Below are 144179 nucleotides of genomic sequence, written 5' to 3'. Positions count from 1 at the left end.
AACAAGTGTGTAACAAATATAAGATGCTAAAAACATTTGTCAGGCCTCAAGAGAGCATGGGTAGAATGAACAGTCACAGGTGGCAGCTGGATTTGGGTCCCAAACACTGCTCAGTGCAGATCTGTGATTTGTTCTAGATGTGGCTGCAAATCCACCCCAAGTCTCATAGCCTTCTGATCTGAATGGGAAGTTTGGCCTCAGGATGAAAAGAAAAGGCTTTAAGTTTTGGACAAACTGCTTCTGATCTTACAATTTTGTTATTTGCAGTTACTCACCCATCCTCTAGAGCTGACAGAAGCTTGGCTCACAGATCTCTTCTGTGGGATTCACTTCTAGCTGCCAGCCCTGAACTCACACACACATTAAATCTTACCTAATGAATAATTACCAGGGGACTGGGACATTTCATTCTCCTGATAACAGCACACACCTCAGGGAATGAAATAACTTTTTGAGGCTGGACACAAATACACATAACACAAAGATGTCATGGTTTACCCTACAGGATAGTTATTGCAAAACCCAGACATAACATGAGGAAACAGTAAGAGAAAAAGTGCCCTATGGGGCTAGACTCTATATTAACCCAAGAATAGTTTTTCCTTGGAAGATCTTATGATCTAGGACAACAGTGCATGGGTGAGATGAAATGCTGTTGTTTTTACATCACAGATTGGAAATGGATGAGCAGATGTGAGAAATTATTTGCACAAAGATTGCACAAGACCTTGCTGGCAGAGCCACAGACCCTTTCTCCTTTGCATTCATTTCTTGATGCTTTACCTACATCTTCCCTCTTAATAGTAGTAGGCGAACCAAGGAAAGTTCAGAGTTCAGAGCTTCGCTTGCATGGATGTATCAGAAGCACTAAAGGTCACCTAGACTTTACAACAGAAGTTGGAAATCCTCAATGGATGCACTGTCTCTAGCCTGGGGCTACAGCCCCCAGCCCCAAGAAAACAGGTGCTCTCCTGGGATACTTACTCCAGAGAGCTGTTACACTGCCTCATTTCTGCAGCAAAAGCAGATATGCTCACCTGCCCATGACAAAGACAACCTTTATATTAAATGTGACTCTGTCTCACTTTTCTCCTCATTTTTATTTCATGCTGGTGAAAAATACTTGGCCGATTGCACTGGACTCTACTTACTCACATGCCAGAGTGATGAAATCTTTCCTTCTTCTCACTCAGACCATGCTCATGCACCAGGATGTACTGGGACCAGCTTAAGAGCTGGAGGGCCAGTTTGGTTTCCATTGTTCACTCCCACACCAGCCTCTCAGACAAAAATGCAAAGAAAAAGCTGCCAAGTGGCAGAGGTCAGAGAGCAGGAACACACTTGTCTAACCGGATTTGCAGTGACACTGTTTCTAACCCACAAGCCAGTAAGCACTCTGCTGCTGGTGCAGGGCTGGTTTCCCTCCTGCCACACAGACCTACATTTGCACTGGTAACAGATTTGCATTCAGTTAACATGCTGTAGTCTTTGCTTCTAATTTCTTGCATGGCTGGTTCCTTTGCCCACCGTGTTAGAAGGGAATTTGAGTTCAAAATGTGAAAGAGCATCATGCGAGAGGCAGAATGGAAAAATAGGAAAAATAGCACAGGATTCTATAAATAACAACCACATGGGAAGGAGCATTCAGAAAATGCTCTGAATTAATATGTTATGGACCACTTTAATTTAGGATGCAATTTCAATAGGCACACAGAATACAGAAGTGAATATATTTCCTGATCTCCAGAAGGGATAACCTACAAACAGACTTTTAAGATCCATGAAAGCATTCAGTAAAGGCATCAAATTATATCTATCACTTAAACTCACCACAAAAGATACAGCTTTTCACCTTTTTTACCCCTTTGAAAAACAATAGGAAACAAACCACTCTATCTTACTGTACCTGCTGTAAATACCTCTATGGCAGGGTAATTGCTAAGTGCATTGTGTTGAACAATTTGTTACTTTGTTAGCAGAATATTTGTCATGCCCTTTGGAGATGGCAGAAGAGAATTCTCCCGTGACCTTTGGAAAGTGAAATCTGTGGCATTACTCAGAAGCCAAAGTCAAGAAGGTTAAAGGCAGACTTAAGGGTTTCCCATGACTCCTGAAAAAGACAATGTGCACTTCCACTGGAGCCAAGCTAGCTTATTCCAGCCCTTTTAGACCATTAAAGATTTGTGCCTAACTAGCACTCAGGGTGGGTGATTCACTGATGAAAGCACTGCGGGGGTCCCTATCCTATGCACAGCCCTGCTCTCGTCAGCACAGCAGTACAGGACATAACACCATGGGCTGCCTGTACTGGAGAGAAGATCATGAGCTCAACTGTGTGCTACAAACAAAGGGAGAGCCATTATCAGACACTGCCTTGCCAGGCTGCCTGAAAGCCGCCTCTGCAAATTGCATAATTCCCCTGGATGTTTCCAGCAGTGCCATGACAGTCCCACAGGGCTGGCACTTGGACAGGGAGGAAGTTGGATCTCCTCCCTCCCACCCTCCCTCCCAGCATGGGAAAGCTCAGGAGAGCTATTGTGTATGCAAAAAGAAAAAACCCCTTCACTTATCTCCTGGGAAAGAGCTGTGCTGCTCTGGAGTGACATCTGACGCACAGAGCTGTGGTCATGGATCAGAGGGAGTCCGCCATGGCAGCAAAAGGCAGTGCAGAGATTTGGGGAGCACCTAGAGAGTGAGACAGGAAAGATGCCACACATGCTTTCCTTGTGCCTACGTCACATCCTTGTCCCTCAGCCTGCACCTCATTGAGTGGTGCGCCACATTGAGACAACGCATCCCAGTTTTGATCAGTCCCTGTGCATTTTGATAGGAAACTATCTAAAGGAGAGGGAAACACTGAAAATAGGAAGCCTCAAGACCTCATCTCACACTCAGCATGGAGAAGGTGTAGTTTAACAACAGAGCCAGGCTGATGTGATACCTCTTTCTTTGCTGTTTGTGGGTTGGATGAGTATCTGTGCCTGCATCGTGGAGGCGTGGGAAGGAAAGTGCAGCTGGGGCGAGGGAAAGGGGCTGCTCGACTGCCTCAGTGGTACTGTCAAAATGCAGCGTGAGGCTGAGATCTCCAAGGAGCACAACATTCCCACTGGAATGGCAAATGGAGACATTCCCAGCCACTGTTGAGCGGGCAAGATTTCACCATGAGCAAATGTGACTGATAAGCAGTGTGTGTGACCTATCCAGCTTCATTTCACTTCCCTGAGAGTCCATATGCTTGGAATGCCTCCTCCTCCACCTCCCTCTCCACTGCCTCCTCCTCCTCCACTGTTACTAGTGGCACTAGGGATTTACAAGGCAGCAGGGAGCATTTCCTAATATTGGTTGGGTGTAACTTTCCAGCATGACTGATTGGGCTATTAACTGTGGCAAAGGGAAGAGCACATGTGGGCAGGCAAGAGAGGGCACTTCAAACCCTGGAGATGAATACTAAGCGATATTAAATAGTTCTGTGTATGCAAAATAAATGTTTGAAGCTTGTAAGGCTATTGTTACAGATGTGCTGGGTTTATTAGAAAAAGGGAAAGCTATTTAGAAAAGTGAAGCTTATGTGGAAAGAATGAGGTCTATGTAAACAACAGAGAAAGGAGCTGGGACTTAATGGAGTTGCAGGAGAGTTTTAGAGACTGGGAGCAAAGGAGAGGTTTGTAAGAACACACAGTTTGGTTGAAGCTCTCAAATTTGTGTTAAGAAAAAGAATAGGGCAAAAGGCAAAGGAGATAGAGGGAAAACCAGAGAAGACCAATCCCTACAAATGAAATCCCAAGTTAGTAAGGTGCATGCACATGCATACAAACACACAAAAACAGGTAGCTGGATCACAACCATATTTAAAACCATTTCTATACAAATGGGAGCAGTCTGAAAAGAAATATGAACTAGAATGCTTGGCTTTAAATAAGGATATTGTCAACATGTGTATCAGAAACTGTCTAGAAAACACTAATTAGTAAAATACTATCACACCAGGTTTAAACAGTATAAATGTCAAAACAGGGAGAGAAAGATAAGTAAATGACTTGGGTTCTTAGAAGATCTACATAGATTGAATGTATCAAATTAAATGTTTACATTTAAAAGGAGAAACCACATAAAAGTGAGGAAATTTGTAAAAATTAGCACCTAAGAACAATAAAGCAATTGTAGATGATATGACTGTTAAAAACACTCTACATCAGGCTCAGCATCAGATAAAAAACATTCAAATGGAAAGAAAAAATAAGCCAATGTGATTTAAACTTGTAACACTCCTGAGGTGTAAAAATACATTCTTCAAAGTATAGGCAGTTAAGGAAGACATAAAAGAGCACAAAGTCTGACAAAGTGGATGTGAAACTACAATAAAGTACAAGAAAATGTTGGATTATTGTTTCAGGAAGACCAGTTTAAGGGAGCAGTCTCATAACACCTTCAACAGGACCAGGCTGAGGCCACTGTGTGTTCTCCCTTCCCTCTGGGCAGGGTCTCCTGCCCTGTTCCTTGCATCAGTGCTGGTCATTGCCTGATCCCACACTGAGCTGTCTCAGGCAGTGAAGGCAGAGCCAAGAGGTTGCTGAGGGTATGGGATGCACTGCAGACAGCCTGGGATGCTTGGTAGCACAGGCAGGCTCTGGAGCCAGTGACTCCCTACATCCCTGTTATGCTCTGCCAACCTTCCCACGGAGAAGTTTGATGAGAGATTTCCAAGACTGGAGGATGTGGAGGGAAAAGGCACCAGCTCAAGCTCAGCCCAGCACAAAATGACAAAGACATTATGAAGGAGCTGTGAGAGGGGTTGAAGCCTTGCACATTAATGTAAATTTGTTCCCAGGCCTCCTCCTTGTCTGAAAATGGGCATGTGTTGGAGGAGCTGTGCCATAAACAAATCTAGGTTCACTGCTGCACTCAGGAGCCAACAAATCTCACCCTGCTGAGCACAGAGCCAGTGCAGCCCGTCAGGTTTCCTGTGTCTGGGTAGCACTCAGCAGGCAAGGAGGGGCAACGTGTTGAGGAGGCGAAAATGACATTTCTGAGCTGTATGGTTCAGAGACAAAGCAGGAGGACATTAGTCAGCCTGCAGCTACATCAAGGTCCTTTCAATTAGATATGTGACCAAGATGAAAATGAGGCTCTGGAGCTGATCATCTTCAAAGTGAGAGCACCTGGGGTGGCCGCTCTGTTTGGATGCCAAGCGCTGCACAGGTACTGGAAATGCAAAACATTCCAGCTGGTGATTTGTTACACCAACATGTATCATCTAAGCTAGATCAGGCTGTGAATCAACATGGCACAGACTTCCTGTGACCGGCAGAATCACACTGCAGTCATTTCTAATGGCATACTAAAGTATTCTTTTCGTTTCTGAGCATTTCTGCTTATCCAACGATCAAGCAATTTCAAAACTTTCCTTTTGCTCATAAACTTCTGCCACAAGCCATTACACTTCAGCTGGTCTTGGCAGGTCTTAGTTCCATAAGCAGTTTTTTAATGATAATTTCCAGTTTTCTTTAATGGTAACTCTCCAAGACTTTATTTGCAACCACATTGTGCTATCCAGAGGAGAAAGAGAGACTTTGTAATTTATCCAGACCCAAGATCAGGATTCTCTGAACCCAAACACAGCCAGAAATACAAATAGATGACTGTCACAATACCTGACATGCTAACACTGATTAAAAAAAAACTAAATGAAGATAACAAGCTTTTGACAATTACCACTTTTCCTTAAATTAAGGAAATGTGGTTGGAAAAACTGTCTCCTATCTGTTTCAGCCAAGCTTCTGAGCCATGCAGGTAAAGAATGTAAGCAAGGTTGGTGTTCAGATTCCTCTGAGGGAAGCTGAAAATCTTGGCAAATACTTTGTATGCACTGGATGCTTTATTCCTAACATCCCTCCCTGAAACACCACATAGTCCAGTCATGCCATATGGACTAACAAACAAGCTTAAGGTTTAGATTGTTGTTGCTTTTTCAATCAGACCTTAGGTCAACATTCATTAGGCCTTAGACACTTTGAAGTTCATGCATGTAATTAAATCCTCTTAAATAAAGGCTGAAATCCATCTTGTGTATATACCATCTTGAGTGCTGACCTGAAATAAGCTGCTGTTGCATTTGCACTTTTCAGCAAGTGGAGATCAAACACATCCCACTTCTCATGCTGGGATTAGTAAGTGACTCCTGGCTAACTGAACCTCTCAATTTCCATGTCACCAATACGTCCAACACTCTCATTGCCAAATATTTTACCCACTTTCCTGAGTGCCATTACTGCAGTACTGATTCCCTGAGCAGTCTCCTAGTCTTGAATGCATACAGACCCATCACACCTCTGTGACTGACAGCTGCTCTTTTGCCCAGAGTTCAGACAGACATTTCCAGGCCAGAGACAAGAATACATGTCCTGCACTGTGGCAGACACCTTCCAGCTCCTTGGAGTCCTCAGCAGCCAGTACAATCACTGCACCACCTCTTCTTTACTATTTGCCCTCAAGCAAAAGGCATGGGCCAAATCTCACTGGCACCTACGAGCATCTTACCATGGACTTCACAGACTTTCTACTGACTTTGGCAAACTTGGCTCAAACTGAATTGCTCCTGTCAGCCTTCCTGTGTTCCCGGGCTTCACAGGGTAACTGCTAAGGACAGAAATAAAGCCTTTGTTTACTCTGGTAACTGGAGAGCTGTTTTAACCTCTGGCTAAAAACAGGTGCATTTTCCCAACAAGTCTGTGAGTCATTCATCCCAGGAAAGACTGGTGAACTTGGAAAGCCCAGCACTCACCAAGTAACAGGAAAGGATGACTTTTTAATTGAATGGTGGCAAATTTAATCATCTGCTTTTCCTGGGTGGCTTTTTTCTTTTTAAGTCATGTTAAGTCATTGCTTTAACACAGCTCAGGCCTGTTTCTCACAAATTCCTTTTCTGTGTGGTATTTTAGCATCATATCCAGTTTGGGATGGAAAACACCACTGATGTTAGACTCCTATGGGAAGTAGCAGGTGTAATGTGTGACTGTATCAACAGTGCAGGCAATTAATACCTCTGTAACAGACTTTGTGCTTGGTCCAGCATAACCAGACCTTTCAGCACAGGCATTTGTACTTCTTTTTTTCTTTCCTTTTCTTTCCTTTATTTTTTTTAATGCCCGAACCAAGTGCTCCTTTTCATTTTCACAGAAAACAGAGTTGTTTCTCACATTCCATCTGGCAAGGAACAGCCAAGGTATTCTGAAAATGTGACCTTCAAAGGTGACTGACTTCTTTTTGATGAATTAAAAGAAAACAACCTGCAATATCTGTTCTCTCCAATGTTAATACAAGAAATTCAGGTCTCATCACCCTGTTTTTCCAAAGCTAAAAACTTATGATGACATCCTGAGAAACAGCTCTGGGGATATTTCTCCACTGCACAATTAACTCATGTTCTGACTCAAATTAAAATCCGTGTCACACATGGAAGAGAAACCTCTGACCAGGCCAAGGTGTGCACTCAGTCCAGACCAGCTGTTCTGGTGTCCAGACTTACCTGTTTTGCACTGTGGCTGCAGACAGGAAAAGTAAACAAAAATCACTTGAATTCTGATGGTTTTCTAACACACCTCCTCTAGCTCCCCTGTGTCAGCCAAGCGTCTTGAAAAGGATCCTAGAGCCTTTGTGCACCAGCAAAGTCTGGCTCCATGGTCAGCTACACACACATTAGCTCAGCATCAGTATGGGCAGGTCTCTGCTTGAGATTGTGCCAGGTTAACTGTGCAGTGAAAATGAAGCTTGGTGAGCAAAAGGATTTTTGTGTTAAATCTGACGGTTTTGCTCCTATCTCACTAAGTTAAGCATCTTTGAAATAAGAAGTCACCTAGTCCCTGCATGGCAAGGATGTTCAAAAGAAGCCTCTCTTCGTGTCTGTGTCCTCCGAGGAAGATCAGTGGTGAAGAGAAGGTTTGATATTCTTGGCAGTGCCAATGAAGCAGATAAGTATATTTTTGGTGTAATGGAGGAAAACATATAAATCCCTTTCAACACAGCTATTCAGAGGAACATGAGCAAAGCATCTCCTTTTTCACAAAAATCAAAGGCTTTCTTCTTTGTTTCATATCAGAAACCACAAATATTTCCAGTTCCTGCCCATCCCCACCCCATTCCTCTCTCTCCCCCTGCCCTGCCCCACTTCAGGTCGCTTTGAATGACACCAGGACTACTTACAAAAACAACAGAAAGTCAATTACCCACATGTATAACTGCAGGGTTAATTTTTAACCTTTTCCAGTCACATAGTCAGCTGGCTTGGGAAGACATGTTCCTCCAGACAGTGATAAAGTGCCAGCTATGCATTCCTGTCATGCATGACTTAGAGCATCCCACACAAAGGCAGAGTCCTGAAGAGCTGCCCCTCATGTTCACCTCCCCATGCGGAAGCCCACATCAGGATAAGAGGCCAAAGAACTCCAGAAGCTGTAAGTTCCTGGAGGGCTGCAGAGATGGATGTAAGAGAGGGGATGAATGTGACACAAGAATCTGAGAAAAGGGATGTTAATTTGGGTGTCTATGAGTCTTAGAGGTCTACAGGAAGGGTGTCAGTGTCACAGACAGTGCTTATTCACCATGACCAGAGGCAACGTCAACAGGTTTGTGCCGAGCAGAGCACTGGCCAGGATCTGTTCATGAGTTCTCTGGGGGCCATGGCAGCACACATGATACACTTGCTCCTCAACCTGCCTGAACAACAGCCCCAGTGCAGCTAACCAAACTGAGTGAGAAGAGCAAAATTCAGTAGAGGGGGTGAAACAGAAGCAGCAATCGAACCATGCTCAGCTCAGATATAAAAGTGACCATGCAGCCTTAAAAAGAATTATTCCAATCTCAGCTGTCCTTAATACTGCTAGTGAGGAAGCTGGTTACATTTTGTGTGTCTTTTATAAAAAAAGAAACACTGCTACTACTGAAAATATCTCTGCCTTTGTGACAATTTAATCAAGGCTTCTCAATTCTACTCCACACTCCTGAGTCCTATGAGATTAGACCACCCTCAAGGCAGCCAGTGTAACATGCCACGTGAACACAAACAAAATTACTTCTAGTTTACTGCTTTGGGGCCAGTATTCAGAAGCCAGTTCAGCCTGCTCTGAGTCCATCCACCCCAAGTTCCACAAACTACACGTGAGAGTCCACATCTGCTTCTACCACCTTCCCTGTTAGGCCAGCATCACCTCTCCTAATGGCAGAGAACAGGGACCAGCCAAAAGCAGGAGGAAAGAGGATCTTTCTGCCCTGATAATTACTGATTGAAAGTGCCAGAGAGTGGGAAGGTGATGGTTTTGTATGTTTTCACAGCAGAGCAGGGAAGGACATCAATAACACCAAAAAAAGAGAAGTGCCCTGCAGCTCTGATGGTACCAGTACTATAATATACATGCATTTCTGGGCCACCTAATAATAGCAGAATATTGATAAATAGAGGGGTGGGACTAGGGTGGACAGTGAATGGGGAAAGCAATAATGACAAAGGAAAAGCTGATGGGGGAGGAGGCAGGAATTGATTAATACGAGAAAATTGGGAACATGTAGTTAGCTCCACTATCAGCTGTTCACATGCAGCTGAAGGACATAAGTGTGTGTTTGGCCAAGGTGACAGAGCCTGGCAGCAGGAGGTGATCAGAGATCAAAGTTTGATGGGAGGCAATGGCCTTTTTTTTTTCTGCTTTGCTCAGTTTAACCCAAACCAGCCTGAAACAGCAGCTCCTAATACCCATCTGCAGTGCAGACCAACCTTGATGCTCTGCAGCCCAGTCCCAAGCAGAGAAACAGAAAACAGCTTTCTCATCACCACCTTCCACCCTTTGCCCCCTACTCTGCACAGTGGGTTTTACACAAGCACTGATTTAACAGGATTCTCCAGCTTTTGGAGGATCTGGTCCTTTAGAGTTCAGAAGGGTGGGGCCACGATGTGAGCAATTTGCAGTGAGAGAAAGAAAACCCATCAGTGAGGAATCTTCTCCCTTGCCCCAACCCCCAGGAGAAGCTACACAGTCTCTCTGCATGCCCACATAAGTGCTTCTTCCTGGAAAGTAAAGTGCTAGTAAATAAACAAACACATATGTCAAGGCTAGGTTTGTTTTTCTCCAACCTTTTCAAGCACTTGGCAGCTGTGAAGAGGGATGGAAGGATGTAGTTTTGGTAAGGAATTAGTAAAATCCCACAGTTCTTGTTCACGTGTGGGGCTCTGAGGAGCCAGCGCTGAGGCTGGGCTGTGCACAGCCACGGGCAGCTGTGAGCAAGCCCAGGCTTAACCACCACAGGGAGAAAAAGATCCCTCGTGGATTCCCAACACAGCCACCAGCTGATCTGGTCCTGAGGTGACTAATAACAATTTGGACTGATTTGACACCCTGTAGTTTTACTGGAAAGTTATTTTTTTCTTCCCCCCCTTCGCCCCTCAGCATAAAGAGGCTCCCTCCCCTTGCTGGGTTCCAGGGAAATACAGAGGAAGTTCAAACAAAACAACAATTTGTTTAAATGCTGTAAATGACATAGCAAAGTTCATGGGAGAGAAGTGTGGAATTTCATTTGATCTGTGCTAAAATGTCCTAACTAGATCATGTTCCGATCTGGCATCTCAAACAGGCCCCACAATAAAGAGGGCCAAGAGTAGAGAACAAAAACACACATAAAAGGGCAGAAATTTAAGCCAGCCTCTGTCAAAACATAGTATGAGCTAGGCCTCAGTGCATCTTACTCTTGTTCAGCTTTGCTAATTATCCTTCCTGAGTCGGTTGGTTGTTTGGCTTTAAAGTATTGTTTCACTGGTCTCTGATTGAAACCTATTATGCCTGCTCTCCAGGCTTCATGGAAGCATTATCAGCCTTCAAAACCTCCTGCATTCCTCCTTCATGCTCCTGTTCCTGCATCACATCATCCCCTGCCACCCCAGAGGCATCAATTAGAGGATGATCCCAAGGCACTCAAACCATGCCATCAAAAAGCTGCCATGGTCGCTTCCTTACACCGCTTCCTCAGCGCTCATTCCTACGATTCCTATTTTGCTGGAAGGGAGGAGCAGGAAAACAAACCTGACCTGTGCTTCTCTAGGACATAATCACAGCAGCTCTTTCTGTCAAATTAGTAAAAGGAACTGGCAGAAAAGAGCTTGTTATTCCAGTTCTGCTGGCCACCCGATGGCAGAAGCAATTGATCCCAAACGCAAAAAAACCAGAAGTTACAAAATGAGTAAGAGTCAGCTGTCCCTCAAAAAAAGTTTGTAACTAGAAAAGTGCCTTTTTGTTTTCTTGGTAAAAAAGTTTGGGAACAGAAATAAATTCATCAGTTGCTGCTTATTTTGCAGGTTTCTTGAAATAACACTGAAGGGTGAAATTTTTTAAAGCTGGAGAAGTGGGATACAACCAAGTTGGCCCCTTCTTCTTCCCCTTTTCTAAGCATCCTTGCTTGCACTAGCAGCAGAGGTACAGAAAACACAACAGAGGGATTTCAAGAAGCTCAGAAATGTTAACATTTTTATATCTAGTTCTGAATTTTCCAAAGTGAGTCTTTTCACGTGGGTTGAAGAGAAATTTCAATTTTTTTTCCTAAGAAACAAATAAACAAAGAAGCCACCCACAAACCATAACACCACGAGCTGTCCAAGTCATGGTTTCAAAGTGAGCGTTTCATGTGAGCCTAACATCTAGTTCTCTGAAATTGCTCCTGAGAAAAGATCTAAGCCATAAGTAACTCAATTATAAAATTTTTGGACCTGAAGTTCTCAGGATTCATACTGCTTTGGGGCATTTGCATTTTCCCCCTCCCTCACTTCCTACTTTGCTACAGCAAATATTTCGGGGACTTGTTTACAGTCAAGTAAAAATCCACGTTCAGTGCTGACTATAATTTTTGAGTACACAGGATTGAATAAAGAAGGGGAGGAGAATCCATCTTGATTTTTTTTTGTGTGTCTTTTTCCCAAATCCCAAAGACCAGAAGGATAATTTCAAGCAGAATGAATTTTATGTCTGAATAGGAAACACACAGAACAATGTGAAAGGCAAATGAGAGCCACAGCCAAGTCTCCTTCATAGCAGGTCCTTCCTATGTCAGTCCTGAGAATGAAACATGAAAAGCATCCCTCCCCCTGCAGACCCCTCAGAGATGGACAGCTTCAGAACACTGCAATGCCTTTATAGAAGATGCTTCATAGATATAAGCAAACACATCTATAAACCTGTCCCTTCACAGACAATACAGGATGGAATAACAATGGAAGGCAAAGCCCTTTTTCACTCTACTAGTATAAACTTGGCCAATTCTTCTTGTGCAGCAACTTGTGTGCATGTACTTGGTGTGTAAATAAGGCAGTGCAATGTTGTTCTGACTCAGTCTTTACCTCTTGCCAAATGGCTGTAATAGGGATTAAATGAGTATCCCTTGCTCTGCTCTCCAGTATTTTTTCCTATGCCTTTGCTGTGACTTACTTAAACAATTATTCCTATGCTTACACAATCCCAGAGCTAACTGACTCACCTGTACCAATTAAACCATTGTAAAGGGATTATCTCCACTTAATCCTTGTTGTCCTATAGATACAAATTAGAGAAGCATCTGAAACATACAGAAGCCAATTCAACCTTTGTTGAGTTTCCTTGTTTGTTGAGGTGTCTGTGGCTTCTCTTGCTGTAACAAATATCTTGTTAATTCTTCCCTTTCCAAAAGTCAGACATCACATCCATACCTATACAATTCATCCATTCATGTACTGAGCTCCTCCATATTCCCTTCTCCCTCTGTGACTGCTCTTTTGGCAGCTTCCCAGACTCCACCATCTTTTCTTTGTGCAAATACCTCCAAGCATTTCACACACTGACCCCCAACTGGGTTTGCACTTGCCCCTTCAGAATAACCAGAAGGACATCATTGCCCCAGGAGCTGCTGCTCTGCTGGGCACCCACTCCAACCAGGGCACAGAGAGGAAACAAGCAGTCCACAATGACAAGAACACTTTTGGCTGTTAATATTTCTTACAGATTTGCATATTTAGGAAATAAAGACAGGCCTGAACCTCAATGAGCACAGTCTCTCCTCTGTAGCTCTTCCTCTTTAATGTGTTACATGTCATGTATTGGATTGCAAACTCTTTGATCCGTGTAATGTCTCTGTTCCCAGTTTTGTTGTTTGACCAAGCCTCCAACCTTGATTTCAGTCTCAGTGCCATGCTAATAACCAGTAACAAATAAACCATAATAAATTTTAACTGCTTACTGAGATTATCTGAAGCATATGGGCTACACAAGAGCATCCTTGTTGTGCTTGAAACTGGCAAATCTAACCCTCCAAGGCTTCTCTGAGGCTGGAAATAAACAACCTCTCCATGGCATCGCCCTGCACTCCACCCACTAACTCTACTTTCCCAAAATAATGGGCAGCAAGTGAAAATGAAAGGGTTAATTTCTCTCTGTCTCTGGTTAACCTTCCGGGCTATCCAGTTTCCTTTCAGACTCCAGCCTGTGGAGGCATGCAAGGTGAAGGATAGAATTACACACTGGGCATGTTTCCTGTACTTAGTGGGTGGATAGAGTACAACTTCCGCACTAATAATGTCAAGGTAATTAGGACATCCTGCAAAACCTGAAACAGGGAAGAAATAACCATTGTTTATTGTCATTTCTATGGCTGAGCTGGTAGGCTCCCCTCGCAACATTTCTTGCCTTTCGTTCTGAGCCCACCTGTACTTTAGCAGAGACACAACTGGGCCAAACACAAGAACACCAGGATTTGCCAGGACTTAGGCTAAAATCTAGTTATTTTCCTAGCCCCACCACTCCTCCCAGTCTTGTCTAAGGGCTTGAAGCAGGCACTGATACCAGCACCTGTGTCCCTCATGAGAGCCTCTGAGCCACTAGGCTGCAGAAGCACATCTCTGGCTCAGCAGTGAATGAGTTTATGCAGTGACACACTCACAACAAGATGGATTCAGAGGACATCTCACACTCCCTGCTTCTTCCACAAAGCAGACCCTAGACTGGTGGTTAGCACAAGCCTCAGGCAAATGAGGTAGGGCTCTGGAAAGACATCCTCCCTCTTGAGAAGATCTCAGTGTGCAACACTGAAGTCTTTCCTCCTGGCTTCTGCTGGAGATAAATGCTTCTTGCTCAGCTCTCAAAAGGAAAGGCACCAGCACTGATGTTCCAGAGTTATGAAGCCCAGTAGCCCCCTCCCAGGCCACAGGGGCCACAGAGTGGGGTAAGATTTACAGAACTCTGCTCAGTGTTTTCTACTGGCTCCCTCAAAAGGTTCTTTTCTTTGACGTAGGCTTTGGTGGATGTCATTTAGAGAAGTGGAGCTCTTCCTCTGCCCTTTGGGAAACCAGAGTTTGGAGAGAAAGAGTGAAAGTCTTTGGGGCCAGTGAATGTAGCTGGAAAAAATCAGACAAGCTTTGGGTAACAAACTTTTTTAGACTTCTGTTTGGCATGATTTTTAGCAGCAGACAACTGACTCTAGAAGTTTGCTCTGAACTACCTCTCCTTTCACTAAAAACATGCCAAGGATTAAATGATTGCATAGGCACAATACTGTGAACCAGTTGGATTTGCCAAGGGGAATGGATGGGAAATGAGACAACTGAGAGACAATGTACAAACCTTCACCTCTCAAAAAAAAAGAAGAAAAAGAAAGGATCCTTTGCTGGTCTTTTGTGGCTGCAGTGCTCAGAGCCCATGCTACATGCAGATCCCACGTGCATGTACACAAATGCCAGCACAACCCGTCCCATATCACAGGAAGCGTCTATGTGGTCAGACGCAGACAGTCAGATGGTAGCTCAGCCTTGTCGTCAGGCAGCTGGGGGCTGCTGGGTTCCTGAAGCTATTTAGATGCATTAGCAAGGACCATCTCAGGATCACTGCAGCCTTGGCAAGGGTACGTGACTGTGCAGGCGTACCCTTGACCAGAGCGCCAGGTACTAATTGGTGTGCATGCTGCCCAGCTAAACGGGCCTCGTGTCCATAATGGAATACAGATAACAATCTGTTAATTTATTGCTCTTTCCTTTCATAAGGTTTCCTGGCTGCTGGTTGCTGATGTTCATAAACACTTCAAGGTAAGCAACATGGATTTTTCCTACGTCGGAGGATTTCAGGATGCTGTGTGTCTCTCGCTTGCTCTGCCAAGCGTATTTCCGAGAGTCATGGTTTCACACACGTTGCAAGCACAGTCTGCATCAACATCCTAGGAGGAATTGTGATTCTAATTTATGACAGAGTCCTTCTAAAGATGTCTCTATTAAGCCTGTACATGAGGGCAGTCTGCTAGGAGATTTCCCTTCTCTCTCTCATGTGGCACAAGCTGTTGCCATCTGCAAAAGATACTGAAAATGATGCTGAGCCTAAACTGTTAAATGCGCTTGTAGGGAGAGCCACATGTTGTACAAGCCCTGTCTGAAGAGGTTTGTGTTTAATGAAATTCTGCACTTGCTTTTCAGAACTGCCAGGTTTTCAAATTGCACTTGTGATTGTCATCAAATTCAGCCTGTAAAAGAAAGCCATGCATTTCAGATGTGAGAGAGAGGTACAGGCAAAAGGAACTTGGGTCCTGAAATAATGAAATATTGCTCCAAAAGAGTCTGAAAAAGTGAGATTGTGGAAATAAGTATGAGCATAAGTCAACACAATGATTGCCAGCAATCAGAAGAGAATGGTTGTCTGTAACAATGCTTTTCACCCTACAAAATAACATTGATGTCTACTCAGAATTTACTAGCATAATTATACTGCTAAAGACACCAGTATAGCTCTGTTTGGACACACTTATTTAAAAACAAGAGCATTCACATAGGGTGGAAATACTGGTGTAACATAAAGTATAATTATTCTGGTAAACTTCCCTTCCCTAAGGAAAAAAAATACTTGTCTGGTTCACTGTATGCACCAATTTTAGAAGCAATCTCTGACCCGCAGTCGAAAGAATGAGCACACCCACCCAAAAGACAGGTCCTACAGCCCGTGTGCTTCTCTATGTGCCAGGCTGAAACAAAAAAGCTGAGACTCACAGAAAAATCCACCTTTCCACAAGTTTGGAAGGAGGATGTTGGTGGCTGAAGTGACTAAGTAACAGCAATGCTTTTGGCCTAGGTCACTGTTTCCTCTTTGCTGCTACAATGTGGGAATGAAGCTGTGGGATAACTGGGGGTGGGAGAGCTGCAATGGTTGGTCTGGGCAGCGCCGCTCTCTCAGAGACTGAGAATTTCATATACAAAGCAGCCTGGGCCTCTCAGCCTTCTGGAGGAGTGTGGGCTGCCAGAGGTTAACAATTGACCCTAATCCTTCTGCCTGGGAGTGTGGGTCAAACTGAGACAGAGGCAGCAGAAATTCCTGCTGAGGGATCCAGAAGGGTCACCTAGTGATAGGCTTCAGTTCTGTGCAAACTCTAATGGATGTCTCTACTTGCCAGTCTTGCTAGGCCACTGAAAAGGTGGTGATTTCACAGGGCTGCTCAGCAGTGGGATTTTCCAAACAGTTTTCTTCAGAAAAGGAATATCCCAGACACTGGACTTGGGCACTGTAATCCTGAAAGTCATCTCTGAGCAGTCCATGACCTCAGTGCTTTGCTCAACTCTGTCTGTAGTGACATAAGTTTCATGGGTTTCAACCACTTCCTTCGCAATGCTACCTCATAGATATCCCCACAAGGAATGTCATTTCATTTTGCTAAGCTTGTCATGCTATTTCTAGCCATGCCCAAGTAGCTATTCTCCCATCAGACTTACTCAGCCTTTGAAGACACACAGCTCCTAAGAAATGCAGGTGCCAGAGAGCACTCCTTCTAGGAGTCCAGCATTAGGACATGAATACTTAACTGCTACAGGCCTTTGAGCATGTTGCACCAAATCCTCTAGCAGCTATTAATAGCAATGAAAGAAATGCTGTCTTTTGCCCTAGAGAGTCTCCACTACTTGTTTGTAGCTGAGGTCTTTTGAAACAAAGCAGAGCTGTCACTGCCTGGGTACAGACCAGAGTCAATTCTGCTCATTGACTGCCTTCGGTTCCTTCCTCAGTCAACTTTTTAACAGAGAGAACCAGTTGTCCAAGACTCAAAAGTTCTTCAGATGTTGATTTAATCTGTCTTCAGAGCAGTGTCTGCCCAAAGGAACTTGGAGATTTCAGGTATATGGAAGAGCTTCTGGCGGAGGGCGTTTGGAACAGCTCTGCTGTCTGCTCATAGCTGCTGGAACACAGAGAGGGGCAGGACGCACGGAGTGAAAGAGGCCTACAGAATAGTACTGGTCATGGTCACTTTGAACCAAACGTGAATTTACCAGTGGAAACCTTTCAGGAGAGAAATTAATCACCTCACAGCAGGCTACAGACATCACCCAGCTATCAGGGAGTAAACATTCCCTTCACTGTGCCGTGCCATGCAACCAACACATTTGCATCTGAGGACAAGCAATATGTCAGGAAAGAGCATCAAGAAGGGATGACTGGTTACAAGCACAGAAACCCAGACATCTTGCAAAGACCCTTCTTTAGAGGCCCTCTCACATTTGTATGGTTTTATAGGATCCTGAATGGAGCACGTTTCCTTACATGATGCTGTTTGACAGAGACCAGCTGGTGCACTCAGGAACTGCATGGGGCCTCACTGAGTGGCAGAGACCAGTGTAGATAACCTGTGCCAGAGCTCAGCTGCCAGATGGCATTGGGACTTTCATCAGACAATCCAAGAACAGCAAAACATGCACGTATTTGAAAACAATCATTTAACACTCTTGGAACAGAGGTAGAGTCTTGTCTACACAGTTATCACAGCTTTGTATAGCTACAGTTAGTGAGAAAATCTCAAAAGTGCTCTTCTTAAAAAAGAGACTACCACAGAAATATTGCCCATCTAGCTATCAGTTCGAGAACATTGCAGAGCTTGGACTTTGTTTATGAGATATCCTGGATGTAAGGAGTGAGCTAAGTCTCCTCCTCCTAAATCATGCCTCCTGGTTCTTTAAAGAAAACAGCAGTATTGCTGAAGAGGTATTTCAGTGCAATTGAAATTTCTCACGTAGAATAGAAGCAAAGCCATTCCTCACCACGTGACCCTGTAAGCAATATTTGTGTACAGGCATGCTAACAGACTCCTACCCCAGCTCAATGGACACCTGAAGTGATCGTGAACCTCACAGGCAACTTATCCCAAGTTTAAGTGCTTGCAGGAAAGAGCAAACAGCAGAGATTCCTCCTCTAGCTCTGCACAGGGGAGTCACGAAGTCCTGTCTGCACTGAAGAGCAGCTTCGGCTGGTTTTTTTGGACTTGACCCCAAGCCAGCCCCATTGCTGTCGGGACACGGGAGGTCCCAGCGCCATCTAGCCAACTTGCCTTAGAAACACACCGCAGCACCTGAGGCACGAAACCCAGAGCACAAGTTGTCTCTAAAAGCACAAACCTCTCACTACCAAATCCAACACCAAAGGCTACACTGCCAGCTCTGGTCCTGATGTACACCTTGGCTTGGTAAGTTTGATAAAGGCCTCATGAACTAAGTTGGCCGATAAGTCCAGTGCTACCTGGAGACTGAGTTTTCTATGCCTTTGCTACTAAAAGAAAGAAGATAACAAGGGAGCTATTGTGGCTTCAACTAACTTTCATTTCAGGTTTTGTAGTTCCTTTGAATGAGAAGAAAGAAGTGAAACCTCAGGGGGAGCATGCAGTGTAAATCCCCAGACAGATCAGATTCAATGAAAACTGGAGTCTCCATTCAGCTCCTTAATGTGGCTTGACTTACATCAAGGCTGGAGCTCAGTGAGAGGGATGACTTTGCAAACAACTCCAAGCAAGAAACTCAGCCAGCGCTTGGAGGTAGGATGGCTGTGACACACATGGAAGCAGAACCAGACTAGCAGCTTTCAGCAAAGGCTTTGTTTTTGTGATCAGTGTGAGAAAATCTGAGTCTGCTTCCTCCCTGTCAGACACTGCCATCAGCTCTCTTGTGTGGGTCCTTGCCATCACAGGGCTAGATGCAGTGCCAGCCTGGCCTGCTGATCCAATTGAAAACCAAAATCCTGAAAAGTCTTCAAAACAGGTAGAAACTGCACTCCTCTGCACACCAAGTGCCAGCAGGAAGAAGGGAGGTGACAGGGAGATACAACCAGATGTTCAGGGAGGGACAGGAATGCCTCTTTTGGCTGCAGTGCAAACCTAACGCATGTATCCACACTCCTGGCATTCTAGAGAAACCATTCACTTTGTAACAGCTCGCTAAAGTACATGCTGAGTGTCCCCACTGAATACACTCACCTCAGAGGTGAACTTGCATGTGAAACAGAAGATGACACAGAGGAAATCAGAAACAGAACTGCAGGAGTAACATTACAGTACGACCTGTAAGGTGACACAACTGAATGATGACTTTTTTTTACTGAAAGTTCATTCTGCATCCGTCACACAATAATAAAACTAGATAATTGCCTCATCAATTGCAAATCAATCTGGTTTGTGTGTCCTGAGGGTCCCCAGCATTCATATGATACAAACAGCAAAAAAATAAAAATCCAAGGTAAAATGGCAAAAAACTTAACTGAGCCAATAGTTTTGGGGGTTAATTATACAAATCCATATCTATACACACATACACAGGAAAAAAGCAAATAAGTACACTGCACAGTTCCTTGTGGTCTCACATAAGTAAAGCCTCTACATTTTTGTGACAGTAGATTTTTCCTTTGTAGCAAACACTATGGTGGATGTCAGCATGGGCAGTTCCTTAAAGCTGGGCTGATGTGAAGCACCAAACATCCCAGTAAGTGAGTGTCTGAGATTAGGGATTTGTCAATGCCTAATTTGAGAGAATGTGGGAGTGGTATCCCCATTCCACTCACCTGAGCAATGTCAAATAATCTTATAAGTGTTCTGAACATCTGAAAAGAAACATCAATCTTGGTTCACTGGTCACCAGAAACTGCAGAAGACTGTAGCCTAAAGCTGGAGGTTGAAACAAGACACACATTTGCTTCCCCAATGAGTAGCTCATCTCCTTTAGAAGGGAAAGCTGCAAGGGAAACACAACAGCTACTTTCTCCTGCCTTTAAAACCATAAAGCAATACTGTAAACCCTCAATTTGAGGTTCAAGCCTGATGCCCTCTAGCTATAGGGTTGCCTGTCCAGCAGCATAGGCACCAGTTGAATGTGGAATGTCATTTTAGCATATATCTCAGCCCTGATGGGATGGTCTCTCCCAGCAGAGACTGAGCTTAGGCAGGAGCTGTCCAGACATTTCCCCCCAAGCCTCTAGCACAGATGCCAGTCAGTGCAAAGGGCACAGGCGGTTCCTGGCAGTGTGGAAATGCAGCTCCCAACTGCCAAGTCATGGGAGAGTGACTTGAAATGGACAGTTTTGCTTGTCCCTAGGGCCACATTTTCCTTACTGCAGCATGTGGACGAGACTGTTTTTGCCAAAACTCTCTCTAGAGAGGCAAGGTAACAGTTTTAACTCTCACCCGTTTTCCAACTCATCCTGTCTAGAGACTCACTGGACTGGCAGAAAGCAAAGGCATGGTATTACTTACTTGGCTTATAACCCATCACACACTTAAGAGTTTGGCTTTTTGATTTGTAAATATTTTTAATTTTCATTTTAAAGTATTTTAGAGCATTTTGGAATCTGTTCTTTCCCAAACACTGGAAAAGCAGCTTCAGTCCAGGCCTGTCTCCAGGGCAGAATTGGTTGAGGCAGAACTTGGTGAAGAAGTCACTGACAGTATCCAATATTTCCAGGTTTTTAGATGTAAATACTGACAACAAACCTTTCCCCATCCCTGATGTTACACAAACTTTGAGACAGATGCTTCAGTGGTCACAAAGAAGGCAACAACTGAACTGCAGATCTTTCTGTGTCACTCCCATATCACCTGTGCCTGCATTAACCATAGCAAGGCTGGACTCTTCATCTCCAATTTTTCTAAAGGAAAACAAGGACCTATTTCTGAAGGAAGTCCTTTTAAAGAAAAAAAAGAGAAAGCCAGAAAGTATTGAGCTCAGCACAAGCATAAGCAAAATGAAATTCTCTCTAAAAGCATGCTTCAGTCTGAACAGCAGCAGATCATTTCTGTGTTATAAACCAGGATAACAGGAAAACAAGGTTGCTTCTGAGAGTGATTCAAGTTTGGGCCATTGGAGAAGTGATGTATCCTTGATTTTGCCATGAATATAGAGCCAGTCTGGTCTGAAACACAAAGAGAGCCAGGAAATCTCTCCTGGTCACACATTTAATTACCAACCTCCCCAGATCATTGGCTGAAGTAGCAACACAGCAAATGAGAAGAGCGGGTCTACAGAAAGAGACCTGGGAGTCCTGATTGATAATAAACTAACCATGAGCCAGCAATGTGTCCTCATGGCCAAGAAGGCCAATGGCATCCTGGGATGCATCAAGAAGAGTGTGGCCAGCAGGTTGAGGGAGGTTCTTCTCCCTCTCTACTCTGCCCTGGTGAGGCCTCATCTGGAGTCCTGTGTCCAGTTCTGGGCTCCTCAGCTCAAGAGGGACAGAGAACTTCTGGAGAGAGTCCAGCACAGGGCCACCAAGATGATCAGGGGACTGGAACATCTTTCATACGAGGAAAGGCTGCGGGAACTGGGGCTGTTTAGTCTGGAGAAGAGGAGACTGAGGGGAGATCTTATTAACATTTATAAATATCTAAATGGTTGGTGTCAGGAGGTTGGGACATCCCTTTTTTCTACAGTAGCTAGTAACAGGACAAGGGGTAATGGGATGAAACTGGAACACGAAAAGTTTCACTTAAACATAAGAAAAAACTCTTTCACTGTTGAGGTGAGGGAGCCCTGGCACAGGCTGCCCAGAGGAGTTGTGGAGTCTCCTTCCTTGGAGGTCTTCAAGACCCACCTGGACATGTTCCTACGCGACCTGATCTAGGTGAACCTGCTTCTGCAGGGGGGTTGGACTAGATGATCTCTAAAGGTCCCTTCCAACTCCTACCATTCTGTGATTTGGTGTTACAATGTGACTTGGATAGAAGTTTATTTAGGAGGCATTTATTTACAAGTTGACTACATCAGAGCAAGTCTGTTGAGGCGAGTTAGTTGAAAGTTACTCTGAAGAACACTCAGTAGATGCAGAGAAGGGCTGATATTTGGGTAGATTCTCTCTATTTATCAAAAAGATATACAGAAGAGTTGGCCCTCCACCAGCCTTCTCTATATAATAACATCCCAGTGACAGGAAATGCATGCTGTTTGCTGGCATTGAATTTCTAATTCTGGCATCTTGCTTCCCTCAAACCATTTTTGTTGTGTATGTAGCTGCACTAAAGCATTATTATCTTTTGAAAGCCTGGTTTGCAGCTTTTTGTGCTGCAGTGGAACACGAGCAGTGGTTTGGCTTTGTAGTATATTATTGCTTCGTCATCACGAAAAATTGAGTTATTTCTATTGAAGCGGAGAGGTGTTGTGGAAAGAGAGAGGGAGGAAATACAAGGCTGTAGCTTGTTGTGGGTTTGATGGAGATGCTCTGCTGTTCTTGCCAGTGGCTATACAGCTCTTATATAATATTTTTGGACATTGGCCAGCTCAGCCTCACAAACCTGTATTGATCAATGGCTTTTGGAAAGCATGAGGATTCAAATAGATCTGATATCTGTGGGTAATGGAATGGAAAACAAAGATGATGCAGTTAAAGCTGCAGCCCACATGTATAGCTTCTAAACACAAGTCTTGAGAAACAGATTTTATCAGCAGTTCTTCCCTGGGTCTATATAGTAAAAGTGCAACTGAATGCTGTGATGGCTAAATCTAAAAAGTACCCAGGGCACTCTTAGACATGGAGATAATACTCTGCACTAACCAGCCGCCCCATACTGCTACTGGAGCCTGTCCTATACCCAGCAGAGAGGCACAGTTTGCAGAGCAGGAAGAGAATAAGCACTGTGCTGTATAAAAAAAAATTCCTCTTACTAGAGCAGCAGAATAGTTGCAAGAAGCTTTACAACCCTCCTGGTTAAAACCAAATCAGAAGCAACCCACACGCCTAATCAGTGTAGCTACACTAGTACTACATGCTCCTGCAGCCTACAACAGGACACCAGGCTGGGCCAGGTGAGCCCCTTGCAGGAGGGCCTGTGATTTGACATGCCAAACACAGTATTTGGAAATTGTTGGACAGCAGGAACCCTGAGCACATTTGTCTCAACCAAAGACAAATACCCCAGCACGACACAATACCTATGGCATTATTTATGGTGCACATATTTACCATGGGCTAAAAGGGAATTACATCTATGGTGAAAGATTTCTCCTGGTTCAAAATTATTGTTCTTCCAGTAAATGCTGCAAAGCCACAAGAGAAGCCTCGTTGGTGCTCCAGTCTTTTAAACCTGCTACGGTGCAGCAACTGTCACCATGTCTAAAGGTGGTTACTCCCTTTGCTTGTCCTTTCAGGCAAGTTAAGCATGTGGTACTGTCATTTTGGACTCTCTGAGCAGATGACTGATTTGAATAGTCTGAAGTCTGTCTCAAATAACTGCAGCATCAGGATCAAACTATACTATTCCTACAGTTCTAAGATACACCTAAAGCAACCAGCTGCTTTCTTAGTCCCTTTCAACTGCACCTTCAACTCAATCCAGGGCACCTGCCATCATTTCAGTTCCCATATTTGAAGCTGGTGTGCTGATGCATGTGTAGGGTGCAGTGTCACCAGGGACTCCTCAGCCCCCAAAAGTACCAACCGCCATCAGGAAGGAGTAAGGAAGTGGTGAAAATTCATTACTCCAGGTGGCATTAGACCTTGAGATTGCATCATGTGAACAAGAACAGCTTCATAAAACCCTTTGTGCCTGCCTGGGGATTTGTAATTTCAACTTTTTATTTAAGAACTGTGGCTAAATTTAGTTTCAACCTATGACATTCCCCTGTCATATTTGTTCCCATCTATATCCTTGGTTCATCCTAAATTAGCCTATGGCCCAATCTAGACTGTAAGAGTCAAGGACTCAATTACAACTTGTGTTGCAATCAGGTCTGGGAACAAATTATTTCCGTTTTGCGGTGTTGATGGGAACTATGCCCATGAAAACTTGAACCCAGAGAAAGCCAGATGGTCCCATCAGCTCCCTTGATGGGAAAGACGAGTGGTGCTGGCAGAGATGCTTTTACACTGTTGTGCTGGACTATTATGAGAGCAAATTTCTTTCTCCATCCTTTAACCCAAGCTTACATACACATTTTTTTTTATGGGTGGCACATCTGGCTCTCAAACTTATTGTTTCTCTGACTGACAGTTGGCAGAGGTTGGTGGGTGATTTTCATGACAAAAAGGCTTTTGTTTGAAGTTCCTTTCGAGCTAGCAGATGAGAAGCAAAGAGACACAGCAATATTCAATGAACACAGTGCAGCTCTTTCCAGGGGTATTTTCTTCTTGAGTCTTTTCTGTAACAAAAATAGGTTTTCCACTGAAGACTACAAATTTCTGGAGAATTAATACATATACACTATTGGTGTTACTCCTCCAGAATAAACATGGATATTTTCTATTTTAGCCTATCTGCTGGGAAGACTATAACCTCGCCTGAAGAATCTCAAAAATGAACTGAACAGATTGAACTCAAGTCTGAACCTCAGATTCTCCTAACCAGTCTAAGCAAATTCAGCTCAGGTCTTAACTTATAAATGTGAACCAAACAAACTTCCCGATACTGCTCTGAAATAGGGAATGTCTGCCTGCGTTATATAAAAGATTATTTCAGTCTTGCACAGAAATCTGTTTGCCCAAGGTCACAAGAATATTCTGGCAGAGGCAAGAATAAAAATCTTGATTTCTTGTCTCTCTATCTGCCCTTTAGGCAGCTGAAACCAAGCAAGTACCCTAGGGAAGGAGATATGCAAGCACCACGCCAAACTGGGAACAGGAGGGGAAGAGAATTTGATGTTGTGACAGGACAAATATTCTTTTCCTCATGGGAACTGTATCTCTAAGGCCCCTTACAGCAGATGCTGGAGCTCCAAGAAAAGGCTGGTCTTTATTCTTGTACCTCAGAAGCCCTGGGAGCCCACAGACAAGCTGTAAAACCATAGCACCGACATTTCCCATCCCTTCACTGCTGCCCCAGCAGAGTTCACATCTGACACCAATTACTCCACTCACTCCAGATGGTTTTCAAATACATATCAGCAGATATTTAAGGTGTGTTTTTCCTTTTTAGCAAGTGCTTTTCACTGTGGCTTAAAGAAATGCCCATTAATGAATGCATAAGAGAGGAAATCAACAGAGGAGTCTGAGGAGTGATTCACTCCCACACATCGCTTCCCATATTGCTTCAAGACTCACCGTGAAATGCACTAAAGCAAAGCTTGATTTCAGGCTTGAGCTGCCTAGCTGTGTCCCTGTGGGTCTCCCTGCCCATCAACCCCAGCAGCTGGCACCCCACGTTCTCCCATCATCTCCGGCTGGTAGCACCACACTGACTCCCACTGCCACCTTCCCTTCATTGCTGCACCTCGCTGTGATATCAGCTGGTGCTGAAGAGGAAGCTGCCTTCATTGCCACATGGACAGAAGAGGAACTTCCCACCTTTCAAAGCCAGGAAGGCATGCCACTCCACAGCACACCCAGCTCCATGCTTCTGTGGCAACCCAGCCATCAACTACAGTCCAGGACTCCTACTTTGCACTGGAGCCCTTGCCCTGGTCTGACTCCACTGCCACGGCAGAGTCTTTCTGGTTTTTTTACCCCCCTCTGAAAAAACCTCCACAAAATGATCAAGTAGCAGCTGGCTGCTGAGACAAAGAGTGGGCTGGTAAACTTTAAAAATACCATGCTTGCCCAGAAGCACCCCTTGACAGAGGACTGACAACACATTGGTTTTTCAAGTGTGAATTTGGGAGGGGCTGAGGGTATGCAGTGAGAGGAAATAAGTGTGTAAATGTGGAAAAGGCTTGTGAACTGTTAGACATTGTGCTGTCCCACACTCCACAGTGCAAACATGGAACAAAGACTGTCCCTAGGCAAAGTGCTCAGTGAGGATACCCCAGCTCTGGCACCACCAAAGCCACTCATGTCCAGTTGTTGTCAATGCACTGACTTGTTTGGGTTAGAGAAAAAAAAAATCCATCAGTAAAAACCTGTTGGGATCTTTGGACAAGACCCAGACCTCTCATACATGGTATCTGTAAGAAAAAAGCCCTGTTGCATTGCCCTCAGAGGGTAAGTCCTCATAATAAAGCCTGGGCCTGCTTAACTTATCAGGCATTAATACTGACAAGAGTTCAGGGTTCATCAGTCAAGCTAATTTGTTGAACATTACCCTGCTGTTGCTTATCTGAGATAATCTTTCCTGCTGAAGGAGGGCAGTGGCAGGCTAACACTCATGGTCTCCCTTTGCATGAACTAGTTTTATCCTCCAGCCAGTGCTCCTGCTTTATCATAACATTTCTGTTCAAAGGTGACCACAGAAAGGGGAAAATATCTATCAGTGTCCTTTATGTTTTGGATTCATGATGTGCTAAGGAGACAAGGAAGGCTGTTTTCATTATGAATGCTGTATTTGTGCAGTTTCAAAAGCAGCACTAGAAGGATCATATTGTGATAAGGTGAAACAGAGGGTTTGGGAGCAAATTTGTTTTGCAAAGCTTTTGTGAGTCTTGTTTTTGATAACCCTGATTTTAATCTATTTTCCCAATGTACTTAGGAGAAAAAAGTTGTGCAGGAGATATGCCTTCGTCTTCCAGCAGGAGCTGAGAAAACTTTTACTTGTCAGTTCACTTGTCATAGAATCATAGAATGGTAGGGGTTGGAAGGGACCTTTAGAGATCATCTAGTCCAACCCCCCTGCAGAAGCAGGTTCACCTAGATCAGGTTGCATAGGAACATGTCCAGGTGGGTCTTGAAGACCAGTTGTGAAATCCTCTAGCAAAAATTGTCTGAAACCTTTCAAAAAAACCCCCCACAGAACATGCAATATTAAAAGGAACCCAAAAAGAACCCTTTGCTTGACAAAGCCTTTACTGAAGGCAGAGTAAATTGTGAGACCAGACACTTTAGCAGGGAACCATCAATGTGAATGGAGCAGGGGAAGGGCTGAGGGACTGTGTGTTCACTGAAGCATATGCTTACCAATTTGCTGGACATATGTTGTATTCCCCACAGGGCACAGGAGGGCTTTTGGATTAAAGAGTGTAAATCATTGGTTATCACCATAGAATTAAGTTCTATTCTAAACGTACAGAGTCTAAATATATCCTCTTTTCTCCTTTGAGATCTCTTCCTCTAGCCATAGCTCAAAAAAGCACCAATCACACCACATTCCTTTTAAAGAAAGAAAATGAAAATAACTGTTCACACAGACTTTCTTCCCTTTATAATACTACATTTTGTGGGGTGGGGAGGGATAGAAAAGGGCAGGGAAAAAGCAGAAAGATAGGAAAATGTCTTGGGACATTTTATCCCATAATTTCCAGAGGGAGCCTTTGATCACAGATGTGCTTTTACACCACAGCAGCACCTAATTATTTTTCAGGACTGTTGCAATACATGTTTAGGAATCGCTGAATAATAGAACCATATGGCAACATTGTCAGAAGGAGAAAATAGGAACCCAGTAGGCTGCGGGAAAGGAGAATGCATTAAAAAGGGCTGGCTGTAAATAGCAACAATTTGTCAAACAAAGAATGAGGAAAAAGCAGTAATGTGAATTGCTGAAAATTAAAGATTTTCCTCACATTCTCCAGAGAAGATTTCAAGAGCTTTATTCTTTGTTTCCCAGCCTTTTTTCTCCAGTCATTCCCAGAATATTTGTCCTGTGAGACTAGGTATGGTGCTGTCACAAAATTTTTGGAGGATGGAGAAGCTTGGACAGTTGCTTTACATGAGGTCAGGAGACTTGGACATGACATGCACTGGGAGCTCTGGACATGCTGTTAGTTGTGTGAGGTCTGATGCTTCTGTGAAAGCTTCTTCTGGCATTCTGAAAGGTGCTTAAAGAAATACAGGAGGCTTTGCCATGGAAGCTTTTCACTTGGGGTAGTGTCTGTCCAAGCAATGCTGGTGTCTCCAGCTTTACAACCATATGAATACAGATTTGGGGCACTCAGACTCTTCCTTGAAGAAGTTAAGCCAGGACCCACTGAAGGGTTCAGCTCTCAGAGGCACAATAAAAAAAGCTCCTTTCAGGCCCAAGAACTTCCACCTTTGCCCAGAGCAATTCAGAGATAAATAGATGTGTATGTAATAGATAATATACATGGAGGGACTAGTCTGATACATCCACAATGATGTTAACTCTATTTTACATACACTGCAGTTAGGGTTCACCCAGAGCCCAGCACCTTCTGATGCATCACAGATGCAGATGGGATGTGAGAGATCCAAAAACCCCAAACAAGCATTGAAAGTCTTCAAAGTCCTCCTGGATAAAATGCTCACTCTGAAAGAAGACAGCTGCCTGAAGAAAACCCAAAGACTGTGCTAGAACTTTGTCTCAGCTGAGCTCTCTTCCCCTGACTTTTATGTCCTTACTGCAAAGAGAGCAGCTCAGAGCTTAGCTCCAAAAGCAGCCTGGGCTCTAATCTGCCTCATCAGATGGACAAGAAAACACACACTAAAACTACGTGCACAAGCACAATGGCACAAGAGCTCCTTGTCTAAGTGGTTACAGGATTGGGAGCAAAGGTAAGTGTCCAGGATAAACCTACAACACAGCAGCACACACAGGAGAGACCCACACGTGCAAGAGAAGGCTTTTTCCATCACAGAGCTTGGGGTGTGGGCATTGCAGTGCAGGAAATCTCCCCAGCTGAAATCAAGGCACGGGAAGGTGACTGGGGCTGTGCACAGTGATGGAACACAGTGATGCAACTGCAGTGATCACTATGTCACCAGCATGAGAAAGCAACAGCTGTGATTGTGCTAAGTGCTGCTTATTCATTAGCCTTCACTGAAGCTGTGTTCTTGATTGTGCCTCTCAAAAAGCTCCAGGGCAACTTCTTTCTTGCCCTTAGAAAGATGCAATTTCCTCTCTCCTCCTGGAGAGTACATTTAATTATTCTGCAAGGGACCAACAAGTTTAATTGGCCCAATGAGTTAATTTTAGATCATCACTCCTGACTTCAGATTCACTTGAAATACACTTTATGACCAAGAAATATAAATGCTAACTATTTTAGAGTCATATTTCTCCAAAGGGCTCAGAAAGCCTCACTGCACATATATTCTTCTGCATATATAAATAACCAAAGTCACAAAAGATAATTGTTAATTATCTGCCTAATGTGCAGAGAGCATCAGGTAGCCAGATCTCCAGAGGGCATTCTCTGCAATCACAGCTGACTACAGGAACAAAATTGGAAACTGCTTCCCACCCACAGGCCCGTAACGTCACTGAAGGAATGGAAAGGGGAAGGAAATGTGGAGACCTGTGTTCCTCCCCTCAAAACCCCCCAGATCTAAAGAATCTGAAGAAAAGCCAAGAGAACTAATTACCTAGCCTTTGACAAAACCAAAAATGACTACTCAGTCTATTAAAAAATAGCTACAGATGACGTTATGGTCTGTCACCCTTGCTTAAGTAAGTTTCAAAGAAATAAGAACAAACTCTTCATGCTTGTTTTCTTCAGCTAGCTATAAAGGAACTAGTCTGGGTACAGGTGGTACTCTCCACCCCACACACCAGTGAACTCTGTATGGGCTGATTATTCTGCTCAGACTCAGTTTACTGCTAATAATAAAAGCAGCGTAATGTTTTTCATTGACCCGTCATTAATCTTGGCCCATGTAAATCTCTCTAGATTGTCTCAGGTGCTAGCTATGGAAGGCAGTGACTATATGTTAGCCAGCCCTAAACTCAACTCTTTCTCCCCATCAACCCAGACCTATCACTCTTCCAAACACTTCCTAATTTGACTTTATCTTTCTGCTTTTGCCTACCATTTCCAGCTCAACTTCCCTGTCCCATCTGCCTTTCTTTAGCAATTACCATTTCCTAGCTTTCTCTTTTTCAAAACATGAGGTTTGGATTATTTTCTTCACAAATTTAGAAGTCTGCTCAAGTCAAACCTCAATTTTGCTTTCTGTGCACGTTTTTAATTCTCCCAAATCAATTTGTTTTGCCTTTTGTCAACGCTGTTTGTTACAAAACCTCTCCTGCCTTGCCATGATCAGCTTTTAAGTTGTTTTTGTTTGGCTGGTCTTGGTGGTTTTGTGAGTTGTTGTTTTTTTTTTAGCTTGAGGCAGAAGAGGAACATTTTAAATGTCCAGCTTGGCACTAGAAAAGCCCAGCACCCTGCTCAGGGTACGATGCATTTCACAGGAAACACTTTCCCTATAGACATTCCTGGATGACAGAGTGGAAGCTGCATGTGACAGACCAAACTCTGTTTTCTTAGTGATTCATATGGCCTCTGCATCTATAACAGACACCCAACATAACAATCATTACATGCCTAAATCCTTAACAAACCACTGAGAAAGACTTTCCAGATGCATTTATCAGAAAAAGCTTCAAGTGATAGCTTCTGCTACTACTGAAGTTGTATCTGACCTAGAGACACTGCTTCCAGGCTAAAAGCAGAGTTTCAGATTTCATGGCTCGTTTCACCAGGGAGTTATCACTTTTTCTTTTATGAAGGGATCGCAACAAGTGCCAACAAAGAGGGTATTTTCTGTAGATGTTCATGGGAACGAGAAAAAGACCCAGAGCACCCTATCAAAACAAATTAAAATACATTAATAAACACTTGTTACTCCAGAGACAATGGGGCAATAAAAAACCAACGCTGTAGACTGAAAGCAGAGAAATTCATTGAGTACTTTGTCTTATTTAGGTTTCCTGTCTGCTCACAGAGATAGCCTCATTCTCTAACAGCCAGTATACACAAGACTGGTTTAAACTGTGCAGCTATAACACAGCCACTTCAGATAAAATCTGAAGCTTTCTAGCTGGACAGCATTCAGTCAGGGGAAGCCTTCTGAATGGCAACACAAATTCGAAAACATTCATGCTGTGAAATCAGGAAGGTGACAGGTGGATTCAGCTAGTTCAGCCTCTGATTTTGTTATCTGCTGTCCTTGGCCAATAGTGGCTATCAAAATTTTTCTGGTCAATAGCCTCCATGAATCTGAAGCTGAGGGCTTGTACATACTCCCTTGGGATCCAGCCATTTCTGAACTCACTTTCATCCAGCACCATTTGTGTCCCAGGAAGATCATTTGAGGCTCAAGTCTAAAAAAAGGCCACATAAAAATCTGTAGACTGGATGTATTTTCAGTCTCTGCTAGTCAATAGAGGGTATGCAGCAAGAGATTCACATTTCTATCATGTCAGCTTTGCTTAGTATCCTTTCACATTCTGTTTTGTCACAGCACTGAATAACATGACACAGACTAGATAACATGATTATAGCAAGATAACATGATTGAAGAGCTTGAGAGATATTAAACCTTATACATTGCAAGCTACAGAAATGTTCATGAAGTCTTGTACCAAAACCTGGCTATGACTAACCAAAACAAAGCCATTCAGTAGCATTATTAATGACAATAAAGGGTAAAACTACAGTCAAGATTCCAGTGATTCCACAGCACTGCAGCTCCATTACACTGAAGACCATTAAAGAAACCTTAGATATTTATTTAAAATTAATTCACTTTCCCATAGGAACACTCTTATTAAATGTCCATAAAATTAGAAACAATTAATGTAAGTGTGATACTGCTGTTTCCTTGCATTCATACAATGTCTGTTGGGACACAGAAAATAACAGATTTTGCAACAAACAAATATTTTCATTTTTCTGTCTTTATGAAGTGATTTTCTAGCTCAAGTTAACAATGTTTTACTACTTCTTGATTTTTAGTTTAAAACACTCACATGTGCTTTAACTTCTCTCTTTGCCTTTGAGGTTTCTTTTCAACCTGTTTTCCCACTCTGATACTTCAGACTCATACCACAGTGTAAAGATACATCCTTTTTTGCACTAGCCATTCAGAACCTCTTCCTGTGTTCGTACTATTCATCCACCTCTTTCAGTGTTGACTCATCTCTTTGACGTCCACTATTATCTGTCCTGTCATTTCTAATTCATGGCTTACGGCATTATGATGTGTTTTCCCTTCCACGCTGATGGACAGATACGGTTTGGAGGAGAGAAGTGATAGAAAATAAAGGGTTTTCCTACTGATCTCATGTCAGCTGGATTACTCCACAATGACACGTTTTTCATCACAACTACCACTAAAACCAGGAGACCTCTGTTCCCTCAATATATCAGCCTTCCTTTAGCTGCATGTCCTTAACCACCATTTGCTAATTCACAGCATCCCTGCTCTGTTCTATGGGGTTGCTGTTCTATACACAGTTTTGTACTTGTATAACTTCTACAGTTCAAGTTGATCCATTTGTCTATGAAAAGTCTATGAAATGTAAAAAAGGTGCTTCTATGTCAGGTATAAATCTTACTGACATAAGAACCTCTATGTGCATTTAGCTACACTGTTACCAGAAGGCCCATACCATGCAGATTTGCCTACAGGTACATGGGTATGGCCACACTGACACAGATGCTGCACACAGACAGAGCACCAGTTCTGGCCCTGGAGCCCACCTGCAGCAGGGTCATTGAGGGTGGCTTTCACCCCTCACAACTGGAGGCTTCAGAGATAATTGACCTAATCAAAGAAAACAACAAACAGTTATGCTGAGGTGTCTGACTGAACCGACCTGTGCCAGTCATTGTCTTTGGTGGTCTCAGGTGAACCACTGTGCTTGAGTGGCTGTCACCAGAAACCAGACTAACACAATAGGTTCTTCCTTTAGGAAGAGCAATGCACTAACTGAGGTTGTTTCTTTACATGGGATAGTTGAGTAGCTAACAGGTGGTACTTAGACAGGAAACGAGTAGCTAGAGTAGGATGTGATAAAAAGGCATTATTTAGGGACACAGAAAAGAAAGAAATTCAATAATTGACAACAGTAACTTGAGGCCAGATAGGCTCAGGAAATAACACCAGGAAAACATTTTTGTTGTCATCTACTGTTGTCCTGTAATCACCTTACAGCCTCATCTGGCTGCCACTGGCACTGATCTGTGCAGCTCTCAGCACTGTTGCTAGCTCAGCACTCTGCTCTCTGGTTGCTCGCTTTAGTGCAACAGTACTTGACGCTGTGATCATAATGCAGCAAGGAGATACATTGCTCCTACCAATCCTTTGGATTAACAGGTCTTGCACAGCTCTCCTGGGTATCGTATCTGGATATGATATCTTGGATATCATATGATATCTTGGATATCATACCCACAGGTATAATATTGGAAGAATTCCTGATAAAAATTAGGTAAAAGCATGGTGACCTACAGAGCAAGTCTGAAAGCATCACCCCTCCTTCTCTCTGGCCTGAAACACCTGGAAGGTAAATTATCACACACTGACACGTTTGGCTCTTCCTGTGAGCTACAGCAGTGGTAGCCTCCTAGTGCTGGAACAACAGCAGACAGGAGAGCAGGTCTGGGATAGAGGGAATTTCTGACCTCCTGTCTCACACAGGCCACGGTCAGTGAGCTCCACCACACAGACCACTCTCTCCCCAGCTTCAACTGAATCAAGGTTGCAGCCACACATTTGCGTTCTGCCTCAGTTCTGAGGAGCTGCTTGCTGTTTTAGAAATCTGAGGGCAGGGAAACCACCAGCCTTTGGAGACTGGACAGCAATTGTGATTCTTACACCCAGACAATTAGACTAATCCAAGATGGACCGTGTTTGGGAAATGGAAAGCTGCAGGGAATCAGCTTTGCTCAGCAGCAGGTGATGTAATGTCTCTGGAAAGCAAGATGGGCAGAGATGCACTGATGCATCCTCTCTCTGTCACAAGAACTAGGGATGGAGGATATTCATACAAACGTGGGAAAAAGCAGAACAGAGGGAGGAAGGAACAAGCAGACGGGGAGGAGGAGGTGCTGAAAACCGGCAGGGGAACAGTTCTTTCTGGGAGAGAGCAGAAAGGATTTTGCATTGAGGAAAGCTGTCGCTGGTTATTTTTGTACAGATTTTAAAGTTCACCGAACCCAGCTCTGGAAGTTGCATGTTGTGTTTTTGGCTGGCAATATCAACATACCATATGGAGAAGCCTCAGCTTGAGCTTTACAATATTGTTTGGATTTGATACTGACGTATTTTCATTACTGAACCTGCCTTGAATTGTATGTTCTTTTCTTTTGATATATGATGGATGAAACAAGCCCATAAACCAAAAAAGCTGAAACTAAAAACAATGAAAAGAAATTCATAGGGAAATTCCTGCATTTTGAATTAAAGCTGAAATTCATTGACTTTAGCATCCTGTCTTTAACAGCATCTTCCAGACACAGTAGATTCCAGACAAGAGGAAGAGACAAGAAATACTATACTACTGCAGATATCATGGATGCTGTTTCTCCATCTGTTTGTCCCATTATCATTGGACTGCTTCCCTGTTTTAGAGATTTGCTGAACTAGTGGGATAAAAGAGGGGAACAGTCTAAAGATAGTTTTTACATTTATTGGTATAATAAGAAATGAAGGCCAACAGTTCCTGCCTTCTAAGCTCTGAGAAGATCCCTAGCAGAAAATAATCTGGAAGAAAAAACTTGGCATGGATGAAAGCATAGAGGCTGAAGAAGAGAAACATACAGGGAACAGAAGAACCAGAAGTGCCAGAGACATAGGAGCTGAAACCACTTTCTAGTTTTTTCTACTTGTAAAGCTTTTCTCTTGTAATGTGTTATCTTTCTGCTGACATTGTGATGTGTACACATTGAAAAACTCAGGGCACTTGTCATCCCAGACCACTGATCACACCTGCTGAAGGCAAGACTGCCAGGTAGTTAAGTGCCACATAGCTAACCTGCTGGTCTGACCACAGCACTTGGCATTGGAGCCTGAGGACCTGATCTAAGCTGAGGAGAACAACCATGGCCTTTCAGGTCAGACCAGCTAATACAAGAATGGAGCTGCTGAGGAAGAATAGGGAAAGTCAGAAGGTGGATGCAAGTCTTTAGCTATGAGAACCACTGTCAAAAGGGAGGGGCAGCTTAACTCTGCAGACTTGGCATGCTGTAAGGACATCGGTTAATTATATTGACTGTTGTCCACAGGAGTATGAGAATTCCAAGAAGTATCCTCTGAGCTGCACAGAGAAGCTGCAAGTATATAGGAGGAGTTTAAGGGAGACCAGATGCATGAGGCAAAAACTGACATTTGGGTATCTGAACCAGTATTGAGAGGTGTATTTTTGTTGGGTTTTTTTTGTTTTGTCTTTAATTTAAATAAAGTTTTAAGATTGCAAACTTTTTAGAACATGAATACTGTTGTCTACATTCTTGTATCCTTGTCCTGGATAGGGTCTCTCCTTGCTACTGTAATATGAAATCCAACAGTATCCAGCAAGTACCTGGGCTAGATTTGAACCTGAGATGAGCAGTGAAAGACTGCATTTTGTAAACTTCTCTTTATCCAGCCACTGTCCCCAGTTAATACTTTTTGCTACAACCTGCATTTAAAAAAAAAAACTATACCTTCCTCTACTAACTACCATCAGCAGCACAAAATCAGGCAATAGTAAAAAGCCCTCCCACGCATCTCTTCCTCCTCTTCACAAGCCCATGCTGCACCAAACCACATATTTGCATTTTCAGAGATTGCTTGCCTGAAACGTAATTGAAGACATACAGATCATCTGTTTACAGTAACAAATTACAGTAATTTCAGTGAGGCTTTCATGACAATTTCTCTCCTATTTTTCATATGCTCTTAAAACACAAGTAAGATGATGGCGAGATGATCAGAAAGCTTGTAAAGACATTAGACGAAGAAGGAACACTGTAGTATTCTTTGCTAGATATAAGATATATAGATATAAGAAAATTTTTACTGAAAAGAGTCTGTTTTTCCCTTCCTGGAACTCCAGATGAGGAAGCTACAGCTCTGTGATGGTAGCACTGTACTGTGTGACACCACCTCTCTGCAGCTGGTAGGGGTTGAGCTATGCAAGGGGGAATCCTACTGGCCATGATCCTACTCCAGAATCTTCCTCAAGCACCTCTCTAGCAGCAATGCCTGTACTCCCATTGGCATCCTCATCCATTCCTAAGCTGTTCTACAGAGCATATCAATCTTCCAGACAGCAGCAGGATTCATGCAACACAAGTTTAAATTGTTGCTTTGATTGACCTCTTGAAATTTTCTACTACTGATTATGGACCCTGCTCTGCATTTTTTAGAGCCTGGTGACACAGGGTACCCAGAGCTTTGCTGCAGACAGGAACTTGAGAACCTTTCTCACTGGTAACCTGTCCCCACAACTTCCAGAAAACATGGTGTTGGTAAAGATTTAGAAAGTAGTGTGAACAACAAAGGCAGTTATTCCAGTCTGGTTGGATACAGAGGCTCCCTGGGGAGCTCATTACACTGGGCACTGGCAGAGAAACTTAGTGACCAGTGGCCTATGCTCTAATCTCCCTGTAGATATTCACTGTAGGGAAAAGTTCCATTGAGTTCAACATTTTGAGGGTTTTCCTGTACAAGTAGGAAAAAGGAAATGGAAAAAGTGTAGGCTCTTTTTTAATTTGCACTGAAGGTCACAACTGACCTTGGGGAGAAAAAAAGAAACCAACAAAAACCACTGTCCTTGATATCATTTGGACTTTGGCTGATGTGACTAATATTCCACTGGCATGCTCAGTTGCTGCTCAGTTCCTAATATTCTACTGGTGCTTCTGAATTTTCTTTCCACCTCTCTTCTGCTGGAGATGGAGCAGTGGGAAAGAGAAAAAAACCTGCTGCTGAAAACTCAACACTATCACTGTGGCCTCATTTCTACTTGTAAGAACATTTGTGCCACATCAACCCAGCTCTGTCATCTCATAATCTTTAAAGGTATTTGTTACCATAAGCACTGCTGAGGTAGGATGCAGTCATATCATCCCCATTGCAGAGTGAACTGAAACACAGAGGGATTAGGTCATATGCCCAGAGACAAGTGGGACAAGGCAGGTCTGCCAAGCCAAGACATGGTGCTACGCCACCTTTCAACTAGTTCAACTGAACACTGTTCCTTCCTGTTTTCTATCATGCCTGCAGAATATCCACCCATTTATTCTCAGTTTTAAAAGAAATTAAACCAAACATCATTTTCACAGAGGACAAGTTTTAAGTCAGATATCACAGCCAAGTACATAAAAATTTTGAAAGTCTTAAAAGTAACTCTGAAATCCAAATTCTCATTGAATTTCACTAAATGTTTTGTTGCCTCTATTTATCCTCAATTCAGTTCTCCCATAAATCCTCTCTGATTTTCTGGCTAGAGATAACCTGAGTACTAGATATGTTTAGATCTACCAAGTAATTCTTACCTGCAATGGCAACCTTATATTTGGAGGAACACTAGAAATGCTAGGTTGGTTCAATTGATATGGTTATCCTCTCTGAAATCCATCTCTCTGCAAAACTCTCACCTGCTGCCAAAAACAAATCAACCTCAAAGGGGCCAAGGCAATTTTTGTATGGGCACCTTCCTCTCCATGTGGATATGAGAACGTGAGACCCTCTCTGCTGTCTTCAGTGACCAACTATGAACAGGAAGAAAATGGCTGAAATGCTTCAAGATGTTAAAAACAAGCCATAGTCCAAGTCCTATTAACAGGTTACTGCTGCTAGCAAAATCCTTTTCATCATGAAGAACAATATGAGACATTAATTAAATTCTGTAATTAACAGGATATAGCAAGTATTATTCAACTACACCACTGAAGTAGTGCAGTTATTTGTACAAAGATGTTGATCAAGCAGAAACAAATGGCAAACATAGCTGACCTTGAACACGTGCATAACTATCAACTAACTTAAGATATTAAATATACATATAAAATAGGATTTTTGTAGACTTGCAGCTATAATGAGCTCCAAAAAGTTTCACTATGAAGGTCACCTGAGAGGACAGAAAAGCAGCATCTTACAGGAAGTAGACAGTCTTGGAGGAAAGATACTAAATTCTGACACTCGAATCAGAAAAAAATAAGACCTTGGTCTTTCACTTCTCAAGCAAGAACAGTTTATATGCAAATGAGACCTAAACTGAAAGTGTCTATCAAAAGCCTGGAATTGTCCCATTTAGAAAGCAGAATAATTGACTGAGGGGAAATTCAGGTCAGCAAGAGGCTAAAGCAACCTTGCAAAACTGACTTCATAACTTCAACATTGGTAGATTTCGGTTACATTTTTTAACTTCTGTTCCCCATCTCCAACCTTCTGGCCAGAAATGAAAAACTGATCTTTAAGAGAAACAGTCAGGTTAACCCCCCTGCACTTATCCGAGCCCACTCACCATGTGGGAGGAAGGATGGTTCTGTGGTTAAGTCAACTGAGAGTCAGATTCTGTTCCCAGCTTCCTCTGTGACTGTGGGTGCCTAAAAATTGTAAATCATGCCTCTGATAAATGAGAGGTTGTAGAGGAATTTCATTCATCAGCATGTGCAAGTACGTTTGGATATTGGAGCATTAGCACATGACAAGGTATGTGCAAAACATCTGTGTGTTTTGGAGGTTTAACTACTGCTGTGTTACAGTTTAAGCCATAAAATTTATGCTGGACCTCAGACATGCCACATACTCAGGTATGCTGTTGCAAATATAGGATCAATCGGCACCTAGATTGTACTGCTCTACCACAATAAGGCCTAAAGTCTTTATTTGGCCTTCATACAGAATTTTACTGTGGGAAGCAAGAGGCTGGAAACATATATTGCTCCAGCTGTATTATTAACTGTATTGCCTATGGGCATTTTGGTTTCCTATCTTCCACCTCCATATATCGTGTCTACAAGAGTATGTGAGCTGGTGGCATGCTCTGCTGTGACATTGAAACCGACAGGAAATCAAAGATTCTGTTCTCCTACAACAAATAAATTGTGGTAAGTCCTTAAAATGAGCCAACACTGTACAGATAGAGCCAGAAAATGCTCTGCCTCTCTTTCTGTAGCACACCTCTAAAGCAACAGCTCTGCTCCAGTCCACCACAGAGTTCACTAGGAGGATGCTGTGTGATGCATCAGATGTAGGTGTGCGTGGGAAGCAAAGTTCAAAGTTTCACAAAGCATTTTGCAAATGCTTTTGTAAGCATGTGTAGCATCATTTGCCTCAGCTGTTTAAAACCCTTGCATTCAGAGCTCTGCTCACCAGAATACGTCAAGCTACACAAGAAAAAAATTCATTAAAGCTTCATAGATATTTCTGTAAAGCAAGCTGAGTGAATTTTGTTCAAGCAAAATGAACCAAAGTGACTGACATCTCTGTGAGCTGAATTCCCTGGTTTACTTACAAAGCAGTTCAAGGGCAAACACAAAGCCAATTTTCCTCCTACACAATGTATGTCAACCTGGAGAACCTTCTAGGAAAGGCAGGAAATAATGCACTCATTCATTAATTTTCTGTCCTAAGACTACCAGCTAAGGAGATACAGCTGGGAGGGGGAAGAAAAACAAAAACTCTATGTGAGGCAGACTTCTTTCTTTATAAGAACCAAATCAACAAAAAACCAGAAACCAGGAGGCATTCAAAAGCAAACCTTCTAATAGGAAGAAGTTATGCACACCCACCTATCCTGCCCTTACATGCTTCCTTCAAGGAGAGAGATGGAGAACACAAAGAAAACTTACATGGCTGCCAGAGTCACATGAACCTTTGCAGTAACAGGAATGCTTCAACCTCCAGATACATGTGGAGGGAAGTGACATTTATAGCCCTATTGAAAACAGAAATAAAGAAAAGCAATGAAGAGACCAGTTGTTTCCCCTGCCTTCCTTCCTCTCGCGCCTCCCCCTAACTCATATACCCTCCAGGAAGAAACATTTGACTTTCCTTTGACTTTTCAGAACAGCTGGTCTGTCTCTAACAAATGAGATACCCAAAAGAGGAAGTTTAGGAGTCATCAAGCTGCTGAAGAGACTCAGCTGACCTCAGGGCATTGCCTCCCCTCTGTTAGAGAAACCCAACCCTTCCTAAATGCCAAAGTTGAGGCGTTTCCTTCCATGGGTTCAGGGAATTCTCTGTATTGTGGGATGCATCTTGCTAATACTTCTCGTTGTTGCTCAAATCTCACTCTCCATTTCATTTGAGGAATGCTAGAACAACACAAACACTGCCATTTTGACCATTACACCACTGACAACTCTGGTGAGCCTTACACACAAGGAGCTATGATTTTAGGTAGAAATGTTAGAGTTGTTTCTAACAAGCAATATTTTCTTACTTTGTTAGAGATTTGTCACTTGCTTAGTTATTTAAGTGGTGTTATGTTTCCTCCAAGCAAACAGAAGGAAGAATTTCAGATCAGAACAAGCATAAAAAATGCTTTCATGGGAAGTGTTGCAAAAGTCAAGAGAGACTCACCGCTCTGCACAGCCAAGAAACCCTTTCAGAGTTAAGAGAGAGAGAAATACTGATGGCAGTATCTGCATCATTGTTCCACATTAATAGTACTGCAACATCAGAGCTATGAGAAAAAGCCAGGGCAAGCAGAGGGACATTGTGTTCATTAAGGGTTGCAGATGGTAGTTAAAACCTGTCAGTAGAATGTATATGTCTTAAGCAGCTCAGTTCAAATAGCAAACACAAACTACCACAGGAATCAACCAAAATTCATCAAGTAATTTCCAAAGGACTGGCCCCAGCTGAGACCAGGGAACCAAGACCTACTAATGAATGAGCTTTGAATGATGCTTCACACTTAGTATCAAAGGTGATACAGGGTCTGCAGCAATACTTGTCAGAAATATTGTCCAGCAGCCACTTTTCATAAGACTATCTAGAGAAGCTGCTCTTGGAAATGTCTCATTGTGAAACTCCCAACCCTATATTTACCATCACTGTACCCACATCCAGTTGAACAACGTGGACATCATCACATCAAGCCACTGAACTCTATACCCAGCTTCTATTAGAGATGAGCTTGAAGTGACAAACTGAGATGTTCTTGCTGCTATAAACTGGCAGACATTCAGACTGGCAAGATCTGGGTCCTCTCTCCTATTTCAGGCAGATTTGTCAAAAAGCTACCTTGAAAGAGTTAAGCAGTGGCAGTCTTTAGTTGAAGCTGCCATAACATACCATGAAATTATCATCTAGCAGTGACTTTATCTGTGACCTGAAAAGTATCCCCTTCCCCAGGAGGGGGAAGAAATACTGTCCAATCAAAGGCTGTCACTCACAAGCCAAGTGCAATTAGCCAGAGGCATGTTGCTACTGATAATAACTATAATGAATCCCAAGCAGAGACACCTTCCCTGGCAGGCTGCTGTTTGGGCTTGAAAAACAGTTTCAGAATAAATAAAACAAAAACAGAAGCCATCACATTAGCTACTGATTTTTCACCTCCTACTCAAGCACTCCACGGAGATCCACTCTGGGCTCTGTCAAAAGCAAGAAATTACTCTCAATCAGAGATATCTGGCGTGCAGGGAGTGACTTAGTGCATTCCTCGGGGTGGGTGGGTATTTTTACACTAATTCAGATAATGGTGATAGCTTGCTGAGTGGGAGAGGACTACTCATTTCCAAGACTACCTCCCAGCCCCCCTTTCCACTCCATTCCTTGATTTTTTAACATACTCCCACTGCTTTATGACTGGTGCATTACACATAACCAGCTCCTGAGGCGACTGCTCCAGGGTAATAGGAGAGAATTGCTCACATTCCAATGTTGGGTGAGTTGATTTTTCTTTTTTTTCTGTATTGTATAGAACAACATGTGTATTACACTGCACTGCAGCAAACCCACCCCCAGTTTGCCTCAAATCACACAATATAGAAAAGTAACTGAGAATGCCAGCAACAAAGAAATCAGATGACGCTGTGTTGCAAAAAGATCTGGCCATAGCTTGTCCTCAGCTTTTCACAGCTGGTTTCAAAAGGTACCAGACCGGTGTCCAGTTATCTTGGCCAAAACCAGAGCAGGAAAAAATCTGATGTCTGACTTCAGGCTAACACTTCTGATACCTCTGGCCTGCGTCTTCAAGATGATATCCTGGTCTGACACCTCATCTAGGCATATACTAACTTGTCTCTGTTCTGTTAAAGGGGTGCTTGTATTTCTGGTCCCTTTCACTTGTCAGAGGATAAAGTGAATCAAGAGAAAGTCTATGCCTAAAAGCAGAATCAGTTCACATTCCAGGCATGCTGGTGGCACAGACAGCTTATTCCAAAAGGCAGCCAGACATCTAGAGCCCTACTTTTCCCTTCCAGCTACCTAAAACCCATTACCCCCTGCTTGGGTCCATTAGACTGTGTGTAAAGTGATGTTGTATTTCTATAACCTTGGAAGAATTTGATACTGTTTGCAAAAAGCTTCTTTTATTATATGGTACAAAAGAGTAACACTGTACAAAGTAACTTACTGGCTGATAAGTTCTTTCTGTAATCTTGTTAGTACAATCCTGGAAAAGAAACGCAAGGGAAATATTTTAATGTTATTCCCTAACAAGGCACTCCCTTATTAAGCACAGTAGGTCAATTATTCCATGTTATCAGTTATGCCACATTATCACTGTCAGCCTCACTGCCTAGATGGCATAGAGGTGCTTTCCTGGAAGATAATATACTATAATTATTTTTGTTTAACCCAAAGGTTTCCCTTCATCCCATTTCTGAGTACACATTCTCCAGAAGAGAATTAAAGAAGTATTTACCCCAGCTTGCTGAACAACACTATTAGTGAAATCTCTTTCTAGCTTTATCTGTGCTAGACAGCTGGCAACTGGCATCCAGGTAGAGACACTTACAGGGGCTGCTACTGGCAGTATGCTGCAGCATGAGATCCTGCAATGGAACAGGATTGGGTTTTTCAGTACATTATCTCACAAAAAACACATCCCTTGCCAACATAATGTTGCCTGCTGTACATGAACTGTGCATTACAGCACCACATCCCAATCTCAGCACTCACTAGAGGGAAACCTTGTCAGCAAATTTCCCCAATGGGATATATAATATGGTTTTCAAATATGTTACTACTAGTAGTAAACAGCTGGAAGTCAAACAGCAGCCACAAAAGCCTTTGAGATATGACAGTGTCATCTTACAAACGGATATCATTGAGCATCTTTTATCATTTCTACCACTTTATTTTCTTCCCCGTTATGAATTACACTGGTTCCCTGATATAACACACACCCCAAGAAGGTAAGGGAGCTCGCCAAAGACAGCAAATCTGAGCTCTGTATAATTCCACAATGAGGTAATTAGTCACATCCTTGTTCCTACCATTTAAAACAATGTAAAAAAAAGGAAAGGCCTACCTGACACTGAAAGTTTATTTAGATTAAGATAGATGAGATCTAAAGACATAGGCAATCTTTGAACAATTTAGTGTTCAAACTTAATCCAAAATAAAGGCAGGACTACTGTGATTTACCCTGTTCAAAGATTTGCCTTCCAAGTAAAAGAAGTTAAACTGAATAAGATACCATTTCTCTAAAATATTAAATTCACAGAATCACAGAATGGTAGGGGTTGGAAGGGACCTTTAGATATCATCTAGTCAAACTTCCCTGCAGAAGCAGGGTCACCTAGATCAGGTTGCATAGGAACATGTCAAATAAATTCTTATTAAATATTAAAACATTAAATAATCATCAAATACTGTGCAGATAAATCCTCAGATTCTAAAAAACTCTACAACTCTTAATATGAAAAAGAGAGGAACAGTTACTTCTTAGGTGGCACATCAGAACAAATATGCAAAAGCAGAAGAGGAGGGAAATATAATGGAGAAAGAGAAAAGCTTTTAAATCTGGCTATGCATTAGAAAACAAAAATTACTCACTTCTCGCTACCTAAACTATGCTGAGTTTTTCTCTGTTATATAAATTTAGTCTTCCAATCCAGAGAGAGATCTACATTAGCATCACAACACTGAGTCACTCAGCTGACTGACGCAGACACACTGAGTTCTCCAGCTGAAGAACTTAAGCCTTTCCCTAGCAAAAACAGAAACGGTCTTCCTTTTATTGTTATTGTTTATTTTTAAAAGAAAAAACAAACCTCGAACATATTGCTCCTTTTAGGAATGTCAATAGCTTTAAAATGTTGTAGTCTAAGTGTTGTAACATAGAAACAAAATTCTTTTTTTGGACAATAACCAACCTGCAATCTGAAAACAAATGTTACCTTCTGTGACAGCCTGGTTTATTTACAGTTTAAATCTTTTTTTATCCCTTTGTGTGACTTCCCACAAATAAAGCAGAAGGCTATCCCTTGAACTGTGGTCATGGGAAAAGCCACTGCTAAAGTACTACAATACCTGACCACTGCTCATCAGTTTTAGTGAGAAAGGTGGAGAAATAATCCTCATTGCACAAGTATTCCTGGAACTCTTGAATGTTGAAAGTTAGTTAGCTGTGAAAGGCTAATGAATATTGCAGATCCTAACATAAATGGTATTTTGTAACTCAAGGGGTTCTGACCACAGCAGTAGCCATAACGATGCCTTACGTTACTGTGTATTTCAAATGAAGAGGACTTAATTGAAAAAAATGCAACACAATTGTGTATCTCACCACTGATTAACCAGCAGTTTGTCTCTTAAGCCACTTTTAATAAGCAAAGAGTAGCTCCTCGTCATTTTAGCAGATGACAGCACTTTTCCATTAAAAAGTCACTTGCCCCTAAATCAGAGCTTATCAAAAGAACCATTTGACGTGTGCAAGCAGAGGAGCAAGACAGGAACTCGGGGAGTGAGCAGCAGGCTGAAGGAGCACATAGAAGCAGGCTATAAGCCGGACCAAATGTGTGTATCACACAGAGATTCAGCACAGCTAATGACATCTTTTCTTGCCAGGCATTAAGATCCCATTAACTGGTGAATCATTCCACCATCTGCAAAAAGCAGGTCCTTCCTTTCCCCTCCCCTCACTCAGGACAAGTAAAGGGGAAGCTTGAAAACAACATTCAGTTCTTTTTATTTGTCCTTACCAGCAGTTTCATTGTCTCCCTTGGTGATATCTCCACTCCTCTCTCCACCAGATTTTACTACAGCGTAATGTAACACGCAGAAACCAACAGGTTTCCAAGCTGCATATACATCAGCATTCAAAAGGACATCAGAATCAACACCTTTGAAGACAGCAGCATAGACAAATAGATGATTTCATGTTCATTGCCATTAAGCAAAGCAGTATTCATTCACTTTAGAGCCAGGATCAAAGAAATACAAAATATTATAACAGAACATTAAGTTGGGAGACTAACAAATAAAACTGAACTTGGCCAACTGTTGGGCCTCAGTCATCTTACAATTTCCAGAGAACATGTGAAATCTCTGGCAGGCCAGATGATACAGAAAGCTGAAACACAAAAAGTTGCATTTAAACGTAAGGAAAAACTATTTTACTGTTGAGGTGAGAGAGCCCTGGCACAGACTCCCCAGGGAGGATGTGGAGACTCCTTCTCCTAAGGTCTTCAAAATCCACCCGGATGCATTCCTGTGTGACCTGATCTAGGTGGAGCTGCTTTGGCAGGGGGGTTGGACTAGATGATCTCTAAAGGTCCCTTCCAACCCCTACCATTCTATGATTCATCTGCAGGTCAGTGCCTGCCACACCAGTTTTACTTGGTAGTTTGGGGCTTTGAATCCATATAAAAACCTAGAAAGAAGGAACTCAGATCACTTGTCTATTTCCAGCTGTCAGTTGATAACCACATGCCAAGAACTGCTTCTCTTCCTTGTTTCAAGGAGACCAATGAGTCATTCGTCAGGATCTCCAGGCCCAGGACTCTTACAGTAATGAATTAATGGTTCAAAAATTACTGTGAATGTGGTTCCTCAAGAATTTCCTTAGTAGCAGTCTGCATCTCACATCATTCCCACCAGAGCTGGCATGGCTGTTTGGACACCCACACTGGCAAGCAGACCAGATAACTGATCCAGATACAAAAAAAAAAAGGTATCTTTTGCTGTCTGAGCATCATGGGGAACCTGGCATGAAAGCTGGTGAACATGACTTCAGCAACATTGCTGTAAGAAGCAAAGCCACAGCCAAATGATCTGTTTCAGCAAAGAAGATGTTTGATTTTGGTTCTTTTAAAGCTAATTTTCAAAACAGTTAATCTGCAACTCAAACTCTGCCTTAGGCAGTATCTCCTCCCTCACAAGGTTTTTTTTTTAAACACTCATCTGGCTTCCAGATCAAATTGAGAGTGTCACTAATGCTCTCCAAATCAGCTTACAGAAAAAAAACCAACCAAACAACCAATCCACCAACAAACTAACTCAGACAGTCACAAAGAGACTTTTTCAGACTTGCAAACAACAGCCCATGACACAATCCTCCAGTTACCTCCAAATCTCTAAAACTCCCTCACCACACCTGGTCAAGCATAAAGGAGGATGAAGCCCACCCAAACACACTCCCACCCTAGTCTGTTATACACATCCAGGCTTCAATTTCTACCAAGATAAAGAAGATATGGGAGATGGACTAGTTTACCTTTCCAACCCAAACTATTCTATGATTCTAACAAAAGAGCATCACAGTACTTAACACCTAGTTTTCCTAGTTATTTCCTTAACTCCCATATTTAAATACACAAGAATTGACACAGGAAAAGAGGGAAGCTTGGACTGTAGTTGCACTGGTTTCAAGTACTTCATGCAATGTTTTTTGGCTGCCTGGTGCACCTGAAGAATCAGCTCTATCTCAAGAATGACTTTTGCAGGCCATGTGTTTTTGGGACTTATATTTCTGTATAGAGACAACAACTAACATAGCAAATTGCAGATACTCTTTAGCTAATATGCAAGCTTACCCATGCATCATTACAGCATGAAGCATCTAATCTAATCTCTGCTTTGCTTTACTTAATAAAGAATGCATCCATGGATTTGCTTTTTGTTTGTTTTGGCTTTAAAGAGAGTATCATTAAATGTTGTGCCAAGAAACCTGATTAGGACACTATTTTAACTAAAAGTTCTTCTAAAACAAACATTCAATTGACACCTTTAAGCAGATGATAAATTAACTCCTTTAGAAGAACATTTTAAAATCAAAGAGGAAAAAATTAGTTCTACCCTGCAAGAAGCAGAAAAAATTACTGATTCAATAAGACTAGTTTGGTACACATTCACTCAACAAAGAAATGCAGATTGTCACAGCAGTGATTACAAGAGAGTTATTCAGAAGTACTATCCATTCCTGGATAAGAGCTACTCAAATTATTTTACTACCATCAAGTATGACAGTAGTGCACTGAGAGCTCTCCTGAAGTCCCCAGCAGCTGGAAGTGGCAAATTTGCGCCTTCTGACAGAGAGCTCCTGAGAATAGGCAGTACTGGGCTACTGTGAGAAAAATTACCTACTGAAACTTTACTGAACTCTCCAGAAACTTGGTGTTTCTTTTTTTTTCTTCTTCTTCTTCCTATTTCCTTATTCTAAGATTCCACAAATAATCCATTAATAACTTTTTCAGTGATTTAAATTTCCTTTCTTGACTATCACTTCTATATTTCATGAAGAGTGCTGGCAGGACCAGCTGCTTGGGCAACTGTATGAAGCTGTTTATGCTCTCTGAGGGGACAAGTACCTCAACATTGCAATTTACAGCAGACACCACTGAAAAAGCCTCTGTGTCACTGGCATGCCATGGACATCACAGATCACCTCTTCATAGGATTTCTCCTGCCCTTACCTAATATGTCCTCAATTACTTTCAGCTTGTACGTTCACTGTTCTAGTTCCCAAACACTGCCCTCACTGTGGCCATAACAGCAGATGGAGGAATGTTGGGGGGAGCAGACACCTCACTATTCTCTCTGCATGTCAGTGCTTCCCCCAAATCACTACTTTGCTAACTGTACAGCAGCTAAGCTAATGCCTCAGTATTAGGGGATATTAAAATTATACAGGGGGAAAAGGATATGAGTTGCAAGAGGAAGTGTTAATATGGCGTGTTCAAAGCAGGTCTTTCCATCCTTTTGCATCAAATAGGTGTCAGAAACCCAACAAGATTAAAAAAAGAAACAAATTGAAAATGGTAAGAAACTGTAAAACACACCACAGGGAGCAAAAAAACCCAACTATCTGCTCAAGTGTATGTGGCAGCTCTGCCTCTGGGAAAAGTTTTGTTTTTCTCTTTGTGATCTATCCACCACGTAAATGTCCGTGTCCTGCCCACCCTCCAGTGCCTGACAGTTCACTCAGAATTTCGTGACGTGGTTGTCACTGCTGCATTTCACGAGGCTTTATATAATGCCACCTTAATTTTCCCCTCTGACCAGCTCTCTCTCGCTTTATACTTCCCACAGGGCAAGAATTTGAAAGAAACAAAAGAGGATTCAGTCACCTAACTTCACATTTGCAATGAGTAGCTGCAGCCTCAGCTGAATCAGAGCCTTTTGAAATTGAGTCATTTTGTCTAGTTTGCTCTAATGTGATAAGCTACATGGGATAGAAATTCTATATATTATTACATAGAATTATTTCAAAACATAGAGCTAAGATAAAAGCAGAGTCCAGAGAGGGCTAATCTGTGCCTGGCAGCCCACACTTTAATCACATGCCGATTACTTTGTTAGTCATCTCTTCATCAGTGCTCTCAACCCACTCCTGCTCGCTCCTCCTGCAGTAAACTTTAATTAACCAAAGAAACGTTGGAGTTACTCACTGAGAAGAGAAAAATGGAAAAATGGAGGGAGCTGAATGCCTCTCATATAGGTGAGTGTGAATCAGCTTGGAGGTAGAGGAAAAGTCAACTCTTTAAACCAAAGCAGCAGGAATACCTGTCTGTCAGTGAACATTTTGAAACAATCCAAAAGGAAGATTTTGTACCATTGCACTTTCATGTTCCTTTCCTTGGTATTTGTTTCGGGGCAGCAGCTGGTCTTTTACTATAAGTTAAACTGAGAAAAAAAGCAAATAGAACAACATATGAGTCACCTGTGTGGAAAGCTCACTAAAATCTCTGGTTTTCGTCTGCTCTGCATTATCCTTCTCTGATGGGACAATTGTTAGCTAAAAGCCAAAAACAAGCAAGTCACACAATAGTAATGTTTGTACTTTAGGCTGAACTTTTAGTTGTTTCTAATTTTAGTGAGCTAGCACCACCCCTCCATGTCATGTTGATTACCACAACAGTAACAGCATCTGTCATGCTACCAACAAGTAATAGGTGAGGTGTTATGGTTTTGTTAGCTCTTGGGGATAATAATTAACCATCAGTGGAAAGGAAACCACTACAGTAAAAGATGATCTCACTGTACAACTAGTTGAACAAGCTGTCATGACTTGCCAAAGAGAATCTGTGGCAGAGCTAAGATGTCCTCTTGGTTCTCCTTGCACCAGCACTAGCTCGCTTCCCTGCCACTTCAAGCCAGGCAGCATGAGACCTGGAAGATGATTAAAGGAGAATAAGGTCCCAGCTCTTGAGCTGGGCAAATTTGCACATTGGCTCTGGAGTATGAAGAACCGACTAGATTGCTTTAGCTATTAGGTAAGTGTCAGAGAAACAAAGCAGCCAGGCAAGTCCCAGACTCTACCAGGTTTTACAATAGCAGCCAGTGCTCTGAGTCACAGGGAAGAGCTGTGCTTCCGAAAAAAAGCTGCCTATTAGCCTTGCATGCTCATAAGAGATTCTGTATAGAACCCTGCACCCAGCATGCACCTGGCACATTTGCATAATTTGCAGTATTAGAGTAGAAAGAGAATTATGAAAACAATGGCTGAGGCAATATTCAGCTCCAAATGGATGAGCTGCTACTGCTCGGCTATATAACAGGCTGCTCGCAGAACATTTAGACACATCTGTCACTTCTTTGGCCTCATTGTCCCTTCTTTCTTCTCTTAACCTGTGTTACCCCATTAATGCCTCACCCAGATTCTCTTTCTTCCCACTTCTCACCATGACCTACATTTTGCACATCCATAGCACTCTGCCACCACACCACTCTCTCCCTTTCTCCCACTCATGATGTGATTCCTCTCTTCATGCCAGCATTTTGGTTTCAGCCACAACAGACAAAGACCAGCTATACTAGGATCCTGCTTTTGACAGTGACTGAGAAAGTCAGGAAGAGGCAGTCTCTTTTTCCTCCACTTGCTTTCCTCCCCACTTCTGCCCCTCACCTTGCTGTCAGTCAGCACTTGCTCTCACGTCTGACCATGTGAGGAAACAAAAGGTCCTAATGACTAGTTTTGAGAGGAACAAGAGCAAAGCTTTACAGGAGATCACCATCTGGACAGTGCTTGGTATAGAGCTGTCACTATCTGCCAGATCCACATGCCAAGTCAGATATATCATTACAGAAATGCCTGTATGCATTGGCTGTATTCACAGCTGAGGCAGGGCAAATCTCAGAGAATTCATCTCCATTTGTAACACACTCTCATCCCAGGCAATGCCATACAAGCAGCGTCCCTGATGTGGCACTTCAAGATGCTATGGCTGCATCCCAAACAGCAAAACAAGCACCAAAGGTAATGAGAGGTTGTTCCTCCCAAGCACACTGTGAGAGGCAGGAGATTCTTTCTCACCATTCAGCCTCCTGTTCCCCTTAAACTTTCCATTTTGCTGAAGCAAACTGCTATATCCCTCCCGTAATCAAAACCCCAGAGTGGTAAGTGCACTTAGCCACCTCTATATTTCACAGCCTAGAAAAAGAGAGAAAGACTGTTGAGTTGGCACAGGAAGGATCCACAGACAGCACAAACTCGCTGACCTGGCACCACATTCAGCTGTAATCCAGAACTAGTTTCCCATGCAACTCATTGTTAGTGTTGAATTGTGAACACTATAGAAAAGGCTCAGAGATTTGGAGGGAGGTGATGGGAAGCAGAGCATGATCTGGAATGATGTTCTGCTGTCCAGAGAGCAGTTGGGGAAAGACAGCAGAGGCTGCCTGGATAAATGGGGGAGGTTGAGAGAAGCTAGCACCATGCAACACAGCCTGTCTCCAAGCACAAATAAGACTGAATCACCACAGAAATCAAGTTTCATAGCTTCTCTCATGCCAGCTATAAAAGGTACATAAATTACATCAGTAATAAAAGAGTAATAAACCATGTACATATTACATGGTTGGATTTGAGGGGAGCAAAGGGAAAACTCAGCATGGTGTTTGCAGAAGGTTGAAGTCTCTGACTACAAAGAGGAGGCTCTGGAGCTGAAGGAGCCCATGTTTTCAGGAGTGCTCACTTTGATTACTAATATGTAGATGTACAAGTCTCATGATTCATCCAAGCACATAAATCAAATGTGAATTGAATTCAAAACTGAATTTCAGGAAATTCTCACACCAGTGTAAAACAAGCAGAGCATAATGAACTACAAATATGTTGTCAATTTGTTAAGTACAGACCCTCTTTTGGATGTAAGGTTTTCAACTCAGATATACCCATATTTTACATTTTGATTCATAACAAGAGGTCTCATCTCCTCTAGATTGGACATAGGAGTTTTGATAGTTGAATAATTACTCACGCATTGAAAGATTAGTCTTCATCATGCCTTCAGTCACAGTGTCTTACAACTCTTAAGACCAAATCACTGACAAATGGTTTATCTACCATGCCTTTAACTGCAGGAATGGAGGACTAGCAGTATTCTTTATCTATTCCTTTTCATATGCTTGTATGCTTTGGTAAGTGTTCTAAACTACTAATAAAGCCATCAGAGAGGTAGATCCATTTCAAAAGCACCAACTTCTTCCTGTGCAAGAAGCAAGACTTCTTAATAAGGACTGAGGGCTCTTTTTTCCCCCAAATCTAAGATAGCTTAAATCATTATATGATCCACAGATACAGAAACCTGCCATCTAGATGTTTGTACCTGCCAGCTAGTAGAGAAGCTCCTCTAACACCATGGAGAGTTTAAAATAAAAAAAATCTGAACTAAGCTTCACAGTCTCTTTATTACAAACAAACATCATGCTTCACTATACTATCCTGCCTGTCATGGTTCCTATTTTTTCAGCTCAGTGGGATCCTTGAGTCCCTTCTAATATCCAATTCCTACCAGGAACTGTATCTTATCATGTCACCCAGCTGGAACCCTGCTTAGGATATTAAAAACCAAAACTATATGCTTCTCAATAGCACTCTCTTGATTACCTAATTGATTTTTAGAAATTAACAATAACAATGCTAAAATACCCAGCAGCCTAATTATCAGCTGCTTTTCACTTCTCCTCCTATTAAATCCCAGCTGCTTTGCAAAGTGATGGGCTGCTGTATGAAGACTGCCTTGTATGCTCTCACTCCAGCCACTTCCATTTATTCCATAGAGAATGATGACACAAGCAACCCAAATGGCTGCTTGGTATTTGGCAGATGCCATTGACATATGACACGCTGTTCAAAAAGCAAGAATGACGTGATGTTCTACAGCAGAAAAAGAAAAGCCATTTTCTTCCTCTCATGCTAGTAACAAAGTGCTCATTTTCCAGTATCCGCTAATCTCTTGGCTATCCAAAGGAATTTTACTTGGAGCTAATTTGCCATCTTACCTGTCTTGTCACAAACCACAGCTGAAAAGCAGGCAGCTGTGAATATGACAGCAGCTATTAAAGGGCGTGGGGAGAGGAACAGACAAGTGATGTGTCTGCATGACTGGCACACTTTAGAGAGGACCCTGAGGAGTCAAGTACCATCTTCCAAAACCCACCCAGCTGGCTTCCTTGGCAGGAACACCTCAAAAAGAAGAAAGAACCTGCCATTACATTTTGTTGGCTTTGAAACATGAATATGTGTCAACTTTATGCAGTGATATGTTTCAGCATCTTTAAAACGTATTTGCAGGTGTATTTCTCATTTCCCAGGCTATTCTCACACCAAGCATGCAGGCACTCATCTGACAATATAAATCTACACCAAGAAGTCTGCATCATCTCAGTTAAGAACTTGAGCAGTTTGCTAGATGGAATTGGGCTGATTTAAGGCTGGATGTTATGAGGAAACACAGAGAGGTGTATTACGCTCATGATCATATACACAGGAGCAGCCTTGGTGTAACTCAACCTGACCATGCTCTGGCCCCTGAACTATTGCTGCCTATAAGGTTGTCTGTCAACACTGACGCAGTTTTCATGCACACATTCCTGTCCACTAAGATGTGGGCTGGGACTTGCCTGCCTGTTTCAGGTTTAGCAAAAGGCTCCCAGTGTAAAATTCTACCTACTATGTTTTCCAGCTGGAATCATCCGGATGACCTAAGGATAAATATTCTAAATAATGAATGAGGTGTTTTGTTTTCCAGGATCTCCTAATCACATTCTGTCTGATAGCTTAATTCAGTGTCTCTGATGAAAGTGAGAAGCACAACTGAGACATCTTTAAGTAATTACATTTTCACTGCAATCAGTTTTAACACCAAATAAAATGAAGTTATTTCTATCCATTCACACTATCCATTACTAAAGCAACAGGAAAATGACAGAACACATGAAATACTGTTTTTAAAGCAGCCATCAAAAGCCAAACACAGCCTTCAGACTCAGCCTACCTCTGACTTAAAACAGTGAGAAAATGGAATATTTGAGCCATGTTTGGTTTAAAAGTGCTCTTAAACAGACTCCCCAAAGCCAGTCACAGGATAAAAACCAAAACATACAGGCTAAAATGTTGGACATGCTCTATTTCTGAAGACACAGATTACATGAAAGAAGAACAATTTGTCATTAAATATGAAGGTGCTGAACTTCAGGATACAAAGTAATATACAAATCCAGTATTGGGCAGTAGCAGTTGACATGAGAGGTTACAATCCTACATTTTAGTGGTGTAAGAGTTGTAAAAAAATACATCTTCATTTAGATCAGAGACTCTGCCCCAACAGCAATATTCCCTGCACGTTCTTCCGGAGCAGAGTTTGCTACATTTTGTGCACAAAGATCTTGGGACAGGTGCAGTTCATAAACCACAAAACAACTCCAAATACAAGATGTAGCCTTAAATACTAATTTGCATTAAATGCCACAATCTGGGCTGAAAGGAAGTGGAAAGAAAATTTGCAATTGTTATTTTAGGGGTTGACTCTGCCAAAAAGCTGACAAAACCACTCTGAAACTATGATTTTGGTGATTTTTTTTTCATACGCTCGGTTTGGTCTTGTTAAGCTTATTTTCAAAGACCAATTAAAAACCAGGAATAATAAAATATATAAAAGCACAATAAACCTAACAGCCTTGCAGAAATTTGCAATAGGTTCATATTTTACAAGAAATCAGATGTCAAGTTTGGCTTCAGTCTAGAATTGTGTGTCTTACAGTCTCTTTGAAGTACCTTCGGCCAATGTATACAGCTTACCAACAACGTAAACCTGATGAATTAGATCTGGTTTCATCACCACTCAGCCCATAGACCACAAAGCAGAATAAAAACAGGATTTTACAAAAGAATGTTGAGTCAATTAGGTTTAAGAGTTTTAAGATTTTGGAAACAGGAAGAATCAGGGAGCAAATACATGAATTTAAAGCAAAGGGTGTGTTTACTAGAAATGATGTTCCCTCTCTTCCACAGCTATAAACATTTGGGTGGCTTATTTTTGAAGGGGTAAGGAACAGACGACGAAATTGGATTTGAAGATTCTGTTTGTTACAGAAAACAAGATGGTCTTATTTATTGGTTTATTACTGAGTGCACAGGGACCTTTCCTGATAAATGCTTCACTGGCTGAGTCACAGTGTGCGCAGGATTAGTCACGGCTGTAGCAGTGTCCTAAGGTTTCACTGACATCCATGGATTCACCTGATGTATATTCATTTCTCCTGTAAGTTGAAACTCTCTGAAGTTGTGTGCTTCAGAAGCTCTCATCTGCTCCACGTCACCACACACCCCAGCTGCACCGTAGGAACAGCAGGGTCACAGCGTGGCAGCACGCAAGGAGGAAGGCGGTGTGTGCCGGCCGTGTTAGGGAAGAGGAGCGGAGGGCTCACAGCTCATACACCGGCATATGTTCTGTGGGCCACAATGCGCAGAGCATGCGTCATGCTGACTTGACGCTATTTTAAGCAGCAAAGAGTAAACTAAATGACTTAGATGAGCGACCAAGCACCCTCCTTTCTTTATATGTTCCAGCGGAGAAGTCTGAGCATCTGGTAGTACTTCTGTGCCTGTTAGCTTCTACCCTGTGGTATTCCCACCCCACAGATGAGAAGCAAGGACAAGAGGTAAGTAATTGTGCCGAGGACTAAAGTGCAAATCCCTGGCTGGATAAAAGCCCTATCAATACCTCTAGCTGATGGGTTTTAAGTTACTCTCTCCATGTAACTCCTAAAAATCCTCTGCCTGGAAGATCTGACCTAGCAAAACACAGCTCTTCCATGAGAGGTGTCAGTAAGTGTTTACATAAGATCACCAAATGAAAACCAAGCACCTTATCTCAGTTCCTTTTCCTCATGAGCTTGAGCAAAGCCTGAATACAGGTGCACGTACGAATTAGCTGCACATCCCCTGTTTTCAGAGACTTGCATGAAGCAAAAGGAAGACAGAACATGACCATGACAGCAACAGTATGAAACCAGAAACAAAGGATTCCTATATGACTTAAATGTATAACCAGACTTTGAAACCTTAAGGTACACAGTTTTTCTGCACCTGACATGGAGCTTTCACACATACCTTAAACAAGGCACCATTTAGATATGGAGAGCCCTTCCAACAGTGCCCACATCCCCACACTACGTGTGTGAATGATGCTGCTTTCTCAATGGGCAGTTCACTTTCTGCCCAAAGGATATGTCAGAGACTTGTCCCCAACCAAGTGAACTACAGATACACTTGAAGTTACCTCAAATAGAAGCCTGTCTTAATGGGAATACATACAAAAAGGGAAAATGGTAAAGTAAAAATAACTTAAACTGCACTTAAGGGGTATGTTATTACACAAACAATCCCTAAATAAAACTTCCAGTCTCCATTAAATATACCTTTACACAAAAGCAAACCACAGTGAAGCAGACAGTGAAGTCTAAATGACGGCACTTAGCTGCTCTATGCTGACATATATTATTTACAGCTTCAAAGACAAATGCAGGGGCCAATTTGCCTAATGAAACCAAACAGCTGCACGAGACTATTCTTCTTGTGAGGTGACTATGCATTTTATTCAGTTTAGCCTGTCTATATGGTATGCACTATACATTGACTCAATTTTGTGTTTCTTCCTGCAGCAGAACCTAAATTGTTAACTCTCACCTGTAGGTTAAACAACCCTAATTTCCTTCCTTCTATTATCCTCCTTCCCCTCTTCCTGTTTCTGTGTTAGGATACTGATACCTACTTCTGACAAAATTTTCCTCCTGACTTCCAACAATTTCCCCAGTTGACAAATTACTGTAGAAGGTTCTTAACTGGTCTTAGCAGACACGTGGAATTCTTTAATGTCATGTAAATGCAAATACACTATTTGAAAGCTTCACTAGCTCTAAAAGAGAAACGAATCAATATTTACTGAACATTGTACTTAGCAATACAACTGATGATAGGACTAGTCCTCAGAGAATTATCCAGTGATTTAAAGTTTCAAAAACAATAATATTTCTCTGCTCAGATCTATACAGATGCTCCAAAGAAATCCAGAAAGATTATTTACCAAGACGTTTCAGTAAAAAAAACCCCACCCCAAAACCCAATTAACACAGCTGATCTAATGTTTCAAGCACTCTGCACCATAGTTCCTGACAACAGCTCCCTCAAGATTAGCCTTAAAATTACATCACAACTCAATTTGGCCTTGTTTTACATTAGTCTGAAACCATGTCTATATTTTATCGAACTCTGATTCTGTTACTGGGTTTACATATTATCCAGATTAAATTTTTAAGATGGTTTCATGGTTTGAAAATCTACTGCTAAGGAGTTTTCAGTGCAGTAGGAAATGAAATTAGGAAAGATCTACTGACTTAATTGACGCAACTAAAAGTACCCGTCAACTGCATATATCCTGCCCTTCTGACTTCAGCAGCAATACAGCGTGGGGTAAACTACTCTGAATGCACACAGCAACTGTACTGTAGAGAAGGCTGTGGTAGAACAGACCTGCCTATGTACATCAGAGCTATCTTTAGATACTCTGCCTTTAGACCCACTAATGTCACCAATATGATTTTTGTATGTGCAATAATTTGATATGATAATTGTGCTATGTTGTGCCTGCTCTCTAGCTCCAAAGGAAATATCATCTCTGAAGACAAACTTAACACCACAAAACCCACTATTTTCTCCACTGCTGCAATGTGTATTCAAATTCCCAAAGTGACTACAAAAAGGGAGAAATGTACTAGGAAAACTCATCTAGAGAGACACAAATGGTATTTCCTATGCTCACTATTCTGATTTACCAGGCAGTTACTGTCTTCATTCCATTACAATAAAAGGGATGTGGAAAGCCCAAATGAATGCTCTAAATCTAGGCATGTTAACTCCATGAGTGTCAGTGAAATAAGCCTGCTTGGGAATATCTCCCAAAAAAAGGGCAGAAGATAAAACCATTATATTTGAGTTTTGCTGCCATGTTCTAACCCTGCGGCTTAAGATATCAGTGTCATGACTCACTCTGGGGACTGAATTCCTCCCTGGGCAACACAGCCTCCTCATACCAGCTTTGTTCCTCATTCTAGTACAAATTGGTCATCCACAAACACTAAATGAAGAAACTTCCTTATTAGTCATATCTGAATCTATAATACTAGAAAATGATGTTTAAACAAGCTCCCTGCCACTTCAGGTATGTGGCCTTACAACATTTCAAAGTGAAATGGTTTTGTCAGGTGTGGAAGGTAGGATAGAAAAAGGAAAACCAGTTAGATACATATGACATCTGCTTTGTGGCTCTAGATCAAATCTATGGATCAGTACTGCTTGCAGCAGTTTGGATCTATATTTACCTTTTCAAGTTTATTTGTCTGACAAATCCCATGGAGATTCTGAGGCTGATGCTTAAAAAAAGCAAACACAAAAGCCATCAAATCTTCAAACTCAGAAGGCTCAGCTCTCACTTGCACTTCACCTGATTAGTTGTCCATCCCCACGTACACTGTGAAACACTGTATCTTCTTATATTGAGTTAAAAACGACACATAAAATCCTCCTGCTGAACACAGAGAGAAGAAGTGTTGTCTACCATTCTACCATTCTACACATGCTCTTGCCTGCACCTCTCCTGGTTCAGTACATTACTTACCTGGCACAATATTCAAAACTCATAAAAACACAAGCTGCATCTCAATAATCAGTTGCACAACTCAAAAGATACTGCAATAGGATCAAATAATACCCATTAACACCGTCACTGACAATAAACATCTTGTTACCACTGACATTGGTTGCTTTAAGCTCTCTCCACTGGTAACAGTACATGGAGGAATACCACTAAAAAGCATATTTTACCCTCGCATCAAATTGTGTGAATAGGCTTGACCAAGATGAGGACAAACATCCCCATAATTTCAGGGAATCTAATCACAATCTGTGACCGATCTCTGAGTCAACTGAGAACCAAGATAAGTTCTAAATGCTCCTGCAGCTCTAAGGCTTTGGACTTTGGATCTATAACTACACTGAAGAATAGAAACCTCCTCAAAAAGGAAGCATGGAGAATCAAAATCCTCGTGAACAAAAAAAATCTAGCATATGAAAGGACACAGCCTAACAACTATATCTTTTCTCCTTTGTAAAGGATGTAGATAGTAAAGGCTGTAGATAGCACTGTATATAAGAAGAGTAAGGTGGAATTGCTAAGAAACTTCAAAGAACAATTTAAAAAACAACCAATCAAAAACTTCCCATAGATTTTTAGCCAAAACACAATGAGTAAAAATCATCCCAGAGTCCAAATGTGATGTTGATACCTCTGTGTGAACAAGACACATAATTAGGCTTCAAAATCTCCTATATCTTAGTGCATTCTTGGCAGCCTTGGCTTCCTCATCACACTAAGATGGATACAACAATATTTTCAATGTGAAACTTTGCATTTAAAGATATAACCAGTATATAACCAGTAGCTCTGCATTTTTTTCCTTCAAGGGACGTATAAATAGAAACATTGGTAGAGTTCTAAGTGCCTATCTGATACACTCCTCTTTTATCAGTAGCCTCTGCAAAGTGCCATTTGCTGGCCAAGGATCCAAGCTGATTTCACTTGGAGACAGCTGCAAGGACATGCAAGACAATTACTCTAAGAGACTTTTCAGTTTCATTTTCAGAGGAAACAGCTGTAGAAAAACTTTCAGTTTCTCTACGCATTGGATCAGCTGTGGGACACGAGACAACACTTGATTACCAGGAACAGGATGCTAAACCACATGAAAGCAGTCTCACTACTCAAGTAGTGACTAACATGATGCAGAAGGGAACATTTGACAAGTCCATTCACGCAACAGGATGGGTGGTTGCCATCTCTCACCGCTACGTGCATACTCCATAAATTCTCTCACTTCAGGAAAATGTGTCTAGAAGTCTGTCAGGAAAATGAAGGATGTAAAAGTTTGGGACAGCGCTGTGCATATTTTGTGTTTTATGCAAATTGTTCATGTTGTTTATACTGGTAAAGAGAGGGTGTTGGTGCATGTGAATTCTGCAGCTACTGTAGCATAGTTAATGTTCTTAAAGGTTAGTGTAGAGTGTAGTAAGCAAAAATAACCTTACAGTTCAGCACTAAAAATATTGACTGTGGGTAACTTCTAGGTTCACAGGATGGAAGGAGAACATGGCATGACAATGTCAGGTTTCAATAGTCCTTGATACTGCTTGGATGCTAAACATACACCACCTGGTTCTATGTCAGCAGAACTCAGTATCTGACACTTCAAATTCTATTTTATGGAGAGAATTCTTCATTTTTTTACTGGCTTTCATTTGACATTCATCAGTACCACGACACAGAACTTTCAAGTATTCGGTTCTCCAATATAAGGTAGCTTAATTATCCTTTATTCTAAGGGAGGGCAAGGAAACAGAGATACAGAGGTTCAAAGGTGTTGAGTGACTAATTAAGTTCTGATGTTGTCAACTTCAGATGAAGCAGCAAATAATCAGACCCCTCTTTATAACTAAGTACCACTGTTTCAAATGGCTTCTTTCTACTTTTAACCGCTCCCAAAAAACTACTTTTATGACCTAAGTAGCACCGATCAGGAGTGGCAGCTGTCCCAAGCCAAGCTGCTCTGATTTTTCAAAACCTAGGAATGTATGACAGCTCTTAAAAGCAATCTAACCATGCCCCAGTGGCAGCAAAATTACCTCCAGCTGAATCAGACCTTTAGTTTTTCAATGACAAGTCCCATGGGGCAGTTAGCTCTAAGTTTACACTTTGGCCTTTCTTTTTTTGCAAGCATAGGTCTGCTTCACTCATACTAAATAGATACTCCTACACAGGAGAGTAAATCCAGATCTTTACAGTGGTTCTCAGTAGCCCCCTAGCAAAGCTCACTTCCTCTTATTGAAGCTCCTTTAAAATTCAGCAAATGGAGATAGAGGACTTACAAATAACTGCCCATTTTTAACTATACATGCCTGGCTACTGTAAATCCTGTGCTCTGGAGGAGGTGCAGCTCCCATGTGGGTGGACCACCGGACTAAGTGCCAGCTGCAGCTGCAGGATGCAGCAGAGAGGCTCACCCATGCAGTGCAGCCCCCCAGCTCTGGGTGGGTGATGGCTAACTGGCTGCCACAGACCCCTGCCAGTGTGTGGCACAGAGTTCACACTGGGGAAAAGGCATACGGTCAGCTGCAGTCAGCTGCACCTAACAGCCTCTGCCCTCTCTTTTCATGTACTTGTTATAAATCTCCCTCTCCTTAAACACAGAACACCCCTCCTTCTGTCTACCCTCACTACCACAGGACCTGGGTCTCCTCTCCCCCATAGCAATTCCACAATCCATCACAGCAGTCTGACTTGCTCCTTATTTCCCAGGTCCCTCGCCACACACAAACACAATGTACCCCCACGCTGTTCCCATATTAACCTCAAGTTCCTGCTTCCCAAACCTCCCACACTGCTGGCTCACTGCTGCCTCAAGCTCCTCTCCTAATCCTCCCAGGCTTCTGTGCCCACTGCAATGGCCCTTGCTCCCTACTTTCTAAACTCCTCTCAACTTTCCTGCCATTCAAACACCTTCTGGACATAGGGAATCTCAGTAACAGATTTCCCAGGACTTCCCAGACTCCCAAGATGAACCAGCATTTCCAGTTGCCTTCTTCTGAATCCCCACGCTTCCAAGCACTGACACGTTCCCTGATGCAGACGGCAGAATGTCTCAGAGAGAGAAGTCGTGCCTTGACTTGGCATATTGCTCCCAATCAAAGACTTACGTCTGACAAACTGCATGTTGTGTAGGCCTGATTAAGGCACATTGAACAGAGCTGCTGCTTGTGCCAGTGAAGCAAATGATCACACTGGCAGCTTGTCATTTCCCGCGTAAGCTGTCATTTTGTCAGCTCTCACAAGCCATCAGTTGCAGGGGAATGGAGATCCAAGAACCTCAGACCCTTTTGAAGCAGGTGATATAATATCCTAAGCATTCATTCCATTCTTCCTAATTCTGACATTTTCTCCTTATCTCCATGCTGCCTTACCCTGGCTCTTAGGTTCTCATCCAGTTCTGATTCACTTTTCCTCCTCAGTTTTAGTCACCTCGCTCTTTTCACTGATGGAGCATAATTACTGCAGACGTTCAGAGTACAGAATAGACTTGAGCTCTCTGTTTCTTTGCTTGGCACCACAATCTGTGTTGACTACCAAGGCTGCGGAGTTAAATTATGTTTGGAAACGTGTACACACTCACCTAACCACTTCCACACAAACTTCTGTGTAAAAGGTATTTCAAAACCAAATTTCAAGAGAGTGGAAGAGCAAAAAGTGAAGCCTTTAAACATGCATAACTTCCCTGAGAAGCTTTGAGTCCATCTTGTAAAATGAAGAGGCACTTGATCCTCTATCTGCCTATTTTGATTGGCTGCCTAGTCAATCAGCATTTCTTTCTATAACTTGATTTTTTAAGTGCCAAACCACTGAAGCCTTCCAAAGTCCAGTCAGAGCCAAAGACCCCGTGCAGACAAAAAAATCAGCCCGTAGAAGCAAATTTTTCAGAAGCAACAACAATAAAAAAGCCTCATAATGGGAAATGTCATATCATTGCACCTATAGATGAAGCTGACAGCTCTGTCTGTGGTGAGAAATGGTATAAAACAAATTAAAAATGAAAACAATTTTGCTTAGAGGCATAGGTCAACTGAAAGGAAAAATTTCACATCTTCAAGAAAAGAACCCTCAGAATTTAAATAGCAATGTGATATATTCTTGATGGTTGGAACCAAATGAATATATCAATGACTTTCAAATCTGCCATACTGTCCTACTTACAGGCCAATGTCTGCCTGGCAGGCAGCCTACTAGAAAAATCTAAAAGAAATCCAGTGTCTTCATTTTGGGCTAGACTTGGATTGCAATTTCTGTCATGGGGACAGACTGGTTTGTTTGCAGAAGCCATTTTTTGCTAGTGACTGTCCTTCTGTTGTACACAACAGTCCATCCATCCATCCAAAATGAAAAAAAAAACCCCACCAAAACAGGGACATTAAACTATTTGGATATAATAATGTCTTTAGCTGCTGTGAAGCACTACAATCTCTGACCCTCGGCTGCCTCAGGATTTAACACTAAGTAATGTAGAATATTGCTGATTTAAGTGTATTTCTTCCTCACAATTTCATACATGTTTCGTGTACACTCCCAGCTATCTTTAAAAATAACTTCATATGTACATTCCCATAAGCTGTAGCATAAAAATAACTCAGCAGACCGAATAAAAGAAAGACATAATTGCAGACCCACAACAAGTTTCCTGCACTGCTAGTTAAAGACGGCTGGTGATACAGACGTCTTGTGCAGCAGCACTACCACCTCCTGGACAAGCCAAGCAGGGCTGCAAGATGCTGGAAGGATCCCTTCCAACTTAAAGACAGGTAGCCCCTTTATGAGCCCTGAGGCATGCCCAGCTATGCTGACTACTAGAAACCTCACCTTCCCAACAAGCCGTGCGGTTCTCTGTGGAGTATCACTGCCACCGCTGCACCAACTGCTGCCCCGAAGCATCAGCGTGGTGAGAGTCACCAGTTACACCAGTATTCCCCAGTTGTTCCACAAGTAGAGTCATGTAAGGCAGGCAGCTTTCCTCTAGGAATCATAGCTGAAAGCCTAAATGCTCATAGCAAGAGGTTGGCTTCAGTAAAAGCTGATCAAGTTGCTTTTTCTCTCTGTTATTAAGTCAGCAAAACGAATTCTGTGGTGTTTGAGATGAAGAACTGTCTTAAATTCACATGTCTTCATTTGGCAATAAACCACAATAAAATGCTACGTATCATGTATGACAACATCTGATCCATAAATTTCAGCAACATGGTATAAAATACTTTGTAATAATGATATTACTGAGGTATAACTTTAATTGCCTGTAAATAACATGGCTTGATTCTGTTAATGCATTGTGACACCACACTATGATGTCTAAACAGCTCATAAAAAGTAAGGATTTATGGAGGCTGCTCTGCTGCCCAGGCAGAAGATGAAAGTACTAGATCCAGTTAGAAACATTCATGTATGACACAAATAGACCTGAACTTGCTTTGATCTCCTAACACAGAAAGAATAAAACCTCGACAACCAGTCACATATTGTTTTAAATAGTGCTAATGTGCTGTTATGCAGACATCTCTCCAAGCACCGACACTTCATGAACTGTAAAACATTGCTTGAAAATTGTAACCATGTAAGACTGATGTCATTAATGTTTACAAATATGTAAGGGGTGTGTGTTAGGAGGATGGTGCCAGGCTCTTCTCAATGATGTCCAATGATAGTACAAGGAGCAACAAGTACAAGCTGGAACGTTAAGAAGTTCCAAAGAAACACAAAGGAAAACTTCTTAACTGTGAAGGTGAGGGAGTACTGGAACAGGCTGTGCAGATGGGTTGGGGAGTCTCCTTCTCTGGAGACATTCAAAACCCACCTGGATGAGTTCCTGTGTGACCTACTCTAGGTGGTCAGCTTTGACAGGAGAGTTGGGCTGGATGATCTTTCAAAATCCCTTCCAATCCTTAAGATTCTGTAATAGGATAAGTCCTGCTTATACTGTTTTCCCTCAATATAGTATAAAAGACCTTTAGTCAAACACGGGAAAAAAAAAAATCTGTATTTCTAGGTGACAAATTCGGTTTTAAGGACAAAATTAATCAGAATTTCCAGTTTCTGAGGCAAAGATCAGTGGTTTCAAGATCTGGCTTATCTTCCTGTAGGTAGCAGTGTGTGCTTGAATGACAGCCCTTGCTAAAATAGTTTTTAAAAAAGCACTACCCTGAAAAGCAGGAGAGAAAAACCCTCAAAGGTATTTGTACTTTTAGCTTTCAGTCAACTGGGCATTGCAACATTTCTGTTTCGAGTACTTTATACTATTTTCCATTCAAATTAACTCACCTCTCAGTCTTTATGAGCTGAACAGACTGGGCATTTCAGCCTTTCCCTGGGAGAAAGGTGTTTTCTCCAACCATTGAATAATGCCGATCAGTCTATTTGGAAGTCTACAGACCATATACAACTCCAGACTGTAGAATCATAAACCCTACTTCAGTATTAACTCTCACCAAAACTTTTGCAGAAGTGAAATATCTCCTTACACTTGCTCCTGCTGATGCAACCACAGAAATGTTCTCCTTTTTGCTGCTGTTGCCTTTGGAGATATCTGGACATTGCATGCCGCCCTAGTCCCTCTCTCTCACTTCAGTGCTGCAGCTGTGGCCTAGATTTCTTATTCTGTGCAGCTGAAATTGATTGTTCAAATGTGCATTGTAACTCATACACTCACAAGGTCATTAGGATTGCTCTGCATCAATGAACTTGTATATCTTTTCAATAGTTGCTGATTTGCTCACAAAGTCTTATGAGAAAATGTTCTAATGATTATTAATAATACTGAGATGTTACTGTTATCTTCCTTGTTACACCTGGTCTCATCAATCACATTGTGAAGAGCATCCAATAATGTCTGTATTTTAATTATCAGGGTACAGAAGTGATTTTTACGCTCCATCAGGATATCCTCTGAGGACATAAACCAAGTGTCACAGAACAGTATTTCCTCTTAATATATAAACAAAGCCAGAGTCCAAATGGGGCTACCTTCCTGTGAAGCCTTGCATGCTGACACTCACAAGGAACAGGATGTTTGCAGGAGACACTGATCCTCCTGCTAATACTAAGAAACCTTTTTGGCACTAGCTTAATGTGCCTGGCTTGCAGGCTCAAGGCCAGATTACCAGATTTCCACCGGGAAGTAATTTTTTTCCTCCTATAACAGGCTAAAAGGGGCCACTGAGCTTTTCCTTTCCCATTTCCCTCCTGTTTCAAAACCAGATATTGAAACTGCATCTCTTCTAAAGTGTTTGGTATTGAGTTGTGCATGGCTCCAATTATCATTTGAACAGCCAGAGTACCGGGCTTGACATTGTCAAGAGAGACGTGGGGAAAGGCACCCATCAGGTGCAGGTAGTCTCGGGTATCCTGCGGTCTCCTATAGCAGCCAGCGGGGGTCAGACCTGCGATCTGACATCTTCCTCTGCGCCGAGCCCCACAGAGGGTGACTTCGATACCGTTAGCAGCTTGCGCTGGTACGACTCCTGCCCGGCCAGCCCAGCCGCAGCAGCGAGACAGGACACACCAACTCCGACCCGCCCCACCGAGCCCCGCCAGGGACGGCCGCGGCCGTCTGCCTGAGGGGCTGCCGACCTCTCCTCACAAGTGCCTCGCACGGGGACGACGGAGCCGCCAGGCCTGAGGCCTGGCCGCCGCAGAGAGCTCTGCACGGCCCTGATGTCTCCTCCGGCTCCACTCCGCTCCGCCCTCAGGCCGCGGCCCCGCTCCGCTCCCGCGCTCCGCCCTCAGGCCCCGCTCCGCTCCCGCGCTCCGCCCTCAGGCCGCGGCCCCGCTCCGCTCCCGCGCTCCGCCCTCAGGCCCCGCTCCGCTCCCGCGCTCCGCCCTCAGGCCGCGGCCCCGCTCCGCTCCCGCGCTCCGCCCTCAGGCCCCGCTCCGCTCCCGCGCTCCGCGCTCAGGCCGCGGCCCCGCTCCGCTCCCGCGCTCCGCCCTCAGGCCCCGCTCCGCTCCCGCGCTCCGCGCTCAGGCCGCGGGCTCGCGAGGCGCTGGCGGGCTCCCCCGCGTCCCCCCCGCCGCTCCCCGCCTCCCCCTGCCACGTGACCCACCGCGCGCGTGACGCGGCTGAGGCGCTCGCCCGACCAGCGCCGCGCGCCGGCAGCACGTGACCGGCGGGGCGCTCTCGCGAGCGCCGGCGCGCGCTGGGCCTTCACCTCCCCCTCCCGGCCTACGGCGAAGGAGACGGAAGCGGCCGCGGCCCGACGGGACTCTGAGTGGCCCCTTCCTTCCCCCTTCCCCCCGCCCTGGCCCGGTCCGGGCTCCAACGCCCGCCGAGGTGAGAGCTGGCGGCCGCTCGCCGTCCTCGCGACCTCCGCCCTGCCGGCCTCGGCCTTCTCGCCGAGGGAGCCGGGTCCGGGGCCTAGGCCTCGGCTTAGGCCTGGGCCTGCGCCTTTCCGCCGGCGCGAGCCCTTCCTCATGGGCCGGGTGCCCCTTCCTCGCCGTTCCGCCGCTCCCCGAGTCGCCTGGCTCGGTCCGGCCAGGAGCGGCTGGCTCTTGTGCCGGGTGGTTGGCTGCGGGAGCGGGGAGCCACGGAGCGCTTCGCTGGCGTACCCGTGAGGACCGTGGCTTGTGGCGGGTGGGGCGGACCGGCGGCAGTGCGCGGTACCGGCGACTCGTTTCGTGGCTGGTGACAGGGCCGCTGGGCGCCTGCTATAAGTCACGCGTTTGCTCTGTTCGGGCACAGCGGCACGTGTTTAGGCTGTCCTTTTCAGAAATGGCTTGGAGTTAGTTGGAATAGTACAAAAATCAACGTGAATGGCCATCGATAGTTAATTAGTGATCTGCTGCCACTTAGTGAGTTCGGTTTTAATAATTTATTCATTCGTGTTTGCTTCCTCTTGTGGCAAGTGAAACTGACAGACAGCCTGTTACTTTGATGTGTTGTGTGTTTCTTGCAGATGTCAGAAGACCTTGCAAAGCAGTTAGCTAGCTACAAAGCTCAGCTTCAGCAAGTTGAGGCTGCATTATCTGGGAATGCAGAAAACGAAGATTTACTAAAACTGAAGAAAGACTTACAGGTGAGAACTTAAGGGTTTGAGTAGCTGAAACTTTAGGGTCATTAGCAGGTGTTTAATCTTTCCTAAGTAATATGAACTTTGTATTTTCACATAATTTGATACAATCATGGTAGGGTTGGCTTAAAAAAAGCCTGAGGTGTGGCCTGTATTAAACCTGTCTTATAGATTAGTAAAAAAGATGTACTAGTTTGTAGAGCTGATTCTCCAGCTAAAAACCTCAGCCAGAGCAATGAAAGATTCGCCAGTGCAGTCTTCACTATGTCTTTTTCTTTGTTTTGTTTTTAAAACATTTCTCAGAGAGCCACTGTTTTTTGTTGATTTTTAACATGCTGAAGCCTGGTGGTTGGGCTTAACATGCCGTTCTCTTATTTTTGAGTTGTCAGATCGTTGTATCTTCTTTATTCATTGCATACATTTGCAATCATAAAAGTTTGGGGGTATAGTTCAGGATCCCTTATACATCTGAGCTGTGAGTGTGTTAAGATTTTTTCTGTAAAAAAGGAGAAGAGTCACATCCTTAATTTTAAACATTTGAGAGAATACCACGTTCTTAAGAGCAAAAAGTAATTTCTGGTCCTTAGGATGTTGTTTGGTGACAGGCAGACCACCAGCCTCATTTTAAGTTGATAAGTGATATTTTAGGTTCTTGTGCATATAAAGAGGCATTGGTACATAACAACCCCACACAAACAGCAGTGCTCTTGAAACTTGCCAGGAGAGTGTGAGATGATCGAATGATAGGGGTTGGAAGGGACCTTTAGAGATCATCTAGTCCAACCCCCCCTGCCAAAGCAGCTCCACCTAGATCAGGTCACACAGGAACGTGTCCAGGCGGGTTTTTAAAACCTCCAGAGCAGGAGTCTCCACACCCTCCCTGGGCAGCCTGTGCCAGGGCTCCCTCGCCTCAACAGTAAAATAGTTTTTCCTTAAATTTAAATGGAACTTTTTGTGTTCCAGCTTCTTTCCATTACCCCTTGTCCTGTCACTGGACACAACAGAAAAAAGTGCTGCCCCAGCCTGCTGACACCCACCATTTAGATATTTGTAAATATTAATCAGATCCCCCCTCACTCTCCTCTTACCTAGACTAAACAGCCCCAGTTCCTGCAGCCTTTCCTCATAAGATGCTGCTTCGTTTCTGTTGTAGATTCCCTTTCCCATCAGATGTAAAAGCACATCAAGCTACCCAGTACAAGCCTCAGTGGTTACCTGAGTAACCACTATTCTGTGTGGAAAGAACAGCAATAAAAACAACACTTCAACCAAAATAGGAGTGGTGTCTCAAATCAGTCATCTCTAGAATTCCTTTTAAATTGCAACGGCTTCATGCCTGCAGGGCACTTTATAGATCATCCTCATGTCCTTTGGTGTGCACTGGTAAGAGCATGTGTGTATTTTTGTATTTTCAAAATGCCCAGCAAACCCATACGAGATGATATTTCCGATTACCAACACGACCTCGGCTTTGATACGCAGAGATCATTGATGTGAAAGGACAACTGGCAAACTTTTTAATAAAGCTTTCTGCACAGAATGGGGAAGATCTTTACACTTTTCATCCCCAAAAGGTTTGCTATTCCTCTGTTCCACCTTGAAAATGACATAATGTTTTGCAGACTTTATGTATGCTAACCAAACAATTGTAAAAATTGATGCTTCAGTGTCCCAACTCAACAGCTGTCTGTTCACAGAGATTGTTACTATGTAATGCTAGAATCCTTTCAGATAGAAGAGACCTTTAAGATTGAGTCCAGCCTTTTTCCCCAGCCCTATCAGCCACTAGACAATTTCCCTGAGTGCAGCATCCACCCGTCTCTTAAACCACTGCAGGGATGGTGACTCCATCACCTCCCTGGGCAGCCCATTCCAATGCCTGACAACCCTTGCAGGAAAGAAATTCCTTCTCATATCCAGCCTGAACCTCCTCTGGCACAACTTGAGGCTGTTTCCTCTTGTACTGTTGCTTGTTGATATTTTGCTTGTCACCCCTGTCTCTTGGCTTGAGGGGCTGACTTTTCCCCAGCAGAAATGCTCCTATTACTAAAGGCTGAGGCAGCCTTATCCTCAATCAAATGGGTTTTTTTCCTATTGTAAATAGGGATGCACTAGTGCATTCTGTATACTCATCTGATTCCTGAGTAATGAGATTACAGTGAATATCAGAAGAAATTTTTATGAATACTTGGCTTTTCCCTTTTTGTTTCACTGGAACACTTTCAGGACAGTGTTCTTGCACCCAAGAATCGAATTTACCTTTTGTACCAAGTGGAATTGATGGCTGTTGTCATCTTCTGCAGCTGAAAATGGTATCTGTGGGTGTTGTGTTCTGGAGCATAGAGCTCTGCTGGGCTTCGTAAAGACCAGTTGGTCAGGAAAAAATCTTGGCGAACTGTCAACTGGTGTTCTCTGTGGGTCACACCTTTGTGTCACAGGGATGTGGCAGTGAGCCATATTGTTCAGGCCATTTGGCTGCACTGAGCTGCTGTGGCAATCTAATTTGTGCTTGAAATTGTCTTTGAATGTGCTATTCTGTTAAAGATTTCAGAACTGTCTCACAGGTTGCAGTAACATAAATGTTTCTATTTTGTGCGCTTGGCACCGTGAGACTTGGATATCAGCTGGAATGTTTTACCAAAAGTTTGCTATTTATACCCTGGTGTTTAAGTGCCTTCATCAAATTCAAAGAATCCTTGGTAGACTTGTCTGAAACGGTTCATGTTTGAGTTTTGCAATAAGCCACCAATGAAGGAGGCAAGAACAAGTCCCATGTTACTGTCAGCCTACTTAGCTGGACACATACTTTCAGGTAGCTTGTGCCTGATGGGCTGTATTGGACCTGCTGAGCCAAGAGGCCTACTTTAAGCCATCATGCCCCTTGGTATTTGCAGAATACAGCTATCTATCTATATGTTGAGGAATGGTTTGGGATTTTGCATCTGGAAGGGAAAAATAGGCTAATGCTGTATGTAATGTGGAGTGCTCTCAAACTGGGTAACTTGATAATCAGAATCTGTCCTGATTCAGCTGTAGTATTACAGAAAACAGACCAAAGTAGTAGGAGTAATTGGTTGCTACTGGTTATGCTTAGTATTGGACTTCTGAGCAGCTCCTCTAAAACAAAGAGCAGAACTTTGTTAGGAAAGTATTGGAAGTTCAGATATTAACAGCTGAAACAGAAACAAACCATTAGGCCAGTCATGCCAGCTGTAGTAGTTTATCAGATTAAAAGGCATAGAAGTTTGCTGTATCAGCTTATTTGGGAAGTGCTTGTGATCCTTTAGGCTCTGGAAGAATGAGGAACAGCTCCTTTACTGCTTTTTCCTGAGTTACCCTCTCTACTACTGTACCTGAACTAGGTCCTGAAACTGGGAGGAAAGTTCAGGCTCCACTGAGCCTCAGTTAACATTGTTTATCTAGAACCCTTTCCTAATTTCTCCTGTTCATTAGGAGAATGACAATGGATCATAGTGAGATACTCAATTGAGTAATTTTCCCCCTTTAAGGACTGCAGAGTTGCTTTGCCTTATGCAGAAAATGTAAATGACCTTTAGGTGCTGGCTCCTTTGAGTTTTAACACTGGAGAGGAGCAGTGGTCTGGATTGCACACAGTAAGACTGTAATATTGACAGTAAGTTGTGGAGGGGCTTCTGTGTGCTCCATTCTGTGACACAGGAATATTTAAAGGAACTGGGGGGGAAACAATTGTTGTTTTGTTATTTGTCATGTTGGATTAGTATGGGCAGGCCTGACCTGAAGTGTTAAGGTCAGAGAATTCAGAGAAAAACACTTCTATCAAAGTGACTTCAGGACATCCATTTCTTCAGTGTGCACCTGAATACTTCCTATAAACAGAGAGGCAGTTGTGGAAGGTGCTCTTCCACTCTAGGTGCTTCAGTTCAGCCAGTCCACATCTTTTTGAATAAACTGAAAGATGTTTCAGTGCTTAGAAATGCTGTAATTCTTCTGCTCGTGTGTTTTAGAGGTTGCTATACATAAAATAGCCAACGAGTCTCAGAGGTGAAGGGATGGAAGGATCTGCCAGCTACAGAGAGAACAGAAGCATTGTGTCCTTTCGTGTTCTGTCTTCAGGACACTATTCTGCTGAATACTTGCTCTGCCACATGTTGTGTGATTTTTATGTGTTTTTCAGTTAAAACCCAACATCATGTGTGTATACAGAGTCACACTGTTGGTCTTCTGTTTTTTTACTGAGACTGCCTAGCTGTGTCTTTGTGCCTATGGATAAACAATTCATTTAGAAAGAAATGCTATAAAAATTACAGGCTACTTTAGAAACTTTGAGGAGGGCATGGGCGACTTTACTGCAATACACTGAAGACCATACATCTTTTTATTCAAATTGGCAAGGAGGAGTTTAGTTAACCAAAAGAAACTTGGTCCATTTTACATCAGCTATGAATTGGATGCAATAAGTTCAAAAAGCCCAAACCAGTAAGCTTGGGGTAAAAACATGTGTGGTACTAAAGTTTGAAAAGTTATTCTTTGTGGGTTTTTTGTCTTTTTTAGGAAGTCATAGAATTAACCAAAGATCTCCTTTCAACACAACCTTCGGAAACTCTTGCAAGTTCTGACAGTTCTGCCTCTGCCCTGCCCAGTCACTCCTGGAAGGTTGGGGATAGGTGTATGGCAATATGGAGTGAGGACGGACAGTAAGTGTAGAAAACTTCTCTAACAGTTACATGAAATAGTTCAATGGTAAGAGATTTTCATTCAGTTTGAACTGCCCCAGGGTAACTAGAAGCAAAAAGAGGTGGGGAAATTAATATGATATTGGGTCAGTATTTTAGTTAAAAAGCAAAGAGCGGGGGAGTAATTTTCTAGAGATGCCCTGTTTGCCTCTAACCTTATAAAAGTCAGGTAACTGTGGGAAGTGACCATTTGCTAATGTAATAAGTGGGAGACTTGCATGAACTGGTCTGTCAGAGGAGTCTTTCATAACAGTTTCAGGATGTATAATTCCTAATTTGTCATTGCATTCATATGTATATGTGATTACTAGTAAGAAAAATCCCTGCTGCCTCTCAGTTTCTGCCTCTAATTGGAAATTATTTTAAATGCTGAGTTTTGGCTGTGAAATAACTAGCTGTGTAATATAACCATAGAATTCATCAGCCCCTTGGGTTTAGTTCTCATTACATTAGTCCATGAAGTTCTGGGAACTCTAGTAGTTCATTCTGACTTCATATCTTTGTAATAAACATTCCAACATTACTTTGTGCTGCAAAATGGGTAGCTTGTAGCTTTTTTTAAACTTATAAATTATGCAGGACTAATATCCCAACCATTACCACTTTGAGGGAAGCTCTGCTGTTTAATGAATGTGGTTTTATTAACAATGTAGTAACCACACAGAGATTTTGGAATAGTTCTTGATGTCTTGGGTAGAAGACAGATCTCAAAGTGAACAGTTTTCCTGTCACAGATTATTAGTAAGATACTTTTGTGTAATAAGTTAAAACCGAATCTTGCTGTCTGGTCAGCATTGGTCATTCTTGGTCTGATCACTGGGTTAGAGGATCAGAGCTTGGACAGAATCTGTCAGGGTGGCCACTGGAGTGGATCGTATTGTACTTACTTGTATTGCCCTTTTGGGTTTTTGTTTGTTTGTTTTTAGCTCCCTGCTTCTTTTGCAACATTTCTTAAGTGACCAGTGTTTCATGAAGAGGTAGCCAGAGATGAATTACTTTTCACCTTATACAGTTTGGGTTTCACGTGGAGAAATATGGAACCAAAGCATTGCTCTTGTGAGCCAGCATTTGCCAAAACTCCACAGTGAACTCCCCAAAAGCTGTTCTGGGAATGCAGTATTTTTATTGGGCCTTTTTTTCCCCACTCTCTTGGCCTGCCAGAACTAGAACCAAATCAGGATATCTGATTCAACAGCCCCCAGCATTCATCATTAGTCTTGACAACTGTCAGTCATTGCTACTTGATGCTAAAGGTCAAATACAGCAGATTTTCATCTTTGTACTTGTGTCCCTTTGACCTTAAGAACGTAATCTCTTGGTTTGCATTGAGTATTGACTCTGAAAGGGGAGGCTACTATTTGCAAGTTTTTTACTTAATGGTATTAGCTGGCTGACAATGTAAGTGTTGAAGGGCTGAGTATTAAAGCTTTACTCACATGCTTACAGCCATGATATCTTTACAGGTGTTATGAAGCTGAGATTGAAGAAATAGATGAGGAGAACGGAACAGCTGCAGTCACGTTTGCTGGCTATGGCAACGCTGAAGTTACACCGCTCTTCAACCTCAAGCCTGTGGAAGAGGGAAGAAAAGCAAAGGAGGACAGTGGCAACAAACCCATGTCCAAGTAAGTAATATGCAGAAGGCTGCTTTGGGGGGGGTTTCTCTACAGCTATAAAAACTGGTTAATGAAATAGGATCTCTCTTCTTTTGAAAATTTCCATCTCTTTAATATCTTCCTGTATTTGCTTGAAGAGGGATCTTAAATCAGTGTAACATACAGTGTTTGGTAGATGATTATGGGGGGTACCGTGTGTGCCCAGCGTCCTGGCAAGCGTCCACAGGCCTTGGGTTTACTGTTTACAGATACCAAGGACGTAACTGGTAGATTAAAAGGGAGTACTTTTCCAGTGCCAGAGTCTCAACACAGATGTAGCAGAGGCTGCTCCCAGGGCTGTGATTTGGCTAACAACAGGTATACTCACCAGAACAAAGAACTCGTGCTTCTGCCCCATCCCTGTGCTAGAACAGCTGTGTTGGCCCCATTGCTGGGGAGATAAGTGCCTTTACTCGGTACTCTGCTCTGTCTAACACAGGAAGGTATTTGTAAGGGCCAAAAATACTTTTTAGGGGAAAAAATCCCAAGGTACCACTTCAGAGTTTGGTACAGGCAATGATCCCTGTTGTGAGGGATCATTCTCCGGGGCTTTGCATGGTGGCACAGGTCCACTCCTTGAGTTTCCTTATCTTTACCAAAGAAACATTGCTCTTTTCCTTCCATCCCTCTCCCTTGGTAGGGGAGTCCTGCAGACCTCCAGAAAAGTTTGGGCCTTCCACTTGAACAGGCTATTTAAATTTTACAAACCCCAGAGGTAGCTGAAGTGTAGAGGTGCTGATAGGTACATCTTCAGCTTCAGAAATCCCCCGGGTTGCTGCCTTTGGCATAGTCTTATTGGGTGGTGGTGGTTGTTCTTATGCCCAAGTACTTAAATAATGAATGTAATGCTTCTGTTTGGAAAGGCTTTTTTCTCCTCCTAGAAGTTGAGAGTATTTCCAAGCTTTGCTTTTTGTCATTTACATACATACTTACAGGTATGAACATAACATCTTTTTCCTTCTCTCCAGAAAAGAGATGATAGCCCAGCAACGAGAGTATAAAAAGAAGAAAGCTTTGAAGAAAGCTCAGAGAATTAAAGAACTTGAACAGGAACGAGAGGACCAGAAAGTCAAGTGGCAACAGTTTAACAACAGAGCCTATTCCAAAAACAAAAAAGGCCAGGTGGGTTTGGTTTTGAGAGTATGAGAGACAACAGGGCACAGAACTCTCTGTGGGAGAGAGGGTGGAATGATTTTTAAAGGGGGATTCTGAATCTCTGGGATGCTGCAGCATTGTGGTTTAGTATTTTGTACACCAAGACCTGATTTTGTGCTGGGTGGTTTTGGAGGAGTGCCCCTCCTGAGAGGCTGAGCTTGCCTTCAGCTTGGAGAGCTGGGCTCACTGTCAGTTGCCTGGTAGAGACTGGTGGAGCCTGGAACCTGGGGCCAGTCCCAGCCTCCACCCTGGCTTCTGTCTGTATGATGTGGCAGACACAGCACTAAACAGTTGCCCTGGACTAGCAAACACGTTGCAAAACAGGAACACACTGAATTCTTACCTCATTTTATCATGACTTGCCTAAGAGCTGCCAGAGGTAGTGTTAAGACTTCAGTCTTCCTTAGGAGTAGAGATGATCTTAGGAGAGGAGTGGGTGTTGTTACTTGTGATTGGCCTGACGCCAGGCCCCAAGTCCTGTGGTGCCGGGAAGGTCCCAGCACCGCTTCTCCCTTGCTGTGAGCATGGCAGGGTGAGCTCCCCTTCAGAACACCTGCCTGCTAGAGGATATTGAAACACTTGGCTTTCTTAAGAGCAAGTTAGTAATTACTCAGAAATGTTTTTATTCTGTTTCCTTTGCAGGTAAAGAGGAGTATTTTTGCTTCTCCCGAGAGCGTAACTGGCAAGGTTGGAGTTGGAACATGCGGAATTGCAGACAAACCCATGACACAGTATCAAGATACCTCTAAATATAACGTCAGGCATTTGATGCCTCAGTAACAGAGGAAAAAGGTGGAACTTCATCTCTGCAGGGCTTTACACTTCTCTTTTTATCATTATATTTTTCTAAAAGTAAATTATTTGTTGGCACATAGCGAGTAGGCCATTTTATCACCATCACTTTGGCTTCAGCTGATAAGAGCCTTAACTCTCCAGCTATTGATTTGACCCTCCCTAATCATTGGAGTATTTGTAGTTGCATTAAAATCCATGCTGCAGGTAAAAGCTTTCACGAGCTGCCGTTACCTGTTGCTCTGAGAACAGTAGTTAGCTGCAGCTCTCGTCTCTGAAGTCTCATTCATACTCGTAGTGAGGTTTTTTCTTTCCTTAAGAAAAGTGGTGATGGTACAAAAATGGCACTGTAGCAGCCTCCCTCGATTCTATAGTCACAGTGCTCTCTGCTCGCTCAGCAGGGCAGAGGGCCTCTGTCATAGCCTACACGGCACTGAGGATTGCTGAGGAAGGTCTAAATTGCTCCCGTACAAATCCCCTGGCAATGGATCTGTACAGCTGTAACTGAGGGCAGAGCAGGGCTGACAGATCATTACTACTGATGATGATTCATCAGCTAGAAACAATAAATCTGACTTTAATTCCAGGCTGAATTTCCTGCACCAGAAGTTTAAGCAGAGCAGGTACTGTTTGGGTTTTTTTCCCCTAAATGCGCAGTTCCTCATAGGAAGCTATTGAAAGGTTGTTAAAATGTAACCAGAAAACCATAGGACAAGGTATTCAGACACTGATTTCAAAATAGAGAACTGTACTTAAAAATCCCCACCCCTCCCCAGGGAGCCCAGAGCTGAACACAAAGGGTTGTGCTTTGGGCAGGAGTCACCCACCTGTAGGTCTGTCAGGTTTGTTGGTAGGGTCATATCCCTGGAGTGCACCACAGCAGCTTCCAGGCAGGTGGAGCTGTAGCACCTATGTCCCACAGAGGGGGTTGTCAGTGAGGAAAGGGGAGGCTGAAGTTTCTGTCCCTCAATGAGTGACTGGCCCAGTATTGGATGTCACTTCAGCTGTTATTACAGTGCTGCTGAGCCCCTTCAATTGCATTCAGGAAACCACGTGTAAAAGCTCTTGCTTTCTTGTATTTTCTATGTGATTTGTTTTCCTCTGTTACTTGTCTCTCACGGTAGTGGTGCCATCGCTGGGCCCGTCATGTGTTTAAAGAAGTTAATGGGTAGCCCTGTACACAATGTAGATATTATTTTTGTAAAATCTAGGGCTGAGTTAATGGATAAGAGGACATCAGCAGTTTTCCCCCCTTAAATAATTAAAGGGTGTTTCTTGTCCATTAACCCTGACCATTATTTCCCTGTATATTATGTTCATGTAGTTCATTTTGTAATTTGTTAACTAGATCAGGTCATGTCAGTTGTTGATGCACTGATTGGTGGACATGTCCATCAGTTACCTGAGTCACAGCTCAAGCTAAACTCTACAACTGGTAGTTTAGAATCCATACATAGAAAAAGGCTCTCCCTATAATGGGAGAAGGTGATTTTTATGAATACAAAGTGTGTTAATTTCAGTTTTGTATGTTTAACTTTTATTAAATAAAGTGTTTAAAATCTGCTGGATAGAGTTGTCAAAAGTGAAGGCTGCACACGCTGGGGGAACATAAAACACTGGAGTGAACCAAGTCGCTGCTTGGTTTTTGCTTAATTCACCTTCACTGGTAGCAGGGAGGGTAAATTTAAGAGCTTTTCTATGCAACAGAAAAAGTAAAATCACATGCCTCTACTACTTTTTCTAGAGGGAGGTTGTGCTTCAGGCTGCACCCTGAGGGCTAAGCCTGCCATGACATTCCACAGGTGCTGGAATGCAGCCACTCAGCATCCTGTTCTCCAAATAGCACTAACACAGGCACAGCTGGGGCTTTCAGGGAGCCATGGGAGCCTGTTCTGAACTCCCCGTGTTCTTTTTAGTCTTTCTCCCCAGTCCTTACCTGTGCTCATCGCCCACTGTCACGAACGCAGCAGCTGCTCTGTCCTGGGGCAGGGCTGTGTGCTCACTCCTGAGGAGAGCTGCAGGTACAGTGGGGCAGCAGAAGGCGATGGGGGTCAGCCTCCCTTACACTACTGAACCATCCAGCTCAAGTTAAAACTAGTCACTCTCATGAGCTTCTTCATTTGTGCTGGGCATTGCAATGGTACATTTCCTTTTCACCTCTCCTGTAACATGGGTTGCCTGAGGGACTTCACTCTCTTCTGTTGTGCACGGCAGAGAAATGCTGAAAGTTGTGATGTGCTTTCTTAAATGCCTTGCCCAAAATGCATGGCTCAAAGTGGTTTGGCATCTTCTGCAAGATGATCAGGATGGGATCCACCCTTCCTCTTAAAGGGAAGTTACTACAGGAAAGGGTTTATCTTAATTTGTTGGGGAAGTTAAACCAGCACATATCTGAGACTGCTCCAGCCAGTTTAAGTGTCTGGGACAGTTTTATGAGTAGCAACTTCAGCTTTTCATGGTCATGGCACTCCATTTCTCTTTTGCTTTCCCTATGCCAGAGAGTTGTGTCACTTATTTCTGTAGATGCTTGGTCTCAGAGATTTGCAGATACAAAAAAAGACTGTAACTTGGAAGGCTCCCATTCAACAGTGGCAAAACCAGTAGCAAAGCCCTGTACCTGCTCTCAATGCTCCACCCACCCAAACTGACTGTGGCAGGGTTTTGTGAAACCACCACCCTTTCCACAACTCACACAGTTAAACCAGGCCTGGGATCATGGAAAAGTCTCCTAGGCCAGGCCCAAGAGAAGTATCACCACCTCAGCCAGTGCTGCTCTGTGCACTGCAGCATGTCCCATCTTCCTCTGTGCTTTGGAGAGCTTTGCTTGGATTGCAAAATAGGGAGAGAGGTTTGCATCAGGACTGTGGTGCCTGTCTCTGCCATACACCCAAGCTGGTGACCCTGTCACACACAACCTGATGAAGCAACTTAACTGACACATCCAAACTCTGAGCTGCAGGCTCTGCCACGAAAAAGCACTCCCACAATTTCCTTTGGCAGAGCAATTACCCTTCTATGCTGAACTCCCCTTGCAGCCATTCCTTGGTCTGTACAGGACTGCAAAGCTTTCCCATGATGGATGCTGACAGAAAATGTCTTGCTCTCAGCTAGACTGAAAGGTGATGCTACTTCCTCAAGACAAGTTCTCTGTGGGGAAGCCAAGTGATGCTAAATTTTCAACTGTACATTTCCAGCAGACCTGCTGAACTGGTATCCCCTAGGGCGACAAGTACTGCTTTGTACAGCTGCCCACCGCTCCAGGGGAGGAAAGAGCTTTTCTATCTCCCCATCAAACCTTCCAGGAGATTCAAAACAATTCATTGCTTTGAGGCAGTATTTCTGAGAAGAGGTTAAATGGAAAGAACTTCCTAGTCTTAGCCAAACTGAGCAGTAGCTGGAGTACTGGTAGCTCTATGAACTAGGTACATGCTGTTCTAGTACAACGAGATCATGTTTTAACTAACATACCATAACATGTTTTAAACTCCTCAATGGTTTCATTTGCTTTGCTGCAGCATCCCCCAAGATCCAAATCAATTCTTGCTGAAAGGCAGCACTGCTGCAACGTTCAGTGAGACCTTAGGGAAGGGGTGACTTTGGCCCCAAGCTGACTGCACACACACTGAGCGACTTTCTGTCTCACTGCTGGTTCTTTCAGTGGGAATCACGGCAGAGGCACAGAGGAACACTATCTGTTTTCTCTCAAAGCACCCCAGCAACTCTCACCTAGAGGAGCAGACACATTACAGCTATTGCTTGCTGGAAGGCAGCAAGAAATGCCGGTGTCCTCCCCACACACCACAGTCAGCTCTGTAGGAGGAAATGTCCCAGAGCACCTTATTGCAGAAAACCCCAACCTGGGAGTGGCCTGGAGGCGAGATCAGCATTATTACTAGTGCTCAGAGCCATGTACTCATCATTCCTCTCTGCCTGATTTCTCCGCCATGTTTCCAGTACATGAATATCCTTCAGAGCCTTGGCAGCACTGGCAGGGACCACCCTGTGCTCCCCAGGAACACACAGCAGACACTGCCTTCCCTCCACCTGCTGGAGACCAACACCAGTGCTCTGCGGCACTTTGTCTCCTCTGAGCACACCCTGTACTAAGATGAAGCTTCAACAGGTGGCTGTAACACAGCTGGCTACACCCCAAGATGCTGAATAACAATATAACAGCCAAATTAACAGCTCACTCCACCAGTTTCTCTGGGCCTCATGGGGGCAATGTAAATGAATGGGCTTATTTTTTTGTCCAGTGTGGTAAAAATGTATCAGCCCTTACAGCATCGTTAACATTGAAGATCTTTCCAACAGAAAACCACATTTCACACCTTTGGCCTGACAGTCAGGCTGTTCAGTACCAGCACCCATAGGCCTCTTATTTCTCCTTCTGACTCATTAAAGGCACTGGTCCTCTTTTCAGGAGGGAATGAGAAGCAGGGGTCAGTGCTGATGGATTATCCCCAATTAAAAGCGTACTTTTCTGCAACAGTCCACTCCAAATGCAAACCTTGTGTATGCAGACAGACACTCTCCTCTGTCCGTCCTCTCAAACATCACTCAGATCTGTTGGCCCCTTTCAAGCAAACCTAACAGTGCATTGGCATTTCCCAGGTATTCTGTGCAGATTTGTGCAGAGAGGAAGAAGCAGGTGCTCTTCTTCCCCTGTGTCCCCACAGGACAATTCAGAGACCGTACTGTGGATGCAGAGGAGTTTCAGTCACTATCAGGTCACAGAACATATCACTCACCAGAGAATCTGCCTCCAGGAAAGACCATCAGACTATACTCTGCTATTTATGGACTGGTTTTTTTCACTATTTTTCACTCTCACCTCCCTAAGCTTGGAAGGAAGTCCTGGTTTTCACCACTCTCCTCCAGGAACTGACCCCAGTTTCTCTGTCCAATGACACATGGCTGGTGCTGGCAAATATGCAACAAGAAAAGCTTTAAACACTGGGGGAAACAACCCAAAAAGTTATCTCCATTCAGTGCACCCAACAGACCCCACTTCTGCTGAAGCCAAACATCTCACCCATTGCAACAGGGCAATACTGCACCACAGACTGCAAACAGGGAGCAGCAAGTCCAGAGAACAAGGAGCAGGAAAGGATAAGACTGGAGCTCACAGCTGATGGTGGCAAACAAAAGGAAAACACAACCACAAACCCTGGGAAATGACAGGACTGTATGGTTAACCCCATTTCTATCGACCTACAGAGTTCTTTGAGACAGACAGATCGGAGATTCCCTTCATCACTTACGTGCCTCTAATGGAATGGCCATGAAAATGACCTTCAAGTGACAACTCTGCACAGGGTAACCATGACAAACGCGGGCTGATAGTCATCTCCACCTTGTCTGCAGCCCCCACACGACATGCTGTAATACGCTCCTGTCAAAAGGAGCAAAGGGCTGGATGGGCTTTTTAATGGGTTTGTCTGTAGCAATAGGACCCACTGGGTATGAAATTTACAGAGGGGAGGGACTTGGCAGAAGGAGCTGGAGAGTGAGCAGTGTGCTGTCTGCTGTGCAGGCAGGCTGCCTCAGGGAAGCACATCCAATCCTCTTTCTATAGGAAAAGCCACCACATTCTTGTATTAAGCAGGGATTTCTGTTACTCTATAGACACAAAAATAAAGCAGACAAACAACAGCACCCACAAAGCAAACCATTAAAAAAAACACCCTCACACAATTTTGCAGAGACGTCAGGAAAATGTGATTTTGTACCCAAATTACCCTGTGGTGTGAGAAGTGTTATTCTGGCTGAAACTTGAATGGGACAGAACTCAAGGCCACACAGGAGAACACACGGAGGAAAGTGCTACGTTCTCCTCTCTACTTGCAGAGCAGTAAGACGAGGCCACAGAAGCAGCACAAATCCCGTGTAGTTGAGCAATAAAAACTACCAGAGTTGAGAACCCGAACAGCAACACAGCAACAGCGTCTGCACCTTCTGGGGTCAACAAACATAACTCTTTTTTTTCTTTAAGGGTAGAGTTTGGACTAAACAGACAGTGAGCTTTCGTGGGCACTTTTCTGGGGAAAACCAGTAAACCTGACTCACTCATTTTGATCTCTTAGGGTTTGGTTGTGTGAGGGACCATCTCAGCTTGCAAAGAGTAAGAGGGACTTGACCCTCAAGGGTTTGGATCTGCATCTTTGGATGCTCACTCTGGTAGATGTGGTAGAAACTTCGGTGGCACATTGAAGTGACATGGCCTGATGTGGCACACGGGACTATTCTGGAGACAGGGACAATTCAGGAAATTGATGCATTTTTAAGCAGAAGAAAATATTATGGTCATCAAATTGCATAACCACACTGACTGGGATGTGCAATTAATAATTAAAAGTAACTTACAACAACTTCTCTGAGCAAATTAAGTCATCTTGAACACCCTGACACAAGAGACCAGGCCGACAGAGGTAAGGAGCATGTCAGATCGTGTGAGGCGCAAGCAAGCAGAGTCCCCAGTGCAGTAAATAAAGCAGTGCAGGACAACCTTGAAAAGTCAGAGGAACAGCTCCATCACATAAGAAAGTATCCAAATTCTAGCTGAAATCAGCCAAGATCTGCCACAAAGAATCCCCCAGCACCAGAGCAACCAACCCCATGTCGTTAGAAGTTATTGTAAAGGCTCCTAACTCTGTTTTGCCCCCAGTCCTCTTCCTGGCTGGAGCCCTGCTGCTAGCTGAGTGGTTAGGCAGCAAGTCGGTGACGGAAGCTCATCTCCTGCTACATGTTCCCCGTTGTGCTTGCATTCAACATCAAGAGCCATTCAACTCCACTACACTAGAAAAGGTAGGAGATACCAAACTGGCCCTGGAGCATAGAAGCAACCATTTCAGACATGTTTATTCCAAACAGAGACACATCACTGGTTTATACCAACAAGGAGAGCAAAGCCATTCCCCACTTCTTGAACTTCAGTATTTCCCAGCTGTGACATTTCTTTCCTAAGCGGTCATTTAAAACAAACAGGAAAAATCAGAAGGGGGAGGTGTTGGGAGAGCCACAGAAAAAAGGTCATAAATAAATAAACCCCAATGGTATTCATCTGCTCAGTACCAAGGCTGCTAGCAGCCAACACTTTCAAGGAGAATCATAGTGAATAAACAAATAAGGCCTTTCTAGAGCTGAAGTTTCCCACTTCTCACCACTCAGAAGACTGTCCAAAATCTTGTGTCATGCAGAGATTATACCCAAACATAAATTCAAGTAGCATTTCTTTCAAAACCCTCGGCCCCCATTTGTTAACCTAGAGCTCAATTCAGTCTGTGACAGACTCCTGCTCCTGCCAGGTCACCTCCCAGAAGGAAGAACAACAGATGGACCGCCACTGGATTACATACACACAAGTGAAAACAGATTTAAGGACAGAGTAAGCAAACAAATTTAAAACACCCAAACCAAACAGAAATTGCTCATTACAGGCACAGAAAGAGCAGTTCCGTGTGGTGCCTCTTACAGGGGATGACACATTTCAGAGGGGAGTGGGGGGAAACATCAGAATATTTGTAACACAGGCAATTTACAATGATGCAAAGGTCTGCAGCAGACTTGCTGGGGGCCTTCTCCTCAGCACACGGAGCGGGGCTGAGTGACAGGAATGACCACGATGGACGAACACCACTCAGTTCAGATACAGAAATGTTTAATGGCGTTAAAGTGCTACTTCAATGGGGACCATATGCTAACATTTAAACACAATTCCACTGCACTGCTAAATATGGTTGTCTTCATTTTTTTTATTTTACCTCTTTTTTTTTTCCCCAACCCTACCTAAAACAATAAAATAAAATCTAAAGGACTGAAATTAACAACCCATTCAAATCAGCAATAAGTTATGAATTTTATAAAGCATTTTTTCCTCTTTTTTTTTTCTTAGTAATGAGGAGTAGTTAAATTACTTAAGGACATACAAAGTTTCAAACAATGCCATAGGTGAGGACTCTATTAAACAAAATAATCCTGGCCATTAAAAAGACAAAAATAAAATAAAAAAACAAAGCAAAGCCCTCAAAGTGCAGGTTAGAAGCTCGTCTCTGAGAAGATTAGAAAACAGTTGCTATAATAGCTCTGAACAGCACCTGCACAGATAAGATGGCAAGGCCCTTGGGAACAGGACGTGCAGTCAAAACGTTACATTAACATGAGAGATGTGCTGAGCTTAACTGGGTTAACTACTGGACTGAACTTCAAAAGTCAGCAAAGGGAATGATTCTAAAAAGAAAACTGAAGAAACCCCCACCAAACCCGGCCTCTTCCAGCTAGCACAGCCTTCATCCATCCTGTGCACAGCAAAAAGCATCTTCGCATTTCATTGGGTCAAGTGCTTCATCAAAACAGAGATCTTCTCGTGGCATAAATTCATATAAAAGACAGCTAAGGTTTTGTATGCACAAGCTCTAAAAAGACGCATCAGACTTGGGGTGTTTTCCCTCCCAACACATTTACAAATGTTTATCAAAAAATCTCTTCAAATAAAAAGGTCAGAGTGGCTCAGTATCTGGGCATGACTTTCTGGCATATCACCTCTCCTATGTGCTGGTTTCTCTCTGTCCTCAGCTGGCCGTGTGCCTGCGTGTGAGCACAGCCTGAGGCACGACACAGCCCACGGCGTGCTGGTAGATTGCAAGTGTGTACCTCTTGCTTTAGCCACGCATCAGAGGTACTTGCTTTTAACATAACGTCCAACAGAAAGCTGAGCTGAATGGTGTTCTCTCCTGAACATCTCTCCTGGCTGCCCCCCTCTCTCTGGGCACAGAATGAGACCTTAGTCATTATTATCATCGTTATTCCTAGGCTGCCGTAAGCCTTCTTAGATTTCCTAGTACGTTACAACAGCATTGGATTGTGATAAACTGTAGGTCCTTTCAGGACCACAAAAGCTCTTCAGAAGGGCCTAAACTATGTTGTTCAACCTGAATGCAATAGAAGAAATTCTGACGTTTCTCAGATCTCATGACAGAAGGAGAGGGATGAGTCTCTAGTATCCTCTTTCAAACAAATAAATTCAAAACAAAGTGTTTCATCACTAAGGTCTACATCCAGGTCCCACAGAAACAAATGGATTTCACTGACTTCAAAGGGACTAGTGCTTGGTCTAACTTTTTATACCAGCAGGAATTGGGATCAGTAACATGACCAAATGAACACATGTGGGTTTCTGTGGAGGCTTCCTTTGCCCAAAAAGCTTTATATACAGGTCTCTCCAGGACTAGCTGTTAAGATGTCATTTCTGAAAGAGGATACTGGCATCTAGGACCCAGTTTGATCACCCCAGTGAAATCATTCGCCCTGCACTGTTGTCTCACTTGGTTCTAGGAAGCAAACGAGAGCTTGACGCTGGCGCTGGAGTAACCCTCGTCACTCCCAATACTCTGCAAGCTGCTGTGATCATCAATGTCACTGATGCTGGTTGTGCTGATATTGTCCACTTCTCCATGGGAGAACTCTGTGCTTTCAACATCCACTTCAATCTCTTCTAAAAAGGAAAAGGACAGAAACACACACAGGTTAGCACCACAGACTCAACTGCTCCCTTCAGGCCAATGAGCTGCAGGGACTCCACGAGGCTTTCCGTGCCCTCCCTGGAATGGACGGGCTGTGGGTGTGAGTTATAGAAAGACCAGACACCAGCTTGGAGATTTTCTTAGACACCTGGCATAGGGGTTTTACCTCTTCAGCATACAGGCCACTCCACACACTGAACTTGTTCTGCTGCCTCTTTCCTTGGAGCTCTACTACCCCAGTGTTGGAAAAAAAAACCCCAAAGAGCTACAAAAGAAGGCAACAAAGAAAATGGAGCCTGAAGTTATCCCGAAACACGCTACTTGGCCGCTAACATTACCAAAGTTGGGATCACACATCCAGGGCATTGCAGCACATTGCCACGAGGATCAGGGATGCTCAGTGGACTTCAGAACATAAATCTTATTTCTGAGAGCAACTTGGAAAGCAGGGATCCAGTTAACCAGGTATCCTGGCTTCCGTATCACTCAGGATTTTTCCAAAAGGAGTGTTTTTAAAAACAATCTGCAGTCACCCCCAAACTATACAGCATCTCTGGGTCTGTCACTAAGTATCAAGCCACCTATTGTGTTTAAATATCTCTCCACGGCAGAGATACTATAAAAAAAAGAGAATGATGTGAACTCAGCCATTTAGATCATCTGTAATCAGTTTAAACTGAGGAGATGAACTCCATGGGAGGCTTAAAAAAAGTAAGGGGTGGGAGTGGGGGTGTAGAATGAGTCTGACAATTTTAACAGGCAATTTACTCAGTTACTCCATGGCACTTTGGTTATACCACAGCCCAACTACAGAATAAGAAGCTGGATGTTGCTTTGCAACATCTGTTCCAGTCCCACTAATATCTTCCTACATTTTCCAGTTTGTGCTGCCGAGAGACTCAGAAGCCCAAGGAGCACAACGGGTACCTCAGCTTTACCATCAGGTATTTAGCTACCATCTCGTGATCACATCATTTTTCCTAACTAATGCTTTGGCATTTTAGAGAGCTTTTTCAGAGAAACAGGTCACTTTAAATGCCACAGATATCAGCTCTAGTTGACAATAACAACACTCCTTCCAGACTTAATTGGAAGTCATGCAAAATACTAAACTCATCATATGCCCGTGTGTCTGTGTATGTGCACATGTGTGAGCAAAATCAGTAGCTTCAATGCCAAAGGCCATAAGAAGGGGGTAGCTGAGAGATGAGAGAAGGATCAACCTCCTGCCCTGGCTCGGCAGGGCTCTGGGGATTCAGGGCTGCCTCAGTGACACCCACCTCGCTCCGAGTCCGAGCGGTCCGAGGAAATGGTAGATCCAATGCTGTCCATTCGTATTCGCTCTATCTCCTGAGGACCCTGTAGTTGTTCCAGTCTTCTCTTTAGGAATCTTTGTTCTCGTTCCAGGTTCTCAAGCTGGTGCTGGCTTCTCCTCTCAGCCTCTTCAAGTTTCTGACATGATCAAATATGACTCACTAATTAGTTTCATCCTTTCCTCCTTCCCTCCCACCTCCACTGCTCAGTCACCTGCTTTGCTTAGACCTTCCTAGGTCCCAGAAGGACTTAAAGCTGCAAAAGAGCCCTGAACCAAGCTGCCTTGCAGTCTCAAAGAACAATGACATCTCCTTAGATCTTTTGCATCTCCCAAGTCCTGATAAATCATACACATCTGTATAAAAGGTCTCTGAAGCCAGAGCATCTCCAGGGGAAAGGACCTGAATTGCAGCAGTTCGTGGGTCATTCATTCTACGTGGCTTCAGCCACTTGCATTACCAAATCTGTCCACAAAGAGGCCTCAATTCCCTTAACCAAATCAATTCAGGGTTTGTTATGATCCACTGTAACACAAAAACGTGCCCTGGTTGTTCCCTGTTCCTTGCTGCATGGTTCAGTAGGATTTCTCAGAAACAGTTTTCTATTCCGTAAGTGATTTACATAACCTACTACAGATTTCTTTGATCACAGCTGGGAAATCTACCAGGGCACTGTTCTTTGTTTTCTACACAAGCACGTTGCATAAGGAGGAGTTATTTCAGGCTAACTCTGTCCCTTCGGCAGTGCTTTTTCTCCTCTCCTTCACCACCCATCCTCCCTCCCGCTCTCCTGACCTGCAAACAAAGTATTTCAAGCCTCTTCCAGATGCTGACAATGCTGCATTTTCTTCTCATGCTTCCCTTTGCCAGAAGGGAATCTAAAAGAGTGCTGGGCTATCTGGCAGGTTTGCACATGAAAGCCCAGCACGCCAAGCCTGTCTCACACTCTTGTGGTTTGTGCTAATGCTTCAGCAGTGGAAACTCACTAGCACATGAGAAAACAAGCTGATTTCCCATCAAAATGCAGTCACTCAACAGCAGGTATGCTTTTCTTTAAAGAGATAAAGCAGTCAACCAATGATCACAATACAGAGCAAGACCCCTGCTCTCCAAATCAATCATTTCTGTGGTTAACAGAGTCTTTTATGGACTCCTCTAACAATGTGGCTTGCAGCAATGATGAATGATTAACCAAGGGGGCAAGGCTTGCTTGCCTCTTCTCTTTTTTTTTAAGGTGTTAAGTCTCCTTCAACAGCATTTCCTCCAGGCAGTATGAGTGAGCCACTGAAATGTACCTCCCAACAGCACTGACTGAAAGCAGCTGGGAAAGGCAACTCTTACCTTGATATGTGCTTTGGCTTTGTTGAGCAGCCCAAGAGTGGTGTGCCTGGTGCAGTCTGGTCCCAGCGGTATCAGAACTTTTAAGCGTTCTAGACACAGGCGGAGGTGAGCTCGGCTGCAAGGGGAGAAGAGGGGAATCAAAGCTATGCTTTCAGAAAGGGAACAGCATTTCCTTCTCTGCTTGTCACCTACAAGGCAGTTTTCATGTTCCACTCTTTCCACCCACCACAAGATTCCCCACAGGTACCAGGACAGACTGCCACTCATCTATTTACACTGCAAACACCAGCTGCTCACCAATACAGGCATTATTGCTAACCTCTGACAGATGCTGTTTATTTTCTTGCTGTCTGAACCGATAATCTGACTCACCTGGATGAACTTTGTGCAGGGGCAAGGCATACAGGCAAACAGTACAAGTATCCTGTAGGCTTCCTCTATCTCTCTCTCTCTCTCCCTCAGCTCTCCATCTGTTTTGCTGAGAAGAACTTTTATGAAAGCAGTTTCGAATGACTGCTGCCCCCTGCACGCTTCTGCATTGCTGGATCAGGGACACTTGCTATGAACTCATCAAAGCACCTTCTTTTTTGCACAAAATTAAGAAGATAATGAGAAAAATAGCCCAAACCACTGAAACAATCCCTGGAAGTTAAAGGAGCTGGAGGGACGATAACTCCCAAGAACTGCATTCCCTCTTGGGCCCAGGTCTGACATGCTGCTGGGGAGTACAAGGTCTGTGGGAACAAGAGAATCCAAGACCTTCCCCTGGGCAGACTTCTGACTGTGGCTGACACCTACAAAGACAGGCTCCAGCATGACAGTGGTGCTGATATGTGCCATTCTCTGCAGAATACGGAAACACATTCTGCGGAAAAATGGTTCAGGCGGCAGCGGCAAAGCACATCGTCCTCGGGCTGCACAGCAAAACTGTTCCTGCTACCTCCTCTGAATCACGTATGAAGGAACAAACAGCAGATTTATGGAAAACTATCAAGTGTGGGTTGCCTTTTTCCCCTCCTTCTCTCTTTCCCAGACATTAATGATTTATGTCCAAACTTGTCATCCCAATCAATAACACAATGACATCAGCTCCACCATTCACATGCAAGAAACAGCGGTGCAAAAAGAGTCCTGAAAGCCTATCCCAGCCCCTACTCCTGCACAAAGAAACTGAATCTCAGCCTGATCCATCTCAATGCAGGGGAAGAGAAAAACCAAAATAAAGGAGAAAAAAAGAGCATGGACAGTTCATTTCCATTTGTTTTTCAAATTCACTATTGCACCCCGTTTGAAAGGGGTGGGAGAGAGGAGTCTGTAATCAGGCAATTATGTCAGTGACAAGCAAGGATGATTAAGGGTGGAAGGGTCAGGGGTTTTGCTGATGAACTGTCAGCGCAGGGGAGCGTTCGCTAGCAGGGCTGTAGCTGTGAGCTCCTCACTGTTTCTGTTATAAATCTCTTTACGAAGGGTCCATCATTCTGTCTCAAGAACAGCCACAGGGCTGTATGTGACCAGCAAGGGCCTTGGAGAACACATACTCTTCATTAAATATTTACAACTGGAGGGGTGGGGAAAGGGAAATCATAATCCAAAAATCAAACTGGAAAGACACTAATCATACCAATCTCATCTTTAACTTTCCAGCTTTCTCTAGGGCAAACGCCACTAACATCAAACCTATAGGACTGATGGTGTCGGGCCTCTTCTTCTCCAGGCCAAATATCCCCAGCCATTCCTCATCAGACTTGTTCTCCACACTCTTCACTACCTTCATTGTCCATCTCTGGACACACTCCTGCAATTCAGTGTCCTTTTTGTAGCGAGAGGCCCAGGACTTGAGGTTCAGCCTCACCAGTGCCGAGTACAGGGGGACAATCACTTCCCTGGACCTGCTGGTCACACTATCTCTGATATAAGCCAGAATCCCCTTGGCCTTCTTGGCCACCTGGGCACACTGCTGGCTCACATCCAGCTAGGTGTTGAGCAACGTCCCCAGGTCCTTTCCCTCCAGGCAGCTTTCCAGCCACTCTGCCCCAAGTCTGTAATGTTGCCTGGGGTTGTTGTGGACCAAGTGCTGGACCTGGCACTCGGCCTTGTTAAATCTCATACAACTGGCCTCAGCCTATTGCTCCAGCCCGTCCAGGTCCCTCTGAAGAGCCACCTTGTCCTCAAGCAGATCTATGCACCCACCCAGCTTGGTGTCATCAGCAAAGTCACTGAGGATGCACCCAATCCCCTCATCCGGATCACTGATAAAGACACTAAACAGAACAGGCCCCAAGACTGGTCACCAAGTGGATTTAACTCCATTCCCCACCACTTTCTGGGCCCACGGTAACCTGTAGGGCCACTAACAGAAAAGCATTGCTGGCTCACACCAGCACTATAGTTCACATCAGCCCACAAGAGATGGAACACTGACTTGTTGCAACTAGAGAGAAGAGGAAGACCTTGTGGTTAAAGACATTCAGGGTTTTGAATCCATTTTTGGCTATGCCACAGATTCTCTGAATGGCCACAGAGGCAAGTGACCAAGTCAGAGGTGTCACAGCGCAGTCATTTTGAACTTAGGCTCACCCCAGAGGTGTTGTACTGGTGCTGTGAAGATACACGTGCTGCTCTGTGCTGAGCCCGATGACCGGTGGCCAAAGGCTGTGGCCTGCAGCAGGGGTGATGGCCTCTGTGGGCACCCAGGCATCAGCGGAGCCACCTGCCTACCACCCAGCGTGTGAGCAGAGCCGATAAGCTCCTGGCAGCACAGGGCATAGCTCGGGCAGCGAGCATATTGCTGGGGTGGGCGGCCTGGGCTGAGCCCTGGCAGCTTTGGGTGAGGTTTGATCAAAGCAATCCCTTCTGCACTGCTGCTGGATTTCCCCCTTATTTTTCACTCCAGGGTGAACCACACTGAGTTTTGAGGCCACTGCAAACCTAAGTGTATTTACATCTCCAATCACAGCCTAACCAAGAGAAATGCACAAGGCTTTAGGGGTAACCCCAGTGCAGCGTGGGCAAAGCCAGGCCCAGCAGCCCCTGCACTCACGTCCCTACACTGGCAAAGCCACTCAGGAGCAAAGAGCAGCCAAGCCCACAAACCATCCTGGCACACGAGAGATCAAATCCAGCAGCATCCCCAGCTCTCTCCCCTTCAATATTGTGCCTTTTTATTTTGAAAGTCCAAGCTGGTCACAGCCCCATATCGCTCTGAACTTCTAACAGCCTGAGCAGACCATGATGGGTTCTTAAACCATGGAATACACAGGTAGGCCTGACGCACTGAAGGATGCCTTCAATAAAATCCAGAAATAGAACTCAGGAGCTCAAAAGTATCACAGTAAACTCAGCTAAAAAACCATTCCAGAGAGAAAGCAAACCACAAACCTATTAATCTTCCTTATCAGGTCCTGGAGCTGTACCTGGACAGCTGTAATCCCACAGCTCAGGCCCTGACACGAATGTCTTTTCTCCTTGTTTACCTGGACTCTGTTGCAACGTGGCTCTGACAACGCTGCAGTCTCTTGTATTCAATGAAAATACCAGCATTGTGCAGGCTCCAGACAGAGCCAGACTGCTTTCCATGTAAACCACTGGATTATGCCAATATTTGACGCATCTGCCAATATCTGGAAAAACAAGTCTAAATGCCCATATTGTTATATAACAGAGAAACAACTCAGGCTTGGCATGAAGGGCTGCAGCCTCTCGCTGCCTTCATCCAGGGGAAGACAGAGGATGACAGAAGGAGAACTCCAGTTTCAGCCGATGCCAAAGCCTTTGCTTGATAGCTGCAGGGGAGACAGAAGAAGCTGGAGCCTTTTCTCCAGCTTGAGTGGCCTTGGAAAAAAAATCAGGCTCTCACAGCAGCATCCTGAGCACATGGTAGGTACTGGATGTGCTGAAGGAAGCCATGGAGGACTTGAAAGGAGGGGGGTTTTCTCTTTCCCAAGAGATCAACTCAGTGTCCTCCTCCTGCTCAGCACGATAGGAAGACTCCTGTTGGGAGATTCCCATGTGGGGCAACAAAGTGGTCCAAAAAGGAGAAAAGCACCCCAGAGTTTTCAGAAAACCACAGCCCAACATGTGCCTCTGTCACAAAGAGATGAGGACAACCTTTCATCCTGCTCCACCTGGCAGCTCTGGCTAAGACAAAGCTCCTTTGTTGCTTCTGCTTCCTCCCTGTGCAGGGCCAGGAGGAATCCAGAAGCAAGTTCCTCTGGATGTGGAGGGCAAGCAGAGTGAGGTTGCCCTCTCTTCTCTGCCAGGAGCTGCTGTGAGAAAAGGTATGTCAGCTCAATAAACAAATAGGCCAGGAGGGGATGACGAAGCTCAGAGGCCCCATAAGCCCTGCTAGCTGATCCACAACAAGCTAGAGGTGGCTGCATATGCAAGATGGGGGTGCTGACTCCTAAAACTGCAGCCCCACTGGGCACATGCTGTTCTCCCCCCTTTCTCTTTGTGTCTGTGCAAGAGCTTCTGGTTATCTACTTCTACCCTCTCAGCTCTCCTCCAAGCCTGAGCTCCTGGCCCTTTTTCCTGAGCCTCTATCAGAGGAGCCTGGCCCTTGCTCCATGCAGCCCCTCCTTGCACTTGGCTCTGCCTGGCTGCAGAGGGCTGTAATTTCACAGCCTGCTCTCCTCTCCAGCTTCCAATGACATCATCCACTCTGATTATATAAAGCACGGGGAGGAAGCCTTTATTTACGCGTGCTTTTTGCTCACAGCTTCAGCTGTCTCACTGTACAACGTGCACCCAAATCCCACTGCAGGATCTGGGCTCCTTTTTGCCTGGATCAAAACTGCAATGCAGAAAAAGGTGTGCATGCAAAACCATTTTCCCATTCCCCTCCCCCACTTCTCTGAAGGCATTTTGGAGGGGTTTGGTTAGGAATCAACCTACCCCACTACTCTGCACCAGAGCAAGCTGGGCACAAAGCCATCAGCCTCTTATCTGCCTGGCAAGTCCTCAGAGAGTCAAGGGACCTGGGGTGGCATCTCCAAGCCTTGTGCCTGCTGGTCACAAAGTGACTACACGGGGGCTAAAAACCTACTTACCTTCAACAACTGAGGAGCCTCAAGGGTTGGAAAGCCACTGGCAGTTTCCCTTCCTGGGCAGTGGTGGGCTCAGCCAAAGCACTGTGCAACCCCTGCCAAGTAAGCGAAGACTCTCCTGCCTGGATCCATCCTCCTCTTGCAAATGATGCAGCAATGGCTGCAGGCAGGACTATCAGGGAGCCATCCTTGAATGTAAACCTCCCTGGAGAGACTGCAGCTTCTTTCCTAGGACAGGTTTTAGATTTGGGGTGGGGAGGTTGCCAGTTTCTGCCATGGGCAGAAGTGATGGAAACTGAGACAAGAAACTTTGCTGAGGAGAGTGAACCAGCACACATGCACACTCAGCTCTGAAGCAGCAGGTTTACCAGATTCAACACTATCCCCCTGTCAGACACTGCTGATATACTTTGCTGAATCAAAGTCCCAACATCTGCAAAACACACACACACAAACACACACACACACGCTCTCTTCCCATCTTTAAAAGATCAAGCCTCCCTCCCAGCAGGAAATGACCAACTCGCCTCCAGCAGCATTTCAAAATGCTGAATTCTGATTTTTGTATGTTGAAAGAAGGGAGCATCCGAGGGAAAAGAAAAGCATTTCCCAGATATTTTTGTACTATGCCTGCAGGTTTATAGGGCTTGAATTCAACAGTGGATTTAAGCATGTGCTCAACATTAGGAATATGCTCAAGTCTCACTGAGGCTAAATCAGATGCTTGCTGAGAGATGTTAAAAAAACACGGAATCTCATCAAACCAAAAGCAGCACCAAAAGAATCAACAGAAGAAAGATCCTAACATGGAAAAGGCCATTATCACCCCTCCCCTCTGCCCTCCTACTCTTCCCTCTACACCTTTTCAAAGTCAAGTCTGATTTAATCCTGAAATTAGAAACCACCAACTTTGTTTGGATTTCAGAGCTAATAGATTGCTTAAAAAATTCAGGAGAGATCACTGGTTAAAGAAAGTAATTCCTGGAGAAACACAAGTGACCCCACATCAATAATTCACTGGACGAGAATGCTTTTGAGATAAAAGTAATGAGAAACACATGCAAAAACCACAGGGATGGGAAAAGGGGGGAAAATACAGTTTCCCTCTAAAAGCAATTCCCAGGTCAGAGGCTTGCTGATCCTCACAGCCATCATACAACAATGTTTTTTCCTTACTCTTGTCCCTAACCCCTAGATACAGCAACAGTAAAGCCCCCTGCTTTACTCCTCCAGCCAAGGAAGAGGTTTTGCCAAGGCTGAGGAATGGGGTCTGAGCCCGTGCTGTCTCTGCTGCAGAGCATTATGCAATAGCCGCGAACCCTCTGGCCGGGTGCAGTGAAGCCTCGGTGGCGTCCGGCCAGACGGCACCGCACACACTCACACCCACTCACCCTGACTCCCCGGGGCGCCAGGGACGAGACACACGCTTCAGAAGGAAATCCAGCTCAGAAATATGCAGCTAAAAGTTAATATTCTCCACCTGAGCTGTGAAATCATTCAGAACAAGCCTTGTTTTCTGATTTTAAATCAGGTCTCTTCTCACCGTCATTTGTTTGCCTGCATTTGCTCCCAGTTGAAGGAGACACTTGCTCACTTGCCTCTTTGTTTCCAGCCAATTTCTACTGATGGCTCCCTGGCACGTAGGAGTACTTGCATTCCAAATGCTAATAAAATGTACCATGAAAAGGTAATTGAAAAAAAAAAAAACCTTTATGTATTTTTTTAAGCCTTTCTACTGTTTAAAATAAACAAAGAAATGAAAATTTAGGACTGACAATAAAAGGACTTGACAACATATTATAAATTGGAATTTAAAGGAACAAAAAAGCTCTGTGGACAACGTTTTCAGCCTGATCTTAACCATACCAGACCTGTCTGCAGAAGTTAATGAACATGCACCCAACCGTATTCTCAAATCAAGGGCAGATGAAAAATAAACCACGAACGAAGGGACCTAAGGTTAAACAATAGTAAGAACAATAATAGTAATAAAATAAAAAAAAAACACAAGGCAATGCAGCTTTTCAAAGTCACACAAATCAAATGCACCTCTGCTTCGTGACACGCTGTTTAACAGGGAGATAAGGGGTGGTATGGCACTCAAGAAAGCAGCATCCTGATTGAAGCCCATAAGCATAAATGAAATACAAACAGCAACATATTCAGGCACTCTGCAGCAGCAGCGTTTTGTCCAAAGGCCACTTCAGTCACAAACTCAAGATAAGGAGCACTGGGAAAGGAAACATCTCACCAAGCAACTGAAATACTTGGAAAAAACAGCCAGTTTTGTAGCACACAAACCATTCACCCCATCTGCAAAAGATGCTGTAAGCCTTAAGGTAAGCAGAAAGCAAGGATTTTAACCAAAAATATTCTGCCACACTCTCCATTATAAGCTTGGAAAGGGGCTGTCCTACAGCCCTGCCTCAGCTGTCCCCGCGCCCTGCACGGCCTCCTGCCGCAGAGCTGGCACACAGAAACTGCTTCTACCCCCAGCTCTCCTAGATGGGAAGGCTCACTGATTTCAACTTCGAAAGAGCTTCAGGCTCTTGGCAAACAGAGGCTGCATGCCAACAAACCTTGTGCCAAGTGGTCTGTTGCTACCCCTGGTCTGCTCCAACATGGGTCTTTGTAGCCTGCAGGAAGGCATGCTCACCCCACCTCTCTCCACGTCACTCAACTGTCAAGGGCTATCCCTTTCCTGAGATCCTTCCAGGTATAAAACTGAATTATTACTGAGAGGGCTTTCCCAATTTCCTTATGATTTTGAAGGCAAATTAATTACTTCAAGGCTTTCCAAAATCAAAAAAGGGGAAGAGAGGGCCAGATGGAAGGGAAACCAGGCAGTCTCCAATGCCTTTGTCAAATATGAGGGATCTGGCTTTCCTGTAGGACAGGGGTCTCCTGGGCTGCAATATGGAGGGACAACAGACACTTTCAGCTCTATCTCCCAAGTCCTGATAAGCCTGTCCACACTGTGCAGACATTAAGTGAAACTCATGTTGTTAAGGGGTGCAGAGATTGGCCTACAACCACCTTGAGTTTGTGGGCATGTGAGAGAGCTTTCACTTCCAGGATTCAAGGCAGACACAGCTGTGAACAGGGCACTTCTGGAAGACTCAGGGTCCAGCTCTCATCTGAGAGGGCACTTCAGGCAGTAGGATTGCTCTCATTTCACATGGAGTCTCTATTACCTTCCTCTTCCCCTCGTCTTCTGACCAGCAAAGGCTGGACTGTCTGCTCTGCTCTTGCTGCCCACCATCCCTCACAGCCTGCCCAGGTTTTTGTTTCTGTCCTCTTCTCCAACAGTCTACTGGATTGGAAACTCTTTGGAACAAGAATACAGTTGCCAGGTGCAACTGTATTGAGGATCCTAAACAGGATCCTAAATCAAATCAGAAATCCTAAATCAAGCAGCTAACAAACAATCAGACTACAGCAAGATTTTGATTCTAAAGCTGAAGTGATGTATCTGGGGCTATTGTTATTCACACAGTAAGTTCTGGGCCTTTGGGTTCTATTTGCTGAATATCTTGGAAGCTTTTCCTCTTTGAACTAGAGGGTTAGAAATCAGAAGTTTAATTTAAATGAATAGAATAATAGTACTACCTGTAATCCCGTGACTTCCCAAACTAGGATGCTTAAAAGAATGGCAAAAAAAAAGAGTTGAATACTGATGCTCAAAGTAATAAAAATGATCCCACTTTAGAAGGTGTCTCCTCCAGAATCAACTCACAACTGTTCAGTAACATGACTGCTGATCCCTTCCCAACTGCTTTGATCTTCAGAGGCACCAACGAGACCGACTACTTCAACTCAGTCAAATATAACCACCCATGCTTCACAATGAAAAGGCGATGAGAGCAGGATAGGTGGCCACCTGCCCAGCAGAGGAATGGAGTCAATCAACACCTGGCATTTTCTCTCACCCCTTCATTTTCATCCAAATGCCCGTTTACCAGTTTTCTCTTCCCTCCTCCCGGTTCTTCTACGGCTTTCTGCCTTTATTTGAAAGCAATTTGGACAGTTGTTACTAGTTGTTACATCAACCAGTAACAGATGCTCTGGAGCAGAATCTATTGTTATTATTATTTATAATAGTTAATCTCCCCCTGAAGTTATACATTGAGGATCTGCTATTATTGATCTTGGCTGGTACCCATCAAGTATTTTAATCCCTGGTGAATACAACTAACTGAACTTTACTGCAGCACAACACACGGTGTTACCAGCTAAAGCCCTTTTAGGCTAAGCTGTGCTTACAACACTATGCTAAGCCCTACAGCCATCACAGGCCATCGATGCTCTGCATCCCATTCTCGTCCGGACGGAGTTTAACACACAGCTGAACTGCCATTGGTATGGTCACATCCAGGTACCTCTCCCACAAGCTCATTTGGCATCAACTTTTCAGTCATGCTTACTGTCAACCACACAGGTATTGCAGTTTTGCTACCCTGGCAGGAAGATGTAGTTACAAACCTGAACTTGGCTATCAGGGAACATGCAAAACAAGCTGTAAACAGCAACGAGCAACCCAGGTTGGTTAATTATAAAGTCCCAACTGCCCCAACCTAAAAAAATCTCTTTGTTAAAAGGTGGTTAAAAATAGACCTGTTCTTTAAATAGCCAACAGTGTCCTGTGCCCTTGTTCTCACTAATACCATTATAATCATCCTTCTAGGGATAGGCAGCGTGCTCCCAACCGCAGAGCCTGGCAACTCTGCTCCAACTAGCGCAGCGCCCTCCTCCACACCACTGCCGTGCCGGCTGTGTCATCCACCACCAACCTGCCCCGACCACCACGAGGCAGTAACCTGCTTTGCTGAGACCTATGGATTTGCAGCTTTACTGCTAGAATTAGGTCACTGGCAAAGATAGCCAAGATTTTCCAAACTCACCAGCTATTCTGAGGTTCCCTGGCTAAGCACTATGCCTTTGAAAAGAAATGACGAGGTATTTCAGGCTCCTGTAAGGTTTCTGCAGCCAGACACCAAGAAGGGTGGATGCTCTCATTCTTAACTGCTTCTAAACCTGCCAGGTAACAGGAAGAGCTCTCCAGTTCAGCTCTACTACCATGGAGTCCTTGCAGCCTCTCAAGGAGAAATCAAAAACTGTGCTGACCAGGAACCAGATGAATTAGCAGAGATCTGCAGATATCCTTGAAGACCATGTACCTGCACCAAGACTGAAAGAACCTGAGATATTAGGCAGCTTTCCACCAGGCAGCTGGAGAATGTCCCTGGATCACTCTCCTGGCTACAGTGGAAAAGCTACCCAGGGTCCACAGGATGTCACAAGAGTAAAGGCATAGGCAGTACCTCACTCAGACCAGAGCCTTTGTTCCCAACACCAGTGAAAGAGACCCTGGGCTTAGGGGCCTACTAAATATAGTCCGTTTTAAAACTAGTAATACTACTAAATAGTAAAAAGAAGCAACCACTTGCTTTGTAAGATGGACTTTTGTCCATCCATGAAAGAGCAAAGGATGCTACCAACTTGTTACTTGGGAAAATATATTTCCTGTTTTCCAAATAATGAGCCCAAATAATGAGCAGGGAATCAAGACACGAAGAATGTTTTCTGATCTGGTACCACACATTTTGCCATTAACATAATTTTTAAGTTACACACATAAACTATCTTTCAGTACTAGTAGTTTAATTGTTCATTAAGATAGGACAGAGTTTTTTCACCCCACACATTTCCTTTCTGAAGCTGTATTCAATTTCCTTATCACAATTCCAAGTGAAGAAATATTCTAAGAATGTGACCATTTGGAATTCTTGTTTACACAAAATCTTTTATGCCAGAAGGAAAGCATGTGCTCTTCATCTAATACCTCTTCACACTGTCAGAACTATTTAAGGAGTCATCAAATATCTCCTGTACCTTTCAGGTATAGAGGGCATGCATCTGGAACAGAGGAAGCAGTGCATGTAATTTCACCTTGTAAAATTATTTTCAATTTAACCTCAGACTTCCCAGGAAAAACGAATTACCACTCAAGGTCACCACTGGATGTATGCTTGGAAAAAAGCACTAGGAAGGAGAACTTCAGAGATCATAGCACTATTTTTCCTACTGGATATGGGGTTTTGCACATAAAGAACAACAATATTGTATTTCAAAAGTCTAGGAGTTAGTTAACATTAAGGGACAAACAGCTTTAACTCAAGTTAACTATATGTTACTCAGCAGGGGAACCCAAATGAAGAAGCACAGCTCCCAGCACTATGACAGCAGATGAGTCACTTATGGAGCTACCAGGAAAGAAACGAGCTTCTGAAAGGAGGTACTAGAGAGTGTGGAAACAAACCTTGCTTCTGCTTAAACAGTGTGAGGTGCCAGTACAAACTCATTGTCAATACAGTTCTTTCAAAGAGGAGCAGTGTATCTCAACTAGAAAATCAAAAGGACGTAAACTTCAGGGAAAAAAAAGCCACCACCACCAAAACAACCCCCCATCTTGCCCTTTCCCTTTAACTACCCTTGACACTTTTCTTGCATTTTCTTTCTCTCCTCTGGACAAGTGTGAAGGCCAAGAGTTGTAAAAGACTGCTCAAACCCCAAGGAAGGAAAAAGCATGAAGCTGGACACTTAAAAACCATTTCCTCGGGCAGGAAGAACGACAAAATGCATCCATAAGACATGAAAATTGCTGGACTTTTTTTTCAGCTCAACTACAAAACTCCCAGTGCTTCCAATGGGGCTCAAAAAGTCACCAGATTAAGCACAAGACATTCTACCCAGGGAACTCTTGATCAGCTGGAGAAGAACATCACAATCCCTGCCTCTGTCAGCAATGCCACAAGCGGATACGATTTTAATTCCCCCAAACCAAGAACAGCTGTAGTTGAGTAAACTAACATTTTTGGGAGGATTAGCTGCCTTAGGCTCACTTGCTCTGTATTCTCCCAGCAGGAAAAGGGTTAGGATCCCACCTGGGAACTAACCAGACACTGAAAGGTTCATGTGAAGCTTTTGGAAAGAAAAATAATTGAAAAAAATAATAAATAGAGAGGAGCTGGAACACCTAGTCCTCTGGTTTGGTGGAAGCTACTTTCCACTTGCTCATCAGGACAATATTAAGAAGATAACCACACAAGCTTACAGAAGTACTTGCAGTGCCACTGCATTATAACCACAATCACACCGGCCCTCCCCTGTTATTTTGTAGTGCTTATGTCATTCACAGGGCCTTATGAATTCAGGCAAGATAAATTACTGCTTCATGGTCAGGTATTTTCCATACAGCACCCCATCCTGGGATCACTCCTTGTTGGTTTCAAAAACCACTGGTGTTAAGAACAATAAATTAAATTTTAAAGAACCAAACAAGAACGACAACAAAAAAGACCATTTTTACTGCAAACCATTCACCTGGGGAGAGTCTGTCGTGGGTTTTCTCACCACAAGATCCAAATGACAAAGCAGAAGCACAGATTTCTTTGCTAGTACTGTGCTAGCCAGGAGCTTGCTGAGTTTGCATGCACTTTCAGGAAGGGCGAAGCAGGAACCAAAACAGAGCCGACATTTCAGCTCTCTCCATAAGCACGAAAGGGTTATGCAGCAGGCAAGACCTTTAAGTGAGAGTCAGGAGCCCTGTCCACAGACAGCTTGCATGACCTCAGGTAAATCCCTTGAGGAACTGAAGCACCCACCACTCATCCACAAAACCGAGCTAATCCTAATTCCTTCATGGAGTAGTGCACAGCTAAATCCACTCTTGGTTTTCAGGTGCTCATGTAGCTCAGCAATGACACTGGTATGTGAAGTGCCTAGAGAGTAGGACACTTTGGGAAGTTAATTCATTCAGCTTTCTCAGCTAGTTAATAATCCCCAGAGTGCAAGATGGCCACATTTCTTCAGACGGATCAATAACCCCTCACTGCTCCCCTCCCTAAATGCAGAAAAAACTACCTGAGGTCTCCTCGTACCTTTGTCCTAAGAGCTTCCCAAGATGCAGTTTCAGCAAAGTTCACAGAGTTTAGTCAGAATCAGGATGATTGTTGACTTTACAATCAAGCAGTCATAATTTTTTTTCTTTCTTTAAAACCTCTAGTTTCTGATCTCCTACTGTTAATCCCATGCATCCAAAAGATTAGGATTTAGGCCTCACAAAAAAAATATACCAGAGATGCTCAGACATCACATGAAATAAAACCCCAAACATAAATACCGACGTAAGATGCTTTCTCTTCTTTCCGTAAGTACAGAGGGTAGAGTGGCTCGTACATTGGTTTTATGTGGGAAATAGAAAACACTTAAGTCCAGGTGCTGGGATTTGAGATTCACAGGGTATCACCAGAGTTGCAGTGGAGATTACAAGAGCTAGCAAAATTAATCACATTTTTCACTTTAAATAACAGAACAGTTTTAATAAATGCTCCTTTAAAAAAGATATGAAAAAAAAGCCTCTAAGAAATTAATGCAATTTGCTTTCCCTGGACAGCTGAGAGGACGTGCAAGGCAGGACTGTCTGCACAGACCTGAGAGCCAGTTCGGAGGGCTGATCAGTTTCTTACTTTAGTACAATAGCTTTCCATTCCCACTACTGCTAACTATTTACAATGTGCCCAATCCCTAATATAACCTCCTTCCCACTCTGTTCTTTCCCCATCACATGTATTTTTCTCAGAGATCATCAAGAAAAAAAGCCAACAGCTCAAAGAAACTCCAAGAGACACTCATGACTCCAGAGGGCCTCCGCACCCTTTCCTGAAGTACATACCAACAGACATGAGATTTCTCTTTTCTCCCCCTTTGCAATCCCTTCACTGAAACACATCCCCCCATATGTGCTTTTCCCAGTGAACACCAAGCCTGTAAGCTGCTTTTCCAAGCCAAGGAAAGTTTAAAAGAGGTCACACCTCAGAGAACAGGCTCTGCGTACTTCCTAAAGGGTCACATTGCATAGAACATCCACCGGAGACAAACCATTCCCATCCGGTTTCCCTCTTCTCTTGGCATTACAGTTACTCTTCTCTGTAGGTGAAGTACCAAACACATGCATTGGGAAAGATGAATTTATTGTTTTCCCTCCTTTGTGTTTATCTCAGCCATAATTCCTCAGCACACTTCTAGGGTCTAACAGAGCGATTCTTGCTATGAAAGGTGATCAGCGTGTGGGATTCTCCCCTTCACACACACAGACGCACTTCACACGCACTTTGGACAGCTTCCCCTTCCCCCTCTCCTAAAACAATGCTAGAATAATTTTCTTCTTTAGACATTTGGAAAAAAACTTTCTAGCAGCCACAACAGTTTATCAGGGCAATCAGGCTGCAGTGCCCCCAGGCCATCCTGCTAGCAAAGGCTTTTAAGGCCAAGATGGATGGGCATCTGTGAGGAAAGGTTTAGGTATGAGCTTCCTCTGTCTGGGGACAAGGGTACAGACCAAATGAGCCCCTCTCAACCCCATCTTTGTCAGCTTCACAAAACGCCACCTAAGTCAGAAGAGTGCATTCTTACTCTCCTTTAGACATAGGGCCTGAGCCAGCTGCAGGGGCAGTGTGAGCTTCCAGAAAGTAAAGGAGAATTTTGACCCTGGTGACAGAGCAAAAGACTTGCTCCAGAGTGGCACTGGTAGCTGCTGCACACAGCTGGAAAAGGGCAGTAATGCCATGCATATGGGAGCAGGTAGTCAAAGTAAAAGAGAGGATCCTGAGGCATCTGCAAGGCAGTTTCTACTAGCAGAATAAGACAATCTCCTGCTGTGCGAGTTGGCGAGGAAAGGAGCAAGGCAAACAGAAAGGGTTGAAGGGAAGAGGAACCCCCACCCCAAGCTGCTGAAACCAGTTACACCCCAGTGAGTTTCTCTGTATGCAGTTACGCAGCTGCAAAGATGGAAAAGAGCAGCCAGCTCTGAGGAGCGCCAGGATCCAGCCTATGAGAAACACTGGAAACAAACACAGATCAAAGGGACACACCAAAGCTGTATACACAGCTGGGGCTGTCTTCCTCTGTTAAAAAGAGACGGGCATGTAGGTTTTAACTGCAGGGTCTTTGTGTGCGCTTGCACGTAACTGTGTGCATCTGTGCAAATGTGAGAACTCAGCCCACATTTGGCCTCTTGACATTACCCAAGTGTAGCTAATGAATGGCATTTTCCAAACTGTATGGAAGATTCCCATACAGCTAGGCAAAATCTGACTGAGCAACCCACAACTCAACCCACCTCAGGAACAAAGCCAAACAGGTGGGAATGAAACACAGGGGAGACACAAAGCAAGCTCTTTCTACCCTCTGATTTCTACAACAAACCTGCTACATTGCTCCCTCCTTCTCATTTGAAGAATTTCACCGAGTTTCCAGAAGGAGCAGAACACATCCCACCTAAGGACCACACTTTGGCCACGTGGAATCACTGAACTATACCAAGTCTTTGATAGGTTTTGTCTTTAAGTAGTACTTGGAAGCCCCTCCTGGGAGGGAAATGTGTAAGTCATGTCACCCAGAGCTTCCCAGGAGAGCCAGAGCAATCCCTCCTGCACAATCCAGCTCAGAGTGGGAAATGCAGAGGAAAACACTGCGGTAGCAGATGGAAAAGCTGGCAGCTGCCTGTTCTCAGGTCCTGAGATGCTCTTGGCTGACCAGGCTCTTCTTCAAGGCTAGGGACAGAGTGTGCTCCTCGAGGCTGATCTCACCTCTGAATCCTCCTGTTCTTTTCCTGTTCTCTCCCAGACTACTCACAGGGACATCTCCCCGGACGCAAATAAGCAGCAAAAATGAACCTGGCATCAACTTCCTCTTCCTTTACACGTATCCCCTCTGACCAGCATGTGGCTTTTCTAGCCTTCAGTCTCACAGAAGGGTCCTTGCCCTTTCTCTAGAAAAAACACACACACACTTATGCACATGAAGAGCACCATCTATCAAATGCCCTCCTTTTGTTGTGGCATTATTCACTGTCCTGGACACTGAGCCATTCAGTACAGGAACCCTTGGCACTGCTCTCTAAATGACTAGGCATAACTACAGCACTGTAGAGACAACTAGGGAGGAGCAACAATTACCCAAGTGAAGGAGCAAGTATTCATTTGAGAGTCATTAAGAGCTGTGCTTCTAAATGATTCAGATGCTTTTAGATATTCCATCCTAGCTCAGCAACCAGTCAACCCAGAGACAGCAGCCTGCACTTGACTTTATAAGCATGACTAAGTTTTGTGCAGCTGTTTACTACCTACCATGATAAAAACCACACCCTCATCAGACAAACTGTTATCAGCCTGGACCATGCGTGAACCCACTGATACCACTCAGAGCCTGTTTCTATGAAACCAGCTGCATTACAAGCTCACGTCCTGTTTCCACTGGAGGTTTCAGTGAGAAAGCTTTTTTCTGCCAATTTCTGTTATGCCTCCTTCTTTTCCTCAGCCCCTCCTGGGCAGAAACCCTTGTACAAGCAGTTACAAGATCACTGTGTATCTGCCACATCACTCTTCCTGCCTCCCCTTCCGTGAGCTGAACACGCTCATTTGCAAAATCTCCCATTCAGAGCAATCCCTTTCTCACCTTGAGTTTTAAAGTTCTCTATTTAAACTCTGGAGAAAAAAAAAATAGGAGCAAAAACATCCATCCTTTGCAAAAAGCTTCTCCAGAGAGAAGACATGTTGCTTTATGAATGCACTCTCAAAGGTAAATAATTAACAGGCAAGAGGGACAGAAAATCTTATCACACAGCTAATGAGAAGTGATGCTCAGGCAGCAGTGTACACATAAAGAATACTTTCAAAAGTCTGTCCTTAATTTTTTTTAATGGAATATTGGGCAGAAGACCTGACTCATGCCATTGCTCTGGGATTCCTCTGCATTCCTTCGGACTCAGACAAATCCAAAACCTTCATATGAGATTTGGCCTGCACCTGACAGTCTCAAACATCACCTCTGAAAAAGGAGTTTTTGCAAAAGATTTACCAAAGAGCAAACTCAAAAAGCACTAGGCAGAAATAATCTGTATTTCTACACAAATTCAGACTCCCAAGAGACACAGAAAGGAAGGCAAGTATATGACACCAGCTAGTGCTGGCTTCTGCCACGGTCCTGACTTAACCTCGTTCATGTTACCTTATGGTTTCATGGGAAACAACCTGACTCTGGGTTGTACATCATCCATTTAATTGTTTTATGGTTGTCACATGCACTGTCTGAGAGGAAACCTGTCTGGTGTATTTGCTCTGCACACTGCTCGGGGTGACCAGCACCATTTGCAGCCAGGAAACAACCAAAGCATCTGTGAGACAAGGCCCCTTGCTTTCATTTCCCAGACATGGTTACACATGTGCATGACTCACCACAGTGCCCAAAACAAGGTGCCGTACTGTGACAGGTCCCATCAACCACCCACAGCAGCAAAGGTACCTTCACTTTGTGCCCCTCTTCTCTTTTCAGACAGAAGAAGTTACAAGGGCAGCAAGACAGTGTTCTGCAGTACTCCCAGCTCTGGGCAACACTGACAGGGGGACACTAAAGGGTCCTAAGGACTGAGTCTGAACTTTTAAAGGAAGCAGAGGTGGGACAGGGGAAATTTCGTGAAGGGGAGAAAACCCAAGCAACTGGTTGGAGATGTGGATCAACAAAGCAAGGGAGTGGGTCGGTGCAAACTTCTTCCCACATGCCCATTATTCCAAACACTGAATCCATGTGTGTTTCTGCTCCTCACTTGTTAAATGGGGGTGTATCTGACCCTTCCCACTCCCCTTGGCATATTATAAGGTTATGGGTTCTCAAGTTTGTGATACTTTGGTAAAAGTGGGCCACATACAGAAAGGTCCTGCTTACTTTTCCTATCCCACACTGAATTTCCTTTGGTTGTCACAAGTCTGCTCAGCCTATGTTGCTACAGCACCCTCAACACACATAACAGATATAGATCAGAACACACAACTCCAACTTCTGCCCCAAGAGTACAAAGTCTTGAAAATTGTAGTTAACAGGTAATCTCTCTCAAAAATTATATTCCTGCTACCTCATCCTACAACTCCCTGAGTGGCTTTTAGCCAGTAATGTTTTCTGGCCCATGAGCAACGTTAGTCACTTGAACAAGAAGAGTCGTTACGTCAGGATTTCTGGCTGTTGGCACCTCAACAAACAGCACCCCAGGAAAACAATAAAAAAATAGCCTGCAAAGTCTCCAGGGATGCACTTGGGAGAGAGATGGCAAGTACAGAACCCTGACACAGCTCAAAACTGAGCCAGGAAAGCTGAATGCTTGGCATCCTACCTGAGGCCAGATTCTTCCCTGGTCCAAACTCACTGATTACAGAGGGGATTTGGCCAGTCTTTAATTTTTTTTTTAAGGACATCCATGAATGTACCTAACTGGAGAGGAGTCAGCCTGAAAAACAATGGTGGCAACACATCCAAGTGGAAATTCAGGATACAAGTTTGGGAAGAGATTCAAGAACCAAAGCTGGCAACGATCAGATACCATCTAAGTAGATACAGCTACTTTCATTACGCATCCACAGGGGCTAACAGCCCCCCTCCTGGCTCCTGAAAGCAGTAAATAACTATAATAAGTAACATGCCATTTGATACCTCTTCTATTCACTACTCTGGAAGTCTTAAGGACAGGATGCTGAATGCAAGAACTCAGGCAGTAAGTGGAGAGACCTGCCTGCAGAGTAGGTTTCTTTCTAAGATGGGGGTTTCCTCTAAAGTTTCCCTTCTGGGAGGCGAGAGGACAAAAGTATTCTCGCCTCAGACTGTTACAGCAAGGCCAAGCAGACTGTGCTGACAGTTCTTTCTACGCTGTAGGAGGAAAACACATCACAAAGTGTCTCTGAAACACATCTTAGTTGAGAAGGGCTTTGTGATAAATATCTGTTTCTGAAAACTGGCTTATAACAGTGATTTTATTGTGCAACGTGGTTGAAACAAAAACCATTTTGCTTTGTGACAGTTTATCCAAAATAGTAGTATTGTTCTTTTTTCCTCTTCTTGCTCCAACTACTATTGGATTCATAAGGGAGGTGTAGAGATGTGGGAGCAGAAAGAAGAGCAGGCATGCATTCATTCTTCACTGCACCACTTTGAATTTTAAAAAAATCATATTGAAACTAGAAATTCCAATACAACCAGCACTGAAGGACTTCCAACAAAGTGAGGATCACTCTGTTTCCCTCGAATTTTGGCACGAAGACTAACTGTCCCTTTTCAGCAGCTTTACTCAAGAGTTCAAAATGTTCTGCTGCCCAGCCAATGTGAAACAAAGCCTTTGCAGACTTTCGGTGGTAAGTGAATGGAAACGCTGCTTCTGCACAAGAAGGCACTTCACATGAACAAGGGTGGTGGTCAGCCAGAGACTGATACCAGTTTCACAGCATCTGACTGGTGAGTTCCCAGAGAAATGCACAGAAATAAATACAATACAGCAAAAGGCAGACTGACGCTAAATAATTACTGAGTCTAAATATATCCAGAAAGAATATCTCTCTGATAGCCTTACTCCACAAACTGCAGGCTCCACTCTCTCTATGTTAAGCAAAAACAGGCACAGCAGTGTAATAAGTTATCCAGATCTCCCAAACTAGAGAAACATGCTTCAGCTCTGCTGAAAATTGTTAGTCCCAGCTGAAAACAGAGACATCTGTCATCCAAGTGACAGTCAAAGATAACTAGCTGCTTCCAGCTCTTGTTCCATACTGGCCACGGAGACAGGAGTGTTTAGCTACAGTTCCCAAAAGAAGCAAGTTGGATCGGTGCATGCTCTGACCTTTGGACGTGTCAAAGAAAGATGCATGCTCAGCTGTGTAGGCCATGGTTTGACTGCTGCAGGTTCCAAGTTTTATTAATGAGAAAAACAATATGTACTGTCAACGTTTGCTACATGAAGTTAACATGAAAACAAAGCTCTCTTCAGAAAACAAATGAAATTTACTGGATTAGCTCCTTGTTCCAGCTCTCCTGATAAATAGCGCTGGACTCAACACCACATTGATTAGTTGGTTCAAGACAAACACTGATCAGATTGCCTTGGCAAGTATACATAAGCACTACGAAAGCACAATCATCCACGTCTACTCAGAGTAGCAAGGATTAACTACGCTTTTCATTTCTCTTCCCTCTAGTTTTCCCAGCCTAAACAGCATGCCTGCACTATTTAATACTAGAACTATTTAAATTACGTATGTTAAATGCTTTCCCCTCCTCCTTCTCTTGCATTTTGCTAACAGAAACACTCAAGCTCCTGTTCTAGAGATGGAAGCAAACTGTATGATTGCTGCAGGGCCTCGGAAGGTCCTGTATTTCAGTGCAGGCTGACCTGGGTCATAGTTTCCTCCCAAATGTTCAGTAGGGCTTTTCCTTTATCTCATCTGCTCCCCCAAACATGCAGCCTGGCATAACAGTCAGCTCTGCGTGAGAAACTGTTTTGAGGAAACACTCCACAATAAACAGACTCTGACGTTGAACAGAGAAAGGGTGGGGAATCACAGAATGTAGACTAGGGATTCTGGTAAGGGTCAGAAAGGCTGAAACCCACAGTACTCGAGCATTGCTACCTGTTAGGCGTCTTCACTTTGTTTCTGATCATCTCAAAACATATCACAGAGAAAGGATCTTGCATCACTTCACTCTGTGCTTTTACACTAAACACAACTCTTTAGCAACTTGGTTTAGAATGAGCTTTTACTCCTATAGACTTTGTCCTTTCTCATTTTAAACGAGGTGTTTATGCAGAGCCAGGAATTCTGTGAGAGATCTCATCAGAAAATTCTCATTTCAGTGTTTCTCCCAAGGTCTCTTTCCCTCCTTGGATCAATCTTTTGTTTGAACCAAATTACCATTACCGTAAGAAATATCTGTTCATGAGAAATATCTGTCCTAAGAACCTATTCTTTACCCAACTACTCAGCTTTGGCTTCCTTCCTTCTTCTGTTTAACAATGCAATCGTTACCAAAACCAAATAGATCAATCTAGGCTATACAGAAAAATGTATAATTTGTTTTATTTAACATCTGATCTCTAGCTTTTCAAACACCTTTCCTGTTATATCTGGAGATGGAACTTTTCTGACAGGCACCATCACTATGTTGGTCTACCAGTAATGTCACCTCACAGAGCAAGAGGAAAGCCATCTCAGGGCCATGTATCTCTTCTTAATACCACACTGACCACATCTTTCCAAAATTGGCATGTGTCTAAAACATTCACACAACAGTTAATTCTGCTATCTGTATAACACACACCATTTAACTTAAGCCTGAATTGTTTTAATTTTCTTTTTTGAGAAGCTATTACATGACCAAAGTCCATCTTTTAGTCACTTCCTTTATTGTGTTTTCTTTTAGAAAATGACGGGGTGTTGTTTACGAATTAGACTTTTAGTAGGCATCATAAAGGACTAAAAAGTATTATTTTAGTTATGCCTTGCAGCAGATGAGAAGCAGAATACTGGTTTCTTGTTTAAATGCAAGCTATGACTCATCCTGGGCAGAGATAAACTGAAACACATACCCATTAAACAAAAAACACAAACAATTTTCCAACATGAGGATTAATGGCAGATAATAACTATAAATTAACTTTAATCTTTTATAAATCAAACAAAGCCCCTTATATAAATGTCACTGTGATCTCTTAAGATAAAAAAATCCAACAAATCAAAGCAGAAGAAGAATCACTTAAATATTACAGTTAATATTCAGTACCAAATCAAACAGCTCTTTAGCAGAACCACTGGAGCATTCATGAAATATTTCAAGACTAAGGAAAGGAATGGAGAATAAAACATCACTTTAATATTTTACTATATTTTTAGTTATTTTTTGACATCAAAGAAGTCCAAGATTCTTAATTCTGACACATTGAAATGTCATCAGCTCTGCAACACTGAGTCCAAGTTAAATTGTGTATTCAAAAAGGAGGAGAGTATTTTGTTTTCCTAGTATTCTCTTACCACGGCTTGAAAGAAACACTAATTGCTGAAGGGGTTAAAACAAAATTTAACTGCACATAAGAAGGCTGCTGTTCACAGACAAGAGGAGGGAAAAAAAACAGAGTCAGAGACCTAATAGTGGACAATTTTGAAAATTACAGTGTGTGTCAATAATGGAGATAACAGTGAGATTCAAAAGGAATAATCGCAAATAACAGGGAAAATGAGCACCTGCCAGCCACAAAGCCATTAGTATCAGGGCTTTTATCTTTGCAACAGTTAAGTCTGGAGACACTGACAAACTTAACGACACTGCAAATAAAACATGGTGCAAATCTAACCAGGAAGGTCTCCCCTTCAACTCAGAAAACAACGCTGTGGAATCCGCAAAGAACTGCTTCCGGGATGAAGCTCCCTGTCCAAATGGCTGGTAACAAACACTGCAAACCCAGCGTGGCCACTACAGGGTCCAGCTGGGTTTGCACATGTGCATAACTGATCAGGTTACAGCACCTGCACTGAGGGAAAGACAATGCCAAACCAGAGGCAGCAGGCTCCTGACCAAAGATCCCAGATACAGGAATTTGCCTGTACAGACCCCACAATGTGATCACTTGTGTGCCCTTCACAGAAGGATGAAAAACAAGGGCTTGCAAAACAAGTCTGAGACACAGAGCTGGAACACACTGCCTCGGAATGGGAAGTCCTGCAGTAAAGCCCTAAGAAGGCTAATGGTTAGGAGTCCTCAACCTGGAATGAGTAGGGACTAGGGCTCATAGCTGAGATGGAAGGAGAGGAAGAGAGAGAGGTGAAATTACACCAACTGGGAATGGGAAGACAAATTCTGTACCAAGTGAACAGCCGTTCAATATTCAGAAAAGGGTGGCATCATGGGAAGCACAGGTTGTAATACTCGTTTTGCTAATAATATGAATACCAAAGTGCTGGACAGTAGTCAGTCCTCGTGATATTCCTGTCCTGGTAGTATTGCTGACCTCAGCTCAAGTCACGGAATCAAGGCAGAATCTGCAACTCACACAGTTGATATCAGGCCTATCTTAAATCCATCAATGCTTGCCAGTCCCTAGCTGGACAATATTTAACACTAGCTGCTGAGATCTCACCCATAGAGAGTTTGAAGCTTTACTGCCTCACAAACCTGAGGATGGAAAAAGAAGGTCACAGATCCACACAGACTTCGTTAAATGTGAGAGGTCGAAGTTGGTACAGGGAAAGATGGAGATAGCTCTGCTCTAAAGCTGTACTGAAGGCAAGCAGCATTTGCAGCAACAATCAGATATGCAAATAAGCCCACTGAAAATTAGTGATGGTTTACTGTTGTCATGGAGGAAAAAGCACCCTCTCTGTTTTGGGTCAGACCCAAGCATTGCATTTTCTTTCCCTCATAAAACTGTAGAGGTCACTGGAAAATCCAGGAGCTCAACTTGGAACTGGAAAGGTTGAGACTCAGGATGGTGACATACATGACACAATCCAAACAGAAACTATCCCTGCATCACCCCAGAAAGACAAGACCAACTCTGTAGATTCTTAAAGCTACCAGGAGGTAGCTTTTTCTTTCTTCCATAGCCTGGAAGAAAATACCCACATCATGCAAAGGCCAAGTTGCTTCCCACCTCTGCTGCTGCTGGGGAAGGCAGATGTGGGGGAAACTGAGGGCAATGTGAGGCACAAGGTACTCAGCTCTGATTCCCTTGAAGTTACATGGGAAGACCTTATCTGAATGGAAATACAAAATTGGCTTGAAGTCTCTGTGTATCTTCAGCCATCCTTATAGAGCTCCCAACCCTTGTTAAATGATGGCTGTTAAGAGGGAAGAAGAGGCAATCAGCTTATTTAGACTCATCTTTCCCCCCTTGAGGGTTTCTTCATAGGAGCAGCTGGCCAGAGCACTGCCTTTGTTACAGCAGCCACAAAAAACAGACACCTCCCCTTAGCTACCCTAAAATCCCACAGAAGAGACAAGATAAGTTTATAATGGAAAGCCTGACACAACCTTAACTATAGTATCTTGAATGGAAGGGGATAATCTGATCTGTGTGTGAACCAGCTCCCCTTGCCTCAATAGTATTTATCTTACTTTAACTCCTGTTACAAAAGGGTCGAGTCATACAGCAGAGCTAGCCAAGTAACAAAACTGCAAGGCTTGCTAAAACTTCAGATTCAAGGATAAACAGGCACAATCCTAAAACAGGTTAGAAGAGAGAGTCTGCATAAGAGCTCTGGTAGCCAGACCTCCAAGCCTCTGGACAATGGTATTTTCTTCTGCACCACATCACAGCCCAGAAGAGGGGTGGAAGCCAGAGGGTGTAGAGCAGAGAGCTCTGCCCTTCAGTTCATGGTGACATGTATTACCCAGGGCCCAGGAAACCCGATCCCGTAGCAACCTCATGTATGGAAAGTGCCCCAATCAGATTTCACTGTGTCAGGAGAAGAACAGTATTTACTCTGCATACAGATTAGTCACAAAACTGGGTCACTTCTTGCCTTTTCAGAGAGAGAGTAAAAAAAACCCGCCCCAACAGCCACAAACAAGGCTTCTTTTTCAGATTTTTTTTGTGTCTTTCCCCCCGACTTTTAAAACTCCACGATGCAGTGTGGTCATTCCCAGCTGCCTAAGCTGATCAAACAGCACCTGCATGTGTAAGGTTAAAGCACATTACACTCACTAGGCTTGCATTTCTTAGAATTCAGCTCATTAGCTACTTACCGGTTCTTTTCTAGTTCGTTGTGCGTAGACCTGGAAGATAAACAAAAATTTGGATTAGCCACCTTTGACCTCTCAGCACCAAAGTTCAATTGCTTCAAGCTGTACACATCCCCAGCAGCATACCACAGCATGAAGCCAACCAATTATATACATTAAAATCTATAGCTATAACCTCAGCCTTCCTGACAACAAGTGGTTCCTGCCCTCCAGTACTTGCATGCTACATGCAAAGCTGGTACTCTTACTGGTGTGACAGAAAACATTCCCTGGAGACTGAAATGCACACAAAATCCCAATGAGAGACAATGGTCAGAAAGGGGACCAGAGCTGACTGTTTCCAGACTACTTATGGCTCTGCCATCAACTCAGTGCAGGACTGCAGTTATGTTTCTTTGTGCTTTGGTTTCTCCACTGGCCCTGTAAAAATATTGGTATCATCTGCTAACACAGAAGCTCACGGAGCATTAATTTATGCACATCAAGTACATGGGAAGCTTCCAGCAGAACTGGCTCTGTAAGGACAACCCCTGGAGCCCTTCAGCAGTCACATGCTAGATTCAGTATACTTAGGAGAACCAGATATGGCCAGCATTTGATCACGAAACGGGATGGCCAGTACTGCCACATTTGCAAACATCAGCAGCCCTGAGTGGCACTTTTAGGATTCCTGGAAACCCCTCAGGGACTGAAACAGCACTGCCATAGCACTAGTTTGCAGCAAAGCAAGTGACCCATAAAGTGGCACTGTGACCACTTGACAAAGGAGGGGGCTCTGTCTTTCTACCTGCCTGCCACACCACACAAGCTGCCAGCACTCCCTAATTTAGAGCTTGCAGCCTGAAAATGAGACCAAGTAGAAACAAAAGAGAAAACAGCCAAGTTCATTCTCCTTGCCTCTGTGATGACAGTACAAGTGGCAAAAAAGCTTAAATCCTTTCCAGATTTCTAATCTAACGATGTTATTAGTAACCCAGGTGAAGTTGTTAAGGCTTATTTAAAAAGGGTACCCATTTGTCCAACATTTCTCTTTAACAGAAGGTCACCTTAAAATAAGAGTGAAAGGAGCCCAAGAGCTTAATAAAAAGGATCTATTTTCTGTAATTTGGCATCACATTTCTTCCGGAGCTCTGAGAAGATTATCCTCTATCCCCCATCTGGAGAATCCCACAGAGAATTCTACAATTAGGGAACTGAATGGAAGATGTGCTCCAAGGGAAACCCTGTCATAATTAAATGCTTCTCCAAAAAACAGGGAGCAGGAGTGCTTAACAGGTGTTAGAGCCTCACTAAAGATGACAAATAAACCACAGACGTCTGCAACACAAACCCAAGGTAAATGAGGCTGAGGAAGCCACGGCTGAGAGCTGCGGGTGGCCAGAGGGAAACCAAAATGTTCCCATGTGTCTGTGCAAAGGACTCTGTACAGCCAGGTATGGGATACCTTGAAGGCAAGGCACACTATAGCTAAACTCCTGAAGTTGAGGCAACTACTAAAGCAAATCCTTCTCTCCCCAAAAAACAGGATCCCTTAAGTCTGGTTCCCAGGAATCAGACATGAATACAATATCTAGCCCAGGAAAGGTCCCAAGTCAAACCCACATTTCCCATGGAGTGTAAACCAGCAGAATGCATTTGTCCAGGCAACCTGGATGCAAATTAACCCACCAGGGCTGCGCTGAGGCCCTTTAAAAATCACTGCCTGTATGTTATCCAGAACATGCTTATTGTTCTTATTTACTGTATGCTCCTGCAGGAGACTTTGCACTCTTCTTGGCTATAACATTAGCAGTTATAAAGCCAGAGATATGCAATGGCTTGAATTCCTGTATTATATCGACCCAATTATCAAGACCAGCACTGAAAGAACAAAGTTTGGCCCACTGCTGTGAACAAAATTAAAACAGCAGGTTCTCCCTGCTCCTCTCACACAGGAGACTCTTTATTACCTATCTCCCTTCAGATGAACAAGACAACTGAGAGGGGTCACAGGCTTTTTACCATGTCAGGGAATTTATGCTGTGACTTTTAACCATATCAATGGCAAGGAAAAAAACCAAACCCCAACACTCGCTCCTCCTCCAACATTTTCTTACTGAAGCTGAATGTAAAGGAAAGAATTCTGGCAATGCTGAATGAATCCTGCAGGGCTGTTACTTCTCTTACCTGCCTATGCTTTGCTTAGTCCTACTGGAGACATTTGCAAAAGTTTTAATTTTTCTTTTAACCTAAATTTAGTGAAAAAACTCCAGCATTGCTCCCCACTATCACCATTTCCTCTTATTTTTTGTGCCAGTTTTCCTTTGCTTGCACAACGGCTACAGAAAAAAAAATTATCTCTTCAGTTCATAATTCATTTCATTTTCTGTAGTTCCTGATCTAGAGATTAATTTTCTCTCCTCATCGTTGGGCTGCACATGTTACTAAAGATTTATTTGGAGTTAAAACAAGGACAGTGCTGTCAGTGAAGTGGAAAAAAGTACAGAAGCCTCTATTGATAACACATTCAGAAAAAAAAGATCTTTCAAATAGGTACAAAACCAAACGTAACTGGACCTCTAACTGAGGCAGTTTTATCAACTGAGAACCTAGAGAGTATCATCAGAGTGAAATCAAAGCTCCATCCCTCTACGCCATTGCCAGCTTTTGAATGGGTACAGGATGAAGGACGCAGCCGTAAGCTACTGCAGCACTCAGGGAATGTTTCAGGGTTACTTGTAACACTCTGCATTTACAATGGCAAAGAACTGGATGCTGCTTTGCAGCTGTTGACAGTCACAACCTCCATCCCCTGGCAAAATGGGGAAACCCCAGTTGTACATGGATCACAAACCAGAGGAAGTCATATCCCTGCTGTCAGGCAGACAGGGCAACCAGGACCTTGCCCACGCCTGCAAAGCTGAAACCACAGCCATGTTTTGGTTGTAAATACGGACAGATTCTGAGAGGAAAACAACAGCCCAAATACCAGCACTGCTCAAAACCTCGGATGCAACTTTAAAGTAGCTCAAGCACAAACTGTCTGCAGGGTTCTCATTTAAAAGTCAAGTTTCTATAGCAGTCACTACTGTAACAATAAATTTGTAACATCCAAACTGATAGCTACCCCTAAAAACTGAAGGAATATTACATAAGGAGGAGGGTCCTGCTGACTACATTTTGAAAATAGCTTGGGAAAAGATAACGAAAGAGTTTTAGAAGCTGAACATAAAGGAAACAACAAAAACAGAAGAGCAGTCTCCATCACGATTTTAAACAACAAAAAGCTGAAAGAGGAGAAGCTGAAGTTTATCCCTCTTTACCCCAGATACCTGAAACTGCATACAAAATAGGAGGAAACAGGGAAGCAGCAGTTGTCAGTCATTCTAATTTAATATCAGATGCAACAACCTTCTCTGTGCCAGTTACTGTGATTCTGCCTGCAACCTTGCTACCCTACACTATAACAAGGTGTTGCTGAAACATTAAACTACATTAATTCCCCCAGTGAATGAGACATAGTAAATAATTTATTGCTTTATCCCATTTTCTTTATTTAAATAAAATCCCTCCTACCTTGACAGAGGCAGTCAAACTTTCCCTAAGCACAGGTAAGCCAACAAAACAAATTGCATCAGGGAGTAACAAGCTCTAAAGAGCACTGAATTCATTTGTCACTGGGTTTTTTACTGTAATTAAAATCACAGAGCTGCCACATGACATTAAACACAGCTGACCTTTCTGGTTTACACATTTAATATTGATAAATAGCCCAACGAACGCATTTGCAGCATATCCACATTTTGGTTTGACTTCTTACTGAAGTGACTGTTTTCTATTAGGAAAGCAGAGCAATCTAGAGTCCTTGTCCTACAGGATACACAGATGACATTTAGACCTAAAGGCCCTGTCATCTCCTTGCATCTGGTCATCCTCCTGTCGGCATCTGGCACCAGCTCCTGGCTCCAGCAGAGGTCAGGACTCCAGGAGCTCCGTCTCAACTGAGATACTGGTGGCTCAGGAGATGCTGCTGGCTCCAAGTACTGACAGGTAAACAGGGCTGGGGAATAAAAATGACCTCTTCTGATATATGTTTTTAATACTGGCAGTACTTCTCCTCCAAATCCACTCACTCCACTCTGCTTTAACAAGTGATTAATTAGGAAATAAATACTCCATCAGCTTGTGCAAACTAAGGCACAGTTACCTGAATCATGCTTAGCAAAACAGCAAGAACATCCAACCACAGACCAGAACAACCACCTCCATCTTACCTCACTCAGGTTCAGCTGTTTATGCATCATCACACCACATACGAGCCCATTCTTCTTCATTTTACAGACCTTTCCCACCTTCTGCCTGTGTTTACACCTATTCACTTGGCCACCAAATTCCCCTGCAGGAAATGCCGCCTTCCATTCCCCAAGCCAAGATCAACCAACCCTTCTGGAACCAGTGAACTACACTACTGCTCTCTCTCTTATGCAAGTTCTTCCTCAGAAATGGCTCCTATTTGAAACAGCCAAATGCCAAAACAAAACAAATAAAAAGGAAGGGCAATCAACTGTTTTTTTCCATTTTAAATCCACCTGTGTCCACAACCCAAAACTTACTGCTGAAGAACCCCAGTGTTTTGCCAGAGTTTCAAGTAGCAGTGTATCAACACCATAAGTAGTCAATGAAATCAACTGCACAAGCCACAGTCTGGGCAGGCTATGGAGAAGCTCCACTGGTACTCAGCACTGCCCAAGAGCTTCTATGGTAAGGAACAGGATGCAGCTGAACAGAAGATGGCATAGCTGGAGCAAAAGTCCTTCTGTGGCTGCTCTTATGCCCTTCACAAGCATCAGCCTCAAGTTAACAAGAGCCTCACCTCAGCCTTACATATCAGCAAATCTAACAAAATATTTCCTTCCAAGCAATACTTGTCTCAGTCACTACTATCCTGTGATCCCCTACACTCTGGCCTCAAGGTCCAGAGTAAATGCTGCTCCATCAGGAACTGAAGTGAGGAGACAGAACAGGCTGTTCCACCTCCTCACTGACGTCAGTAGAGATGGACCAGATTAACCTGCCCCCAAACTCTGGATAGTTTTTCTGTCGCTCTTAGATGGACATGGTATCAGATTCCTCCCAAGGCTTTGATCAAAGCTGTTTTCCCAGGATCAAGTCAGATCCTTTCCAAAGTTCACATTCTCTGTCTCCAACTGAGAAGGGGACACAGCCATATTGGTTTCTGTTCACGTTTTTTCATCTTTGGAAACGGAGAAATGGCCTCACAGCCTGTTTTCAACTCAGTGAGGGGAAGAGAGCTCCTCCACGCAGTTCACAACTCCAGAAAGTCACCTACTCCTGGGTTCTTACACAGTATCCTGAAAACCACCTGCAACACTCAAGTCAAAAACAAGAAGCTGACATCTTTAAAGCCACTGACAGTACTTACACAGCTTCTCAGTTTGGTACTTATTCCTCATAATCATTATTTGCACTTGCAGCACTTGAGGAACAAACTCCTTCCTGACACTTCTTTTTCCTGACTCACAGCAACGACACCACCAACATACAGAAATTCTGATGCTTTTCCCCAGGTCACACAAGAAGTCCGTGGCAGAACAGGGGACTTAGCTTGGGTTCCTTGAACCTCAGGACAAGGCTTGCATCAATGGGTTACTGTTCTCAAGTGTCTAGCACGGGCATTTGTGCTATCTGGTTCTTGGGGCAAAGACAGAAAAGTTATACGGTCATTGTAAGCTGTAAGTTGGAAATCGGAGAAAAACCCCAACCAACAACTACCCAAACCTAAATCAGCCTTCATGTATTGCTCACTGTCTGCCACTGAGAAGATCTATAATAGGTGCCATGAGCAAAGTAATACCAGTTTACCAGTAAAATCCACCTAACAGAGGCACAACCCTCAGGTGGGGAACAGACTGCAGCCACAGTCTAAAACAAAGCACCCTGTTCTGTTGGTGCATCTTCTGCTTTTTCTGCCCAAGGCAGGAAAGAGCAAGAAGAAAGATCCTCTTTGCTGAGCACCACAGGTATCTCCCTGTCTCAGAGCTGGGCTCTCACAAAACACAGCAACACGCCATTCAGCAGCACTCGGCAGGGGAAGGGTTTTCCAAGCCAGGCCACACAACAGCAAGAATGTTGTTTTGCATTCAGTGCTGCAATCTGGGGCCGGCAAAGAAGTTCCCATATGGTTTCCCTCCCCACTGTCCAGGCTGGGAGCAAACATGCCGGTGCAGGCCTTCTGTGCCACCTGAGATCCTATGTGCAGAGGCTGGCCCTAGCTTCAAGTGCTGAGGGAAAATGGCCCCATCTCACACACTCCCTCACGCAGGGCCCTGCAGGGCCAAGAGGAACTGAGTTTGCTGAACAAGCAGCTATTCAATATTTTGTTTTCTCCTCATTGTTCAAGGCGTGGCCTGAAGCCAAGCCCTTCTCTGAATACAGAAATGGTGGTTCCCTCCCAGACCTTCCGACAGGCTCCCCAGGAGCAGCAGCCGGGCGGCTCCCAGGCACAGCAGCCTCGCTCCTCACACCGCAAGCTAAGAAACAGGGAAGTCAGGGGCGCAGCCTCGTGTCCCTCTACCAAGTGCCTTTAACGAGACCCCCAAGGGCCTGGTTTTCTGGGCCACTTTGCATGTTGAAAGCACAACTCCCACCGGTGCCCCTTGCAGCAGCACATTGTCAGCACTTCCCCAGCTCACACCCCAGGCTCAGATCTTGGAAAAAAAATATATCACCGTATGAGGAACAGACGATTTTGGGGTCTCCTGCGACAAGCTGAGCTGAAAGGCACTTGCTGAAGGTACTCAGGGAGTTCTCCAATGTGCTATTCACTGCTCCGTTCCTCTGCTCCATTCTAACTTCTGTGACAAGCAAGCAAAGGTCCTATAGAAACCACCTCCCTCCCCTCCCAGCCCACAAAGGCTGATGTATGCTCATTTGGAGAGGTAACTTAGTCATTACAGCAGAGAAACCTCAGCCCACCTCTCTTGGACATGCAGCAGCCAATATCTTCTCTAATGATTATGAACATGGCCAAATTCAGGCAGATTCTCCCAGGTCATAAAAAAGCATATCCTTTGCCTTCACCAAGGCAAGATTCCTGAGTATGATCCATGATGCAAGGGAGTTTGAGCTCCTTGTAGACAGATTCTTGACTTTTTTTTTAAAATACATTGACAAAACCAGGCCTATCAGGATGTGGTGAGGAGGACTGCCAAGGGGCTTCACCATGGCACCTCCAAGCTCCCCAAGGAACAGAGAGGAGCACAGTACAGCATGAGGAGAGCAAAACACAGGCTCTTCCACACACTAATATCAAGTGTGTGCTGTCCCCCAGGTCCCTCCAAAGTGCTATTCGGGAAGGACAACTTCCCTATCTGATCATCATACACAGACCATTTGACGCAAAATAAACAATTGAAGTAGGATGAGGTACAAACTTCATTCATCTCCTGCTAACATCTTAATATCTCTGCTAACGACATTTTCTGTTGAATATTCAAGTGTATTACAGAGCAGGGTACGGCCTGAAGCTGCACAAAGGTCTGTGCAGTTCCTGCCTCATTGCCTTTCAGTAGGCTCCATGAGTCTCACTGCAAGGTCGGGGACTCTGCTCTTCCAAGCCCCACCAGAAGCAGTATCATAGTTGCTGGTATTTGCACTGCAGTGATTCACAGAATGACAATAAAGGCACAGGAGGCAATTTTTAGATCTACCTTGAAAATTTAGGATCCTAAGCCTCATCTTCTTTCAAACAGCCACAAGCTCCAAAACACCCTATCTGAAAACAGGATTAGAAAAGTGTGTGCACTACCCCAACATACAGATGGTGAGAACTATGTAATGTACAGATGGTGGGACCCATGTAGGTCATCTTACATGCCCAGATCTTGCAGTCTTTCAGCAGTAGACTCAGGAAACAATCCAAGGGCCCAGCATGCCAGCCTTTTGCCCTATACTATGTTTCTTCCCACACATACCATTACCCTTTCGAGGAAGATGGTCATATCCAGAAATAGCCTTAGCAATGTCATCTGCAGAGCAGCAGTCTGTTTGGGGAACATGTACTTCTCTGCAACACTCATCTTCTGACCTAAAGAAACTGCCTTTTCAGAGGCACTGGGGAAAATTCTTTGAGTAAACGCCACCTGACTGAAACACACTTTGTTTGAAAAGAAACTGATGGCATTTGTATGGATGTGGGCCAGGCCATACTTTCTTCACTTCTACTTAGACTTGTTAGCTATCTCTCATGTTACAACTTTATTGCTGCAATACTGTGCCTAGAGATGAAGGAAGAGAAAATATACTTTAAAATACATTAACGCCACTGTTTGCTACGCGTTGTATCAGGGAAACCGAGGCACAAAAGATTTACACAGGCTATAACAATATCAGGAAGAGAATCCAGATGTCCTGATGCCTGTGGTTATATTCTAACAACAGGGACATACTCATCTTGTATCTATCTGGGAGATCCATGAGAAAGGAAGGTGGAAAAAAACAGGAGACCTCTGATTTCTTCTGTTCCTACAGTCCTGGCTCACAAGCAGCAGCAACTAACAAGAAGGCAGCGACGTGGCTACGTCCCACCACTCCCAGATGGCCAAGCTACTTGTGAAACAGTTCATGAACTGCTGCTGGTTGTTGCCTAACAGTTCAAGGTAAACCAGAACTGGTGCCATATTACCTTACCATATCTATACATTGCTTTATGGCTGCCCAAGCACCTGGGCAATGATGACTGGAGTAACAGTCTCAACAGCAATCCCAATGTCATCTGTCCCTTCCTGTAACTTCTCCCTTCTTGACAGTGTAACAGATGGGAGAAGATAAATGAGAAGTGTTCAGAAAATAATCAACTTATTTATGCAGAGGAACTTTAATCAAAGCTGAGGCAAAAGAATTGCTCCCAGTCCACATGCCTGCTTGTCACAGAGCAAGCACTAAAGTATAAACAAATAATTAAGATAATGTTAGAAATCATCTAGGCTACTTCAAACCAGATTCATAAAGCAAGAGAACTGAAATCACTTTCATATCAAAGTAGGAAGCACAGAAACAATACATGGGAATACATGCAGCAGGATGGAAAAAGCAGGCCTGCTCTTTCTGAACTGATCAACAAGGCAGCATCTCATAGCAAAGGGATCCAGGCAAAGGCCAGTCAAATGTACAGCCCCAGAGACCCACAGCCTCTGATCAAGAGAGACAAAAATAGTCAACAAAATCAAATCCTATCTTCAAATCCTATCTTTGTTGGTTCAAAGGGAGTAGGAGCCAACACTTTTAAGAAGAGAACAAACAGAAGCCAGTCTTTGAATTTGGGCAGAAATTTGTCAGGAGGGATCAGGAGATGATCAACAGCAAGAACTCCAACAAGCAAGACAATTAACTCAGCAGCATGACATGGACTGGTCTGTTTGGGTCAGAAAAAGAAATGGATTTGAAAGCACAACCAGAAGCAAGAAAGGAAAAAAAAACCCAGCAAGTCTTACCTACAAACAGGGGAGCAGATAGAAACAACGCTACAAGTGACAACTAATTTGCTGTCAAGCAAAGGATCAGGTCAGGTTAAACAAAAGCACAAAGGACAAATCCCTGCATGTGTTGTGGACGAGGCATTACACAGAGAAGATACAAAAAAAGGTACAAATATGGAGAAAGGGGGAAAATAAACAAACCACAAAACACCTGACAAACAAGGTATACTACTTAAATCAGGGAATTGACTGTGCACTGAGTATAACAGGAAGCAAAAATAAGGGAGCTCCAGAAAGGGACGACCAGGTTTGACCCAAATATCTTGCCTACCATCGCAGAGCACCAAATGTGTCTAGGAGCTGGGGCTATTGACCTTCACCTTTCAAAAGACCCTAAGTACCAGAATCTGAAGCTTCTTGTTCAATGTAGCAGCACCACTATCAGTGATGCAAATCAGCCCACTGACAGTTGCAGCACAGCTCTACCTGAGCAGAGTGCTGCAACATGAAGAGCATGAGCCCTGACTAACCAGTCTCACTGCTGCAAAAAAGTATGCTCCTGAAGGAGTTTCCCTCAAATCTGGGAGGACAAAGGGATGTGAGCCTTCAGCCACAGAGAGTGACAATTCACTGCAGACAGATGCTGCAGCTAAGTTGCAGATAACATCAACAACTGGGCCTGCTTCTAGTCTACACAAAGGCTTACTTGCACAACTCAGAAACTACAAATTAAATTTTACAGCTACTGAAGGTATCAAAGTATAAATTCAGCTCAGAATCATGGGTTTCTGCATAGACTCTGCCACAGATCCCCCCATGCATGGCTATATTACTAATACAAAAAGGCAAGCTTTGCACTGCAGCTCTGCAGGATCTTCCCACTTGGAGGGCTATAAAATAAACAAGGTCCCCCTGTGGAAACTGCTACATCAGCCCTAGCACTTCTGGAGGCCTCATTCCTCACTAGGGTTTATGCTTCTCATGCCATTTGCTGGGTTCACCCTCACTTTCTGTATTTTGCCTGGTAACCTGCCAGTTGTAGTACTGCAAAGCCAAGCATCACTGAAAAAACACAGCATACAAAGCCTCACCTACGTGGGGGATTTTTCTTCTTTTTTTTCCCCCAAATTGTTGGCAGGAGCTCAGCTTCTGATGTAAATCAGCAGAGACAAGGAAAGGCACAACAGGGTGCCAGTAGGTTCTGAAACTTCAGCATCGCTATGACTTGGTGCCATGACTTGGTGCCTGCGCTTGCAGCCTGCACTGGGGCAGATGACAGCCAGTGGGTTCAGCTGTGGCTGAACCAAGCTATCAGAGTACAGCCCTTTCTGCCAGCCTGCTCTGATCAATGGCACTCCAGCACAAACCTACAGCAACCTACTGGGTTTAGCAAGGGGTGATTCTGCCTCTTGTGCATGGATCAGCAAGCCATTTTCCCAGTCTAACACTCAAACCGTCGTTATGCTTTCTGAAAGTCATGCTCATATCTAACTATAGTCAATACCGCTAGCCAGTCTCTCTCAACACTTCTAACAGAAAAGCACTCCTTAACAGCTCAGCCCAGTTTTCCGTTTCTTGAAAAAATAACTAGCATATTCATGTATACTCTGCACTGGAAGGCAAGATTCCATCTTCCACCGTTTCTAGACAAAATTTCAACAGCAGTACGAAGACTCCAGATAGTAATCACACTGTCTGTGCATTATCAAAACGTGGCATAAATCAAAACACGGCACAGCAAATCTCATCCATTCTCTGTTTTACACATGTGGATTTGTACTCTGTGAAGCAAAGCCAAGTCCTGAGCCATGAATAGAGCTGCCTGGCACTACAAGGCTTGAGACAGAAAGCAGTCTCTATCACCAACATATTACACAAGGGCCAGATTCTAACCCACCTACACGCAGCAAGTCAAAACTCAATTCCCACTAGCTGTGGAGTAAAGTGTGATTCAGTGTGATCCTAAGTACCTTAAATTTAAAAAAAAGCCCACAAACAAATAAAGTATCATCCAAAACCAAATAACAATTGAGAGAGGTTAGGAAGCAGTGACATTGTCAACAAAAAGCTTCAGAGACCAGCCCCCTGGAACATGAAGAAAGGGGCAGGAGCTTTGTGCAGAAAAGTAGACCAACATGGGCTGGCACAGCAATATGCCCTTTCAGGAATTTATTACACAAGACAGGCAAACTACTCAGCCCCCTGACCTGCCTCTGCCCCAGTAAAATCAAAACTACAGCACTCACTCCAGAGGACTGAAAACTGCCAGGTACTCAGTCATCAACACAATGGGTGGGGCAGAGAACCTCCTCTGACAGAAAAAGATACCACACATTTAAAACTGTTGTTTAAGCAAGTGTTCACCACCCCTCCTCCTCCTGCCCTGCACAGTTGGGTACAGCTGCACAGGTCTGCTGTTGTGGGGGGCCTGGCTTCCCTGCACACCAGTAGGCCAAAGCTCACTCACAGCTACGTGTGTTGCGGCCTTTCAGCTTCTGTGCTGGTGAGCCTGTGGCATATGAGGCCATCACCTGAGCCACCTAACACACACCTACCTACCCCCTCAATCCTTGCCTAAGGACACTGAGCAAATGATGCTTAAATCCAAGAGTACTTGAGGGCTGCAATAATACAGCCTCCATGCCTACTCTCAAAAAATAGCTTCAAATTAATCAGAGCAGCTACAGAGAAGATTCAGCACAAAACCAAGTGATAGAATTTAGAGTGTGGAAAAAGTTTCAAATGAGGGCAGAGAACAACAGAGAAAATGAGGAGCTGCACCACTAGAACGGCCAGAAGGGCAAAGAAACCCAAACACCCAGATTTTCAAGACCTATGTCCAAAATGCTTTACCATACCCATTACAGCTGTCGATTCCCAGCTCTGCAGGCAACCTGCTACCAGACTGTGGATGTCTGAAAGGCCCTTGGGAAGCAGCCTCAGACACAAGAGAGGATAATAGGAAGAGAGGAAAATGAAAGGAAAAAGAAACTGGACCCTCTCCCATGGAACTGAGCAACAGATTCTTTGAGTGCCCTTAACAACACAGGCCTCCCAGGAGAGCTGAGGGCTCCTACTGCCACTGGGAGGGTGTTTGGCATTTCTCTAGGATCAGACCAAAAAAATAACAGACTTTTCTACATGCCTGAGTCTCAAAAAAAAACCAAAAACAAAAGCCAAACCAAAACACAAATGACAATCTAATATTGTAACCTAATTTCAGATTCTGTTATAAATCTTAACTTCATTAAACTGATTGTATTATGGGGGGGGGGAATCATTTACCATCCCCACTGTTGATTTTATTTCCCGCTGACAAAGTGATTTAAATTGATTAAAAAGTCTTCTCAATTATTTTCCAAAATGTATAAATATCAAACCAGTCTAATCCTAACTAACTATAATGAACCTTTCAAACGACTAAGTCTACTTGAAGTGCAGATGTAGGGGTCCATAAGAGCAACACTGAACATAAGTTAATGTACCCACAGAACTGAGTACTCCACTTCTCTAGCAAGTTTTTAGAACTCAGCTTCTGCCTCAGAAACATCTTTGGAAGGAACAAACATTAAATAAGTGATACTGTATGTTACAAAAAAAAAAAAAAACCCTCTGCTAATTTTTCATTGCAGTCCAAAAATCAGAAGATGCTCGTCACAAGCAAATTAAAAAAGAAACAAAATTACACTCTAATTAAACGTGGGCTGGTTAATTGATGTGCTTGGGGTTTGTGTTTTAGCTATGTGTTAAGCGGGATTTTTTTTCTTAATGAGCTCCAGGTCACAATGACTGCAATTCTCCACGTATTTTTGCAGGTGGGTAACTTTCAGTACCTAAATATCCCTGACTGAAGCAAGACTGCATATTTTTAAACATATGCAAGTTTTAACTCTCAGCGTGCATCACTGGATTTTTAATACACCCACACAAAACGCTACACATACACACAGGTAACGTCCCGAGGACTGCAGAGGGGAATCCCTCTGTAGCAATCTGCACGCTGTTGGTTGCACAACTGAGACAAACAAAGGGAGAGAGCCAAAACATCCTTCTTTAAATGTCCATCAAGTAAATTAGAAATAATGAAGCGATGTTTTCCCTCTTATCTGTACACCCCTGTTTGGAGTAGAAAAAAAATCACATTGCTGAGACTGGGAGACCATTGTAAGAATAATATTTGCCTCATCATTGCCATCCAGATCTGGGCTGCCTCAGAACTTTCTGGGTGTTTGTGCCATGACAGCACAGAGATAGTTGGGAAGAAATCGCTATCATGTCTGGGCTGCAAATGCCAAAGGGAAATACTTGGATTTGAACTACGAATTAGAGCATCTAAGCTCTGTAAATACCCTGTGTCACATAATCATGGATTCTTTGGTTCGATAAAGACCAGCAACAATGCACACATATCAATTTCTGAAAGTGTATAAATAAAGGGGGGGAAAAAAGAAAAACAACTGTGCTTCACCAGCATTGCTGGAGAGACATTTTTACATTTAAATGACAAGAGCTGCATGAGATCTAAATGTCTCATTTCTCTATACTAATTAAACATCTTGAAACAACAGAAACCTAAGAAAATCTGCTCACATGAAATGTAAGTCTTGCTCCTCACCAAGGGCTTCGTATTTAACTCAAAGTCCATTCAAACTCCACTAGACCGAACTTAGTGAATCGTTCCTTTGATTTTAACAGGAAGGGATGATACAGAGCTTTCCTTAAACAAGGCTGATGCTATACTCAGCGTCACACAAAACACACTTCAGTGAATTTGGAGGCACCCTGAACTTCACAGTTGTCACTTCCCAGCACTGCAGCCATCTGGAAGGCCTGCCATCTCCTACAGCAAGTGCAAGCTGCTACAACTTGTGCTAAAAAGAAACTTCCATTCCCAACTGTGCGTACGAAGTCTGGGGTCCCCAAAGAACCACCCTGGTGTCTGCCTGGAGCGGACTTGACTCTGGTCACCCCCTGAGGCTGAAGCAAGCATGGGAAGCAACACACTGCACAACACTATCACTCTAAAGATTTAATTTGGTCTCAGCATTCCTTGTATAACAAAGGTTTTTAATCAGACTTTTCTGCTTCTCTGCTGCCTTTCACCCCCCAGCAGTATATTCAGCCTGTCACACTAAGTGGCCCAATGAGCGGGTCTCAGCACCAAGAGGTGCCCTGTGAGAGCTGTGCCTGGGGTTCTGTGCTCCTGAGCACTCAGGCCCCAGGGACTGAGTGCTGCAGCCCTCTCTAGCCCAGAGGCTGCTGGAGCTGGTGCTAAGGAGCTCCTGAGGGGGATGTGCTTCCAGCCCTCCTCTGGAGAAGGGCAGGTTGCCATGACAAAGACCTTTGAGAGAAAGAGGTGTGGGATGGAAAAATAGTATGTGAGAAATCTAGAGGGGAAAAATACAGATCTCAGTTAAGCATTTGCCATCATTTCCCAACACAAAGTGACTGGGATTTGGGACTCTGGTGCATGTGAAACAGTAAAGAGCTACAACTGCCCTGAGATCAGGAGAGGTTGGATGAAGGAATGAAGCAAATACGGATGTGCAGCACACAAAGAGTTCAGGATATGCTGATCCTGATGAAGAAAACTTCCCTACAGCAAGGTGTCCTAACTTCACTTCAAATAACCTTTATTATCAAATGCTGCTGAAGCAGAAACACTGCAAGCAAAGGCACCTTTCCCCTAGGCCTTTACAGGTCTTTCCCAATGGCCTTACGGAAGCTTTAATCACCTGAGCCACCTGCCACCATTTTATGGATTGCACAGGCCTTGCTGCAGTAAAAGCAAGCTTGCAATTGCCTTTTCAAAATTATACTTTATCTTTCTAAAGTTTCTCTATGCCAGAAGGTCTCAACAAGGTCTGAACAATTCTACAGATGGAAGCAAAAGAAAACAGAAAGAACAGGAACAAGAAGGAAGAGGCAGATCTGACCACAGCACCAAGCGATAGGCTTAATCCTGTTGTCTCTTCTAGATTTAAGAAACCACGAAATATGGCATTCTATAAAAACAGAAGTGTCAAAAAGGTAGAGTTCTACAATTACCAAGCAATCAGAAAGCTAGGAAATCTCACTGCCCTGAAAGGCAGAGTGAAAGACAGCTTGGTTTTCCTGAATTGAATTCTTAACATGTTGTAGATAGCAGCCAGTCATTTCCCTCTCTCCCATTTGTTGTAGGGGATCCATTTCAAAACATCATTTCCTTGCTTCAAATCATGTCTGTCATTACAATCCCAAAGCACTCTGGCTGCACGCATGCTATCCCTTAAAAGCAGTGACTTCTGGGTTGGAAAGACATCAGCTGTATGTAATGGGAATAGCTACTGCCTACCTCCTCCCTAGACCCTATGAACAGCTCTCCCTATTCCCCTTCCCTCTGCAGCAACTGAGCCTGGCACAGAGTCAGCTGGCAGTGCCACTTCAGATACAGCTCCCCTGTGTCCCCTCTGCTCTCACTGCTATGGATCCAGAAGGGACACCATACTTGTGTGTTCCAGCTCTGAATCCCCCCACAGTCAGGCTTTTCCCATCTTCACCCCCAGGGGAAGTTCCCTTCCTCTGCCTCCAGCCTTCCTCTCCACCTTCATCCTCCCAGCCAGCCCTGCACCCCATGCTTTCCTGCCCACATCGTACCTGCTGGCAATACTTGCATTGCTGCCACTGCCGCTGTGTTTCCTTGCCCGGCTCAGCCTCCGTGGGGGCTTTGGGTCTTGTAGTCCAGGACTTGGAACCGAGGGGAATGTCGAGGCATAGCCATGTTCACACTCTGCATGAGAATCAACAGGCAGGGCATAAAAAAAAGGTCATTTAAAAAAAATTAAGAGAAAAAGGGGAAAAAACCCCTCAGCAGACAGGCCTCACCACTGAGCCATCAGCCTAGCTGGGGAGGCCCTTAACCACAACAGCTCGGGGAAATGACTGGTGATGTACTCAGAGGGAAACAGACTGGGAGGTGGAGAAAAGGGAGGAAGGGGAGTGTAAAGGCTCAACAACCTTGGAGGAAGGACACCGCCACTCAAACACCTGAAAACATCAAAAAAAATATGACAGCCCAGAGCATGCCTCGTCTCTCTGCTCTGTCCAAGCTATCTGAACTGGGCAAACAGAGTCTATTTCACTGTGCTACCGAGGTATCTGCAAAGCCAGAGCTGCCCACCACCAAACTTTCACACCAATCCCCACTTTTCCGTACAGAAATCGCATTCACCTCAGTCTCCCCGTCTCTGCAAAAACCTTCCATCTCAGCCACCACCTCAAGGAGGAACCTATCAGCCCTGTCCCTCATCAAACCCTTCGCTGTCGGGGATCTACCACCAGCCCACCAGCAAACACACGCTTCGATCCCCTTCTCCAGAGTCACTCTCTCCCCTGCTCGGGGATAGCTGACCCCAACCCCGCTCCCCCCACGGAGGGCTGTTATCCCAGCACCCTTCCTCCCCGCTATTACCTCTCTCCCTTCGCTCCAGATACTCGGCCGCCTCCAGCAGCCGCTGGATGTTGATCATCTGGACCTGCTCCATGGCCCCCAGGCCGGCAGCCGGGGCACTCCGCAGTCCCGGGCCCCCCTCCGCCCCCACGCTCCCAGCTGCCCCGCTGGAAACGGGGGCGGCTGCGGGGGGGAGGAGCGAGGGATCGCCGTCTCTCCCCAGTCCCCGGGCCTCCTCACACCGACAGCCCTCTCGTCCCGTGGTGAGGGGGTGGGGGCAGCTCTCCTGAGAGGGCGAGGGCTGGGCGCACGGAGGTGGCAAGGGGACAGGCGAGGAAATGCCGGAGGAAGGACCGGGATCCTCCCCCCCGGGGGAGGCAGCGAGGCGAGAGCTATTCCTGACCCACCCCCGTCCCTACCGCCCGGCCGAGCGCTGCCCCCTCCACCTCCCGCGCCCCACAACCCCCGCTCCGGCCCGGCCCGCAGCCGCCCCCGCCTCCCCCCGCGCCGGTCCCGGCCCGGATTTACCCCTACTTCGGGCCCTGCCAGGATTCAACCCCCTCGGCCCTCGCCTGGCCTCGCTCGCTCGCGCCCCGACCCGGCCTGGCCCGCCCCAGCCCCTCAGCCCCGCGCCGGGACGGCCCCCCAGCCGAGCCGAGCCCGCCCCGCCCCACGCGCCCGCCGGCCCGCACCACTTTGTTTACCTCTGCCCGGCGCTCACGGGAGGGGGAGGCGCGCCGCCGCGGGGCTGCCTGGGAAATGGAGTTCGGGACGGCGGCTGCCGGGGCAGCGCCGGGCCCACGCTGCGCCCCCTCGCCCGGGACCACCCCCTGCGCCCCACGCGTGGCCGCCCGAGCACCTTCGGGCAATGGCTGTGTGCCCTCACGCCTGCGGTGACAGCTCCGTGCCCGCCCAGGCCCTGAGGTGACAGTGGTCAAGCCCTGAGGTGACAGCTCCGTGCCCACCCAGGCCCTCAGGTGACAGTGGCCAAGCCTTGCCCTTCCTCTTCCCCTGTTGTCTCACAAGCGCGGCTTTGCTCGCAGTCCATATGCCCAGCTCTAAATGGTGGCGTGATGAGCACACATGGCTTCTCCCCTGGGGCCGCTGCCACCGCAGGCTGCAACAGCCACCCATGCCATCACACCACATTGACCTGCAGGCCAGAGCTCCAAGCTCCACTAATATGTTAGAGGCAAGACAGACATGGCCTAGGACCTGCAGCCACTTCACCTGTCCTTGTAAACACCATGTAGAAGTGCCTGAACTATGGCAAGCATGAAACAGAGGCTACAAAATGAAAAGCTGCAGCCACAAAGTGAGAGCTTTCCACCTCTCACCTGTGGAGATGTAAATAAGACGAGCCAGGCTCTGGGAAGTCACATCTGGAGTGACTGAAATAGTGTTTCTGATGGGAGACAAACATCCAAGACCCATTTTTTTAGTGGGAATACAGACCTTTGAGATTATAGACATAAGATGTCACAGCTAGCAGTCTCACAATGTACCATTTTCTAGATTTGAAGCAGCATGTAAACAAGTAAGAACAGTGACCATTTTAATAAATACTGTCAACATTTTAATACTCTCACCCCTACACTTTGCAGACTGATCTCCACCTCCTCTCAGCATCTTGGTAATGTATTTATGATATTCATACAGGCATAAACTCTCACAATCACTTCTGTGACTCTGACTTTTGCCAACTATTTTACTGTGTGCAGGAATGGAGCTTAAAAACAGTGAGCATTTAATTCTGTGATACTAATCTCTAAAATATTTGATCTACACTCATAAAGGGTAAAAATGGAGAATATTCAAAATCAGAATCAGAACATTCAGAGTGAAAATCTGAATCTCAAACCGATACTGACTTAGAAACCCGTCAAGAATTGTTTTGCAGTTCTAAATGGGGATATGTGTTTCATGGGTCTGAACCTTGAGACTGGGACTGGTTACATTTACAAGCATTCCTTCATCAGAATGGGAGCTGGAAAAGTACCCTTAAAGAAAAAACTCAAAAAAGACAAGATTCTCAATTAATGGCTTGTGTCTGGTAGCACGAGCTTTATGTGGAACACAAAATATTAGGAGACTCGTGGTGAAGTTGCAAGAGCTGGCAACACTCTACTTGAGTATGCCTGAAAAAAGTAGATTCAGGGTAGATAACTTTTCTTTAAACACATTTTGCTGAGTCACCGTTTCTGATGTTTCCTCAGAAAACTGCAGGCTTGCAGCTGATGGAGGTAAAAATAATACCACTATTCAGTCCTTACACAGGCCCTTTCATCTCCGAATCTCAAAGGGTTGATTTGTTTTGGTTTTCCTAAGATGGGACAGTTGAAGAATAAAGGAAGCTGGGACACCTTCAGGGACATACCCCCCTCATCCTGTATTGTGAAAAGCAAGCCCCAGCCCTCCCTCAGGCAGGACGGCCCAAGTTCACCTGCTTACACTGAGCTACACCACAGCACTTGTCAAAACTGGCTTTTATCTGTGGGACAACTCGGGGAAGGAAGTATTCTCTCTCGCCACCTTTTTTCTACAATGGAAACTGACAATAGAGCAAACTGTTAAAAGTACATGGAAAGTCAAATTTGAGCAGTCTCAGGGAGAGTACTTGTATGGTCTTGAATTACTTACAACGGGAAAAGGACACAGGTGCACACACCACTCTGCAACAGCGCAGTTAATGCATTTCTGGGCTCTAACTGTGCTTCCCCTAACCTGCTTCCAATACCAGAGAGCCATTTGCTTCTCAAGATTTGCAATACTAAATATTAAAAAACAAATAAACAAAAGATAACGAATTTCCCCCCCCCCCAAAAAAAACCAACCAAACAAAACCCAAACTATGATGAAGCCCAAAATCACTGCAAGACAAGTTCTTGTCAGCATCCACCACCACTAGTTTTTCTGACGGTACATTTGGAGATATGTGGTGCTGCTTTAGGGATTAATCAGGGAAAGCCACAGCTGGAAAACAAAGTGGTAGTTTAGGAACACATCAAAGTGTCAGCCTCCTGAAGCTAGTTCAAGATACAAAATAAGAGAATATGAAAGAGGAGAACAGTGATACACATGGTGAATTAAATCAGCGCTGGAATGAAGTAACAGCGGGACCAGTTCTGCGTGGTAGGATCAGCTCCTCCATTTACACACCATCTCAGCTTCCAAGTCTTTGTTTCTGAAGCAAACAATGTACAATTAGGAAGAAAAAAAATCTACATGAAACAAAGACAAATTTGAGAATAAACTGTGGGACATCTTCCCAAAGTCTGAGCTCTAAGGAGGCAGGCGAGCCAACCACAGAGCCACAGAAGATCTGCAAAATCTTTCAGTTGCCATCCCAAGTACTCGTGTGGGCAGGTCAGCTTGCAAAATGCCAGAGCTGGATGTGACAGAAACAAAAGTGGGTGGAAAGTGAATGGCACCAAGAGGCCCGGTGCTATTCAACTGCTAACCAAAACCCCCTCCAAAGTCACATTTTAAATGCGGTTGAGCAATCCACAGGCAACGTTGGGGAGGAGCTAAAGGAAGAGTATTTTAGGGGAGAATGAGATCATTTAATTTAGTGGCTCCGAATGATCTGTAAGTACAGTTTTCTGATTATAAGTGCTTGCTGCTTGGCATCCCTTCTGGCAGCTGTGATTCACTTTCATTGTGTGTTCTGCTGCTTCACCCTTTAGAAAGGGGCTTTTTACATTTTATTAAATGGCACTTCGGCAGCCCTCCATTTCCAGCCTTAATAATGGATTTGTTAATCTCCCTGATAGCCTTTCCCTCCTCCTTAGCAACAATTTAAATATCCAAGAAGAAATCTGCAGTGCAGAAATCAATTAATATTTACATCTGAAACACTGCTGTACTATTTTAATCAAGTAGAACAGATGTGGTCTGTTTTTTACCAGCATCATCATCACTTGCATTAAACTAGCATCTTCCATCAGGGAAATTGTCTAAGACCTTTCCAGAAAGTAAGGTTTTAAGCTTCTCAAACCTGCAATGAGTTGAGCTCTTTTCCTTCCACTCTGCTGGAAGGGAAACTGAGGTGTAAGCAGCATAACCACTCACATGAAGACACACCCTAAGCTAGAGGTGGAACAGGAACATATCTCACAAATCAAGACACCCAACCCTCTGCTTTGAATGCAAGGCTTAAAAATAACACAGTGCTTTGCAACATGGAAGTTATTTTCAGTAAAGGCAATCCCTTTGGCTAAACTAACTAGTCTTCTATCCCTTCTTTGACTTTTTCCAAAATCCTCCTATCCCCACTCTTTGCAACCTCTGGGAGGAACATAAAGATGGCAACATCTGCGAGATCTTCCTTTGCACACCTTCACTCAAAGCCTGCAAATTCTTCATATGGCTTTCAAAGCACGGAAACCTAATACCCCTGCAACCAAGGCACAAACAGAGATCCTTCACTAGGAATCATCCTCTGATGCTGTCATATTAATAAAAAGATTCATTGATTCCCCAAATTTATGGGGACAGCAGATCCATAGAACTTGTCAGTTTTTCTAGATAGGGGAACGGCTCTGGCACACTTGAACACCCCACCTACCAGCATATACTGTAACAACCAGGTCTCTATTCTTCTTATCACTGTTAACAGCTCAGCCTCAGAGGACTTGTAGCAGCAGGCTGGAGAACATCCCAAGTCCCACCTACTCAACACCCTTCCAATGTTTGCAATACCTTCAGTAAGGGACTTACACTGCCATAGGACATAGCCTCATTTCTCATCTGGGAGTCTCATTCTTTTGCAAGGCAAGATAATCCCTTTCAGCACTCCCACTGGTGCCTGGAACCCATCTGCTGGTGAGTACAGACATTTCTCAGAGCCAAACTACCTGGATAGCCAAGAGTTTGAACAGGAGTATAGTGCATACCTCCCTCTGACTCAAAGACCAAGCTTTCCCAGTCAAGAAGGCAAAAGAGTGCACCAGGTCTTTGGGTTACTTGCTCCTTTCCTCTGGGAGATTTCTTGCTCTATTTTCAGGCCTGTGGCATGTCACAAAAATCACAGAATCGTTACGGTTGGAAAAGACCTTTAAGATCATCAAGTCCAACCACTAAACCTCATACTGCCAAGCCCATTACTAAACTAAACCATATCCCTCAGCACCTCACCCGTGTATTATTTGAAAAGTTCATCCTAATGTCTAATCTAAACCTCCCCTGGCACAACTTGAACCCATTTCCTCATGTCCTATCACGTATTATTAGAGTGAAGAGATCAACCCCCACTTCACTGCAGCTCCCCTTCAGGTAGTTGCAGAGAGTGATCATGTTGCCTCTCAGCCTCCTCTTCTCTAGGCTAAATATCCCCAGCTCCCTCAGCTGCTCCTCATTGGACTTGTTCTCTAGATCCTTCACCAGCTTCATTGCCTGTCTCTGGACACGCTCCAGCATCTCAGTGTCTGTCTTGTAGTGAGGGGCCTAGAACTGAACATAGCACTCGAGGTGCAGCCTCACCAGTGCCGAGTACAGGGGGACAATCACTTCCTTGGCCCTGCTGGTCATACTATTTCTCATACAAGCCAGGAGGCCGTTGGTCTTCTTGGCCACCTGGGCACACTGCTGGCTCATGTTCAACCAGCCATCGATGAACACTCCCAGGTCCTTTTCTGCTGGACAGCTTTCCAGCCACTCTGCCCAAAGCATGTGCCCCACTTTATTCTGAGTCAGTGACTTATTCTGTGACTTCAGACAAGTCACTTGACTGACCCAGCTGCAAAATTAAGTAAGAGGACCTCCCATGAGAAAGAAAAAAAGACATCATACACAGGATGGAGTCCCTCAGCTAAATCAGAAGGTAGGATTCTCCAGCCAACAGCAGAAGGTGCTTCTCTGCCAGCTCTCAGGATGCTCTGCTGACGAAGGCTGTGATGGTTCTGGGCAGCGCTTCTGGCACGGTCCCATGGTTTTACCTCTGCCCTATCATTTCTCCTGCTGTGGCTTCCTTCTGAGTTTTATGCTGAGGTCCAAACAGTGTGAGTCAAAATAACCCAAGCTGGAAGTGGCTAACACATGAATCACTGTGGCCAGGTCACGAACCAGGAGGAATGAAGGGGGTTTATTGTGAGCTGGATGAAAAATACATAAATAAAGGAGCCCTGTACTGCCCCATATATCATATCACCGCAAGATCCAAGACCATCTATACTGACCTTGAGCCACGTGTTCAGCTCTCATTGATTCAATGGCAGCTCTGCACACAGCCTCAGCTCCTTCTGTCCCCTGCTAATTACAGGTTTCTGATACTTCTTTACTTTGGCTTGTCAAAAAAAGACCCCAAATAGCATACAAACAATGGAAGGAACCTCACGATGAACATACTGTTGACTCACCCTCAAAGCTCAGTTTTCCTCTCCTTCAGAGTGGATTATTCAAGAACAAAGAACAAATTTAAGATCAGGTTATTCCTGGTCAGAAGGTAAATAAACATAACCAGCACTTAAAGAAGACCTAGCTATCTTCTGTGAGGGGGCCAAAGTCCACCATCCCATACACACACATCTCTACTACACTTGAGAATAAGGACATTGATGTTAAAAAGTGGCTCACTTGCCTTCATGCTTTTAGAAGAGGATATGGCAACATACACCTGTATCTGTAGTGAGATCAGTATACATTACATTCCATGTCTATTACAGATAAGTCATCATATCCAAAGAATTCATCACGTGTTTATGCAACTCCTACTGACAAAAGCCTGAGTCCACACACAAGAGGAGGCTTGGCACACACTAAACCTCAGCTGAGTTTATTCCGCATCCCTCTAAAAACATCTTCCAAACTGCAGCATTTCAGCTGCTACAGATTTCCATCAATGCTTATGCATGCAGTGGCATTTGCAGAGGTTACAGATACACCAACAGAGCTGCCCTCAAAACAACTTTCATTTTTTGAAATAGCCACTGTAATTTTTTCCATGTGATATTTCTATTCCTCAGAGACCAAGCTCAAATTTCTAGAAACAGGTCATTTGGAAACCTGTACATGTCAGTTAGCAAGGTGTGTTGCGATTGGGTTTTGAGGTCTCTCCATGAGAACTGCAGCAAGCAGGCAGGCAGCACTGTTATTTATTTCCAGACAGTCAACTGAAAAAATAATGCCATTTTATTTCAGTGGCTAAAATACTCCAGTTTACCCAAGCAGTTGGATAACAGGACTCTAGCCTCCTCCATCACCCTGCTGTAATACAGATCATTTTTATTCCATTTTTTTTAAAAGGTGAGTGAATATCACAAGGGTGATTTCACTGCTGGTGCCAAAAGGGCACGCTTGAAACAGAGTCTCCTCCTGCCATAGCCCAGACGGTACATCCTACTCTGCTCCATGCCTCTGTTTCTAGACCCTCCAACCAATCTATGGCCACTTATTCACGACCACAATGATGAGCTGTGAGATCTATAGATCATCTCCTTATTTCTCCTTGGGCACCAGGCAGGTCAGAATTGCCTTAACTGAAAGTCCTGCCCTGGACACAGAAGGCTCCACAACCCACCTCGCATCACTGACTTACAGGTAGAGGTGGGAAACTGGTGTGGTTTGGGGGCTGCAAAGGGCCTCGTAGCTGCTCCTTTACCACCAGAAGGTGTGACATGCACACTCTGGGACATCCAAGAGTTTGGATCCACCAGAGGCAGGGTTGCCTTCACCTCTTGGGGGGACACTCTACCAAACAGCATCCACTCCTGCTTGGGACAACATTTGGAAAAGGTGAATAATGCGGTGCAGCTGCCAAAGGCTCAGAAGAATGAATGCAGACACTGAGTGTGGTTTAGGAGAAACTGCAAAACTACTAGGAAAACCCCTTCAGCTTACCCAGCCATAACACAGCCCTTCCTTAAATTACTGCCTTTGGCTTCCAAAGCCCTTCAGCTTCCACACTGCTGTAACGCTGATCCCAATCGGTACTCTGGAGCCAGTCCCATCCCTGTGCCCTGTCCTGGCTGGGAGAAGACAAACATCTACCTGTTACCTGTGTTTTTTTAAGACTCTGTTTCCCTGGGGCAGGGCACTGTCATTCCCTTACGTGTACAGCACCTAGCACAACAGGGCTGTGACTCAGCCACCTTCTTGATGGGAGTAACACCAAAATAGCTCGTTACAACCCTGCGTAACACCATGGTCAAATGACCTGGGCATCCTGCAGGAAGCAGGTGAGCACCAAATCCCACTGTGACCAACTTTGGCCACAGTCTCCATCACCAAACTTTTTTGAGCTGGTCTCTTCTGTTATTGCTAATTGCCAGGTCAGAGACTGTGATGAGGAGTGATCAGCCATTACCAACGCCTCTGCCAGGCTGCACTGAGCAGTCCCCTCCTGTGCTGGCAGATGGAAGGGCATAGTATCCTCTTGGTGCAATAACCTGAGCTCCACATGCAAATCTCTTCCCAGTAAGACTATGTAAATACTTTAGGATATAACCCTCCTGCTTCTGCAGCTATTCCTTAGTTTAGATAGGGCCTGTAACACTCAGAGATTGTTTCCCAATCCCAGCAGCATTTTTCTTTGTTTGGGAGCAACATGTAAAAGCTGCCTGGTTTACAATGGTCACGTTCTGAATAGCACGTTCAATAGTTGAGCCTTTGGTTAAATGGGACTTTTCAACCTAAAATATCCTGATTGCACATTAAAACCTTGCAAGGTTTTGCAGAATTGCCTAATAAAAGTGAGGATTATCAGTACTTTGACCATGCTGATTGTTAGTGAAAGCTTCAGTGAAAACCAGTGCTTGGGAATGGAGCTGTTCGGATGCAAACACGTCCTTTCAAAATGCAGCATTAAAAAACGCGGTATCCTCCTGTCCCACTCATTTTCTGGTTCTAAACAAGGAACTGCATTAAACGATTTTAATGGAGCGTTGAAAAGATCAGATGCTATCCACCTCGGCAGCAAGAAAAAAATCCATTCCCTCCTCCGGGAAAGGAAAATAAATCCCCAAACACACGATTTTGACAGTTTCTCTTCGAGACTGGCGCACTTTTAAAGAAAAAAACAAAAACCACAATAACCAAAGCAAAACCCGAAGCAGCGGTCTCACACTTGATTTGCAAAGCAGCGCTGCTGCTGCTGCTGCCTGCACAGGCAGAGCCGGTACTTGCTGCTAAGTCCTGTCATCCCCCGCTCGCAGCCGCCCGCCGCGGTGCAGCATCGCTCCTCCGGCGCGCGGCTTTGCAGCTTCATTACGAAACAACAATTAGCACGTGAGAAAAGATCAAAACAAAACCAAACCCCGAAAACAAACAAAACGCCTCCAATATGAATTCAACTTTCAGAAAAACAAGACACGCAGCCTGGGTTTGTCTGGGCGAGGACAAGGGCTTTCGGCCCATCGCAGCCACGGCTTCGGCGGCAGAGCAGCTTCTCTGCGGCGGGATCCCCTTCCCTGGATCCTGCGGCCCTTCCCGCCGAGTAAGGGCACTCTATACCGCCGGAGGCGTGGGACGTGTGCGTGCCAGAGAGGGGTGAGAGGCAAGGAGAGGGTGACGGTGTGATGGCGAGGCGCAGCGGAGGGGCTCGGTGGTCCCTTTGTAAAGTTAAATCGGAAAGAAAACGCAGCAGAAGCTCCAGAAAGAGGATGGAAAAAAGATGAAAAAGAAAACTGGGGAGGAAAGAGCGAAAATGAAAGAGAAGAGAAAAAAGGAAATAAGAAAGGGAAATAGAGAAGAAATCAAAGACTACAAGAAAAAAGAACAGTGAAACACGAGGAAAACAAGGACGCGATGCCGGTGCGGGAGCGGAGCCCGGGGCTCCGAGCATGGTTCGCATCCGAGCCCCCGGGCCTCCCCCGCACCGGCAGCCCCCGGGCTCCCCCCTCCCCCGCCGGCCCCGCGCCCCCCCGCTCCGCTCCCGCTGCGCGCCCCGCTCGGCAACGCGTGACGTCACACGGGGGACCCCGGCGCCGCGCATTCGCGGAGCGGCCCGCCTGGCCCCGCCCCCGGGAGGCCCGCGGCCAATGAACGCGGCGCGCTGCCTCCATGTGCGAACCATGTGGCCGCGGGGGCGGGGCGCCGGCGGGCGCAGCGCCGCGGGTGTCCGCTCCGCGCGTGGGGCTCCGCGGCCGCGCACCGCGCCGCACCGCTGCGGGGGGAGGGGGCACAGCGGCCTCTTTGTCCCCGACGCGTTTGGTCCCCTACGGCGTCGCTGTCCCTCGCAGTCCGCGTCTCGCTCGGGAGACCGCTCCGCAGGGAAAATACGCTGGTTACGCGTACCTTCCGCGCCCGCGGAGCGGGAGGCCGGTGGTGCGGCTGGCCGCCACCCCGCACCCGGCGTTCGTCCTGCCCTGCCCTCCCCTCCCTGCCGGCTACCTGGCGAGCGCTGCCTCTTGCCTACGTGACTCTGCCCATGCCCTGGCGGGGGGAGCGGGGACGTGTCACCGCCTCCTCCCCCGCGGCTCCGGCTCCGCCACCCCGTCTCCGCGCCCCCATCCTCAGCGAGCCTGCCTTCCCTGACAAGCGGAGATGCGCCCTCCAACAACCCCCACCCGCTCCGTCCCGTTCCGCTCTCCATCCCAAACTTTCCCCCCGGGCCCGGCCTCCCCGGTTGTGGTACGGGGGGGTGTAGTCCCACGGGCGCCTCCGCCGCGGGAGGTGCGGGCCGGCCCCAGCACCCTTTGTCACTGCGCCGCCGGCCCCTGCAGCCAGCCAAAAGTTTGGGTCATTATTCTTTCCCCTCTTCACCGCCCACCGCTGCCGGTCACGCACACGGCGGCCGCGGCCGTAAGCCCGCACTTACTTTTATTCTCCTTCTCGATCCGCTCCAGGTAGCTGGCGGCCTCCAGCAGCACCTGCACGTTGTAGAGGAAGGTGTCCATGCCCGCCGCGGGGCTCGTGTTGCAGATATCCCCGAGGGGGCACCGGGCCCCGCCGGCCGGCCCCGCGCCCCGCGGCTCCCTCCGCGGCCGGCACCGCTTCCCCATGCCCCGCCGCGCCGCCTCCCTCCCTCCCCCTGCGCCGCTGCGTGCGCGCCCGCCTGCCCGTCTGTGTGCCGGTGAGCCCGGCGGCCGCCGCGGTCCTAGCGCTGCCTCGCCGCCCGCCCCGCCGCTGTGGCCGCCCCACGGGCCGCCGCCGCCGTCCCGCCCCCCCCACACCCCCCCCGGGCGGCCCGGCCCGGCCGCGCCTGCGGAGTGCGAGCGCCGGCGGCTGCGCGGAGCCGGGGCGGGTGGCGGGGCTGCGGCGGGTTTGTCCCGGAGGGGGGGGCGCCGGCGGGTCGCCCCCCAGGAGCCCCTCCGTTGGCAAAAGACGCCCCGGAGGCAGCAGTGTCAGTGTGCGGCTGGGGCAGGGACACAGGGATACAGACAGGCGCGCCGTGCCTCGAGTCACCCCGTGTCACCTTCTGTCACTGGCCGAGGGTCCTTCATGCTGAGCTAACAGGCGGGCTGGGGCCTCTGCTACGTCCAGCCCTGGCACGAAGCACTCACAGTTTAATATCAAATTACTCCTTTTTTGGGCAGTGTCGTCCCCCCTGCCCCCCCCCCTTCCCCCGGCTTCAGACTCCAAAACTACTTAACAAATGAAGTTTCTCAAAGCTGGAGAGTAGGCAGATGTACCTGCCTTCCCCAGCCTCACATCCATCCCTGCAGCCCTGGGATCAGGGCTGGGCACAGCGTGGCTGGAGTGCATCTTTCTTTCCCCCTTGTTTGTGATGTGCAGAGGAGCGCCTGTGCCCAGAGGAGAGCATGCAGGACGTAGTCCAGACTGCGGAGAAGGGCAAGTCTCCACAACTCCACAAACCAACTGCCATCTCAGCCCCGTGAGTTTTGAGGGGCCGTCAGGAGCGGAGCACACCGGCATGGAACTGTGACAGCAGGTGCCTTCCTGGCTCTGCTTCCACCCGTGGTGGCAACGCCTGCGCTGCCGTGCTCCCACCTGGCCAGACAGGTCAGTCCGGATCTGCCGAGGAGCCCTGCGGGGTGAAGCATCGCCCCAGAGGTGTGCTGGGCCACAGGCACCTGCCACAGGGCTCTGCCAGCCTCGCTGCGCTCACCGGCCTGGCGGGGGCTGGTGCTGGCTGGAGGTGAGGAGAGAAGGGAGGTTATGGTGGTGTTTAAAAAATACCGTATTACTAAGTGTTAATTGGTACCTGGAGCCCGCAGCGTAACGGGGACCTGAGTCATCGCAGAGGGGACAATGCCCTCGACAGCAGCCTGCAATGAAGTCCCTCCGGCTCTCAATTGCTGGGGGCTGGCAGGCTATTTTTGGGAAGCACGGCTGCAGGATTTTGTCAGTCACATGCCTGTCCCAGCGCACATGCTGGGGCTGTCTGGACGATTCAGCCCAGGTTGTCCCGTGGCTGCGTGGCACCTCCAGCCCAGCCTGGCCCATGGCTGCGTGGCACCTCCAGCCCAGCCTGGCCCATGGCTGCGTGGCACCTCCATGTCAGCAGCACTACACAGCTGCTGCCACAACAAAGATGTCACAGCTTGTCCTGTCACCATGTCCGGCAGTGACCCTACTAGCACCTGAAATGACGAATGGCACAGGATGGACTGGAGATGGGAAGTCCCTGGAAAATGAGTAAGCTGGAGGGAGGGAGGACACTACGCATCAGCTGGATTTAGACGTGGCCTGGAGAAGAGTGAGGAAGGCTGAAGTGGGAGCCCCGTGTGCTGGGAGTGGAGGGGGCTGGTGTGCTGCTGCCGGGCATCTGGCCATCTGCAAGAGCAGGATTTTGACTGGAAGAGCAAGAGCTGGCCAGAGCAGGGGCTGGAGGTGGGAGCCATGCTGAGCAATTAAGTACATCCAGGCAAGCAAAGGATGCAGAATGTACTTGGCTTTTATTAACTCCACTAGACACGATTCCTGCGTTACAAACGTGCACCAGCAAATGTTCCCATTCAAACATAAACAGAAAGTCTCTGGCTTTCTAAATACACAGGGAACGAGTCAGGGATGTGACTCTGCTCTAGGCAGCCCTGGCTGCACCCACTGGGAACCCAGGCACAAGCAATGCCCAGCTCAGGCAGCACTGAGCATGCCTCTCTGCATGCTCACCAGTGGGGAGAGAGAGGGCTTTCCCCAACCTCCACTTAGGACACGAGAAGTCCTTACTGAAACCACAGCAGAGGCAGCAGAGACAAACAGCATCGGCTTGCTCAAAAATCACATGGTTTAAAAATCTCAGCCCCTCTCTCAGAAGATGAGGATGTGCATGGCCAGCTGGAGTTCATACGGCAGATCCCGCCTCTGACAGCAGCATCCTCTGTTCCCCACTGCCTTTCTCCATCCTCCTCCTGCACCTGTGCAACGCTTCTGGGGTTTTTGAAGAGTTTGTATGAACCGGTGCTGATTCAGCCGTTGGGAGCTGGCACTGCTTTTCCCAGTATGACATCCCCAGGGTTTGAAGCCAGAATAATCATCATTTTGATTCACTCCTCTACCTTAATTCTGAGATTTTTTTTTCTTTAAAGTCACCTCCACAGAGAGAATTGTAAGTCTCCATAACAGCCTGCCCTGGAAGGGTGCAAGCAGCTCTGCTGTGGCTGAGGCAATGAGCCCCAGTACTTCTGTCTGGGAGGGGACCATGCTCCGAACTCTTTGATGCTCTGTTTCTTCTAACATTTTTCCTCTGGGTATCCATCCTTTTCCCTCAGTGGGAGGACACTCAATTGGCCTGGCTGTCCACGCTTTGCTGTAGCAGCCCCAGTTCACATCTCCACTCTGATTCTTGGCAGCCTGTGCATGGCTGGGTCCTTGGTGGACAAATATTGGAGGCTACTCCTAGACACCTCCCAGGGGGACAGTCCTTGTCCCCATGAGGTTTGTACCCAGAGACAGCCCTGGGTAAGGCACATCTCAGATGCCAGGAGGTGCAGGAACACTCACCTGTCCTGTCTGCTCCTGGGACAGCAGAGGATTACAGTGTTTGGGCAGGGATGGGGCAGGGAGACACCAGCATTTCAAAGGCAGGATTCCCAAGGGAACTGGCTCAGGAGAAATGTGGTTTCTAGGGGATATGGACTGGGGGATACATTGCAAAAAAAAGAGGAGTAGGGCAAAGCACACAGACAAATCAGAGAGGCAACAGAAGGAGCAATAAGGGGGGATGTCTTGGCACATCCAGCAGCCATGGTTCAGCACCCCCACTCATGGTTGCCTTCTGAATACAGCCAGTTAAGGGCCTGCTCTCTTGATTTGCCTTTTCTTTTACTTTGTTTAACCTGTAGTCTTATCATCATGTTTTTCTCTGCAAGGCAGTGGTAGAGCTGCTTCTTGGGCAAGAGGGGAGGGCCTGAGTGCAATTCCCAGGGCCCATGGGAACAGGAGGTGGGGTAAGCCAGGGTGAGCCACTGGCACAGCCTCCCTGCTCACACTGTCAGCATGGCCACCCCTGCCTGGGCAAAGCATCACTCACTGCAGGGAGAACCCTGAACCTCCTATCAGAAGCCTGTGGCCACATGCTGTTCTCAGTACAGCCGTGGGGTGCAGAGGTTGGGTACCCACAGTGCTGCTGCCACACTTGCACTTATAGGAGTGAGAAAAAGATCCACCCCATCATTTGGGGATAGGGCCAGGTAAGAGGTAAGATTATTGAAGTGTTTCTGATTTGCAGTGCTCCATAGCTCAACATGGTGTGGGTTTAGGTGCAAAGCTGCCCAATGGTGTGAGCTGCCATGAGAAGCTCCCAGGTCAGAGAGTGAGCATCCCACTCTGCTCTGCAGTGGGTGTCTCACATGTGTGTGTCCTGCCCCTGTTGGGCTGAGCACTGAAAAGCAGAGATACTGCTCTAGGTAAGTGCGCTGTGGCAGGTGTATTTTGAAGTTGTTCTGGTGGTATCACATGCTCACAGCCACTATTTCCCCACATCAGGGCTGTTATCCATGCCCTGATGTCCCAATGGCAACACTAGTGTAAATCACTCCCTGGCCAGTCCTGGCAGGGTTTGGAAAGGGTTTGAAAGGGTGGGAGCCAGGAT

At 44.7% G+C, this 144179-nt stretch overlaps 2 protein-coding genes across 4 annotated transcripts; one reads left to right on the top strand and one right to left on the bottom strand.

Moving 5' to 3' along the window:
- The first annotated feature begins 66264 nt into the window (after positions 1–66264).
- Positions 66265–77079, top strand: SMNDC1 (survival motor neuron domain containing 1). Of its 2 annotated transcripts, none has more exons than XM_062001209.1 (6): positions 66265–66458; positions 67081–67200; positions 71728–71870; positions 73373–73534; positions 74533–74686; positions 75362–77079. In XM_062001209.1, exons 2-6 carry the CDS (start codon positions 67081–67083, stop codon positions 75497–75499), a joined length of 717 nt encoding a protein of 238 aa, XP_061857193.1. In that variant the 5' UTR covers positions 66265–66458; the 3' UTR covers positions 75500–77079. The 2 variants fall into 2 exon arrangements, with proteins under 2 accessions (XP_061857193.1, XP_061857194.1); XM_062001210.1 differs by lacking the exon at positions 66265–66458 and adding an exon at positions 66500–66976.
- A 5268-nt stretch (positions 77080–82347) lies between these two features.
- MXI1 (MAX interactor 1, dimerization protein) lies at positions 82348–140199 on the bottom strand. Of its 2 annotated transcripts, none has more exons than XM_062001238.1 (6): positions 140001–140199; positions 128455–128587; positions 112346–112375; positions 87687–87801; positions 86313–86484; positions 82348–85004 (listed from the first exon to the last, which is right to left on the bottom strand). In XM_062001238.1, the coding sequence occupies exons 1-6, from the start codon at positions 140182–140184 to the stop codon at positions 84841–84843; spliced, it is 798 nt and encodes a 265-aa protein (XP_061857222.1). In that variant the 5' UTR covers positions 140185–140199; the 3' UTR covers positions 82348–84840. The 2 variants fall into 2 exon arrangements, with proteins under 2 accessions (XP_061857222.1, XP_061857223.1); XM_062001239.1 differs by lacking the exon at positions 140001–140199 and adding an exon at positions 129269–129694.
- Between the last annotated feature and the right edge of the window lie 3980 nt (positions 140200–144179).

Source organism: Colius striatus, chromosome 8 (assembly GCF_028858725.1).
Source record: "Colius striatus isolate bColStr4 chromosome 8, bColStr4.1.hap1, whole genome shotgun sequence".
Taxonomy (NCBI): domain Eukaryota; kingdom Metazoa; phylum Chordata; class Aves; order Coliiformes; family Coliidae; genus Colius; species Colius striatus.
The sequence above is the reverse complement of the archived record's forward strand: the minus strand, read 5'-3'. Positions and strand labels throughout refer to the sequence as shown.

Coding starts and splice junctions, on each gene's coding strand:
- SMNDC1 (XM_062001209.1), top strand. CDS start 67,081: ATGTCAGAAGACCTTGCAAAGCAGTTAGCTAGCTACAAAGCTCAGCTT. Junction 71,871..73,372: donor ATATGGAGTGAGGACGGACA/GTAAGTGTAGAA, acceptor ATATCTTTACAG/GTGTTATGAAGCTGAGATTG. Junction 74,687..75,361: donor CCAAAAACAAAAAAGGCCAG/GTGGGTTTGGTT, acceptor TTTCCTTTGCAG/GTAAAGAGGAGTATTTTTGC.
- MXI1 (XM_062001238.1), bottom strand. CDS start 140,184: ATGGGGAAGCGGTGCCGGCCGCGGAGGGAGCCGCGGGGCGCGGGGCCG. Junction 86,485..87,686: donor AAGCCAAAGCACATATCAAG/GTAAGAGTTGCC, acceptor TGATCATGTCAG/AAACTTGAAGAGGCTGAGAG. Junction 85,005..86,312: donor CCGCTCGGACTCGGAGCGAG/GTGGGTGTCACT, acceptor TTTCCTTTTTAG/AAGAGATTGAAGTGGATGTT.